Genomic DNA, 144179 nt, shown 5'->3' with positions numbered 1-144179 from the left:
CAGAACATTCTACCATAAAACAACAGAATACTCATTCTTCTCAAGTGCACATGGAACCTTCTCCAGAATAGACCACGTACTGGGTCACAAATCAGGACTCAACCAAAACCAAAATATTGAGATTATTCCCTGCATATTCTCAGTTCACAATACTTTGAAACTGGAACTCAACCACAAGAAAAAGTTCGGAAGGAATTAAAATACCTGGAAGCTAAAGACCACCTTGCTTAAGAATGTTTGGATCAACCAGGAAATCAAAGAAGAACCTAAACAATTCATGGAAACCAATGAGAATGAAGACACTTCGGTCCAAAACCTATGGGATACGACAAAGGCAGTCTTAAGGGGGAAATACATAGCTATCCAAGCCTCCCTCAAAAAAATTGAAAAATTCAGAATACACCAGCTGTCTTTACACCTTAAGGAACTGGAGAATCAATAACAAATTAAGGAACTGGAGAATCAATAACAAATTAAGGAACTGGAGAATCAACAACAAATTAAGCCAACTCCACACACAAGAAGGGAAATAATCCAGATTAGAGCAGAGATCAATGAAATAGAAACTAGAGACAAGTAGAATGCATCAACAAAACTAGAAGCTGGTTTTTTGAAAGAATCAATAAGATCAATAAACCATTGGCCAAACTAATCAAAAGAAAAGAGAGAGGACCCAAATTAATAAAATTATGAATGAAAAGGGAGAGATCACTACTAACACCAAGGAAATAGAAAACAATCATTAGAAATTATTATCAACAGTTATATGCCAATAAGTTAAACAACCTAGATGAAGGGATGCATTTTTGGAAATGTATAAACTTCCAAGGCTGAATCAGGAAGAAATTGACAACCTGAATAGACCAATATCTAGTAACAAGATTGAAGCAGTGATTAAAAAAAAAAACCAACTCCCAAAAAACAATAGCCCAGGACTTCACAAATTCCCTGGGGAATTCTACCAAACAATCAAAGAAGAAATAATACCTATTCTCCTGAAGCTGTTTCAAAAAATTGAAGCAGAAGGAAAACTTCCAGACTCTTTTTATGAAGCCAGCATTACCCTGATCCCCAAACCAGGCAAAGACTCCACCAAAAAGGAGAAATTCAGACCAATATTCCTGATGAATATGGATGCCAAGATTCTCAACAAGATCCTAACTAATAGGATCCAGCAGTACATTAAAAAGTTTATCCACCATGATCAGGTAGGATTTATCCATGGGATGCAAGGGTGGTTCAACATTCGCAAATCAATCATTGTGATAGAACAAAATGAATAAAAGAAGAGAGAAGAACCACATGGTCCTCTCAATTGATGCAGAAAAAGCATTTGAAAAGATACAGCATCCATTCCTGATTAAAATGCTTCAAAGTATAGGGATAGAGGGAACATTCCTGAACTTCATAAAATCTATCTATGAAAAACCCAAAGTGAATATCATCCTCAATGGGAAAAAGCTCACAGCCCTCCCTTTGATATCAGCAACATGACAAAGATGCCCACTCTCCTCACTCTTGTTCATCATAGTATTAGAAGTCCTAGCAAGAGCAATCAGACAACAAAAAGAAATAAAATGTATTCAAATCATCAATGAAGAAGTCAAACTCTCTCTCTTCACAGATGACATGATACTTTATATGGAAAACCCAAAAGACTCCATGCCCAAACTACTAGAACTCATACAGCAATTCAGTACAAAGTCATTGTACTTCTGTACAAAGTCATTATACAGAAATCAGTTGCTTTCTTATACACTAACAATGAAAATACAGGAAGGGAAATTAGAGAATTGGTTCCATTTACATGGCACCAAGAACCATAAGATATCGGGGAATAAACCTAACCAAAGACGTAAAGGATCTGTACTCGCGGAACTATAGAACACTCATGAAAGAAATTGAAGAAGACACAAAAGATGGAAAGCCATTCCATGCTCATGCATTGGAAGAATAAACACTGTTAAAATGTCTATACTGCTCAGAGCAGTCTAAACTTTCAATGCCATCCCGATCAAAATTCCACGAGCATTTCTCAAGGAGTAGGAGAAAACAATCCTAAAATTTGTATGGAATCAGAAGAGACGCTGAATTGCTAAGGAAATGTTGAAAAAGAAAAACAAAACTGGGGGCATCACATTGCCTGATTTCAAGCTTTACTACAAAGCTGTGATTACCAAGACAGCATGGAAATGGCATAAAAACAGACACATAGACCAGTGGAACAGAGTAGAGAGCCCAGATATGGACCCTCAACTTTATGGTCAAGTAATCTTCGACAAAGCAGGAAAACAATATACAGTGGAAAAAAGACAGTCTCTTCAAAAAATGGTGCTGGGAAAATTGGACAGCTATGTGTAGAAGAATGAACCTCGACCATTCTCTTACACCGTACACAAAGATAAACTCAAAATGGATAAAAGACCTCAACATGAGACAGGAATCCATCAGAATCCTAGAGGAGAACATAGGCAGTAACCTCTTCGATATCAGCCACAGCAACTTCTTTCAAGATATGTCTCCAAAGGCAAAGGAAAAAAAAAAGCAAAAATGAAATTTTGGGACTTCATCAAGATCAAAAGCTTCTGCACAGCAAAGGAAGCAGTCAACAAAACAAAGGGGCAACCCACAGAATGGGAGAAGGTATTCACAAATGACAGTATAGACAAAGGGCTGATATCCAAGATCTGTAAAGAACTCCTCAAACTCAACACACACAAAACAGATAATCATGTCAGATAATGGGCAGAAGACATGAACAGACACTACTCCAAAGAAGACACAAATGGCTAAGAGACACACGAAAAAATGTTCATCATCACTAGCCATCAGAGATTCAAATCAAAACCACACTGAGATACCACTTTACACCAGGTAGAATGGCCAAAATTAACAAGACAGTAAACAACATGTGTTGGAGAGAATGTGGAGAAAGGGGAACCCTCTTACACTGTTGGTGGGAATACAAGTTGGTGCAGCCACTTTGGAAAACAGTGTGGAGATTCCTCAAGAATCTCCAAAAATAGAGCTTCCCTATGACCCTGCAATTGCACTACTGGGTATTTACCCCAAAGATAAAGATGTAGTGAAAAGAAGGGCCATCTGTACCCCCAATGTTTATAGTAGCAATGGCCACGGTTGCCAAACTGTGGAAAGAACCAAGATGCCCTTCAACAGACGAATGGATAAGGAAGATGTGGTCCATATACACTATGGAGTACTATGCCTCCATCAGAAAGGATGAATACCCAACTTTTGTAGCAACATGGACGGGACTGGAAGAGATTATGCTAGGTGAAATAAGTCAAGCAAAGAGAGTCAACTATCATATGGTTTCACTTATTTGTGGAGCATAACAAATAACATGGAGGACATGGGGAGATGGAGAGGAGAAGGGAGTTGAGGGATACTGGAAGAGGAAGTGAACCATGAGAGACTATGGACTCTGAAAAACAATCTGAGGGTTTTGAAGGGGCGGGGGGTGGGAGGTTGGGGGAGCTAGGTGGTAGGTATTAAGGAGGGCATGTATTGCATGGAGCACTGGGTGTGGTGCAAAAACAATGAATACTGTTATGCTGAAAAGAAAAAAATTAAAAAAAAAGAAAGGGAAAAAATAAATAAATAAATAAATAAATAAATACACACTGAGATACGACCTTACACCAGTTAGAGTGGACAAAATTAACAAAACAGTAAACAACATGTGTTGGAGAGGATGTGGAGAAAGGGGAACCCTCTTACACTGTTGGTGGGAATGCAAGTTGGTGCAGCCACCTTGGAAAACAACACTTAGGAAATTAATACTAGAGCTCCCCTATGACCCTGCAATTGCACTATTGGGTATTTACCCCAAACATACAGATGTAGTGAAAAGAAGGGTTATCTGTACCCCAATGTTGTTAGCAGCAATGGCCACAGTTGCCAAACTGTGGAAAGATCCAAGATACCCTTCACCAGACAAATGGATAAAGAAGATATGGTCCATCAGAAAGGATGAATACCCAACTTTTGTAGCAACATGGACGGGACTGGAAGAGATTATGCTGAGTGAAATAAGCAGAGAGAGTCAATTATCATATGGTTTCACTTATTTGTGGAGCATAACAAATAGCATGGAGGACAAGGGGAGATGGAGAGTAGAAGGGAGTTGAGGGAAATTGGAAGGGAGGTGAACCATGAGAGATATGGACTCTGAAAAACAATCTGAGGGGGTTGAAGGGGCGGGGGGTGGGAGGTTGGGGGAACCAGGTGGTGGGTATTGGAGAGGGCACGGATTGCATGGAGCACTGGGTGTGGTGCAAAAACAATGAATACCGTTACTCTGAAAAGAAATAAAAAATTTAAGAAAGAAATACTAAGGACCATAGCTCTTAATTAATAGTTTGTTATTATGTTATTATCCTGCCATAATACTTTATGTACTTTTCCATCCGCTGTGACAGGGTTTAAATGCTTTAGTGTTCTTCTTACTAAAATTTGTTCTCTGTGAAGGTTCTGAGCTATAAGTCACTGAAAATATTCTATTAATAAAGACAGATATTCAAGTTAAAAAAATGGAAAATCTTCCTTAGATCTATAGTTCCTATTAAAAAAAAAAGATATGGTCCATATATACTATGGAGTATTATCCCTCCATCAGAAAGGATGAATACCCAACTTTTGTATCAACATGGACGGGACTCGAAGAGATTATGCTGAGTGAAATAAGTCAAGCAAAGAGAGCCAATTATCATATGGTTTTGCCTATTTGTGGAGCTTAAGGAATAACATGGAGGACATGGAAAGATGGAGAGGAGAAGGGAATTGGGGGAAACTGGAGGGGGAGACAAACCATGAGAGACTGTGGACTCTGAGGAACTAACTGAGGGTTTTGGAGGGTAGGAGGTTGGGAGGTTGGGTGAGCCTGTTGGTGGGTATTATGGAGGGAATGTGTTGCATGGAGCACTGGGTGTGGTACACAAACAATGAATTCTGGAACACTGACATTTTTAAAAAATCATAAAAATATGTTTTAAAGTTCCACTTCTTTACTACAACAACATGGTCTAGATTCAATGCCTAGGCTTCTAACTAAATTTAGCATTGTATTTGTGACAGAGCTCTTCCTGTTTTTGCATCTCCTAAGTCTACAGTACCAATTTCTGCCCTCCTTCTTCTTCACAGAACACATATCAATGCCTTGGGGTAGTAAATTCTGGTAGCAAGGAAAACTATTTGCTCCACCTCTGATCAGAATCACGTTCCTTTGTTTAACCCAAAGTGTATCTCTTCTTAATATAAAGAGATAAGAATTTGACCATCAAAGAAAAGTATCACACTTCCTAAAGACATAAGCATTCCTCTTCCCTTAGTCACATGACATTTGTATATTCTACAGAGGGGATATTTGGTCTTCCTTAACTATGCCAAATTGTTTCTCTGTATTTCCCTCAATGGTTTTGACATTGATTTCATGAGCATTGTGTTGAGACATGGATTCTCATTTTCCCTGGTTTCCATTAGAAATGTGTATTGATAAATTCATTCTGACAATCAGCCTGGGTGGCTCAGTTGGTTAAGCATCTGCCTTTGGCTCAGGTCATGATCTTGGGGTTCTGGGATTGAGCCCTGCATTGCGCTCCCTGCTCAGAGGGGAGTCTGATTCTCCCTTTTCCCTGCCACTTCCCCCTCTGCTTGTGCACACGCTCTAATAAACAATAAAGTAAAATCTTTCTGAAAAAAGAAATGTATATTGATAAAATTAGATGGTTATCCTAGATCTTTAGAGTCATTTATTCCATCATTCTTACTATTCACATGGAGATTGAGGGAAAAAATATATATTACATATATCATATATATATATGTGTATATATATATATATATACACATATATATATATATATCATTATATGTATATACAACTCTCTCAAGCCAAAGTTAGATGGTGATAAATAATAAGTCAATTGTTAACAAGTCTATAGTGCTTCATGTATGTTATGCATTGTCTAAATGGTCTTCATATATTTACTTATATATTCCCTACAACAATGCTGTGATGAAAGCACTATTATTATCCCCCTTTTACTTTTGATGTTAATGGAGACAATATTAGTTAACTGAAAAAACAAAGCTCACCCAGCTAGTCAGGGGTGGAATCTGGGTTTAAACAAAGGCATCTGAATCTAGGGCACAAAATACTAAATCCTTCATAATTTTGCACTTCTGTAAATAAATGGTGAGAATAGTCCTGTTGGGATTGCTTTCCCAGAGGATTCTTATTTCCTCTTGTTCACAATTTACATCAACAGGCTTTAGTGAGTTGAAACTCAAAAGCTGAATAAAAGCAAGTCATGTTTGTGTAGAATTATTGTGGTTAAAATGATGATTCTAGAGATTGAAGAGGATGATGTGATGATTCATAGAATGATGAAAACAATACTGTTGTCAGAATCTCTTATTTTTCTTTCCAGAAATAACATTTGCTTTAACATTCACATGAAGATGAACGAATGTTCCAGTTATGTTGTCATTAGAAAATTCCTTTTATCTTTAAGCTGGTATAGGATCTCAGAAAACACCTCATTTCTTTTCCTCCACATTTCACTTTTCTTTGTGGGACTTAAACCCAAGCTCACTGACCTGACCATTACCCACTTAGCTATAGTCCATATAATGATACTTCTCATCATGAGGTTCTTGTCTACAGACATTTGGTGACATGGGGTATCCAAAGTGACTTCAAATGTGGAGTGATTGTCTTCCTTAAGGTACTGAGGGGACTCTCTACTTGTACACCTGCCTCTTAAGTGTGCTTCGGGCCATCACCATCAGCCCCAGCAGCTCCTGGCTGCTAAATTCAAACTTAAATCTCCAAATCCCATCCTGTGTTTATTTCTCTTCTTATAGGTCCTGAACATATCCATCTGTAGCAACTTGTTCCTCTGTACTTTGACCACACCCACCAAGACCCAGGCTAGTCTTTTGTTCCTCATGGAGCACTGTTCCTTTCTGCCCATGAGCTAAACAAGGACCTATGTTTCACACTGATGGCATTCAGAGATGTCTTCTTCATGGGTCTTAGCTCCTGTCAGGTGCATACATGATAATTCTCTTAAGAAGACATAGGCAGCAGTCATAGCATCTTCACGGCAAGAGTCTCTCCAAGAAGCTCCCCAGGAAAATGGGCTACTCAGACAATTATGCTGCTGATGAGTTGTTTTGTGATCATATATTGTATGGATTTCATTTCATTTTCCATGGGCAAGACATGGACAAATGACCCAATCTTGTTATGTATCCAGATGTCATGGCCAATGGTCATGACATTGTCAGTCCTTTGGTTCTAATCACTGGTGAGAAACAATAAAAATTATGCAAACCATGTAGGGGAGGAAAGGTCAGTGTTTAACAAAACAGCAATAGAAATATTTTAAGAGAAAAATATTTCCACTCTTGTTAGAGCAATCTTATGTTTTACAGAATTTTCTCTCCAAAAAAAATTGATTAAATATAGCATTAAAAATTTTCTGTCATAACATGATAATCTTAGTATCTATATGACTAAAAACTACATTGTAGATAATTTGGGCAGTTTTTTTTAAAAGATTTATTTATTTATTTGTCAGACAGAGATCACAAGTAGTCAGAGAGGCAGGCAGGGAGAGAGGAGGAAGCAGGCTCCCCGCTGAGCAGAGAGTCTAATGCGGGGCTCAATCTCAGGACCCTGGGATCATGACCTGAGCTGAAGGCAGAGGCTTTAACCCACTGAGCCACCCAGGTGCCCCTTGGGCAGTCTTTTTTTTGAGAATTATGTTGTCTAATGAAAATTCTTTTTATGAAAGATTGTTTTTTTTTTTATCTTTTTCTAAATTCCCTCCACTCTTGGTGGTTTTAATTTCTTGTATTAAACTCTTCTGTATTTTCACTAAAATGTATCTATGTGTGGATATCCTTTCTATATTGATATTGTTATATACCTCTTATTAAGCCTTATTCCATGTAAGTGATTATCCTTCCTAGGAAGTTCTAAATCTTTATCACTTCAAATACTTGTTCTTTTTTCCCCCCAGTATTTGTGAAGTTCCAATTCAGTGTGTGTTAAACCTTATTATTTTATTTTCTATGTTCCTTAATATTTTTCATATTTTCCATCATATTTTCCATATGTTCTATGAACTAAATCCTGAATAATCTCTTCAATCTATTACTCCAGTTCACTAATTCTCTCTTCAGCTGTCTTTAAACTGCTATTTCACACATCCATTAATAGTGTATTATATTTATTGTTTATTCCTAAGAGTTAGATTCATTTTTTTTAATCTGCCTGGAGTATTTTATAATTACATATTTTCTTCATATTTTATTAGTTTTGTATGTATGCCTTTCTAAAAAATGTTTTACTCTACTTAATAATAAATATCTGATATCCATGGAAATATAATTCCATTTTCGTTTTTGAGGGCTATTCTTAGTATTTTAAAATTTTAAATTATGGCTTCATATTTGGCAAATTTTAATTCATAGGGACACTGAAAATCCTAGTTGAGATGTATTTATCCAGTGAGGGGGGATTTGAATTCTCTTCCTCCTAGTATATGACACAAGTCTGGGGAATTTTCAGATTAATCTTTTGTTTAGATTTTCCTGGACTCTACACACATGGGGATAAATTTGAACTCCAAGCCAATATAAAAGCAATATTTTCTTCCCAAAAGAAGCCAACAAAGTAGCGGGGTAATTTCATTGTTAAGTTCCTTTACCAGATTTTCCAAGCTCACATTTTTGCTAAAGACATCAGTCCTTATGGACACTGGCTTTATGTAGGAGTCCTGTTCCTCCTCTATGCCTTGTGTGGATTCATGATATTGTCACCTGTCTGCATATAGCGGTCAAGATCCCCATTTCTAGGTTCAATAAACAACTCAAGAGGAACCCCATTTTCTCCATTTCAGATTCCTCTTCATATTATCCCCAGGATTTCCCACAGTTTTGTAAACTGTTACACATTTTTTAAAAGGCTGCTTTGTACATGGTTTATAACACATTAGTGGTGGAAATTTCTTCTGTGTTTCTAGTCTGTTTTATTACCGGAAGAACCACTACTTGTATATGAAAGAAAAAAATTTTTAGACTAACTATATAATACTTTGTTAAGCCACAGTGTCTCATGAGAAATACCAATTTTGTGATGTCTTTACAAATGCTTCAAAAAAATTCCAGGGATCTCTGTTTCCGTTTTTACCTCTTAATTTGGGAAGTGGTATGTTAAAGAATAATAATTATTATATTAAATAGAATTAACCCTATTAAAACCACCATTCAACTTATTAAAAAATGGGAGTCTATTCATATATTTGAAGCCCCTGTGCATCTTTCTCTAAATGCATTGAACCAAAAATCAAAACAAAAAATAAAAAAGTCCTCCCAAATGAATTGCTATCTTGATTATTACAATCATTTTCCTTGCTTTTCATTTTAAAGTTGTTACGATATATGTATATGAATAAATCATTAGCTTCCCTATGGCCCTGCAATTGCACTACTGGGTATTTATCCCAAAGATATAGATGTAGTGAAAAGAAGGGCCATCTGTACCCCAATGTTCATAGCAGCAATGGCCACAGTCACCAAACCGTGGAAAGAACCAAGATGCCTTTCAACGGACGAATGGATAAAGAAGATATGGTCCATATATACTATGGAGTATTATGCCTCTATCAGAAAGGAGGAATACCCAACTTTTGTAGCAACATGGACAGGATTGGAAGAGATTATGTAAATGAAATAAGTCAAGCAGAGAGAGTCAATTATCATATAGTTTCACTTACTTGTGGAGCATAAAGAATAACATGGAAGACATGGAAAGATGGAGAGGAGAAGGGAGTTGGGGGAAATTGGAGAGGGAGACGAACCATGAGATACTGTGGACTCTGAGGAACTAACTGAGGGTTTTGGAGGGGAGGGTGGTGGGGGGTTGGGTGAGCCTGGTGGGAGTATTATGGAGGGCACGCATTGCATGGAGCACTGAGTGTGGTGCATAAACAATGAATTCTGGACACTAAAAAGAAATTTTTTAAAAATCTAAATGCCAAATTAAATTGATGTTTCCATGTTAAAAAAAAAAAAAAAAGATATGTAGTTACTGGGGCACCTGGGTGGCCCAGTCAGTTAAGCACCTGCCTTCAGCTCAGGTCATGATCCCATGGTCCTGGGATAGAGCCCCACATCAGGCTCCCTGCTCAGTGAGAGCTTGCTTCTCCCTCTCCCTGCTGCTTCCCCTGCTTGTACTCTTTCTCTGTCAAATAAATAAATAAAATATTTAAAAAAAAAAGATATGTAGTTCCTTTCACAGATTATATATGTAGATAATTCTCAATGAAGTCCCAGTAGTTTATTTTTACTTTTGTTTCCCTTGCCTCTGTACCTAGATGTACCTACTAAGAAAGATGTACCTAGTAAGAAGTTGCCACAGCCGAGGTAAAAAAAGTTGCTGCCTGTGTTCTACTATAGGATTTTGATGGTTTCCCATCTCACATTTAGGTCTTTCATCTATTTTGAGTTTATTTTTGTGTATGGTGTAAGAAAGTGGTCCAGTTTTATTCTTTTGTGTATTGCTGTTCAGTTTTCCCAATACCATTTGTTGAGGAGACTGTCTTTTTTCCAATGGATATTCTTTCCTACTTTTCCAAAGATTAGTTGACTATATAGTTGTGGGTTCATTTCTGGGTTTTCTATTTTGTTCTATTGACCTATAGATCTGTTTTTGCCAGTACCATACTGTCTTGATCTTTCGAGCTTCAAGTTCAGAATTGTGATGCCACCAGCTTTGCTTTTCTTTTTCAGGGCTGCCATAGATAATTCTATATTCATTCCTGGTGACTTGGTTCCTATGCTAAGCCTTCTGTTTTGAGAATATCCTTGATGCATGAAGCTGTAGTTCATCAGCATTTCCATGGAATGGCATCACATGAATATAACAAAATGTCTTTTTCCAATCATCTGACTGTGTGCAGGTAAAAAGTCTCCTCTGAATATTACTCTAGATGTTTCCTGGTCACACACATAACATTTTTTCTAGGATGCATACAACTGAGAGAATTTATTTATTCCTAAATTATGCCTGTGTTATTTATATTAGTTCATGCTAAATTGTTTTCCAAATGGTTCTATAAATTTACCTCCTATACTTGCAGTATGTAAGAGTTTTCATTCTAACCAACAGTATAATCAAAGTTTTAAAATTCCTCCAATCTGGTGAGCTTGAAATTGTATCTTATTTTATTTTTTATTTCCTTGATTAATAATGAGGATAAGTATATTTTCAAATACACATTAAACGTTCTTGTTTATTTTTCCCTAAATAGCCTGTTCACATGTTTGCCCACTTTCCCACTGGGCTATTTGTAGGTTTATTATTAGCAGTCCATTTGATATTCTGTATATTAATAATTTGCCAATTACATACACTACAAGTATCTTCCCCCAGTTTGCAGCTTGTTTTTTACACAGTTCATGGTATCTCTTTTCAACTTTTAAACTTTTTATTATATAAAATATGGGATATAAACAAAAAAAAGGTAGTATAATATCAGCTATGTACTCATTACCCTTCTTCAAAAATCATGAGTTCATGGCCAATTTCATTTCATTTATAGCCACTACTCTTCCAACTTATTTTTTTAAGATTTTATTTTTCAGTTGAGAGAGAGAGACAGGGAGAAAACAAGCAGTGGGAGAGGCAGAGGGAGCAGGGAGCCCAATGCGGGGCTTGATCCCAGGACTCTGGGATCACAACCTGAGACAAAGGCAGACGCTTAACTGGCTGAGCCACCCAGGTGCTTCCTACCCTCCCATGTGATGCTGAAACAAATATCTCTAATAAATTACTTCATCAGTAAAAAGTCAATGTTTCTATTAAATAAAGGAATTTTCCTTTTTAAACATATTCACAATATCATTATTGCACCCCAAAATTTAACTTAATTAGATATATCATCAAATATCAAATGGCCATATTTTCTGTATTGTGTATATATCTTTAGTTTGTTTGTTTGAATCTGGTCAAGTAAAGTACCACAATACCTTGTGATTGATTGATATGTCTTTTTTTTTTTTAAGATTTTATTTATTTACCCGACAGACAGAGATCACAAGTAGGCAGAGAGGCAGGCAGAGAGAGAGGGGAGGAGGCAGGCTCCCTGCGGAGCAGAGAGCCCAACGCGGGGCTCGATCTCAGGACCCTGGGATCATGACCTGAGCCGAAGGCAGAGGCTTTAACCCACTGAGCCACCCAGGTGCCCCGATTGATATGTCTTTTAAAACAGCATCCATACATCCCAAGAAAGTAGTCTGGGACAGTTTCGGTTTTCATCATTTACTTTGTTTGCTAGCATAATCCAAAGTGACTAAAGAGTTATTTTTGTATTATTATGAATTCAGAGGCTTAAACATGTTTAATATGTTTCAACATATTGTATTTATTATCCTTACTGATGATCAAACTCTCCTGTCTTTGGTATATAGAAGTCTATTCATTGTGGCTTCTGGGTCCTCATAGTATTTGATAGCATAGCATCTACACTTCTTTGTATAAGAAATTCCAAGTTCATCTACCTTTTCTGCCCCAGACTTGAAGTCAGCCATTTCACCAACAGGTGAATGCTTTGTATAGGCCACAATCTGGATGCTAGAGAAATTCATTGCTATTGGGTTTGTAATTTTTCTTAGACATTCTTTATCAAAAACTGAAAGGTATTTTATTAAAAAATACATATGAGTTTACACTGATAATTTAAATTTGAATTAGAACAAAGGTTTTCACTATATTTTATCAATTTTATATATTTGTTTCTTTCTGATTTTATACCATCCTTTCTGCTTTTGTTTATATTTCAAATTTTCTATAATAAAAGAAGTTGAGAAAAGATATCATAGATGGTAAAAAAAAAAAGTTGCAAACCAGAAGATATTTGTAGGATATATTATTGACCAAGAATTAATAGTTCTCTAAATTTCCAAAATTCCTAGTTCTCAAAGGCATGAAAATCATTTCTATTTGCATTATCCCACATTACAATCTTATCCATTTACAATAAGACCTTGGACTAGTTACTTCATGAAGTCAGAAAGGCAAGGAAGAGATTTTTTGCCTTCCTGGTTCCACTATGATATTTCAAGATATGCTCTTAGCTGTAGTCAGCCTACTCATGTATGAGAAGCTTTGAGCCATGTCACCTTACTTTGGATTATTTCCCTGGGCTACATGCCTTGATCTTGTATTTTGCAGAACCTGATAACTCATTTATTTCCCTGCATTTCTTCCTTACTTCCCTACTCATTCTAAATTTATGCCATTTTCAGTCTTTCATATTTTTCATTTATATATTTATTTATCTAAAAATATTCTTGAGCCCTTAGTATGTGCCAGCTACTGAGTAAGGCTTTCAAGAGGAAATTTTTTTCATTTTTATTTTTTAACAGCATTATTGATGTGTGATTAATATAAGAATTGCACATATTTAATGTATACAGTTTGATGGGTTTGAACATATGTATGCACCTGTGGAACCAGGATTAATTTGTGATTGAGACACATACAGTCACTGCCCTCATAAATCTTACATCCTAATAGGGGATCCAGACATTAATAAAGTATTCACACAAATAAATGTAGAAGGCAAATATGGTGAATGCCATGAAGTACAGATGTAGTGTTTAAGGGATAAATATGTCCAAGGTATTATAGGAATTTTGAGCAATGGCCTATGAGGTTTAGAGATATGTGTAAAAGTGCAGAATGTACATTCCAGAAAGTGTGGAACTCATGCAGATAAACACAGGATCGAGAAATAGTTGATTTGAAGGGAGAACCATAGGCTATGCCATGTTTTAGGAATTAAAAGTGAGTCAGAGAGTACAATAGATCCCTGTAAGTGAAAAGTATCTCAATTCTTCACTGAAAAACCATCCTTCCCCCTTTTTCACTCCATGTAGTTCCACAGAGTTGACTCCAGCAATGAAATCATGAGGAAGACCTCTAAAAAGGTCAAATCCAGAGAGTTTCTCTCATCTACACTGACTGATACAGAGATAACCATGTGAACCATCATGAGCCTGTCAGGGAAATGAACTTTGTGTTAGGTTCCAAAACAGACATTATTCTTTCAACCTGCTGTACCTCTAACAAGGGCATAGGAGTTGATCCTGCTGTCCCTATCTGAAGCCTGATTCTAAAGCCAATACAGAAGCACCAAGCCCTCCAAGCCTACCAAGCCCAAAGCTGCAAAAATAGGAAACAAAGATTCTTCAAAGTGGATTGCTACATGTAATCATAAAAGAGCCTACCCTCTTGCCTCAGGTTTCCAGATCTGTGCACTCTGGCTTTGAGGTAAGCAGATCCATTTATTGAACATACAACCCTGTGTGTAGCAGCATCCCAAACCCACAAGGTTTTGGGTGTTCACAGATGGCTGTGCAGGGAGAAGATCTGTGGGCAGGGATTCAAATCCATACTCAGATTATGTCTACCCCAGTGCATAATATGTCACCTTCTCTCCCCACCCCTCGCCATGATCAGAGAAGTCCAACACAGTCAATCTGTCACTATGGAATATTTACATATCAAAGACTCAGTATCAACCTCTACATTTGGAAGGCTGGGTGCCTAGCAGTGGTAGCCATATCAGCCTTGGTGAGTGAAAAGTCACGGTGTTCACTCCTTGCAGAGCCATCTCTTCTGCCACGGCCATTTTGTGCATGGTCACAACGAATGTGGAGGAAGCTGGGCAAGAAGTTGAGTGATATCCACAGGATCATGATTATGGAGAATTCCCTCTGATATGGCTGCCTTTGGTGGGCATTTGGTGATAAGTATATACATATTCTGCCTACTCTGTGGGATTGATCCTCTTACCACCCTCCCACCTCCACTGCTGAAACCTGCTGGCCACCAATTTTACAAGACTGTTTTTTTCAAGGCCTTGATCAGCAAAGGCAAACTCTCAGTCACTGCCCATGAATCACTGTATATCTGTGCCTCAGGCCATCTTTTCTTCCATATATGGTGTCCAACCAGATGACCCCAACTTCTGTCTGCTAGGAGTGTTTCTTTATCACACTCCATCTCAGAGACCATCCCTGTGTGAAGTCATAGTACTACAGCTGACCATTTCCAGCTAGTGCTGGCCAATCATAGAAATCTGCTATGAAGCAGGCCCTGCGATTTTTTTCCTGTACTCTTGGCCGGTCATAGGGAACCCCACCCCCACCCCATGAGACTGTAAGTATAGACTGAGGGAGAGAAGGTAAAGCAGAGGAGAGATGACTGTGATTGTCTAAGTTCCCTGTCCATGAACTTTACTTGTGCCTATCGAAATGGCTTTGGCCCAAACTTGCATATGCCCAAATCAACTTATATTTATTTTATATGCATTTTTTGTGATTCAGTGGATCACATTATACCCAATTCATAAGACATTCAGTTTACATGTTGTCCCATGACCAGGTATCTACTTTCTTGCAGTGTTCATACAAAGTGGGAATAACTTTTTAATGGAGAGTAGTGGACAGCAGAAAAGGAGAAAGGCACAATCTTTCTCTTTATGGTCAGTGCTAATTCTACTGTAGGTTTTACCAGTGGAACCCTGCAGCCATCTGTCTGCCATGAACACCTCTGATACAGTTAGTTTTGCTGGGGCTTAAGGACCAAGAACCAGAGCAACTAGTCCTGTTGCAGAGACCTTTCTTGTTCCAAGTCCCACTCCAAACTGGGAGCCTTGTGGATTACCCTGTAAAGGATCAGCACTGCAGGTCCCAAAGTAAAGCACGTTGCCTCCAAAATCCTGAGACACTCACCATTATGACTTGTTCTTTGTTGTGAGTAGTACAATATGCAGCAACTTCTCTTTCACTTTCCTATGAATATCCCCTTTTGCTCCAGAGTTTTGGACTCTTAGGAACTCCAACTATTTGACAATGCTGCTGAGGTTTATCTCCCGCCATCTGGCACACTTAATCGTCTTAATAGGACAGTTATCTAGAGTGCTTCCTGTAGGGGCTTACTTAGCCAGAGTGACTCCATCTCGGTTAAATAGCCATTTTGTTGTTTGTGCAGTAAAACTTAAACGGACCCTGGCCCCCACCCCCAGAGGAACTTACTTAAAAGCAAGTCTAGAAAACCAGTAAAATATGGTCGATCAGTCCCTGGTAACAGAGCCCAAATACAAGGACAGGTCAGGTCAGGTAGAGACATCCAATCAGTAAAGCACACATACTATCTCCCTAACCACCAAAGAATGTAAACTCTACCTTTTGGGCACCAAACTAGGGTGCCAATTCTGACCAGAGTGATAGGCTAGTTCAAACAGCTACTATAGGGTAAACTGTAATTCAATTGGCCACCCACGTGTGACCTAACATGACTATGCAACTTTCTCTGCGTGTTACAATCTCATTGATCAGGCTCAACCACATGGCCTTTGCTCTATAAAAGCTAGTCTGTGAGGCTGGGGATGGTCGCTCTCTCTGTAAGAGACGGCCCTGGCCAGTTGGTTTGATTTTTGATACTGGCGCAAAATAAAGCTTTGCTTGACTTTCACTTTATATTAGTCTCTCTCCTTTGATCACGGACCCCATCACTTCCTAATGCCCGATCACCAGATCCCATTAGCATGGCGTCATGAACCAACATGATGATGTGGTGCATACAAAGATGAAAAGCTCCCCCAGACTTTATTATAATACAAAGGAGGAAAATGGGTATAGCACTTGGCAAAATAGTCAAGTAATTTTGTCCTTGCCTTATAAATGCAAACTTGTCTTTTATTATCAGTGGGAATGGAAAATCAAACACATGCCTGGATCTATTCCCCATGTGCCTCGCACCACATCTGCCTCCCCTCTACTGGCCATCCCCTGTGCTCAGGCTCCACCCAGATGCCTAGAATCATAGCTACAAATCATCGCCCCATGCTATGTTCACAATAACCTTTGGTCATTCTCCATCACCCACTGTTGAGCAGTCAAGTAGTCCCTAATCAGCAGCGTGGTGGCTCGCAGGGCATCAGGGATCAGTTATGGAGCTATAAGACTGGCTGGTTACACTTCCACAGAGTCAACCAGAAAGGATACAACAGGCCCAGAAGGATTCAGAATGGAGGGACACGTTATCAGGTCCCCACTCATCTGGTCCCAGAGGATGGCATAGAAATGGAGGGGCCACATGACAAATAGCACAATTGGCAGTTTGCTCTGCCACCCAAGAGCCAACTCTAAACTCCAGCCAAGTCATTTTCAGATTCACATGGAAGCAGGAAAGCTGTTTCTGACTAGAGTTTTTCTTCTTGTTGAAAAAATGTCCTTTAGAATTTTTAAAAATTTCAACAGAGCTCTATGTAAGTAGTAAGATTTCATATATTTTCAAATATTCTTGTGCCTTTTCCCCTCTAATAGCTTTAATTATATGTAGATTCTATTGGGAGCCACCAATTACTATGACCTCTCTGCATTTTGGAGATATTTACTCACTTTATTACTCATCTATTTTGCTGATGAGAAATCCACTGTCATTTTTACTGTTACTGATTTTTTGAAAAGTTGTCTCTTTCCCTTGAAGGTATTTAAGATTTTTCTTTATTCTTGATATATCAGTAACTTCTTCACTAGTGTTCAACTTCTACGTAAGGAAAAAAAAAAAAATCTGTGCTGCATTCTGGTAAAGAAGATCCCCAAACCCTGTAATTTGTGGGATTTTGCAAAGGTCCCATTATGTAGACATGATGGATTAAACCACTCATCACTGGTGATGAGACTGGTTTATTTTTTTTATTTTTATTTTTTAAAGATTTTATTTATTTATTAGAGAGAGAGAGAGAAAGAGCACAAGTAAGGAGAGCAGCAGGCAGAGGGAGAGGGAGAAGCAGGCTCTCTGCTGAGCAAGAAGCCTGATATGGGGCTCAATCCCAGGACCCTGGGATCATGACCTTAGCAGAAGGCAGCCGCTTAACTGACTAAGCCATCCAGGTGCCCTGATGAGACTAGTTTAAACTTGATCTTGACTTTTGAAGAATTTTTCCTTTCAACAGTCTTTTTTTTTTTTTTAAGATTTTACTTATTTATTTGACAGAGACACAGTGAGCGAGGGAACACAAGCAGGGGGAGTGGGAGAGGGGCAGACACTCAATGACTGAGCCACCCAGGCACCCCTCAATGATCTTTTATATTTCTAAGTGTTCCATTTTTTTTTCTTATCTACTTCTATTTATTTCTGTTTTAAGTTTTTATTTGAATTCCTGTGAGTTAACTTACAGTGTAATATTAGTTTCAGGTATAAAATGTAGTGATTCAACAATTCTGTATGCTTCTTAGTGCTCATCGTAAGTGTACTCTTTTTTTTTTTTTTTTAATTTGTCAGAGACAGAGGGAGAGAGAGTGAGCGAGCACAGGCAGACAGAGAGGCAGGCAGAAGCAGAGGGAGAAGCAGGCTCCCTGCCGAGCAAGGAGCCTGATGTGGGACTCGATCCCAGGACGCTGGGATCATGACCTGAGCCGAAGGCAGCCGCTTAACCAACTGAGCCACCCAGGCGTCCCCGTAAGTGTACTCTTAATCCCCTTCACCTGTTTTACCTATCCCTGCCCTCCTAGGTGACCATCAGTTTCTTCTCTATAGTTAGGTGTCTATTTTCTTGGTCGGTCTCTCTCTCTCTCTCTCTCATTTATAGCAACATTATCTACAATAGCTTAATTAAGCAAACAGCCCAAGTGTCCATTGACTGATGAATGGATAAAGATGTGGTACATATGTCTGCAATGGAATATTATGCTGCTTGTTTTTCTCCCCCTGGGATAAAATATTTTTTTAAAAAAGTTTTACTAATGTATAACTGATACTCTGTAAATCTATTTTAAGTATACAGTTGGGGGACACCTGGGTGGCTCAGTGGGTTAAGCCACTGCCTTCAGCTCAGGTCATGATCCCAGGGTCCTAGGATTGAGTCCCGCATCGGGCTCCTTGCTCAGCAGGAACCTGCTTCTCTCGCTGCCTCTGCCTGCCTTTCTGCCTGCCTCTCTGCCTGCTTGTGTGTACTCGCTTGCTCTCTCTCTCTCTCTCTCTCTGGCAAATAAATAAAATCTTAAAAAAAAAAAAAGTATACAGTTGGATGAGTTTTGACATATGTATGCACCCATGACACCATCTTCACAATTAAAATAATGTATCACCACCTGCAAAATTTTCATGAATTGCCTCTTCCCGCCTGATCCAACCCTATTCCCAGGCAACCACTGATCTATTTTATTCTTTTTTCTTAAGATTTTATTTATTTATTTGAAAGAGAGAGAGAGCAAGAGGGACATGCTTAGTGTGCAACCCAACATGGGGCTCAATCCCATGACTGTGAGATCATGATCTGAGCCAAAATCAACTGATTGAGCCACCCAGGCACCCCTGATCTGTTTTCTACTATTATGTTTGCATTTTGTAGAATTTTTATAGAAATGAAAGCACACAGAATGTACTTTTTATCTGGCTTCCTTAATTAAGATTCATCCATGCTGTAACAACATTTCAGTTTTTATTGCTGAGTATTCCATTGTATAAATATACCATAATTTGTTTAATCACTCACCTGTTAATGGGCTTTCTAGTAGTTTCCATGTTTTTGTTACTACAAACAAAGCTACTATGAACAGTCAAGCACAAGTTTTGTGTGGACATGTGCACATTTCTCTTGGATAAATAGGTAGGTGTGAAATGCCTGGGTCATATGGTGGGTGTGTGTTTAAACTTTCTAAAAACTGTCAAACTGTTTTCCAAAATGGTTGTACCATTTTGTACTTGATTCCCTTCTCCCTGTAACTGGGATTTCAATTTTTTAAAAAACTGAGGCGAAATTCACATAACATACAATTGTGTTAAAGTGTACAAGTTGGTGTTTAGCGCATTCACAATGTTGTGTGACCTCTCTCTAGTTTCAAAGCTTTTTCATCACCCCTAAATATCCCATACCCATTAAGTAATCACTTCCAATTCTTCCCTACTCCCTGGCAACCACTAATCTGCTTTCTGTTGCTTTGGAGTTGGCTATTCTAGAAATTTCATAAAAATGGACTCACACAGGAGCGCCTGGGTGGCTCCGTGGGTTAGGGCCTCTGCCTTCGGCTCAGGTCGTGATCCCGGGGTCCTGGGATTGAGTGCCGCATCCGGCTCTCTGCTCAGAAGGGAGCCTGCTTCCTCCTCTCTCTCTGCCTGCCTCTCTGTCTACTTGTGATCTCTGTCAAATAAATAAATAAATAATCTTTTAAAATAAGTAGATAAATGGACTCACACAATATGTGACCTTTTGCGTCTGGCTTCTTTCACGGGGCATGTTGTTGAAGCTTATCCAACTTGTATTATCAGTACTGCATTCCTTCATCTGGCTGAATACAGTCCACTGTATGTATGTATATGTGTATGTATATGTATATGTATGTATCACATTTTGCTTATCCATTTCTCTACTGATGAATATTTAGGTAGTTTCCATCTTTTGGTTACAGTCAAGAGTGCTGCTATGAACATTAATGATAAGTGACTTAATATCCATTTTCAATTTGGGGGAAATATACCTAAGGAAATTGTGAGATAATATGCTAACTTGGTGTTTAACTTTTTGAAGAAACTCCAAGGTTCCTATGTTTCTATATGCTTACTAACAGTTATTTTCCTGTTTGTTTTTTTAAATAATAGCCACCCTAATGGGTGCAGGGTGGTTATCTCATTGTGGTTTGAATTTGCATTTTCCTAATTGACAAATGATGTTGAGCACCTTTTCATGTTGGCCATTTGCATATCTTTAGAGAAATATATATAGGGCCATTATTTTGGACAGCAATAATTTGGCTATGAGCCTCCACTGACTTGAGGTAATGAGGAGCACTTAAACATTCTTGCTTAGCATATGCTTTCTAACTTTCTACTATGGAAAATTTCAAAGATATGAAATGAGTTATTCAATTAATAGTTCATAGATATCCCTTGTAGTATTAGACCTGACAATATAGGGCTTTCTTTCTTTATTTGATTGTCTAGCCATTCACTTCAAAGATGGCAATCTCAAACACATTGCCAGCTACACCCTAAGAAGCCAGCGTTAACTCCCCTATGGCCCAGGCTCCTTAGTTTTAGGGATCCTAGTTGGTTTCTGTAACTGACTACTTAAGCCACTTGTTTTTTCTCTTCCAGCACTTTAAATTCCCACTCTTACGTTTTAAATTCACCAATAAAATGTGAGTTCGTGAAACCCTAGGCCCCACCCTCAACCCCAATAAAAGCATAAGCCCAGGCCCGCTCATTCACTCTTTTTTCTCCTCCTCCCCAACCTTCCCCCCAATCTCACTGCGTGGCACACATAACTTCAGGTCCTGTAAGTAATAAACTTTTTTTTCAGTTTCTTGATGGTGACTTCTGCAAGGGATCTTGTAAACATTTACTAAGAACCATAAGGGCCGGTCTGGCCATAATACTGGTTAATGATAGGCTGTACCCAGCACCAAACAGTCCTACTGTCTCCTTAATGCCTGATTTTGACAAACTATGTGCTCTCTTTCTCCCTTTGTTTAATTAGAGGAAAAAGCCTGTCTACTTACATCACACTAACAAGTGATTTCTATAAGTACTATTTTGGGCCTATAGCAGACCATAAAGTTATGTGTAAAATTATCTAATGCATGTGATTTTTCTTTGGTTCTTCCAGGAGAATGAGACGGCTTTTATTTTTATTTAAGAGCTATTTTCTAATAGTTTGGGCTACTAAAATGTTACTATTTTAATAACATTTATGGGTTACCAAAATGTTGTTAAAATCTATATAGTCATAGAACTTACCGAGGAAAAAAATGAGAGCAGAACAATGTTCTGCTAAGACGCCTGGCTGATACAACACACCAGCCTGCATCGCAAAATAACAAAACACAGACCGAAAACACTGTGTGTAGGTAGCTGGTACAAATCACTGGGATTCTGGGTCACAGCTTCACCTTGCTCTCTCACTTGTTCTCACAAAAGCCGCCAGCCATGTTATCAGCTGCCCTAAGCAGAGGCCTACGTGACCAGGAGGAACTGAGGGAGGATGCTGGCAGACAGGTAGTGAGGAACTGAGGCCCTCAGCCCAACCACCCCAAAGGAACAGATTTTTGCCCCAAACTACCTGAGTGACTTTGGAAGGCCTGTCAAGCTTTGAAATGATAACAACCCTGGCTCACACAGGGTGTCAGATGATCACAGCCTTTTGAGACTCTGAGCCATAGACCCAGGTAAGCTGTGCCCAGACCCCTGACCAACAGAAGCTATGAGATAATAAATGTTTGTTTCAAACTTCTAAGTTTTAAGGTTAATTTTTTACATGGCAATAGATAACTAACACACCAGGAACAAACGAGGTAGTACTATATCCTGGCCTGAAATTTGTCCTGAAGTTGCCTTGGGCTAGTTACTTAACCTGTGAAGGCTGCAGTTCCTTATCTTCAAGATGGGCAGAGCCTTCCCTGCCTCACAAATTAACTGTGGTATCTGCATGGAAGATCTACTCATTGACAAAAACAACAGGCTTGCTAGGAATTCAACAGAAAACTTGAACAGATTCAAACCGGCTTACCAATATCTTCAAGGAAGAATTTCAGGGAATTTTTCATATTTCTATTTCCTTATACCAAAAATATTTATAATTAGTAAAAACAAAGGACACACTCAACATCAGGTAAAAATCACGTTTTCCTTTAATTGACTACTTAATTCACACCGTTTCGGCTCTTGGTTGCTACTTTGGTAACAATTAGGTCCCCACCTCAAGAACAATGCATTCTGAACGGGCTGACACAGAGCCAGTGTGAACACAGGCCCCAAACCAGGGCTTTTGGAATAACTAGAACAGCAGAACCAGGCTTTCTCTTCACTCAGAAAGGGATATTGACTCAGAGGGTCTAAAGCTCCAATTTCCAAACACAGAAAACCTGGAGCTCAGTGTAAAAATGGAAACCAAAATGCATCAGAAATGAAATATTGTACTTCCTCATATACTCAAGGTCAAGATGGCTCATGGGAAGTACGTTATCTGATCAGCTGACTTGTGTTAGGAATGGCCCCACTCCAGCAACTCTAAAGGAAGCTGTTTTTGTTTCTATTTCATTTCCCAGAGGGGTATAAAAATCTACTAAAAGGGATATAATCAATCAGAATAAATCAGCTCACTCACAAGACACTCCCAGATAATTTTTGGTTGCTGAACACAGCACATTATTTCAAAGCGGCAAAATTCAGGATAACTTGAAAAGAGAATTCAAAAATGACGGCTACATTTGCTGATAGGTTTATGTGAGACACACATACATTTTTTTCCAGTGTATTCTGTCAAAGGACCAAGATCCCTGGTCATCAAAATAAGTTATTTTGTACATTAGAGTGCACAGAACAACAGAGGCAAAGACTTTCTCGGAGAATGACCAAAAGGCATTTTGCAAAAGGTTCGTATCACTCTGAAGCATAAGGACTGGAGCCCAGTGCCTTGTGGCCTTCATTAGCTTGACCCCTCTTCTTCTTTGGTTGCAGTGGCCTCAGTGGCGGCTGTCTCTTCTAAACGTTCTGCTGGCTTCTTCTCCTCCTCCTCCTCCTCCTCATCCTCCTGGGGATAGAGGTCGGGATATTTCTGCATGCATTCCTGCATGGCCCGGAACTGGTCTACACAGTCTGACCCCTTGACATCCTGTGTGCTATAGTGGAAGCAGGAAAAGGCTGACTTGAACTGTTCCCCACAGGGGCCACTGGCCATTCCCCCAAGGCACGGGCAGTTCCAGTTAATGTCTCCATTTGGCAGGATCAATCCTAGAATGGGAAGACGGGCAAGGAAAATGTGAGACAAGCTCTCGAAGGCTTCTGAAAAAGCAAAACCAAGTCCAGTCCTCAAAAGATACTCGGGAGGTACAGAGCAGCAGGAAATACTGACTGGTAGGCCCTTGCCTGTGGACCTACCTCTATATTTGGATTAGGCTCAAATGCCTGTGCAAATGCAGCATCCTTTGGCTTGGCTGGAGAGAAGCCACCAATGGCAACTTTCTCCATGCACTACCCTGATCTATACTTTCAGCCGCCTCCCAGTGCGATGGCTCTGGCTGTGCTACACATTGTAAAGCACTTAATCTGAAGAAGAAACCACCACTGGGTTGGTGAGCAAGAAGCTTTAAGGAGCTGAAGTATTGACCTCCTTCTTTCACCCTCTGCTCTGCTCCTGCTCAAATGATCAGGACCAGAACACCCCTGCCTCCAAAAAAAGGCACCTTGCCCCCTCAAGCCCCTCTGGCTCTGCAGATGCTCTCAGAAGCTCAGTGTGAGGACTGGTCAAGAGGAGGCTGAGCCTTCTGCACTGGCAGGGAGCTACCCAAGGCACGCTGTACACGGAAAAAGCTAGTGGCCCACCAGATGGTGTGTTCTAGTTTTATAACAATGAAAAACCTAGAAGGATGTTAACCATACTGACCAACTGCTAAATAGCACGTGTGTTTCAGGGAAGGGGGGCCACTACAGACTGAATTCAGCTGCAATATTCTACAGGGCCCCTTACTTTTGAAATTTACACTTTCTTTGAACCTTACTCACATCTAAATAGTATTTCCTGGTTTTCTAAAAAGCTTTCAAAATGACAGCTTCATTTCCAGCTTTGTAACAGACAGGGAAATAGGATTCATATGGAAGTTTCTTACATGAGTTTTTTACAGGACTGAGAGCACTCTGTAAGATTCTAAGATGCCCAGTGAAGTGACAAAATTTTTCGCTCTAACCAAATACCCAGGCGTGGTCCTCTGAGTTAGTGTCCAAAGTCCTAGGCCTAGGCTGAGCCCTACCTCTTTGTTCTAGCTCAGGAAACTTCAATGACCAACAGATCTGCTGCTGCAGTTGCTTATTGGTAAACTGGGCTACCAGTGGAGATGTTCAGTGCTTACCGCAACCCCAGCAGGCAGGTCACCACTAGACCATCACTAGCTGCAGGGCATGCTCTCGAGTACCGAACTATCTGTGGCAAAACACATACTCGTTCTGACAACCTTCTTCAATATGTACTATAAATCCCAGTTCGCACAGGAGATTTTGTGGTTCAGTGGGGTCTAAATCAGGACTACAGCCAAGGCCCAAAGGATTCCCAGACCCCAAGCTGTCTCCCCACCTTGTACCACCTCTCCCTATGTAGGCCAACACGGTGCCAGAAACCTACGGGTTCCCCTCAGAGATACTGTGGGTTAGCCTCCAAACACAATAAAGCTAGTAGCACATAAAGCACATCACATTATGTTCTTGGTTTCCCGGCGCATATGAAAGCTATGTTTGCACCACCCTGTATTCAGGGCATAATAGCATTATGTGTAAAAACAATGTATATACATTAATTGAAAATACTTTATTGCTAAAGAATGTTAACCATCATCTGAGCTTTCAGAGAGTTGTAAATTTTTGCTGGTGGAGGGCCTTGCCATGATGTTGATGGCTGCTGACTGATTTGGGTTGTGGTTCTGGCAATTCTTAAGATAAGACAACAATGAAATTTGCCGCATCAATGGACTCTTCCTTTCACAAAGAATTTCTCTGTAGCATGTGACGCTGTTTGATAGCATTTTACCCGAACAGAGCTTCTTTCAAATTGAAATAAATCCTCTCAAACCCTGCTGTGGTTTTATGCCCTATTCTAAATCTTTTGTTGTCATTTCAATGATCATAGCATCTCTACTAGGTATAGATTCCATCTCAAGAAACCACTTTCTTTGCTTAGCAATCAAAAGTAACCTCTGATCCGATAAAGCTTCTTTGTTTTAATTGAAGTGTAATTAACTTACAGTACTATATTAGTTTCAGGTGTATAATATATAATTCTATACCCTTCTCAGTGCTCATCAAGATAACTGTACTCTTAATCCCCCTCCCAGTTCACTCCCCCAATCCGGCAACCATCAGTTAAGGCTTGATCAGGAGATCAAAACAGTTCAGTCACGCCTTCAGGCTCCACTTTTTTTTTTTTTTTTTTAAGATTTTATTTATCTGAGAGAGAGAGAGATCACAAGTAGGCAGACAGAGAGGGGGAAGCAGGCTTCCTGCTGAACAAAGAGCCCAATACAGGGTTCAATCCCAGGGTCGTTGAGATCATGACCTGAGCCGAAGGCAGAGGCTTAACCTACTGAGCCACCCAGGTACCCCTTCAGTCTCCACTTCTAATCCTGGTTCTCTTGCTATTTCCACCACATCTGCAGTTACTTCCTTCCCTGAAGTCCTGAACCCCTTAAAGTCCTCCACAAGGCTTGTAATCTGCTTCTTCCAAATTCCTCTTCATGGTGATATTTTGACCTCTTCCCATGAGTCACACATGTTCTTTATGACATCTAGAATGGTAAATCCTTTCCCGAAGGTTTTCATTGACTTTGCCCAGATCCAACAGAGGAATCACTGTCTAACGACAGCTATAGCCTTATGAAATATACTTCTTAATAGTAAGACTTGAAATCAAAGTGACTCCTTGATCTATGGAATGCAGAATGGATGTTGTGGTAGCAGGCATGAAAACAACAATCTTGTACATCTCCACCAATACTCTTGGAGGACCAGGTGCACTGTCAATGAGCAGTAGTATTTTGAAAGGAATCTTTCCTTTCTGAGCAGTAGATCTCAACAGTGGGTTTAAAATATTCAGTAAACCACACTGTAAACAGATGTGCTATTATCCAGGCCCATCCTCAAGGCCCTAAGGATTTTTGGAATGGTAAGTGAGAACTGGCTTCAACTTTAAGTCACCAGTGGAATTAGCCTCTAATAAGAGAATCAATCTGTCCTTTGAAGCTCTGAAGCCAGGCACTGACTTCTCTCTGGCTATGAAAGTCCTCGATGGCCTCTTCTTCCACTAACAGGCTGTTTCATCTGCACTGGAAATCTGTCGTTTAGGGCGGCCACCTTCATTCGTGATGTCAGCGAGATCTGGACGACGTACTGCAGCTTCTGCACCAGCACTGGCTGCTTCACTTGCTCTTTTCTGTCACGGAGACGGCTTCTCTCCTTCACCCTCGTGAACCACCTCTGCCGGCTTCACACTTCTCTTCTGCAGCTTCCGCACCTCGCTCAGCCTTCACAGAGTGACAGGGAGAGGGCCTTGCTCTCCGTGAGGCTCTGGCTAAGGGAATGCTGTGGCTGGTGTTATCTTCTCTCCAGACCACTGAGACCTTCTCCATATCAGTGATGAGGTTGTCGGCTTCCTTATCATTTGTATTCACTGGAGGAGCACTTTTCATTTCTTTCAAGAACTTTTCCTTTGCCTTCACAACTTGACTAACTGTTCAGTGCAACAGGCCTAGTCTTCTGCCCATCTTGGCTCCTGACAGGCCTTCTTCACTAAGCTCAATGACTTCTAACTTTTGGTGTGATGGGAGAGACTGCAAACTCCCCCTTTCACCTGAACACTTAGAGGCCACGGCCAGGCTGTTAACTGGCCTAATCTCAGTATTGTCGTGTCAGGGAACGGGGAGACCCAAGGAGAGGGAGAGAGACAAGCAAGAGCCAGTCTTGGAGCAGTCAGAACTCACACAATATTTACCGATTAAATTTCCTGGCTTATGGCACCCAAAACAGTTATGAGTAACAGCAAAGATCACCAATCACAGATCACCATAAAAATTACAATAATAAGAAAGTTGGAAGTACTGCAAGAATTACCAAAATGTGACAGAGACATGAAGCGAACAAATGCTGTTGAAAAAAATGGCACCAACAGGGCTTCGAGCATGGTCCTAACAAACCTTCAATTTGTAAAAAGCACGGTATCTGCAAAGCACGATAAAACAAGGCCTATATACAAACACTGCCCTCGGAAGACTCAAGACCTGGAAACTTGCACAGCCAATTTCCAAATGAAATACTAACTTTTTAAAGTAACAGCCCAGATCTGCAGGAGTCTATGCTTCGTCATTTCTCGGGGGAAGGCATGCTAGAATGAGGTCGCTTCTCCCAGAGGGCGCTTAGGCAGACAATCTGCATTTCAAGGACAAAATGTAAACATACACAGACATCAAGATGTCAAATTAAGCCCGGATGCTGCAGGTTTGGAACATACAATCAAAAGCCTGCAGTTCTAGTCCCTGCCACTAACTTCCTTGACCAGTCCCCACTTCCTCCTGGGCCCTCAGTTTTCCCCCAGACCAGGTGATCTTTAAGGCCCTCCTCTAGCCTTTTTGAGTGGATGCAAATTCCTTCTGCCGCCTTTCTCCTCGCACTCTAACCCTTTCTCCTGGCACTCTAACCACACAAAGTGCTATCTTAGCCACAAAGCTGGGTGCTTGGATGCAGGTGACCGGCAGGAACCGGTGGCCTACTTAGTCTGCTGAGTGGTTCTGCCACTGCTGGCTCAAACCCAGGTCCCAGAGCTCTCTGTTGTATACGCTTTTTGGTTAAATCATTCATTAGAAGGGGCTGCAAAGGCATATACCTCTATGGTCCAAGCAGATCAATTATAAATGACAGAATGAGGTAGCACAGAAAACAGGAGGGATGGTAAGTCCTGGCAGGAATGGAAGGGGAATGCACAGGCTCAGCAGAGACACAGCCAATTTTTAAAATGCCATGAGGCAAATAAAACATGGCGTGATTGGTTCTGTAGGCCCCACAAAATGTGCTTAACTAATACGGACCTCAAGAAAGGGAGAGAACTGGAACTGACAGGCGACTTATTTCCAGAGCACTGGAACTAACAGACGGAGTGCTGATTCAAGGTCACTTCCATAGCTGCCTTTCTTTTAAAACACCTTTGCCTCCCACCATTCCCAACGGGGTACTCAACATGCAGCCTTGGCTCGACTACTCTCAACCCCAGGAGCAGTAAGTCATTCTCCCTGAAAATATATGCTTAAATCTGAAAAATTCCAATTGGGAGCCTATACTCCATGGGCTGCTGCTGCTACAAGCTCTCTCGACCACAGTTACCACCAGGCAGCACTGGAAGGGTCACTAATTATCATCACAGGTGTCAGAAATGGCTTTAGATTGGTCAACTGAGTACTGTTTATGATACAGACTATATATAAACCCTGCACACACACTGGTCAGCCTTACACACATGGGGGAAGTTCCAGTGAGCCCAGTGGTCTAAAGCATTTGGAATGGCATCCTAGGCCCAAAAGACTACTAACCATTACTAAGTTGTATGCAACAGTTCCGTCTAGCTGAGCTGGATCCTGCCACTGGAAAACTGTCCCTCAGTCTTGAGTGAGCTTTTGTGCAGGGTCCTTGCTGGAGCCCCAGTGAAAAGACAGCCGACCTCACCACCTCACAGAACATGGGGTAGGGCTCTTCCGGGCCTGCTTGCTAACGGTCTGTAGATGCGGCAGAATCCCGTCTGGCAGCTTGACTGAGCGGGAGGATCCCCGTCCCCTTAAAGTGCCTGCCAGACCAGATTCCATGACCACCCCCACAACCCCTGCCTAAACCTTCATGGTCGGGAAGCAGCCAACCAGCTTCAGTCTGTGTAAAACCTCAAAAGAGAAAGAGGCAGAAGACCTCAGTTCAGAAGAAACTTAGGTTTTGGCCTAACAGTCAGGGAAGTGAGGGCTGGAAGTGAGGGCTGGAAAGCACTCAGCCAGCCCCTCATACCTGGGCAAGCCGGCTAAGCTCCTGGTGCTTGGGAGATAGTCCATGGCTGGGAAGGATACCTAAAAAACCTGACCTTGGCCAGAACAAAATGGGAAAAAAATTCTGGACATTTTCCCCCAGGAAGGGTCCCTGGGTCCCCAGGAGGCCCGCGCCGCTCACCGTGCTCCTCATACGGATCACTGGGATCATCGGCCACCAGCTCTGCGTTGCTTGGAGTTTCATGGTCCTCTTTGGTCACAAAGATGATTCGATCCTTCCCTAGTGTTTGGAGAACAGAGAAAGAAACATTTTGCTCAAGAGCAGCCAAACAACCCCAAACCAAAAGAAGGCACAAAAACCAAGTTTTAAGACTGTCCTATGCCAAACCCCCAAGTGAGGTGACCATCAGACTGTCCTTCCTGGGCTGCATCACTGAGTCTGTGTGATGGTCTAGCAGCCACTTCTACTGAGTGCTGCAACTGGAACAAAAACTTGACCAAGGTCATGGGTGAGGGAGAAGATGTCGCATGCACCCTCCAAGTAGGAGCCAACATGCCCAATCCAATGAAATGCAGCTGCTTCAGTCCCCATATGTGCTGATGGCAGACAGGTGCAACAACTTCTTTCTTCCTCCCATCAAGAAAGGGCCAGTCCCGTCTCAGAATTCCTATGGCGCTCAGACTGTCAACCGGCTGGAAATGGCAAGGCAGGCCCCTCTGCCATCTGACACCCTCCCAGCTCTCTCCCCGACACCTTCCAGCCATCCACACACTCTCACCTTCCTAAAACCTGTGCACAACAGCTAACCACACAGCAGGTGTCTGTCTGATATTCCTGTTGTGGTCAGAAGCACTTTGTCTTCGGCACCCTACATACTGCATGTCATCGGTTTCCCCTGCAGTCCCTGGATGGCAGACTGAGGCCAGCCCCTCTCTGGGTCCTGTGCGTCAGCTAGCTCCGCCATCCCATCACTACCCTGACAGGAGCCAGCAGGAGCCCCATACTAAAGTGGTGAGTCTAAGGCTCCAGGAAGTGACGAACCTGAGCTCACACCTGGCTGGAATGTAAACCCAGTTCCATGTGTCTCCAAAGGCCATGCTGTGGAGATCCTTTACTCAGACCCACACTGCCCCTGCCACCCCAAGACACACAAGAATAAAAGCAATAGCTAACACAGGGTACTTAGCACGACTCAGACACTGTCCTGAGAGCTTTGTGTGCTTGGAGCAGGAATGAATATTTTATACAATAAGCCCCAAGAAGCTGAGAATCAAGAGAATGTTTGCTGAATGAATGAATAGGAGCTTTCTTCTAAGCTACTGGGTACCCACCTGGTAAAGGGCAAGGACAAATGCAACAACCCTACTGACCGCCCATTCTCACCCAGGAGATGTGGGACAATGGGACCTCATCTGGAAGGAGATGGGAAGTGCCTGGCATTTAAGAAGACTTCTCCAGGTCCCATCCAGACTGGCCTTTGGACAGGGCCCTCATCAGTGGCGTGGAGTGAGTTAGCTACAATGGGGGCAGAGGCTAGGCCTGAGGAAGTGTGGCTCTCTGGGAGCTGCTAGCAATGTCTATGATTATTTCAGTTGTTTTACCTTTATATTTAGGAAAGTTCAGTCACAGGCTTGTTAAGAGAAACCAAGGGAAAACAGTGGGCCCCCACCAAGCTTGGAGTACTTAGGGAAGAGGCTTGAGTCAAGTACAGGGCTAAAAGCAGAGCAACGTCTCCAGAGAAGACAGTTCTGGGAACAGAGGGAAGGCACCCTTCTCATGCCTCCACAGGGTCTCCCACATGGGGTAACAAATAGTAAGGACAGCTGACTATTGGCATGCTCAGGGACAGGCCTCCAGCCCACCTGTAGTTCTGCCATCCTGTGACTAACTCCTTCCTGCTTGTCAAACTAGCTCTCCCTCCATGCGCGAAACTGCAGTCCTGTCCCTGACTGTGAACTCGAAGGCTGGGTTCCTCAATTCCTCTATCTGGCCAAGGCCACACAGCTGGTAAGTGTCCACGAAGAACTAGGGCCCATCTGCCTGCCGTTCATGCCAAAGCACAAGGCAGCCCCTCTGGGTCTTTGACTGAGGTTTGGTGTCCTCATCGGCACCTGTGTTCTGTCATTACACTAGCAAAAATAGCTTCATCTGGACCATTCTTCGGATTCCAAGAGCCTTGAGAGCCAAGTCCTGCATCTCGCTGCTCTTTGCCTCTTTCACCCGTTTTTTTTAATTTATGGGATGTTTACCTACACATTCTCAATTAAGTTGAAGTTTACCGATACCTTTAGTTGATCATGGTGGCTTCACCTAAGTCTTAGAGGCTTCACAGACTGCGGGGGACGGTCCTGCTGAGCTGTCTGGCAGAGAAAGTAAGGATTCCAAGGCTACCTGAGTGGCACTTTTCCTACCCTGGATGGGTGTCTTGGTCCATTCAGGCTGCTCTAACAAAATACCACCACCAGGGTAGTTCCTAAACAACAGAAAGTTATTGTTCACAGTTCTGGAGGCTGCCAAGTCTAAGATCGAGAACCCAGCATGGTCACCTTCTGGTGAGGGCCCCTTCCTATGTCACAGCAGCTGCCTTCCTTTGCATCCTCACAAGGTGGAAGGGGCTGGAGATCTCTCCAGAGCTTTTTTTCTAAGGGCATTCATCCCATACGTGAAAGCTCCACCCTCATTCCCTAAGCACCTCCCAAATGCCCCTTCTACTAACACTACCACCCTGGAGGTTTGGATTTCAACCTATGAAACTGGAGGGACACATTCATATCATCCAACTTGGGGGAGAGGATTCCCTGGGTGATCTGACTCGTTTCTAAGCAGGGATCTGTCTTTGCATCCCCAATCCTGGTATCCAGGTGGAGCTCCTTTTGTTTCAAGGACAAGTAACAGTAAGGGCCAGAAACCATTTGTAGAAAGAACATAAGCATAGCTCTGAGGCTGAGATGGAAGCCCAGCTTTGAGGGTCTGGCTCAGTGGCACTGATATCACAGAGTTTTAGACCTAGAGTTCAAATCTGAAAATAAGCACATAACAGCTGTGATCTCAGGCACCTTCTTGTGGCCTTAGGAAACAGGTCCCCCAGCAGCTCGGCCTCTCTGAACCCAGGAAGGGTCAGGAATCAGGGGCCCCAGGGCCTACTCTGAAAGCAGGACTTAAGGGTGAAGCTGAGAACAGAAAGACTGATTAAACAGCTGGATACCAAGACACCCCCAATTCAGTATTTTTACTCTCTGTACACCATCCTTGACTCCTTTCTCTCAACCTTCATCATCAAATCTGGTTGGCTCTAGCTTCAAAAACAGCCAGAAAGATCTGCATCCTCACTACCAAGACCCTATCTCCCACAACTCGCTCCCTCCATTCCCACAACTTGTTGCTTTTACTAGACACACCTACCTCTAGGCCTGAGCCCAGGCTGTCTTCACATCCAGGAGCACCCTTCAGATATCCCCACAGTCACCCTCTCCCTGCCTTCATACCACCTGCTCAGATGCCTCCTTCTCCAGCCGCTCTCCATCTCCCTTGGTGTGGCTTTTCTCCAAAGCACTTTACCTCATCTAACATATTATTATATATCTGCCGACTCCCTGCTTCCCCCACTGAAAGATCAGCTCTTCTGGGGCAAGAATTTCTCCATACCATTCATTGCAGTATCGCCAGAGCCTAGAACAGTGTCCAGAACGTTGGGGGGTAATCAATATTTGTTGAACAAATGAAACGAGAAAACAAACTGAAGACCTCAGCGGAGAACAGGGACACAGAATGGTTCTTACCATTCAGCAGACTACAAACAAAACAAAACAACTTTGGATAGGGAGTCTCATTTCCCCCAGAAATGGGAATAGGAACACACAGAGCCATCTTGAGATGTCAAAATCTTCAGCAGATCCAACCCAGATGGAGCGCCCATGTCTTCCCCAACGCCACAAAGTAGATGATGGTACCCGCACTCACCAGCACCTGCTCATGGGCTGGCATACCACAGGTGCTCAATAAATGTCTGCTGAGGAACCGGAGAAGGCAGACAGCCACAGAAAAGAGGAAACTAAAGAAAAGATTGGTGTGGCACCAATACATCAAAGTGTGGGTGTTCTAAGGCCAGGGAGCGAGGCCGAGTCTACGCCATGGAACACCTAGGATGCCAAAACGTTTAACCTGAAAGCTGGGTGGTGGCGGCGGTCGGGGGGGACCCTTGAAGTAAATTTGCTCAGGCATGTGACTCATTCAGAATGAAGAGCCAGCCATGGAAGGGCTGGGGAAATAGAGGTATCAGGCAAAGAAACAACTAAGACACCAGTGTAGCTTGGCACTGACAGGGTAGTTAGAAATCAGGCAGGAGCCAGATCACGCAGGGGCTTTCAATTCTCATCCCCAAACTAAGAGAGGGATCTTTGACCCAGGCAAAGATAAAGTTACATGTTTTGGGTGGCAGATGGAAACCACCTTTCCTTCCCAAAGAACCTGAGACTCCTAGATATCCTAACAGGCAAGGGGAGGTGTTATTCATCTGGCACAGCTTCATTATACCTAAAAAGCTCAAAATTATTTGAGTAATTAGAGACATCAGTGAGTATTATGGCTTTATGACCATAAACTAGAACCAAAGAAGCAGTTCTAGAAGCAGAATGAGGTACTGGGGAAAAGGCTTGAAATTTTGGATTGAGCTATTCTCCTAATTGGGTATATAACCTCAGGTAGGTCTTCCACGACTCTGGTCTTCAGATTCCCTGAATTAAACTGAGGGAATCAGACTGACTATTCCCTAAAGAATTTCTGGGTGAGTTCCAACTCTTTGTAGTTTTATATTCTCATGTGTCCACCATAACTGCCAGGCACAGAGAAGATGCCCCTGAGTACCTTGCTAAATGAATGAAGACCAACTTTTCATTGTACCATTGGAAACTGGGGCCTGGAAGGGTTAGGTGGCAGCTCAGGGCCAAAAAGCCAGTTAATGGCAGTGTGTGGGGAGGCGCTTGTACTCCAGCCAAGAGACTCCTGGGTTCTTCAGTAGAGGTAAAAACAGATGAAGCAAAGAGAAAATGGGTGGAGATGGGCACTTCGTTAGAAAGGTGGGGGGTTCCCAGAAGAGAGCTCCCTGGAATCCAGCGGGCCCCAGGCTGAATGGTGCAGTTTCTGTGATCAGACTGATGAAGCTCGAACCCCAGCTCCAGGAAATTCGGGGTCAAGTGCCTTAGGCCAGCCACCTCTGTGTCTTAGGGTGCACTCTTTGATAAAATGCAGATAACAGAGCCTCACTTATAATTCTAAAAATCGCCGCGAGATCCATGTGGAAAGCCTTATAAAGACTCTTGAACAAGTGCCTGGTACGTAGTAGGGGCTCAATAAATGTCCACGTGGGTGGCACTTTTACCACTCCAGAACAGCCCCTAACCCCTGTGGCAACTTTTCAGGAGGGACAGTGAAAAAGCGAGTACAAATGCAAACGCGTGGTGGGTGGTAAGAGCAACAGTAAAAAGAAAAAAATCCCAATTACGAGCCAGAGGAAGCGTGCTCAGCACTTCCTGTGCCCCCTTGGCCTAGTTTACTAAATCTCCCACGTGCCGGTCCTTCTCAGGTCCGGGTTCGAGTCTCACAGTGACCTTGGACCAGCCTCGTTCCTCCCAGTCTCGGTTTTCTCATCTGCAAAGCGGAGGTGGCGACCCCACTGCCCAGCCCTCCCAAGGGTCCCGAAGAGGGTACCCCGGGCCGCGCCTAGAGTCTCCCGCGCCTGCAGTGGGGTCGCGGGGCACCGGGGCCTAAGTGTCGCCGGGGTGGCAAAACCGCATGTCCCCTGCAGGCCCTCGTAGGCCGGTCTCCATGGCAGCCCGCCATGCCTACCTTCCTGCCGGCAGTAGGCCATGGCTGCAGCCCCGGCACTCAGACCTCGCGGCGACAGCGGTGGTGGCAGCACCGGCGGCGGCGGGCTCACGCTGTGACCTCTTCTCGGGCAGGGCGGGCGGCTCCAAGGCCCACGCGGAACGCCCCCTCCAGGACTGCCCGCCGCGCGCCTGCCTCTGCGACCTCCCAGCCCCAGCCCGGCCCCAAACAGCCGGGAACTACGTTTCCCAAGAAGCCGAGCGCTGCTCGGTTTCTCTTCAAGGCCAGAGGAACTACATATCCCGGAATGACTTGCAGTGCGCAGGCGCATCAATGAGGTACAGCACGTGCTGTAACTCAGTGGCCAAAGCGCCTGACCCCGGACTACATTTTCCAGGAGGCCCTGCGGCGCGCATGAGCAGGAAAGCTGTGGCTCTCGGGGCTGTAACTTTTGCACGTCCTCTCTGATTCCAGGCTTCGCGCGGATTTTCGCAGCTCTTTGTCGGACGAGAGGCCTCTGGGCTTTGCACTCAGGCGGTCAACCCGTTCCGTAGCCGAGCGCAGCGTGGGTGAGCGCCCAGCCGGGTCCCACCATGGCCGCGAACGTGAGTGTCTCCTGGTCTGCTGGACCCCACCCATTTCCCCCCATCTCTCCGTCTTGCCTGCCTGACCCTTGTGTGTGCGGCCGGCCCCATCTCCCTCTACATGCCCTTGTTCCGGGTTTCTGGCAGCTAATAGGTCCGTTCACCTCTCTTGGTCTGTCCGGACCTTCTTGTCGGACCGCACGTTTGCCGGGAGAGAGACTCAGTGGTGTTCCCGGCATTGGGATCTCCTTGTGCTAGGGCGCCTTCTCGCAGCCCCTCCTTTCATTCTCAGCTGCCACCCGGGCCCTTGGGCTTCTCCTTTATGGGCTCTGAGAACTGGAAGCGACCCCCGAAGGAGCAGGTCCGCGGGAAGGGTGGGGAAGCCGATACCGCTCAGGTGGAGCTTATTCATCAACTGACAGACTGGGTTGTGCGGGCGGGCAGGGAGTTCCCCGCCCTGGGGAAGCGTGTAAACCGAGGCTGTGATGCTGCAAAGGGGTGCGGGCGAGATTGAGAGAGGAGGAGTTAGGATGACTGTGAGAGGGAGCATTTCCCTCTGCCCAGCCCCTTGTCTTCCTAGATGTATTTGGTTAGAGACGTCATGGCTGCAGGTGCTTCCTTTCAAAAGCCTGTGGGCCTTTTGTCCCTGCAGCCTACCCTTCTCAGGAACCTTTCGATTTAAGATTTAAGCCCAACATTCATTCAACAAACCGAGCAGCACCTCCCACCGCGGTGCTGGGTGTGGGAGAGTCTGGTGACTCACCATTTCGCTCCTGTGTGAAAGTGCTTCTGGAGCCAGCCCTGGTGCCCTGCCAGCCCCAGGACGCTCCCTCCCTCCTGCTTTGCTGGAGTGTCCTAGCTGCTCTCCCCTGGCCTGTTACACCCTCCTTCCAGCCCCTCCTCTGTCCCCAAGATCCCTCTCTGCCCCCTACACCCCTGGAGAGGAGGGTTTGTATCACTGACAGCCCTAGTGTGCTCCGCCTCAATTGGAGTTGTCTGAGAGACCTAGAAACTGCGAATGCTGCCCCTGGAAAAATTTCAGAGGTAGTCCGGGACCCAGGGTCTGCCAGGGGGAGAGGACAGCCCAGAGACCAGCCTGCCCCCATACCATGTTCTACAGATGGAGAATTTCCCCCAGCAGGTGAAGGCACTTGCCCAGGGCCTCACGGCTGGCTTGGCCAGCTACTTCACAGAAAGATACTGAAGACAGCAGGCTTTGGAGTCAGGCAGACCTGGGGGCAAATCCAGTTTCTTCCTGTCAGAAGCGGTGTGGCCCTAATCACTCTGGGTTTGTGTTTCTTCGTGGGATCTGTTAGTGTGAAGTTTAAGGGAGTTAGTCTGTGCTTCCTACAGTGCCTGGTGCATAGAAGGAGCTTAAGACATGAAAAAAAACTATATTCACAGTCTGACACAGATGTCCCTAGTGGGCACAGACTGTCTTGGGTATACTGGCACGTGCCCTTTGCCAAGGAATGTGTATGAATGTGGGTATCTTCTGTGCCAAACCTTTGCTGAGTCACCCAGGAGCTGGGTGCACGCTTACAGGAGCCACCAGGCCTGGTGAGGAAGAAAGATCTGAAGCTGGGGGGGTGGAGCAGGGAGGCGACAGGATTTCTTAATTGGTATAACAACAGAACTGCCCTGTGACAGAGGTACTGTGAACTATCGCCATTTTATATGGGAGTAAACTGGATCAGAGAGGTAGAGCAACTAACGCAGGGTTGCACAGCTAGTAATTCTCAGGGTCTGTGTGTCAGCTTCTGTTCCATCACTCAGTGCTCTTTGATCCTGAGCCTAGAGTGCTCCCTGAAGACCCATGTATATATTCAGCACATATCAAGGAGCCAACATCAAGATAAGGAGCTCAAAGATGACCTTGAAGGGGAAGAAGAGAGGCACTGGAAGATCTCCCTCAGGTTAGGGAAAGAGTCCATTAGGGAGATATGGGTGGAGGAAATCACCGTCATCCTCCATTCCAAGACCCTCCATGTTTACTGGGATTTTGTTTTGGAATGTGGGCAGAGTGTGCCCTGTCACAGCCCACCCTACCCCTACCGTAGACTGAGGTACCTTCCTGAGCCTTTCTTTCTTCCCTCCAAACCCTTCCATGAGCTCCTCTCTTTGACATTGGCTCCTAGATGGATGCTGAGGGGAGGCCCAGAAGGAAATCATGGCCTGCTGGCTTCCAGTTTTGGGGCTGTGCTCTAATAGCGGAATGGGCTCCTTTTCCTGACGCTCTCTGCAGCTGGCTCCCAGCGTTCAGCTCTCCTTATGGCCCAGTGTTCATCTCCTCCTTATGAGGAATGTGGCTTGGAGCAAAGTGGTCGGAGAATGGCCTCTGGTCTGTCCAGATTTGAAACCTAACTCTCCCTCTTAGAGGCTGAGTGATCTGGGCTGATGAGCCTTGTTTTCCTCATCCGTGAAATGGGATAGCAATAGCTTTCCTGTGCCTGACCTTTGACAGACTGGCGTGTTGCCACTGTCATCATTATGTTTGATGGTCACCTACCTGCCTGCAGTGAACTGCTCTACTAATGTTTCCCAATGGTGTGGAAATTTAAGTCCATTTCTGAATCTAATGGACATCTGGACTCTGGCAGGCCTGGGCTGGGGGTATTGGGGGACAGTCAGAGAATATGGCATCAGCCTTATTCAGGCAGAGATTAATCCGAATCTCTCCTCTGGTCCCTGTGCCAGGGGCTTGGCTCACTCTGAGTACACATCTCGGAACCACTTTACACCTTTGCCACTTTTGTCAGCGCACCCCCAGCCATGGTACCGATCTTGCTGTCCATTGCAGAGAAAGGTGATAACATTCCCACCCTTTGCACCCATACATTATGGCCCATGTCCTAGGCACTGAGCTGTCTGATAATTAAGACCTTTGGTTCTTACCAGAACCCTGTATACTGGATTTTTATCCCCATTTTACTGACGAGGAAATGGAGGGCATAAAGGGGTTAATTGCTCGCCCCAGGTCCTGTAGCCTGAATTGAAACCCACTCCTTGTGGCTCTGGAATTCTGCCATTGACAATGATAGTCCGCAATGGCCACACTTCAAACCATACTTCCGTTATTGCCTGGATGAAACTTGACCCACTGACGCTACTAGGGATGTACTCCAGGGTCTGCCTCTGAGATCTGTATTCAACACCATCTGCTCAGGCCCTAGAACCTGCTGGGATCCCCCAGCCGGCAGGGGTCCCTCATTTGGCACTGGACCTGCTCCTCACTGAACACTCAGCACGGCTTAGTACTATTTGTGCCTGCAGCTCAGTGGCCCTGCAGCCTCCCCTCACCCCTGCAAGACCCAGCACAGCCCTTGGGAAGCTGAAGTGTTCAAGTGTTGTTCAAGTTTGTTGAATCGAATTAATAATGTATGTCTGATAACCTCTTTGTAAAACAGTTTGGCAGTTTCTTAAAAACACACATCATCCCTGTGATCCAGCAATTTCCCTCCTCCATGGGTACTCGTTACCCAATACAAAGGGAAATGAAAGCACATGTCTTCATAAAGACTTGTACAGGAATGTTCATGGAAGCATTGTTTATAATAGCTAAAAACTGGAAACAATCATAATATCCATCCACTGGTGGCCGAGTCAGCAAATGCTGGGATGCTCCTAGACAGAGTACTACTGAGCCATGTAAAGGAATGAGCTACCACCGCAGTGTAGATGACCCATCTCAGAATCTGGACAGAAAAGAGGTTGTGCTGTATGATGGCCCCATTTATATCAGCTTCCGCAAGAGGCAAGATTCATCTGTAATGATACAAACTCAAGGAGTTGTTACCACTAGGAGGTGGGAAGAGAGGAGTATTGGCAGGAAAGAGGCACAAGGTAACTTCTGGGATGATAGAAGCGTCCCGTATCTTGATCTGGGTGTCCGTCAAATAGGATAAGCATTTGTCAAAATCCATCAAACTTTATGCTTAATGTCTGTGCATTTTTACTGTATATAATTGAAACTAGTATACACAAATAGCAAAATTCAATTTACTTTTTAAAAAACTGATTTTCATTTTGATTTCTTAAAATATTTTTTCCTCAGTATTCCAGTACGACTAACAGGAGAGAACATGTCAAAATGACAACCAGCCACCAGCCAGGCTTCTTGGAACGGCTCAGCGAGACCTCGGGTGGGATGTTTGTGGGTCTCATGACCTTCCTGCTCTCCTTCTACTTAATTTTCACCAATGAGGTAAAATGTCTGGCATCCCTCTGTGCAGAGTGAGGGTCCCTGCAGTATCAGAGAGCAAAGGCTATGAATCCAGAGGCTGGATGTGCTAATAGGGCCTACCTAGATTTTACAACAAGTGGGGTGGAGGGGGAGGGTGATGGTGCTGAATTAATCAGAATTCTTTCTCTTGTGACCTGTCTCATAACTGCCCTAAGTAGGAAGACAAATGGATTGGTTCACATGCCTAAAATCCTGGGGTGGCAATAGGTTCAGGCATGGCTGGATCCAGGTGTTCATGTTGGGTCCCTAGGAGTCTCCATTTTTCCATCTGTTGCCTCTTAACTTAGCAGCCCCATCTCTTCCAAAATCAACTTAGCAACAGTTGCAGAGAAATGGGTTAGTGTCCCGGCTTGTCTCAGTCCTCTCTCTGAACTAATCCCTGTGGACAGTGGACCCATGTTCTGATTGGCTAGGCCTGGGTCACATGTTTTGGGCAGCAGTACAGATGGGCCCATAGAAACTATGAGGACTCAGGAGTGGAGGGAAAAAGGCAGAGTAAGATGAGGGGGGGGCACACAGACAAAAGCACCAGCTGTTCCCAGCATGGGGTGGTGCTGAGAATTAGGGGGGTTGGGGTGTGCAGCAAGAAGAGGGCTGCCTGGGAAAGCAGGAGTCTTTGGCTCCAGTTCCAACCGTGCCACTCGCCAGGCCTCAGTTTCCAACTGTAAAAGGGGGAGATGAGTCTCCATGCTTCCCAAGGCCCCAGGCTGCTGGGATACACTGCCATGAGCACAACTGTTGAACCACACCTAAGTTGAAAGGTGGCCTCACTCCCTTTTGCTCACAGGGCCGTGCACTGAAGACAGCAACTTCCCTGGCTGAGGGGCTCTCACTTGTGGTGTCCCCTGACAGCATCCACACCGTGGCCCCAGAGAATGAGGGAAGGCTGGTACACATCATTGGGGCCCTGCGGACGTCCAAGGTACGTTTGGGAAAGGTTGCTGACCCCACCAGATGCTCAGGGCACGTGGCTGGATGTTGTCTGGGTGAGGATTTTGAGCATGTGGGCTCTGGAGATGGGCACACATGTGTGACTCCCGGCCGCATCACTCAGCAGCTGTGTGGACCAATCACTTGAGTCTCAGCATCTTTATCTGTAAAATGCAGAGCATACCTCCTCTGAGCAGTCAGTGGGATTAGGTCGCTCACATCTCGGCACGGTGCTTGGCCCACGGCCAGAGCCTTACAACAAGGTGCTTTAGCGGTTAGGCTCAGCGTGTGTGGCTGGCACAGGGCTGAAAGGGACTCCAGTTGTCGGATCTCTTGTGTTTGAACCCTAAGTACACTGTTGTTGGCGCTATGCCATCGGACCTTGCCAACCAAGCCAGGACCATGAGGCTCCCGGTCCCCGGGCAGTGGGTGTGAAGGACTTAGGATGGGCAGCCTCACCCGACTCTCCCGCCCGAGATAGCCATGGTAGTCTCCACTGTGTCGCTGTCCTTTGTGCCTTTCTCTTGTCCAGTCCCTCTTTCTCTGGCATCCTGGGCTCATGGGAGCCTTGGCCTCTGTTCTGTGTTTTTGACTTGTGTGATTCTTTTCAAAGCTCTTGTCTGATCCAAACTACGGGGTCCGCCTCCCAGCTGTGAAGCTACGCCGGCATGTGGAAATGTACCAGTGGGTGGAAACCGAGGAGTCCAGGTGAGGGGCCAGGGACTGACGCCTCAAGCAGGAATACTGGAGTGACAGGTATTGGGATACAACACAGGTGGCTTTTGATCTTGATGCTTCTAATGAGAGTGGCTCCAAGAAGGACGAAGACGAATTAGCCCACTTGTGTACTACCCCATCGGGGGATGCCCAGGCTCGAGACATGTCTTGATCCAGGCTGCAGACAGTGCTTTCCTATGTGTGGGCTCTGTGTCCTCTCCCAGACCAGAGTAGAGATGACCTCGAACTATGTCCTCTCTGTTCTAGTACGAGTCTGAGGGCAGGCGTCCTTAGGCAGGCAGGGGCCCCTTGGAGCTGAGCAGCATGGACTGTGAGTGAGGGGTGAGGAGGTGGCTAGGGGAGCCAAGGCAGCCGGAGAAGGGGGGCCTCTGTGGGGCTGTCAGGCACAGAGGGTGCGGCCAGGTCTCTGAGCTTAGGGCAGGGCTGCTGCCCTTGGTGCGGGCCTAGTGGAAGCACATTTCAACTCAGGATGAGAAAGCTCTTTTCTTCAGCGTGGGCCTTCAAGGGGGTGGAGAGGACTGCATGGTGGGGAGTCAGCACTCTGTTACCGGGCTGCTCCAGACAAGGTCTGCTCTCATTTAGGGTTTTTGACCTGGTGGCCTGAGTTGCTTCCAGCTGGAGATGTTTAGAGATGGGAATGCTTCTGGGGTGAGAGGCTAACTCTGGGGCTGCCTGTGCTTTCCCCACAGGGAGTACACTGAAGATGGGCAGGTGAAGACAGAGACAAGGTACTCCTACAGTGAGTACCGCCACCCCTCATCCCCGCATACATGGGGCCTCTGCCCTTAGTGGAGACTGACGGCGGTGGGGAAGGCGTGGAACCAGGCATCGGAAACCCTGGGTGCCGGTCCTCGGGGTCCTGCTGTTCCATCCAGTGAGGTTCCAGAAGCCACCCTTCCAGCACTGAAGTGACCACAGGCTTAGATAAAAGGACACAGAGCCAGTGGGCCTCAGACATGTGGCTGCTCTTACCATGTTTCTGAGTTGTTCCCTCTCCCTGTGACAGACACCGAATGGAGGTCAGAAATCGTCAACAGCAGAAATTTCGACCGGGAGATTGGCCACAAGAATCCCAGGTGAGAGCTGGGTGCCCAGGCCTGAGCACAGTCTTGCCTGCTCCTCAAGGGTCCCCAGCCTCAGCTTCCTCATCTGAGTGATGGGATTGAGTTCCTTCTGCCTCGTGAACTGATGAAAGTCGGGGACTTGGTTCTGAGGCCAACTCCCTGGCTGGGCAGGACCCAACTTCCTGAGCCCACACAGGCTCCCCTCACACTAGTCAAGAACAAAAGGCCTGGACCGAGTGCCTGAAGGAACTTGCATGTCCAGAGCCAGGGTGGGAATAGCCATGTGGGTGGGAAGATAATCAAGAAGGGTGTTCAGGAGGCAATGGAATTTGATGTGGGCCTTTGTAGGATTTTGGCAGAGAGCGGCTAGGTCAGAGAAATGGAGGTGGTGAGGTGGTCTTAGCGCTGGAGCGTGGCTTGGGCAGGGCTGTGCCTCCTGGCACAGGGGTTGGGAGCTCCTTGGGGCTGGGAAGGGTCAGGGAGGCTGTGAAGTCCACAGAAGGTCCATCTGACAATAGGTGGCTGGGGAGGGACAGGCCGGTAGGGGCCTAGGCAAGGAGGTATGAAGCACTGGGCCATAGGAGACAGGAGAAGGGTGCTTTACTCGGGCGAGGAGGACAGGAGCATCCTGGGGGTAGGTGTGGTGAAGACAAAGTGCCTGGGCTGGTCTGGACTTGCAGGAGCCCCCCGGGTGGGAACCCTGCAGGGCATAACCCAAAGAAACCCGCAGAGCTCCCGGCCGGCGCCATACTCTGCCAGTAGCACCTTCTCTCTCCCACAGCGCGATGGCAGTGGAGTCATTCACGGCCACAGCCCCCTTCGTCCAGATTGGCAGATTCTTCCTCTCAGCAGGTGAGTCTCCAGCCCCTTCAGATGAGCCAGCAGCACCCAGAGGCCCTGTGCTTCTACTTGGCTGCCTCCCAGGAGCGGTGCAGGTACAGGTGCGGGATGAGCTTGTACAGAAGAGCCCCACCCCAGCCAGGCTCCTCCAAGACATGGTCTCTTCCAGAGAATAACTATCAGGCCTTGCTGGTGCCTGATCTGATCAGACAAAGCTGAGAGCCAGTGATAGAGACAAGGCCGCCCCCCAAGGGGTGAGCAATTCATTGCAGGCAGCCACCCCCCAAGTGACTCCAAAGAGAGGTTCTTCAGGGACAAGGCAGCACCTGGCGTGGGAGAGAAAACACGTAGGCACCAAGTAGCCAGGGCAGGGGAGGAGGGGTGGAGTCCCAGCGCTCTGCCAGGAAGCTCCAGGGCCTAGCTTGTCTGCCATCTGCCTTGTCGCTTCACCGGTGGCTGCTGTGCCAGGCAGCCCCAGCCTCAAGGGTACTGCACGCAGCAGGGGACCCTGGCATAGACAGGTAACGGCATCCGAGGCAGAAGGGGTGCAGGGCTCAGGCTGTTCCCAGAGCTGCAGTGGCTCCTGCTGGCCAGGAGGGCAGACAGGAAGGCTTCCTGGAGGAGGCAGAGACTGAAGGGGACCCCGCAGTACAGAAGGAGGGGTTGGAGAAGGGTGCTTCCGGTGGGAAGGAGGTCAGGCCAAGGGGTGTGCCGATGGGGGGGAGGTTGTTTGCACACCACTGTTGTGACCGCTGCACACTCTCCAGGCCTCATTGACAAAGTGGACAACTTCAAACCGCTGAGCCTGTCCAAGCTAGAGGACCCGCACGTGGACATCATTCGCCGGGGAGACTACTTCTACCACAGCGAAAACCCCAAGTATCCGGAGGTATGTAGGGGCTTGGCTGCTACACAGCGGAGATCAGGGCCCTGGGAGTACCGCCCCTTGGACAACACACAGGGGACACATTCCTACTTGGGACACGGTTTCAATTCAGTTGAACTGCTTGGCCAAATGTGATTGGAGGGGAGAAGCCTCGAGGTGCTGGGGGCACCTGGGCAACAGTGTGCAGGCGGGAAGAGCGTGTGAGCTTTGGGATTCGACGGGGCCATGGACACAGGCCCAGGCTGGCTGCTCCTGCCGTACCGCAGCCCACTTCTCTTCCACCCCCAGGTTGGAGACCTACGCGTGTCCTTCTCCTATGCGGGGCTGAGTGGTGACGACCCTGACCTGGGCCCAGCTCACGTGGTAACCGGCTTCCCCGGGGCCGAGCCAGGCAGGGCCTTCTCAGCTCCCACTGTGCGCGGTGCCCTGAGTGGGGGGACCCCTCCTCTAGGCCACGTGTGCATGCACTCCCCTCCGTACCCGGGCGGCCCTGCCTCTGAGCGGCTTCAGAGCCCGTGGGCTGGACAGCTGTCTGCGGGCGTCCGTGGGCCGCAGGTTACGGGGCTGCTCCCGGGCAGCTTTGCGGGGACTGCCTAGTGATGCTGGTGAGAGTTCTGCCAATTGCGTGCAGCTTTTCTTCCCCCCCCGGCCCCTAGTTTTTGCCCGATAACTACTCGGTCTCAGGTGCCTGACCCTGTCACCTGAAGTCCCAGCCCTTCCCCTGCGCGGGGTCCTCCCTGGAGCCTGAAACAAAGCAGCTCAGCCCAGCTGCCCCGGGGGGAACACAGCGCGAGAGGTGCTGGGCCGGGCCAGGCTCTGACGCTAAGGTCTCTGACCAGGTCACCGTGATCGCCCGGCAGCGGGGTGACCAGCTACTCCCCTACTCCACCAAGTCTGGGGATACCTTGCTTCTCCTGCACCATGGGGACTTCTCGGCAGAGGTGAGTCGCTGCGGCTCCATTTGTGTGAGGGCACGGGGTGGGGGGGCGGGGGGGGCAGGCATGGCCCCTGCAAACGGAAGGAGTAAGCCTCCCTGTGTGTGCAGCATGAAGGGGAGAAGAGGGAGCACAGCACACCCCTCCTACTCCTCAGGCTTCTAGTCTCCTGTGGGGGCGACTCACCAGAAGAAGCAGTGAGGGAGGATACCCTTGTGCTGAGTGTTGTGAAGGGGGGTGCAGAGGAGGTCAGCAGAGGGGTCAGTGGAGGCCTCTCTGAGTGACAGTTTGGCTGCATCACAAGTGAAGAAGGTGGACTCAGCCAGCAGCATGTGGGGGTCAGGCGGTCGCTGAGGCAGGAACGGGAGCACCAGGGTTCCCCTGGCAGGTGCTGCCCAGAGGAGGCAGGGCTACCCGGTGGGCAGGGGCCTCCATAGGGGTGTGGGACTTCTTTCAGAGCTTCAGGAAAGTGGGAGGATTTAGGGCCACAGAGTCCTGGACAGGAGTGAGGGCCATACCCCATCCCCATCTGTAAACTGGGGAGGGTCATGTGTCACTGGAGTCCTGTCCTCGCGCTGATGGTGGGTAGTTCTGTTGCAGGCCCTAAAACTTAGCCTCTCTTCTCTAGGCAGAAACCCTTCTCTTTAAGGGAAAAATTGTTTTGCATTGTTGGTGAACACCGTGTGTCACTGGTTCTGGGCTTGCCTGGAGTAGGACTGCAGGACTTTGCAATCCATAAGAGAAAGGGCTAGTGGCAGGGGGGATAGGGCGTAGCTGTGGCCTTCCAACCCTGTTATTAGGCCCTCAACTGCTGTCTTTCTCACTTTAGCCCCCAGCTCCAGGTGGTGATGGGCCTGGCCTTTTCCTTTATCCAGGAACAGGGTGTGGCAGCCGGTTACCATCCTTGGGGCGCAGCTGCCACCTCCCACTTGGGCGTGCATGAGTCACCCTTTCCATCGGCAGCTCTCAGGGACTTTCTAAAATTAGGAGGCCCTGCTGAGGCCACCTCTCTCTCCAGCAGCTCTCTGCACTTCAGCCCCCTGCAAGTGGAGGCCCGGGTCTCCGCGCTGTCCCCCCAGAGAGGAGTGGCCTCCAAACTTCCCAGGCGGGAAGTCTCGGACCACACTGACCACCTTGGGCCTCCGGCACAGGGTCTGGGGTCTCTGCCAAGCCGGGAGAGAAGGTCCTGAGCCATAGAGGTGGTGAGGGCCCTGAGGAGGAACCCAGACCCCGTGAGTCAGGACGCCCAGATTCCAGTCCCAGAGGCAGGAGGGTTGTGCGTGGACAAGTGTGGACCCCGGACATGGCCCCAGTTCAAGCCCCGCTCTGCCTTCCATGGGCTACAAGACCTTGGGCCCATTGTTTATCTTCTTGGAGAATAAGAATTATGATCCCTACTTTAGTTGTTGTAAAGATTACATATCCATTTATTCTGAGGCTCAGTTTCCTTATCTGTAAACTGGAGATGAGCATATCTACCTTGTGAAGTTAGTTTCAGGTTTAAGTAAAGCAATGCTGGAAAGCACTGAGGACAGTGACTGATAGATGGCAGACACTAAGTGTTAGCTGCTGTAACTGTTATTGTCCTAGATAACGATGGGGGCCTCTCCAAAGAAACACCATTCAGGCCAACACTGGAAGAAGTGTGGGAGCTGGCGGGGCAGGACTGTGGGCAAACCAGCTCCAGGTGGAGCCAGCACATGTGCAAAGGCCCGGGGGCAAGAGGTGGACACTTGACCTGGTCCCAGACAGGCGGCAGGGCCTTGGCTGAGGGCCATGGGGGAGGAGGTGACGGAAGCAGGGAGACCAGTGGGAGGAGGCTCTTGGAGTGGTCCTGGTGAGAAAGCGTAATGGTGGTGAGAGATTTAGGGAAACGGGGACACAGTATTGATAGGATTTAGGTGGTCCCTGGATTTAGGTGGTCCCTGCAGGGAGGCACAAGCCGTGAAACACCCCAGTCGTGGCATGTGCAGGCAGGAGGTGGCTGTAGCACTCACTGAGGGGGATGTGACAGAGAGGACCAGGCGTCAGGGAGGCTGCAGGGTCGGTGTTGGACAGCATGTGGGCAGCGGAAGGCCCAGCCCAGGGCTGTAGCTGGAAGCTGGGGGGGTGGGGGGGACACTGGCGGGGAGGACATGGGACTGATGCTGCCGCCGAGGTGCAGAGGGCAGCCCGAGGGAGGGGGCAGCTGCAGGTGCGGAGAAGCAGGGGCGACGTGGAAGTTGAGGCATTCCAGAGTCGCAGGAAGAGCATCTGAGGTGAAGCACCGCGCACACTGCTGTTGGAGGGAGGGCCAGGTGCATGCCAGCCGAGGCGATGGGCTAAGGACTCTTACCTTCACCTACGGGGCAGACGCTTAGGCCTGGGCAGGCGAGGTGCCCTTACGTCCTGTCTGCTCGGAAACGGCCAGCGGCTCCTAGGTGGGCATGGAATGCACCCCTTGGCACCTGCCCTGCCAACCGGGGAGACTGGGGGGCCCTGGGAGACCGGAGACGTGACACCTCTCCTCGGCCTTGTCCTGCAGGAGGTGTTTCGTAGAGAACAGAAGAGCAACTCCATGAAGACATGGGGCCTGCGGGCTGCCGGCTGGATGGCCATGTTCATGGGCCTCACCCTCATGACCCGGATCCTCTACACCTTGGGTAGGTGTGCAGACAGGTCAGGGGGGATCTTGTTCACCCTCGTGTGGGCCCGTGTGCCGCCTCTGTGCTGCTCACACCGCCCGTGGCCCTTTCCAGCCCGCAGTGCTCTTCGGGGCCGAGAGCGGGCATCTGGTCCATGTCTGTGTCCTGCTCCACAGCACCGGGCCCACTGAATGGGCCGAGGAAGACAGACACGAAGGATAAAGGCTTTCAGGGGTGGGGTGGGGAGTGCCAGCTCCTAGGAGGCTGGTCTAGCCCTGGGGATATGAGGGCCATCTGTCCTCAGCCCACCTGCTCCTTCCTTTAACCCTTTACTCCACAAGGGAAGAAGCACAGCGAGCAGGCTAGCCAGCCTCTGCAGTGAGCCAGCCCTGGATCGGCTACGTCAGAGTTCTGGGACACTGGGGCCGTGCTCTTTCCTGTCTCAGCTTCAGTTACCTCACCTTGTAGACAGAGTTTTGTGAATGTTTGGCAAATAGGAAACACCCCCCAAACCATGTGGTTCCCTCCCCACCCCAAGACCTGGGCCCAGTTTGGGGCAACCAACAAGTTGGAGCACAAGGCAGAGTGCTGGGCGACACACTTGGCCAGAGTTGGCACCCGTGAGCCCAGCAGTTGCCAGGTGACCCAGCCTGTTGTAGGACTGAGGCCCTGGGTGACTGAGTAAGTGCTGGCCCCACACTGTTGATCTGGGAGGATGGCATCTCAGGGGACTCACAGGCAAGCCTTTACCCCAATGTGTCCATACCGAGTCTGCTGACTGTGTCCAGCCTGTGCCGGGCCACATGGAAACCTCTCCCCTCTTTACCCTTTCTGGCTGGGAAGAGGTCTGGCCACAGTACCTCCCAGGCTAGGAGGAAAAAGGACACTTCCTCCCCTCCAAGGCATTCTCGGAGTCGGTCAGAAGTGCAGGTGGAGTGACTGGGGAAGTTACAAGGCAGAAGCCCTCATTCACTGAGGCAGTGAGTACTTATTGAGTGCCTGCTGTGTAGGACACCACTCTAAGCTCCAGAGAGAAATGCAATGAGTAGAACAAAGTCCCTGTCCTCTCAAGGCTCAGAACCATGGCTAAGAGCTCAGGTTCTGGGCTCAGACAGTCTTGGGTTTAAAACCTGGGTCTGGCACTTTCTAGCTGCAGGACATTGGGCAAGTTGAACTCCCTGGGCCTCAGTGACCTTGTGGGTAAAAGGAGGGTAAGAATAATACCAGCCTCCCCAGGCGGGCACAAGGGTTTGAAGAGATGGTCCACACGGTGCCCAACATATGGTCGATGCGCAAAAACATGAACTCTGCTTATTAGGAGGGCCATGGTGGGGTATTGGTGGGAACAGACCAAGAGGAGCCAAGAAGCGGCCTGCAGGCTCGTGTAGTCATGGCAGGGCAGCAGGCCTTGCTCTGCAAACCCAGTGGCAACAGACTGCGGGGGCCTTCTGGAACTGAGGGGGAATACCCCCACGGACTGACATCAGTTAGGGAATGCCAACCTGGAGGGATAGACAGGCCAAGGACAGAGTAAGTCCAGATGGATTAGCTGGGTCCTAGACTTCACCATACTGGGCCAGTGTGGCAAATGGAACATGCCACCATTGCGACCAGACGTCTTCTCTTGGCTTGCGACTGAGAGTGACATCCACAGTCTTAAAGGCTACAAGACACTTCCACCTGCCTGCTCCTGGAGCGGTGCATGGTACCAGGGGCACACACCTTCTCTGGATCCACCAGCTCTCATGGGAGGCTGTTCGCCTTCTGCCCCAAACCCCGCCTGTCCAGACTGGACATCGTCAGCCCATCCTCGTCTACAGACAGGAGCGACCTGCTCACCTCATGTGATGCGGAGCCTGGTGGCCTCAGAAGTCTCACCAGCTTTCTCTTCCCCACAGTGGACTGGTTTCCCATCTTCCGAGACCTGGTCAACATCGGCCTGAAAGCCTTTGCCTTCTGCGTGGCCACGTCGCTGACCCTGCTAACCGTAGCTGCCGGCTGGCTCTTCTACCGGCCCCTGTGGGCCCTCTTCATCGGCTCCCTGGCCCTGGTGCCCATCATCATTGCTCGGACGCAGGTACCGGCCAAGAAGCTGGAGTGAATCAGGCCCTGGAGCCCATCCCCACCCGTGTGAGCTTCAGGATCCTCCTCCTCCCCCTCTCCCCCCACCCCTCTTGACCCCAAGTCAATTTTCGATTCTGCACCTGCTCCACTTCTTGAGGGGCCACACTTGGCTATGTGCACAGGTGTCAGGTACTGGTTTACATGTTCCCCCCGTTTTGCTTGCCAGTGGGCAGCTCTGGTGAGAAGGCGGTCCCCATCTGGCGGGGTCACAGGTGTCCTCCTAGCTTCCTTCCCTTGTCTTGGGACTATGTGTGGCCGGTTGACATGTTTCGCTTAGCTGAAATCTGCAGACTGGGAGGTGGTAACACTGCACAGACTGCTGCCCGATCACTTGCCGCACCCCTCTCCTTGGAGATAAGTGCCAGGGCTCTGTCACAGTTGGTGTCCACTGTGAGCCCACAGGGGCCGGCGTTCTCACTGTCCCTGAGCAGGGCCGAGTGCCAGGACAGACTGAGCACGCTCCCCTCCCCCCCCACCCCATGCAAGGGCGCCCTCCACCCAGCCTGGGCACAGAATCCGCCTTGGTATTCAAAAAAGAGGACTTCCCCTGAGGTCATGGTGAGGAAAATGAGACATTTGGTGGGCTTAATGTGTATTTTATGGTTTGGCCAGAAACTCTTTGTGTGTAGGATTTCCAGAGGTCCCGAAGGTTGTTTGCCTTTGTTATATGCTTCATGGGTCTTCTACCCGAAAAGGGAATTGTTTCAAATCAGATTCAAACTAACAAAGCCCTGCTTAAATGATGAGCCATTCAGACTGTTACAGAAAAACTCCTTATAATCTGTCCATTGAAGTTCATTCAGGCACAGGAATGTATGAAACGGGGGTGTGACTTACTGGTTTAAGAAAGTTTGCTCTGTCAGTACTTGGGGCCAGTGGAAGGCTCGAAGATGCTTTTTTGAAGCCAGCGCTTGCCAAGGGCTTCCATTCTGGGAGGAGATGGGAATTTGTACGAGGCGGGGAAAGGCATTTCCTTTCATCCTCTGGCATCAGAAACTACCGATTTCCTTGAAGATGAATTTTGAGTTTTTAGCTAACCATTAAAGGAAAAGGTGGGAAGCTTTCCTAAGTGGGCTCCCTCAGCATGACCCCCATCAGCTTGAATCAGGAACTGGAGGCCTGAGGCTTGTGCAGCTCTCAGGCCTCATTCCTTTCACTGGGGGGCAGAGGGGTGAGGCTTTCCCTTAAGCCACTGGGCACCTGCCGCTGAGTGACTCCTAGAACGTCCATAGCTTCACTGCTGTGTACAATCTACGTGTACTTCACCCTGTTCCTGCTCACCCCCCGCTGAAAGATCGAGAATGTTGTCACCTTGATGATTTGAAAGATCCTTCGTGTACCCTTTATCTTTTTATGACTTGGACTTACTCTCCCTGGCTGGGAATGGCTGCTTTCGCTAATTGGTTGGTGGTTGAATAAGTGATGGGAACTCGCAAAACTAGCACCCTAACAGTCTCGTTAGCCTGCGAGGTCTGTGGTGGCTTGAGATTCTTCATGCCGACAGCTGTCCCCAGAGATGACATCTCTCGATCTAAGAACTGATACAGTATTCACTGCTGCAGTCACTGAATCTCTAACCTCTTAAAGGATGCTTCTGGAAAACAGTACGACTAGGTGGCTATCTGTGGGATTTGGTTTGTGTAACTTTTTCTGGTACAGATTTTAAATTACTACAAATTTCAGTCATGTTTTTAAAGAGCAAAAGAATGTTAAATATTTGAAGTCTTTGGGAAATCATGAAATTTGTATTATCTTTGTATTTTTTGATAAAAATTCAAAATAAATTTTAAAATAGCTTTTATAGGACCTTGCCGTTACTCTTTTTTTGAAATTTCTCTTAAACAATTCAGCCACAGAACTAAGAACCAAATGAATTTTTAGAATTCAGTTCTAAGTAGCTTGTATGGTTAAAATAGGTTTCTATTTTTCTTAAAAGGACAGCTCGATAGTTTTAGCACTTTGAAGCCGTACCTACCAAAGCCCACTTTGTTTTTGGATTGATTTAAAGGACTCAAACCTCCCCCAACTTCAGAATGTGTCAGAAGAGGTGGCTGGAGCCACAGTGGGACACCATATGACAGGGCCACTCCACCCTGGGGCTTTAGGTCAGCACAGACCGGAGTTCCAGCCCCAAGCCTGGCTGTGTGACAGTGGCGAGTCTGCGATCCCTGCCTCTCAGCTTCCTCATCTAGAAAATGGCGGTGAGGCTGTTCTCCCTTGAGCACCAAGCCCATGACATGCCTGCCGTGTGGCACAGCACCTTTTCCCTTTTTGCCTCCTGTTCAGAAGCAGTGGGCAGCTGCGGACTGTCTGCCCTGGAGCGGACAATCTGTGTACTCTTTGCCACAAGATCTGAAGCAGGTGATTTCCCAAAACCACCTCTTCTTTGTCAGACCTGAGGTTCGGTTCCATAATGCCTCTAAGGAGCAGACATCAGCCGGAGTGAGTAACAGGTTGCTTGCTTCTAGGGTCCGGAAGTGCAAGGCTCTGTGGTTTCCACGGCAACCCCGGTTTGTTGTTCCACACCAACCATCCAGCCAAGCTCTCACTGCAGATGAGTCACACCCCAAGTGTTTTGTTTGTTTCCCTTGGATAGAACTGGCTCCGATTTTTAACGGCTCCTGTCAAAGGTTAAGTAACATCTCTCCTCACTTGAACGTAGGAAGAAAAATTTCCATGTGTGGAATGATGAGTTCCCGATCTACCTGAGAACAAAACCTGGTCTTTAGTCTCATATGCAGACAAATCACTGTCATGCGGCTGTTCTTAGCTGACCATAAATCTGAAAGAAAAACGCAGAGCTGAGTCTTTTTAGGTAAATGTTTTATTTTTTTCCTCAAAATGTTACAAAAGTTATTTCTCCTGAATATCTACAATGCATAGAGCTTTTATAAACTTATCCACAGTGGATAAAATCTGGTTGACACTAATCCACTTTCACTAACATTTCTTTAACTCTCAGTGTGTTTCCTTTCCTGATTTCAGCTCTTGGTTTGAGTCTTCTGACACCCTGAAATGTTACTTCCAAAAGTGGGTCCTGCTACCACCGTAATTGGAGATGCCCTTACTTCCCAACTTGCTTTCCCTACCCCATGAAGAGGCAGCACTAGGCAGTGTTAGTACATCTGGCTGAGAGAAAAAGGCATGGCCCAGAGAGAAAGGCTCCACCAGCTGCAGGAGAGGCAAAAGCATGAGGGTCTGACAGATGAAGAACTCACCTGGAAGAAGGGACTGGTGCATTTCTAAATCACCCAGTGGTTTCTGTAAGAAAATGGGACTCCTATTTCCAAAGGCTGGCTGAGCAACATCGAGGTGGTGGGGGAGTCTCCTGGGAAGTGTCCCAGAGCTCAAAGTATAGGGTGCAGAGACGGACAGCTCTGAAAGCCCTACCCCACATCTATCCGACAAGGCCCGGGGCCAGACCAGACCCACAACACCCCCTCAGCTTAATCCCTCTGTGCCCCGGCCCTCGTCCATAGCACACGCTGCTTCTCTGCCTTCTCAGGAGATACCACAGCCACCAGGGCCGGCGCATCCCCCAAAGCAGGTGTGGGGTTCAACAGGTGGCCACTCCCATCACAGCCTCTCAAAAGGGAACAGGTGGGAGGCCGCAGCTGCCTTCTCCCTTTTGGTCTTCTTAGGGCAGGTTGGCTTCTGTTCTTCTTCAGCCTCTCGGTTCTGGGGCCAGGAGGCAGCCAGGATCCTCAATGCTTCTGCTTGAGAGCTGGTCCCCTCCTCTTCATCAGAAGACAGTCCACCTCCGGCAGGTCCTTGGAGAGCTCTCTCCTCTCTCTGGATGGGGAGGGACAACGGTGGGCCTCGAGTAAGCCATCAGATGGCAGGGAGCACCGCCAAAGGGCAGTCAAGCCCCCAGCAGCAGCCACCCCAACCCCCCACCCCAAGCCAGTGGCTTTGGGAGGGCGGGGAGGGCCACCACATGGGGCTGGGGGAGAGCCTTCCTCACACTGGGGACTCCACCAAGCAGGGACTGGAGAACTTGCTCTGGGCTCAGTGCTGGGAAACACAAAAATGTTTATGCGGGGACCGCGCTCAGGGAGCGTACAACCGAATGTAGATCACAGGACTGATGCTTTGCACTTCTTTACCTCACTTCTGCACAAAAGCGCACTAACGTCTTCAACTGCACAGGACCAGCTTTCTGTGCCAAATGCTCCGAGGAGGCACTCCCTGACTGGGACCCGCTGGGGAGCTGGGCATGGAGGGTTTGGATGCAGGTAGAGCACATGGGTGGACGAAATCAACATAGAGCCTGGTGAGAGGTCACCCAGGGGATTTGAGGGAAGAGCATGACAAAAATATTTTGCCAGTTTTAAAGGCAAACTGGCAGCATGTGGAGTTGCAGACAGGGAGAAAACGGGTGTGGTTATAGCTGTTCCAAGAGCACATTTCCAACCCAATACTGATCTCACCACATAACCATGTGGAGGGGCCTCTGCCCCTCTGGGAGACCCTCTGAGGGTGACACATCCACCTCACACAGGCTGGCCCAGCCCAGGGCAGGTACCATGAAACACGACTTAAGTGAGCAACCCCAGGCCTGGAGGATAGTCACAGGCACAGGAAGTGTGGCCAGGCTACGGAGGGCACGTCAAACACAGACACACATGGTGCCTGTCCCTTCCTGGATGGGCTCAGCAAGAGCTCAGACCCCAGCATGCACTTGCTTGTGGCAGATGGGAGCAGGAAAAGGGGGTTGTTGGGCTGAGGGCTGGAAGGACAGCTGAGGCAGACTCCAGGGACACTGTTCCCAACAAGGAAAGTTAAGGACACAGGTGCCTCAGAGACACAGAACTCTGGTGACAAAACACAAGGCATCTCTGGGCAGAATCCGGGCCCAGGGTTCTGAGTCCCCCTCTTCCACCTGAGCTTGTCTCTTTCCAAAAAAGCCACACTGACCTTGTCCCCATAGCGAAGCTTCAGCCTCTCCCTGATGAGCAGTCCCCTGACCAGCAGCTTCCAGTTCCCGAGGGCCCGTTTCTCTCTTTTCTGCAGGCAAAACAAAGAACACAAAATGTTAAGTACTGTCACTTCCAGGGAAAGCGTCTAGATGGAACCTATGAACATCTGAAGATCTAAAGATCCAAAATAAGATTCTTTGGTTAAAAGAGTTTCTCAACCATGCCACGTCTGTTTTAAAGGAGCATGATTTTATAAAGTGATGCATGTAAAAGGCACCAAAACAGAAGCCTCTTTTTAACTGTTAGCAACTTGAACATCTTTAAGGAGGAGGCTTGGACCACCGGCAATGCCTTTCAGCAAAGGCAGTGGTGGATGGCAGGTGCGGCAGCCACCAGAGCCGGGATCCAGGTACACAGTGGACAGGGATGCCGGATGGTGAGGCACGGACAGGACCCTGTTTATCCAGGGATGGCTCCCTAGGGTGCCCTCTGCAGTCTGAGAGCTGGAAAGAGCTTCGGGGTCTGCGGTCCCTCCTGTTACCCACAGTGCAAGTGAGGCACCTGCCCCCACGTGGGGGCTCGTGTTCCCTGCCCTTCTGCTTTCACCTCAGGCCCCCACCCAGCCCGCCCCGGCCACATGGCTCACCTCCTTCTCCCGCTTCTCAATGAGCGCCTGCTCCTTCTCCCAGGCAGCTAGAAGCACATCTTTGTATTCCTCGCAGACAATGTACCCATCGGTTCTGTAAGGATGCAACATGGATGGCCTTACTTGAGCCTGCCGCCTCCGGCCTCGCCTCCCTCTGGCCTCGCCTCCCCCTTGCAGAGGCCAACCAGCTGCTCCCCAAAAAATTTCCAGCATCAGGTATCTGCAGTCCCAGCCCTAGCTGCCGACAGCACCCGTGCAGGAGGCAGGCCTGTGGACTCCGGCCCTACGTCTTCCCCAGACCCACCCCCACCCACTGGGATGACAGAGGTCACCTAACCAAGAAGCGTGCTGACCTCGCCTGGTCCCTTGTCCCCAACCCCCAGGAGACGGTTTTCATCAAGCATCACGAGCATGTGGTGTCATTGGTTTTGCTGCCTCTGGATAGAGGCAGAGTCAGCCCGAGTCAAAGTGTAAAAGGAAAAGGTAAAGTGTTAAGGCTGACTTGGCAAATCCAGAGTAAAACCCGGAAAATGGCCTCAACCCCCACATCGACTTCCTGCCCCCCCTCTACGACAGCCCAGCCCTCCTGCTGGTGCTGCAGAAGGACCCTCACGCACATGGGATGGGAGTAGCCTTTATGGAAATCGAAGCCGGTGATGGCCTGGACACAGTCAATGTCCAGCTTGCGGGCCACGCGGTGCAGGTTGGGCAGGTTGAGCTGGACGCAGCCAATGGGCATCATGCTGGGCAGGAAGAGGTACACGTTCCCAAACTCATTCCGGGGGACCTGCAGAGGGTAGCACAGACGGTCTAGCCAGCAGCAGTGTGCAGCAGCCCGGTACTGACCCGTCACAACACTGCCCTCACCTTGCCGTCCACAGCCACAGGCGGCTGGTACTCCTCCGTCTGCCACTCACCAAACAGGCCCAGGTCGTTGTGGTCCTGCAGCTGGGGCTCGGCAAGGCGGGCCTTCCGGGCCCGGTTGGAGTAGCCTTTCACCATCTGCACCAGAGGGAACAGCCAGTTTAGAGGAGGACCACCGCTTCCAGAGCACTTACTATATACCGGGTACTGTGCTGAGGGCTTTCCTGAACCCATGGCCTCATTTAACCTCCACCATGAGCCCGAGATGCACGCACTTCCCACCTGCTTACAGTGCCTAGTACCACCGTAGCCCCAAGGACAGCTGCTGCTAGCCAGCACCTGCAGATGGTCCCTGCTCTATGCACTGTGCCCCGCAGGGCGGTCCCAGCACTGTCTCCACTGCGCAGACAGACGGGTGACCCGCGAGCTGCAAGCCACTGCCTACAGCCACAGGCGGGAGGGCCAGAACCAGGCTTTCACCAGCCACACCACGCGCTCTACCTTCATCGCAGACAGGGTGACTGGGACCTGGAGATGAAGTCACTGAAGTCCCATCGCTCAGTGAGTGACAGGGCTGGGATTTAAACCCGGGAACTAGCTGTGTCATGCATTCTGGAAGGCACTGACGGCATGGGACCCGCCGCACACTACCTGACCATGTCTAGTACCCAGAAGTTTCACTGGGGAGCATGAGCAAGAAAGCTGCGTACGTGTCACAAGGAGGAGAAGGACGGGCACACTGGGCGCCTCTAGCTCAGGGCTCAGCACATTTTTTTGGAAAGGGTCATATGCTGCCTGTTTTACAACCCTTAAAAAATGTCACATGTCTTGCATGCTCGAAAGATCCAGCTTACAAATTCCCCTATTAGACTAAGACATATTTGAATGCTTTCTCTTCCTTTGGTCTTTCTCAGGTTAGAAAAGTCAGCCCTGGATTCCTCTCCCGGGTGCGCACTCAGCAGCCCGGAGTGCCCAGGCCTCTGCCCCCCCCCCCGTGCGCCGCCGCCCCCTCCCCCCCTTCCCACCCCCATGGTTACCTTGTAGGGCACCTCTCCCAGCCTCACCACTCTGGCCTGTTTCAGCCACGTGTCTCGGGAGTGCAGGGTATGCACGCAATCCCTGCGGGAGCCAACAGAGGGAGACACAGGACAAACTCAGTCCATACCCAGCTTGGAGCACGCGCCGCACGGATGCCTGCCTCACATGGCTCCCCAGAAGGAAGGGCTCAGGCCTCCATTCTCTCCTCAGGCTGGGTTCCTGGGGCGGCCAGGAGACCTGTGTTATACAAACAGCTAATCTGGACTTCCTATCTTCTCAGAAATGTGCCCGTTTAAAAATCTGACCTAAACAGAGTTGTCTTGTCTATCTTGGGCTGCAAGCCAGGACTCCCCTCCCCCTCCTCCCACAGTGGGAGGCAAAGCAGTACCGGCACCCTCCACACCACCATGCCAGCGCCTGGCTGCCCAAGGCCCGGTCTGCTGCTAAACACAGAGATGGGGGAAGGACCGAGTGTCCAGAGAAAGGGCAGGGAACCCCCAAGAAGACCACACCAGAACTGCGAGCTAGTGAGTTACCATGGAATGATGACTCACGCGCGTGAACAGTCTTAATTCCTGGCAGCCAGTGACTGCAGAGCAGGCCTCTGGCTTCACTCTCCTTCCAGGGTAAGCGCTGTAGCCCAGCCTTGCAAGGCTACCTCCCCACGAGTTCCAACTGCCTTCCTTGCTGAGCTTTCTGTGACAGGACATGCTCATCTCCTCCTTAGTCGGCAGCCCTGCACTCTGGCCAGAGAGTGGGCTCCGCAGAGTGAGGGCATGAAATTCCCTTCCAGTTTGGAAACCAGACCCTCTGCTCCTGCCTCCTCTGTGCCACGGCCTACTGGGGAGACCCTGCATGAGCCACTGTCCCTTCTGGAGCCTTGGGGGCATCCTCTATCTGTCATGATTGAGATCTGTCCTCTCTGCTCTGCCAGGCTGAGGGAGGACCGGACGCTTTCCCGGTGCTAGAGCATCCCGATTGGGGCTGAGACCTCCATTTGTACTTCCCCGCACCCCTTGGCAGGCTACACAGCTCTGATCGCCCCAAGGAGCCATTATGTCACAGTCATGACCTTCACATGGGCGGGGGGGAGAGGCTGGACACTGTCAGGACATTCCAAGGAGCACAGTGGGGAAGTGGACAGAGCCCTTTCAGGCTAAATCTCAACTTCTAACCACTTTACACCCTCAGAATGGCTGTTATCAAAAAACTCGAAAAGTGTTGGCGAGGCTGTGGGATAACTGGCATCCTTACGTGTTGCTGGTAGGGCTGTAAAACCATGCAGCCATTGTGGGAAGCAGGAGCCTAGTTCTTCAAAAGTTAAACACAAAATTACCATATGATCCAGCAATTCTACTTCTGGGTGTGTACCCAAAAGAAATGTAAGCAGAATCTCAAAGAGATTATCTGTACACCCATGTTCACAGAAGCACTATTCACAACAGCCAAAAGGGGAAGCAATGCAAGCGTCTGTCCCTAGAGGCCAGTCACAAAAGGACAAATACTGCAAGGTCACATTTACGTAAGGTCCCCACAAGAGTCCAATAAAAACCAGTGCGGTGGCTGCCAGAGGTGGGGGGGACAGGGGTTAGGGTGAGTGTTTCATGGGGATAGAGTCTCAGGTCTGGAGGTAAAGTCCTGGAGGGTTGCCTGAGTGGCTCAGTGGGTTAAAGCCTCTGCCTTCGGCTCAGGTCATGATCCCAGGCTCCTGGGATCGAGCCCCGCATCAGGCTGTCTGCTCGGCGGGGAGCCCACTTCCTCTCTCTCTCTGCCTGCCTCTCTGCCTACTTGTGATCTGTCTGTTAAATAAATAAAAAATCTTTAAACCAAAAAAAAAAAAGTCCTGGAGATAGATGGTGGGGATGGGCGTATGAGCCAATGTACTTAACACTACCAAACCATACATTTACAAATGGTTACATGGTAAACTTGGTTTTGTCTATTCTACTATCCAAAAAAAAGTCCGCCTCTAATGCTCTCTCTGATGACTGACATGGGGACCAGATTCCTTCTCACTGGACCTGCTTTCCCCCCACCACCTGAGGAAGCCTGTGCCTTCCAAGCTCTGACTGCTGGGGGCTGAGGCCCCAACCAGGTAGGACACCTCCAGAGATGCAGCAGAAAGCTTGGCCACATACCCTGAACACAGGGCATTGGCGGAGTCCTTGCAGGGCTGCACGCAGGAAGGAGGTCCCACTCAGAGCCCTTGTACCACCTACTTGTGTGATTTCCCTGCTCCATTGTTTTCTCTTTATTCTCCTGTTTATTAAGAACATCCTCTACTCTGCCAGCATTCCCTTGATCCCAAAACCAGACAAAGACCCCATCAAAGAAGGAGAATTACAGACCAATATCCTTGATGAACACGGATGCAAAGATTCTCACCAAAATGTACTCTTGGTACATTGTACATTGTACACTGAATGTACAAGAGTACACTCAAAGGATTATTCACCACGACCAAGTGGGATTTATTCCAGGGCTGCAAGATTCGTTCGAAATCTGCACATCAGTCAATGTGCTACAATACATTAATAAAAGAAAAAGAACCGTATGATACTCCTGAGAAATGCTGAAAAAGCATCTGACAAAGTACAGCATCCTTTCTTGATCAAAACTCTTCAAAGTACAGGGATAGATGGTACATACCTCAATATCATCAAAGCCATCTATGAAAAACCCACCGCGAATATCATTCTCAATGGGGAAAAACTGACAGCTTTTCCCCTAAGGTCAGGAATATGGCAGGGATGTCCACTATCACCACTGCTATTCAACATAGTACTAGAAGTCCTAGCCTCAGCAATCAGACAACAAAAAGAAAAATCATCCGAATAGGCAAAGAAGAAGTCAAACTCTCACTCTTGGCAGAGGATATGATACTTTCTGTGGAAAATCCAAAGACCACTCCAAAACTGCTAGAACTCCTACAGGAATTCAGTAAAATGTCAGGATATAAAACCAATGCACAGAAATCAGTGACATTTCTATACGCCAACAACAAGACGAAAGAGAAATTAAGGAGTCAATCCCACTTACAATTACACCCAAAACCATAAGATACCTAGGAATAAACCTAACCAAAGAGGCAAAGAATCTGTACTCAGAAAACTAAATAAAGTACTCATGAAAGAAATTGAGGAAGACACACGAAATGGAAAAATGTTCCATGCCCATGGATTGGAAGAACAAATATGGTGAAAATGTCTATGCTACCTAAGGCAATCTACACATTTAACGCAATCCCTATCAAAATACCATCAACGTTTTTCAAAGAAATGGAAAAAATAATCCTAAAATTTATATGGAACCAGAAAAGACCCCAAATAGCTGGAGGAATGTTGAAAAATAAAACCAAAGTTGGCGGGATCACAATTCCAGACTTCAAGCTCTATTACAAAGCTGTCATCATCACGACAGTATGGTACTGGCACAAAAACAGACACATAGATGAATGGAACAGAATAGAGCGCCCAGAAATGGACCCTCAACTCTGTGGTCAACTAATCTTTGACAAAGTAGGGAAGAATGTCCAACGGAAGAATTGGACAGCCACATACTGAAGAATGAAACCAGATCATTTCTTTATACCACACACAAAAACAGACTCAAAATGGATGAAGGACCTCAATGTGAGACAGGAATCCATCAAAACCCTTGAGGAGAACACAGGCAGCAACCTCTTTGACCTCAGCCACAGCAACTTCTTCCTAGAAACATCACCAAAGGGAAGGGAAGCAAGGACAAAAATGAACTATTGGGACTTCATCAAGATCAAAAGCTCTTGCACAGCAAAGGAAACAGTCAACAAAACCAAAAGACAACTAACAGAATGGGAGAAGATACTCACAAATGACAGATCAGATAAAGGACTAGTATCCAAAAGCGACAAAGAACTTATCAAACTCAAAACCCAAAGAACAAATAATCCAATCAAGAAATGGGCAGAGGACATGAACAGACATTTCTGCAAAGAAAACATCCAAATGGCCAACAGACATATGAAAAAGTGCTCAACATCACTCAGCATCAGGGAAATACAAATCAAAACCACAATAAGATACCACCTCACATCAGTCAGAATGGCTAAAATTAACCAGTCAGGAAATGACAGGTGTTGGTGAGGAAGCAGAAAAAGAGGAACCTTCCTACACCGTTGGTGGGAATGCAAGCTGGTCCAGCCACTCTGGAAAACAGCATGGGGGTTCCTCAAAAAGTTGAAAACAGAGCCACCCTATGACCAAGCAATCGCATTACTAGGTATTTACCCTAAAGATACAAATGTAGTGATCTGAAGGTGCACGTGCACCCCAATGTTTATAGCAGCAATGTCCACAATAGACAAACTATGGAAAGAGCCTAGATGTCCATCGACAGATGAATGGATAAAGAAGGGGTGGTATATATATATATACAATGGAATACTATGCAGCCATCAAAGGAAATGAAATCTTGACATATGAAATAAGTCAATCAGAGAAAGACAATTATCATATGATCTCCCTGATATGAGGAATTTGGGAGGCAGGGTGGGGAGTTGTGGGGGGCAGGGAGGGGAAAAAGTGAAACAAGATGGGATCAGGAGGGAGATAAACCATGAGAGACTCAATCTCAGGAAACGAACTGAGGGTTGCTTGGGGGTTGGGGGTTAGGGATAGGGTGGCTGGGTGATGGACATTGGGGAGGGTATGTGCTATGATGAGTGCTGTGAATTGTGTAAGACTAATGATTCACAGACCTGTACTCCTGAAGCAAATAATACATTATATGTTCATTTTTTTAAAAAATCCTCTATTTTTTTGGTCTTTCATTCCAGTTTTAAAAAGCCACTTCTTGGGACACCTGGGTGGCTCAGTTGATTAGGCGTCTGCCTTCAGCTCAGGTCATGATCCCAGGGTCTTGGGATCGAGTCCCCCAGGGGGCTCCTTGCTCAGCAGGGAGCCTGCTTCTCCCTCTCCCTGCCGCTCCCCCTACTTATACATACTCTGTCTCTCTGACAAATAAATACATAAAGTCCTTTAAAAATAAAAAATACAAAGCCACATTTTAGTTATCATTTTTGTTTTTTTAGATACACACTTTATTTAAATTCAATTAATTTATAATGTATTATTGGTTTCAGAGGTGGCGGTCAGTGATTCCTCAACCTTACATAATACCCAGTAATCATTACATCACGTGCCCTACTCTATCGTTTCTCAGCCTTTTGGCTAAGATCAAGTGTAACATCACATGCCCTCCTCAATGTCCATCACCCAGTTACCCCACTCCTCACCCCTCCAGCAACCCTCAGTTTGTTGCCTATGATTAAGTCTCTTATGGTCTGTCTCCCTGATTTTGTCGTTTTATTTTTTCCTTTCTCCTATGATCCTGTTCTGCTTCTTAAATTCCACATATCCCTGAGATCATATAACTTTCTCTAATTGACTTATCTCTCTTACTGTATTCTTTTAGCTCTAGCCATGTCATTGCAAATGAAAGATTTCATTTTTTGATGGCTGAGTAGTATTCCATTGTAATTTCTTTCTATTGCTATTTTCTTAAAAGGTCTGCTTCTATTTTTCTTTCTCACCTTAAATTGACATTAAAATTTTTTGTTTTAGGGGCACCTGGGTGATGCCATTGGTTAAGCGTCCGACTCTTGATTTCGGCTTAGGCCATGATCTCAGGGCTGTGAGATGGAGCCCTGCTTCGGGCTCTGTGCTCAGCAAGGAGTCTGCTTCAAACTCTTTCCCTCTGCCCCTACCCTGCGTGCATGTTCTCTCTCAATAAATAAATAATCTTAAAAAAGTATCTTTTGTTTTAATTTTGTATGTATTTTGCGTTCTTCTTCTTATTCCCTTCCCCTCTTCTTCTGCCATTTTTTTTAGTGTGGACAAAATATATACAAAATATACCATTTTAACCATTTCTAAGTGTGCAGTTCTGTGGTGTTAAGTACGTTTACGCTGTTGAGTAACTGTCCCCACCACACACCTCCAGAACTTTTCCATCTTCCCAAACAGAAGCTCTGTCCCCATTAAAATATCTACTCCCTTTAATTTTCATGATCAAATCTTTTATTTTCTTCTTTTGTATGTTTGTAACCTACATTTTAGGGATGTATTTCCTATTGTCCCATATAAACCTTGTCATACTTTTCAATTGTTCCTCCATAACTCTTTTGCACCTGCTGGTCTTTTAACCCTTGTTTTCATCTTCAAGCCTAAATCCCTTCTACATGTGCCCCCATGGGACGGCGCACACATACACACACCATAAAGCTCATCCCGTTTGACATAAGGGCTGACATAAGCAGCACTCCCCGCCCCCATCCAGGAGCCTGAAAGTCCCAGGCCATCGGGAAGCCCACAGGGCCACCAAGCTGCCTCACGTACCTGGAGTAGACAGCTTCTCCACGACAATAGCCAAGAATCGCAGCTGTCTCAGGGTAGATGGCCTCGTATTTCAATAGATGCCTCTTCAGCGCATACAGAGGGTGGTTCTTGTATGTGCCAATGACAGTAGGCAAAGGCTGGCCCAGGTGCTTTGCCTGGAACTGCAAAGGCCAGAGAGATAATGCTGAACATGTCTGGAAGAGGAGAGGTCTGAGGCAAGCGAGCCGTAGACCACCTTGTTCAGGAAAACAGTGAAGCAGAGGTTTCGTGAGCACCAATAACCATAACATTGCGCCTGCAGTCTTGTTCTAGGCAGGTTTTAGATAAAGCATGGAATCCCGGGGCTTGTGGCAACTGTGAAAAGTCATCTAACCTATTCATTCTCAGTGCTTGGACACCCTGGCCAACCCAAGCAGGTTAGTGCCTGCTCTTGTCCTCAGGGAAGACACATGGTTTTCTTCAGGAAGGCCTTACCTGCTCTGTGATGGGGGTTCACTTGGGTCTACTTGACCCTACTCTCCCAGGAAACTCCAATGGGCCATTGGCACCGTGTCTCTCTTTGCCCTCCTTGTGACAAACACTCATTCTTTTAGTACTTCTTTCAGGATTCTGATTTCTCAGTGGACAATTCCACATGGGGCTCAAATAGGGCAGGGAGACACACGGCCACCACATTCATGAGTTTTGTCTTCTTTCACTCAGAGCAATTTATGAGACTGCGTAAATTGTTTTAGAGCTCCAAATTTACAACTAGAAGGTAACTAAAAATGTGCTGCATAATGGCCAGATAGACGTGGGTTCAAATACCAAAGCAGTTAATCTCTCAGAGCCTCCATTTTTAACTGGTAAAATCAAGGCAAAAGCCATCCCAGGTCTATAGTATTGTGAAAATTCCAGATCACACACAAAGATACCCCCACCACATGGGACTGGGCATATACAAGGGGCACCAAGATGGGCCTTCAAGCCCATAGCAGCCGAGGCCTTACCTCTGAGTCTTCCTTCTTCTCCCTCTCCACCAACGGACTCTGGTATGGTCTCAAGGTTTCAGCCCACCACTTGGCATCGACCCGGCACTTGCGGGTCACAGTCATCCAGTCTGGATCGTACCTCTGGGTAACATCCCGGACCCAGCCATCACCGTCGATGCCCACCACATAGGTCATGGGCTTGGTGGCATACTTGTAACAGGACAGAGCCTGGCCCACCACACCATGCACACAGTCCACACACACCCATTTTTCCTCTTGCTCACAGAACACCTCTAGCCACTGGTCTACACCAGCTGCTTTCCCTCTTTCTGCCCCCTCACCATCACTGGAGATTTTCTTGCCTCGTTTACTCTTACTGCTTGAAGAGCTCGTGGATGCTGCTGGGAAGCCAGGGTGCTTAGGGTGCCTTCCACGTTGGGTCCTGGAGTCACTCCTGGACCCTGCCTTTGATCTCTGCCTGAGAAGGCCAGGCTCAGAATCCTCATCAGATGAATGATGGGCTTCCCCGCTGGAGAGCTCAAAGTCAGAACCGCTACTACCCTTGTCACTCCCACTCTCTTCTTTATAAGACACCCTGGAGGCCACCTGCCGCTCTCGGCCATGCCGACGTCTCTGCGTATCCTCCTGCTGCCCTCCTGCCTTGTGCTCTTCTTCCCTGCTGGAGGGCTCTCTCTGTTTCTTCCTGACTGTAGCTGCTTTGCTCCTCTTCCCTTTGGCACTTGGACGGCCAGGGCCCTTAGATGATGTGACCTCTTCTCTGGTTCCTTGGCTGGTCGTGGGTTTGGTTTGGCTTTCTAGAACTGGGCTGCAAGTTTCCAAGGAGCCTCCAGCACCTTCCGCAGATGTCACCTTTGGAGCTTTCTTTCCCTTAAACAGAAGAGGAAACTACGTTTTTCCTTTCTGTGCTCATATGATAGAGATCCTATACTCTGCCAGGGCTAAATCACTGGCTACAGAACCAGCATACCCAGGATATCCCCAGCTCAGACAGGGTAGGGCAGGGCCAACAATCCTTTAGAAATGTAAGAATGTATTCACTAAAATCTGTGGTATCTTAGCTAAGCCACAAAGTAACTCTGCACTCTAGAACCTGGTGGGAGGGGCAGGGGTGTGAACACAGGAAACACAGGAACCTGGTTTCCAACTCCAGTTCTGCTTCTCATTCATTATGTGTTCCAGTCAACTATATATACATTTATTTACATTTTCTCAAATATTTATTTATTACATATGGGTAAAACTCTGAGTCAGTTTCCTTGGTAACAGTACCCACCTTGCACATAACATGCCTTGCAAATAAATACTGATGGACTTAATAAACTTGCTGCATTAAGATGATGTAATTAAATCCACCTCTGGACCACTAAGTCTCGACATAACCAACAATGCAGCTCGTCTAGTGCCAAGCCTCTTCCTCAGGTGACAGTAGAAGGCAGAGTCCTTCATCCCTTACTGGTCAGCACAGCCAAGGAGGAGGAGGATGGGGCCATTCTGCTGCGTCACAAGGCAGAAACTAACCCACCAGGCAGCCAGGACCTCTCTTGGGCCCCTCTGTGCCCTCTGTGCCACTGGTGACCAGTCTTCCAAACCTGGGGGTGAGCAAGGTAGGCTCCAAGGGGCCCACGCTCTGTAAATGCCCGTAAAAGTAGTCCAATGACCAATTTTTTTGTTATATGATAATTTCTCCCTCCCCGCTGAGCCAACTGCCCTTTGGGAGAACCCCACCTTTGCTGGGGGTAACTTCAGAGGAATCGGCTGCAGAGACAGAACCAGTCGGGTCGAGAGCTGTAGGGCCCGGAGGATCAGTAAAAATATCTGTGGGGAAAAAGAATGATACATTTATCCTAAGAAAAGAATGGAGGTTTTAACTAAATTCACGGTATTTGTTGTGGTAGTTTTTTTTTAGAATACAGAAAAGTTAGAAACAACTAAACAATAGGTGCCTAAAACCCTGAACACTACTAAAAATTATGCCAAACAGGTATCTCTTTACAGAAAAATGGAAAGATGTTCACTACATCTCAGAGAAGTTTGGTTTTTAATGTGTTATGTTAAATTTCATTAAGAAAAAAAAAAAAAAAAAACTGGGGCGCCTGGGTGGTTCAGTGGGTTAAAGCCTCTGCCTTCGGCTCAGGTCGTGATCCCAGGGTCCTGGAATTGAGTCCCACATCAGGCTCTCTGCTCAGCAGGGAGCCTGCTTCCCCCCCTCTCTCTCTGCCTGCTTCTCTGCCTACTTGTGATCTCTATCTGCCAAATAAATAAATAAAATCTTAAAAAAAAAAAGTAATTGTTTAAAAAAAAAACTGACAAAAAGAATAACTCTTGGAACAAAAAAGCAACCACATTCTGGAAGGTAGGAAGTGCAGAAAAATGAATATGAGGTAACAGAAGGGAAGATAGGTCGCATGGGGAGGGGCCGGCTCTCGGCAAGCCGCAGAGCACCAGCGCACACAGTCGGAACTTTTAGAAGTTTGCCCCACTGAGGGACGATGCTCCAGAGGCTAAGTGTGGGGGGTGGAGCCCTAGCGGTGACAGTGTGGTCTCAGGTCCTGTGGGGTCACAGAACCCAGGGTGCCTGAGTGTGGCACAGCCCCCAAGCATCAGAGTAGGAAAGTAGGCTACAGAGACAGAGCCGAGGAGTGGGCGGTCAGCTCAGGGTTGCCATAAACCGTAATCTTGGGCACAGTTGGGCAACTGCTCTTCATGCAGGAACCCCACAAGTGGCAGATCCGGGGAGCAACCCACCCTTCCTCCACCAGGAGGAGAGGCACGGGAGCGTGCTGCAGGAATCTGCGGTGTTCAGAGACTCTAAGCAGGGCCACGCACCAGAGATAGAAACGCTCAGTCACAGGCTGGGTGAGCCTGGAGTGCTGTCAGAGATCAGGGAAACAGGAGGGACTGACTGCTTTTCTCTGAGGGCGCCATGAGGAGTGGGGCCCCGAGCTCTCAGAGCCTGGCCCCTGGCAAAGGTGGTACAATTCCACCTCTGGCAGGACATTTTGGAGAATCACTGCAACAGGCCCCTCCTCCAGAAGATCATTAACAACACCCAGCCAAAAACCAAGTTCAGCGATCAATGACAACTGTGGAACTCCAGAGTGAGGGCAATGCAGCACATACAATTCCTGGCTTTTTTGTACCAGGATTCTTTAGTCACTCCAAGTTAAATGTTCTAAATTTTATTTTTCTCTAACTCTACTGTTTTTTAATTTTTCCTTTACTATTTTAACTACTTTATCTTATCAATACCCTTTTAAAAACCTTTTTTAATTTTCACTGTTTTATTCATATTCTATCCCTTCACTGTATTTAACCTTATTTTTTGGATACATGTTAAGTTTTCCTTTCTTTAAAATTCTAGGATACAGTTTCTTCTAACAGATCGAAATATACCTTAAATCTAGCATATGGCTTTCTTCTACTCTCTAGCCTGATGACATTCTTTTTTTTTTTTTTCCAAGTGACTTCTCATCAATTCCTTTTTTAGAATCATTTTTAATTTTCATCTTTACAATTAGAATCCATCCCTTCATTGTGTTTACCCTTATAATTTTATATATATATTCTTTCTCTAAAATTTTGGCAGTTTCTTCTAACAGACCAAAATATACCAAAAATCAAGTAAGTGACTTTATTCTATTCACCAGTGTAATCTTGTGTGTGTTTGTGTGTGTATAAATACATGTATATTTTCTTCTCCTTTCTTCTCCCCCTGGCTTCAGGTCTCTTCTGATTTGGTTAGTGTACATTTTTCTGGGGTCATTGTTACCACCCTGTTAGTATTGTGCTCTCTCATTCAACTATTCTTATCTGGATAGAATGTCAAGGCGGAAAAACTAACCTCAAAAAAAAAAAAAAAAAAAAAAAAGAACAAGAGGCAGTACTGATGGCTAGGGACCTAATGAATATGGACATTAATAAGATGTCAGAACCAGAGTTCAGAATGATGATTATCTAGATGCTAGCGGGGCTTGAAAAAAAGCACACAAGATACTAGAAAATCCCTTTCTGGAAAAATAAAATAACAAAAATCTAACCAAGTTGAAATAAAAAATGCTATTAATGAGGTGCAATAAAAAAATGGAGGCTCTTACTGCTAGGATAAATAAGACAGAAGAGAGAATTAGTGATATATAAGACCAAATGATGGAGAATAAAGAAGCTGAGAAAAAGAGAAACAACTACTGTACCATGAGGGGAGAATTACAGAGATAAGCGATAACATAAGACAAAACAGTATTAGAAGAATTGGATTCCCAGAAGAAGAGGGGTGAGCAGAATGTATACTGGAACAAATTACAGAAGAGAACTTCCCTAATTTGGGGACGGGAACAAGCATCAAAATCCAGGAGACCCAAGAACCCCTCTCAAAATCAATAAAAATGGGTCAACACTGTGTCATCTAAGATGAAATTTACAAGTCTCGGTGGCAAAGAGATAATCCTGAAAGTAGCTCGGGACAAAAGGTCTATAATCTACAATGGTAGAAATATTACATTGGCAGCAGACTCTTCCACAGAGACCTGGCAGGCCAGAAAGGACTGGCATGATATATTCAGAGCACTAAATGAGAAAAACATGCAGCCAAGAATACTATATCCAGCTAGGCTGTCACTGAAAATAGGAGAGATAAAAAACTTCCAAGACAAACAAAACCTAAAAGAATTTGCAAACACCAAACAAGACCTACATGATATATTGAAAGGGGTCCTCTGAGCAAACAGAGAGCCTAAAAGTGACAGACCAGAAAGAAACAGAGACAATATACAGTAACAGTCACCTTACAGGCCATACAGTGGCACTAAATTCGTATCTTTCAGTAGTTACCCTGAATATAAATGGGCTAAATGCCCCAAGCAAAAGACACACGGTATCAGAATGGATAAAACAAACAAGACCTATTGATACACTGTTTACAAGAAACTCATTTTAGACCCAAAGACACCTCCAGATTTAAAGTGAGGGAGTGGAAAACAATTCACCATGCTAATGGACATCAAAAGATAGCTGAGGTGGCAATCCTTTTATCAGATAAATTAGATTTTAAGCCAAAGACTATAATAAGAGCTGAGAAAAGACACTATATCATACGCAAACGGTCTGTCCAACAAGAAGATCTAGCAATTTCAAATATCTATGCCCCTAACATGGGAGCAGCCAACTATATAAATCAATTAAAAAAAAAACAAAAAACACATCGACAACAATACAATAATAGTAGGGGACTTTAACACCCCCCCTCACTGAAATGGACAGATCATCTAAGCAAAAGATCAACAAGGAAATAAAGCCTTTAAATGACACACTGGACCTGATGAACCACACAGATATATTCAGAACATTCCATCCCAAAGCAAGAGAATACACATTCTTCTCTAGTGCATATGGAACATTCTCCAGGAGAGATCACATCCTGGGTCACAAATCAGGTCTCAACCGGTACCGAAAGACAGGGATCACTCCCTGCATATTTTCAGACCACAGTGCTCTGAAACTAGAACTCAACCACAAGAGGGAAGTTGGAAAGAACTCAACTACATGGAGGCTAAAGAGCATCCTACGAAACGATGAGTGAGTCAACCAGGAAATTAAAGAAGAATTTTAAAAAGTCATGGAAACAAATGAAAATGAAAACACAACTGTTCAAAATCTTTGAGACACAGCAAAGGCGGTCCTGAAAGTATACAGCAGTATAAGCCTTTCTCAAGAAACAAGAAAATCTCAACTACACAACCTAACCCTACACCTAAAGGAGCTGGAGAAAGAACAGCAAAGAAAGCCTAAACCCAGTGGGAGAAGAGAAATAATAATCAGAGCAGAAATCAATGAAATAGAAACCAAAAGTATACTAGAACAAATCAAACAAACTAGGAGCTGGTTCTCTGAAAGAATTAATAAGATTGATAAACCCCTGGCCAGACTTATCAAAAAGAAAAAAGAGAAGGGACCCAAATTAATAAAATCATGAGTGAAAGAGGAGAGATCACAACCAACACCAAAGAAATAAAAACAATTACAGGAACATATTATGAGCAACTATACACCAGCAAATTTGACAACCTGGAAGAAATGGATGCATTCCTAGAGACATATAAACTACCACAACTGAACCAGGAAGAAGTAGAAAACCTGAACAGACCCATAACCAGTAAGGAGATTGAAGCAGTCATTAATAATCTCCCAACAATCAAGAGCCCAGGGCCAGATGACTTCCCAGGGGAATTCCACCAAACATTTAAAGAAGAATTAACGTCTATTCTCCTGAAACTGTTCCAAAAATCAGAAACAGAAGGAAAACTTCCAAACTCATTTTATGAGGCCAGCGTTACCTTGATCCCAAAACCAGACAAAGACCCCATCAAAATGGAGAATCACAGACCAATATCCTTGATGAACACAGTAGCAAAAATTCTCACCAAAATACTAGCCAATAGGATCCAATAGTACATTCAAAGGATTATTCACCACGACCAAGTGGGATTTATTCCTGGGCTGCAACGGTGGTTCAACACCCACGAATCAATCAGTATGATACAATGCATTATTAAAAGAAAGAACAAGAACCATATGATACTCTCAATAGATGGTGAAAAAGCATCTGACAAAGTACAGCATCCTTTCTTCATCAAAACTCCTCAAAGTGTACAGATAGAGGGTACATACTTCGATATCATCAGAGCCATTTATGAAAAACCCACAGTGAATATCTCCTTAATGGGGAAAAAACTGAGAGCTTTTCCTCTAAGGTCAGGAACACGACCTTAGGGCTGTCCACTATCACTACTGCTATTCAAACAGTACTAGAAGTCCTAGTCTCAGCAATCAGACAACAAAAAGAAAGAAAATGCATCCTAATCAGCAAAGAAGTCAAACTCTCACTCTTTACTTTATGTGGAAAACCCAAAAGACTCCACTCCAAAACTACTAGAATTCATACAGGAATTCAGTAAAGTGGCAAGACATAAAATCAATGCACAGAATTCAGTTGCATTTCTTTTTTTTTTTTTTTAAGATTTTATTTATTTATTTGGACACAGAGAGAGAGATCACAAGTAGGCAGAGAGAGAGAGAGAGGAAGGGAAGCAGGCTCTCTGCTGAGCAGAGAACCCGATGCGGGGCTCGATCCCAGGACCCTGGAATCATGACCTGAGCCGAAGGCAGAGGCTTCATCCCACTGAGCCACCCAGATGCCCCTTCAGTTGCATTTCTATACACCAACAAGACAGGAGAAATTAAGGAGTTGATCCCATTTTTTGGACCCAAAACCATAAGATACCTAGGAATAAATCTAACCAAAGAGGCAAACAAAGCATCTCAGAAAACTATAGAGTACTCACGAAAGAAATTGAGGAAGACACAAAGAAATGGAAAAACGTTCCATGCTCATGGAAGAACATTGTAAAAATGTTTATGCTACCTAGAGAAATCTACACATCTAATGCAATCCTTATTAAAATACCATCAATTTTTTTCAAAGAAATGGAACAAATAATCCTAAAATTTAAATGGAACCAGAAAAGACCCCAAATAGCCAGAGGGACATTGAAAAAGAAAACCAAAGTTGATGGCATCACAATTCTAGGCTTCAAGGTCTATTACAAAGCTGTTATCATCAAGACAATATGGCACCGGCACAAAAAGAGACATATACGTCAATTGAACAGAACAGAGAGCCCAAAAATGGACCCTCAACTCTATGGTCAACTAATCTTCAACAAGGCAAGAAAGAATGTCCATGGAAAAAACACAGTCTCTTTAACAAATGTGTTGGGAAAATTGGACAGCCACATGCAGAAGAATGAAACTGAACCACTTCCTTACACCACACATAAAAATAGACTCAAAATGAATGAAAGACCTCAATGTGAGACAGGAATCCATTAAAATCCTTGAGGAGAACACAGGCAGCAAACTCTTCGACCTCAGCCACAGCCAACTTCTTCCTAGACACATCTTCAAAAGCAAAAGCAAAAACGAACTATTGGAACTTCATCAAGATCAAAAGCTTTTGCACAGCAAAGGGAACAGTCAACAAAACCAAAAGACAACTGACAGAATGGGAGAAGATATTTGCAAACGATGTATCAGATAAAGGGCTAGCACCCAGAAATCTACAAAGAACTTATCAAACTCAACACCCAAAGAACAAATAATCCAGTCAAGAAATGGGCAGAAAACATGAATAGACATGTCTGCAAAGAAAACATCCAAATGGCCAACAGACACATGAAAAACTGCTCCACATCACTCAGCATCAGGGAAATACAAATCAAAACCACAGTGAGATACCACCTCACACCAGTCAGAATGGCTAAAATTAACCAGTGAAGAAATGACAGGAGTTGGCGAGGATGCAGAGAAAGGGGAACCCTCCTACACTGTTGGTGGGAATGCAAGCTGGTCCAGCCTCTCTGGAAAACAGTATGGAGGTTCCTCAAAAAGTTGAAAATAGAGCTACCCTACGACCCAGCAATTGCACTACTGGGTATCTACCCTAAAGATACAAAGGCAGTGATCCAAAGGGGAACGTGCACCTGAATGTCTAGCAGCAATGTCCACAATAGCCAAACTATGGAAAGAACCTAGATGTCCATCAACAGATGAATGGATAAAGAAGATGTGATATATATATACAATGGAATACTATGCAGCCACCAAAAAAAAGAAATCTTGCCATTTGCAATGACATGGAAGGAACTAGACGGTATTATGCTAAGCGAAATAAGTCAATCAGAGAAAGATAATTATCATATGATTTCACTGATATGAGGAATCTGAGAAACAAGACAGAGCATCATAGGGGAAGGGATGAAAAAATGAAACAAGATAAAAACAGAGAGGAAGACAATAAGAGACTCTTAATCTCAGGAAACAAACTGAGAGTTGCTGGATGGAAGGGGAATGGGAGGGTTGGGGTGACTGGGTTATGTGCATCGGAGAGGGTACATGCTATGGTGAGAAAAAATAAATAAAATAAAAGAATTAAATGACGTATCACGTTGAGAAGAAAAGGTACAAAACATCATTATCACCAGATCTCCAAAGCCTATTCCGTTTACAATTTTTCCCCATAAACAAGTCTTTCCACCAGAGGCTGCAGTTCTAAAAATTCTGCTACCCTGTAAGGAGGGGAGTCTTCTCATAAGAATGAACCTCCAAAATGGCAAGCGATAAAGCATCTGAGCAAGATCTTCCAGGCAGACATCAGTGTCTCCTGAGTCATTGTAACGCCTCACTGAGAAGGCCAGAAACCGGAGGGCGTATTTTGAGACACTGTGTCATAGCGAAAAAAATAATAATTTTTGCGTATTTATTCTGGAGTTCCATGTTGGGGGGAGAATGAGAAAATAACAGAGAAACCCAAATTGAAGGACACTCTACAAAATTCCGAAGCGGTACTCTGAAAAGTGTCAAGGCAGGAAGGATGAGGGAAGACCCAGAAACTGTCAGAATGGAGGAGACAAAGGAGTCATGATGGCTAAAGGCCATCAGAAGTAAGCTAGACACCAAGAGCCAACTGCTTTTTGACATGGGTACCAAGGCCATGCAATCCCCGCTGAAACACTTGTCTTCAACCAGTAGTGAAGATAACACAATAAACAACTGGAAGAACAGTCTCCTCAGCCAATGGGGCTGGGACAACTGGATATTCACATGCAAAAACGAGGGAGTCAAACACCGGCCTCACATCATATATAAACATTAACGCAAAATGGATGAAAGACTCAAAATGGATGTTAGAGCTGAAACTGTAAAACTCTTAGAAGAAAACATAAGGGGGAAAATCAGATTTGACACTAGATTCTTAGATATGGCACCAAAAGTATAAGGAATTAAAAAAATAGAAAAAGCAGACTTCATCAAAATTAAAACTTTTGTGGCTCAACAGACTTGCTCCAGAAAGGGAAAAGACAACCTCCAGAATAGAAGATATTTGCATGTATCTGAGAGTGGATTAGCATCTTGAATATAGAAAGAACCCTCACAACTGAACAACAAAAAGATGAAGAACCCAACCAAAAAATGGGCATAGGATTTGAACAGGCATTTTGATTTGAACAGGCATTTCTCTTGAGAAGATATATAAATGGCTAACAAGCACAGAAGACGGTAACATCATGAGTCGCCAGGGAAATGTAAATCCAATCCACAATGAGCCAGCACTTCCCACCTATTAGGATGGCTAGAATAAAATATAAAAAAGGAAAATACAAGTGTTAGAAAGATCTGGAGACAGTGGAACCCTTGTATGTTGCTGGTGGGAATGTAAAATGCGGCAGCCGCCGTGGAAAAGTTTGACAATTATTCAGAAGTTAAACATAAAATGACCCAGTAGCTTTACTCCCAGGTATATACCCAGAGAATCGAAAACAAGTACTCAAGTACATACACGTTTATGGTAGTACTCCTTACAACTGCCAAGAGGGGAAAACAACCTAAACGTCCATCAACTGACGAATACACAAAATGTGGTCTATTCATACAATAAAATAGTATTCAGCCATGAAAAGGAACAAAGGGCTAACATAAACTACAACTTTATCTAAGTTCTAAACCTTGAAAAAGCTATACTTAGTGAAAGAAGTCAGACACAAAAGGTCACATAGGATACTTCTTCCACATAAAACATCCAGAATACATAAATCCATTAGGGACAGAAAGCAGATTGTGGCTGCGGTGCTTGAGGGAGAGAGAGGAGGGAGTAGAATGGGGAGTAATTATTTAATGGGCATACGGTAGCCTCTTAGGGGGTAAAATAATTTGGAAATACACACAGGAACCAAGTTTTGGAGGATAATACTCAAATATTAATGCTTTTCCCTGGATGGTGGTATTACAGCATCATCACTGGCTATATCTTAGACTTTTTATTTTTTAATATTTTATTTATTTATTTGACAGAGAGAGATCACAAGCAGGCAGAGAGGCAGGCAGAGAGGGAGAAGGAAGCAGGCTTCCCGCCAAGCAGAGAGCCCAATGCGGGGCTCGATCCCAGGACCCTGAGACCATGACCTGAGCCAAAGACAGAGGCTCAACCCTCTGAGCCACCCAGGTGCCCCATCTTAGACTTTTTTAAAGTGAATCAGAAGAGAGGTAAAGATGCCAGTTGTTTGGGCTTTTAAGATCCAAGAAGCCTGGTCTCCTTCCCTAAACAAACAGAAAACATATGTAATGAACAGGAACCTTCCAGAAATAAAGCCGTATTTCTACCTCTATTTTTGGTAGACAGAACCCTCCTGACTGCACCACTGCCAGCCAATATAATTTCTTAAATCAGAAGGTAGGGAAATGCTTCCTGATGGATTTCAGCAGACAAGGTTTGAAAAAACATTTCCTATGGACTTCTGAACATAATTTTTGAATAGTTAAGGGAAACAAGGCTAGGGCACCTACCAAAAAGTAAGTGTTTACAACCCCAGAACACCAAGCAACTGAAAGAGTGCAGGCTTTACACCCATATACTGGTCCCAAACCTGACTCTAGTTGCTTACCAGCAGAATGACCCTGAGAAAGTTCTTTGGCCTCCTTGAGCGTCTAAATGTATTTTTTATTTTACAAGGCCTGAATAAGGAAGAACATGGGAAACTCTGGAATGGTATCTGGCACATGACTGCCATGGCCATTAGCTCCTAGCACTAAAAAAATGTGCCAGGGCACCTGGGTGGCTCAGTGGGTTAAGCCTCTGCCTTCAGCTCAGATCATGATCTCAGGGTCCTGGGATTGAGCCCTACATCAGGCTCTCTGCTCAGCAGGGAGCCCACTTCCCCTCCGTCTCTGTCTACTGCTCTGCCTATTTGTGATCTCTCTGTCAAACAAATAAATAGAATCTTTGAGATGGAGAGGAGAAACGAGTTGAGGGAAACTGGAGGGGGAGATGAACCATGAGAGACTATGGACTCTGAAAAACAATCTGAGGGTTTTGAAGGGGCGAGGGTGGGAAGTTGGGTGAGCCTGGTGGTGGGTATAATGGAGGGCACGTATTGCATGGAGCACTGGGTATGGTGCATAACCAAAGAATTCTGGTACACTGAAAAGAAATTAAAAAAAAAGAACAAAAAAACAAGAAACCATGCCAGGAGGAATCACTTACATGTACCAACTCTTCATCATCCCGTGCAGAGTAAATAGCAAACCTCCTTTCCAATGTCGTCTGCAGATCATCTCGCTCATTGGTTGAGAGGTCTGCATTCACTGTAAATGTACCAACGAACCTGGAGAGAAACCAGACATTCCCCATGTCACGGATCAGGGCCAAGAGGAACACTTGCTATCCTTTTATAACCAAGAAAATCAGATGGGAGAGTCTCAAGAGGGAATCGGGAGCCCTGCTTGCCTCTGCTCTCATCTTCCCAGTCTGTGTGGCTGATCCCGGCTCCACTCAAGACCCCAGCAGCGGTCACACGTCTTTGGGAGGTGCACCTAAAGGACCATGCTTAGGTGCTCCATGCACCTAAAGGACCCAGCAGATCTCTTCTAAAGCACTCCTCACACTAACCTGATTACCTGGGGTGCACCTGTCTCCTCAGCCAGGCTGCGAGCTCTTCCAGGGCAGAGAATGTGCCTGACGTGTGTCTATCTTCAGGGCTGTGCACTCAAGGCCCAGCATAAGGGATCCCCTCAGGGAAGTCTGTGGAACTGCCCTGCCCCCAACCTCTTAGAGACACAAGTCCTACACTAGGGCTCTGCAGGACGGGCCAGAGGGCATACCATTTCACCAGGTTTGACAGGTAGCAGGCATCCACGTCCTGAGGTGGCACTCTGGTAAAACGAGCTGGGATGATGGACAGGCTGACAGCAAGTAGATCTGGCTGGCTGCAGATATTACTTCGATAGAAACCATTTGCCAGCAGGCATAGCAGGTGAACCTGGGAAAAGGGGAAGATGGTAGGCTGAGAACTAGAGGGTTTTCTGCTGCCAAACTGAGAGATATTTTGTGGGCAGGAATTATTTATTATTTCTATACACAAGAAAGTAAAAATCCCAACATTAGCCATTTCCCAAGACCTTATCTTTCACCCTGTGCTCTCCCTAGATACTTATTCCCTCGACAAAATAACCAAATCTCAAAACTACAGCATATGAACTTCTATATCTTAAGAGGCCTTGCCGTTTAGGATTTGCTCCAAAAACATCGGGAGGAAAAGTGAGACAGGGATAAGAAGGGAGAGACTGTGCAAGCGCCAGTAGCTGTCCAAGCTGGCGGATGGCGCGGGTTCACCACAGGGTTCTCTGCCCTTCCCTGGGTGCCAGGACCCAGCCACTTCTGCTACAGACCCCAAAGCCAGTTGGCCCTGCTCCCAAGCTCCAACCGCTCCCCAACCTCCGGAGATGATCACGTGACTCCTCACCACCTCCTCCACCTTACATCCTTTTCCCTTCAGAACCGTCTGCCTCCTTCCCCACCTCTGACTTCCCCATTTCAGTCAACGGCTCCATTCTTCTCCCCTCACTTAAGCTTCCCATCTTAGAGTCATATGAACTCTTCCCTTCCTTCCATCTCTTCCAAAAGGTACAAGCAGCACAGCTATCTCACGTGCTCCTCAAGGCCTCAGGGAGGTGGGTGTCTCATCTCCTCACTGTCCTTGCTCTGAGCTCATCTCACTCCCAGATCTCTGCGGCTGCTGTAGACGTACTGTCTCTTCCAGCCCTGTCAGCTCTTCCCACTCTGGCCGCTTACTGCCCATCCGAGGGAAAGCTGAGTGCCCTTCCCTCACTTTCACGGGCCACCAATGCATGCACCCTCCATTATACAGATACACAGAGAACTAGAGGGCCCTCTGAACTTGTCACAGGCAGCCTCCCCAGCTTCTGTGCTCCCACCTCTCCCCAGTGGCCTCTCTCTTAAAGAAAGCCACCTTCCTCAGCCACTCAACCCACACCGTTCCCTTTCCTCATTCTGAGCCTTTAATTTCCTGTTTTGACATCTGTCTTGTTCCATCTGTGAGAACAGACATTCCTTAATGTTAGGAAATAAGCTTTCTACAAGTCTCCATCCCCACAATGCCAAGTACCTTGCTAGGTCTATAATGTGGTTCACTAACTGCTGGCTGAAGTCAAATACACGTCTCTTCAGCTGTGGTAAGAATGGAGGTTACGAGGGGTGCCTGGGTGGCTCAGTGGGTTAAAGCCTCTGCCTTCGGCTCAGGTCATGATCCCAGGGTCCTGGGATCAAGCCCCGCATCGGGCTCTCTGCTCAGCAGAGAGCCTGCATCCTCCTCTCTCTCTGCCTGCCTCTCTGCCTACTTGTGATCTCTTGTCTGTCAAATAAATAAATAAATCTTAAAAAAAAAAAAAAAAGAATGGAGGTTATGAGACAGGTGGAAGAAGGGATAGAGGGAGATTGCCCATGGGTCCGGCCCTCCTACGTGCCGGGTCTGTGCTACGGACTTTGCATGTCATATTTGCTCCATCCCCACAACCCACCTCCAAGGCAGGCACTTATCACACCGCACCTCAAAGATGAGGAAACCGCTCAGGGAGACAAAGAAACTGGCCAAGGTCACAGAGTGAGTAGAAGAGCCAAATAAAACCAGGCTTGACTGAGAACCAAAGCTGTGTGTACCACACCACCCTGCCATGACACAGAGGACCCTGTCCCTTTGCCTCCCACCCTTCCTTACCTTGTGCGTGTCCTCATGGACTTCTTTACTGAAACGTTTCATCATCCTCCGAAGATAGGTCTCAAACTCCACTTTTATCCTTTCACTGCCATGCATATTGAAAAATCCAAGAATGAAGTGGGACACTGACCCCTGGGCCCTGACCCCAGCCCCCCAGTCACACATCATGGCTTGTGACTCGCTCTCCTGGTTCTCCTATACAAGGCCGTGCTACTCAGACACATCTGCAAGCTGGCTATTTTCCACAGACTTTTCTGCTCCTTCTCACCTGCACACCTTGGCTCAGGACACTCTCCACCCATCACGCCTCATGCACGTGCTTTGAGGCGCACATCCCCCAAAGAGTCTTCCCTGCCTGACTGACCTCCCGACTACTGACTCCCTCCTTTGCACCAGTACTTCCGGGCTAAATTGGTGTACACACATTTCTATGGTGCTGTGAAACCTTTCATGCCTGCATCCAGGCATCTGCCCTCCTCCTTCATGCCTAATGATGTACCCATCACAGAGTGGGACTCATTCGCCAACTGACCACCAGGCGTTGTGTTCACATTCCCAAGCCGCCAGCAGAGTCAGCAGTCCTGGGAATCCTGGGATGGAATGGGCGCTCCCTACCACAGTGGGGCACTGCCTTAAATCGTGCAGTGTGATGTAATGTGAAAGCATGAGTGTCGAGTTGGCAGGAGAGGGATTTGATTCTTGGCTCAACTGCTTCCTAGCTGAGTGACTCCTAAAATGTTACATCTCTGAGCCTCCACATCTTCATTCACACACTATCTTCAAGTTTAAGTAAAACAAGGGACAACCTGCAGAGTCCTCAGCATACACCAGATGTTCAAGTTTCCTCTTCCCATGTCCTGCCACAGCCATAAAACAAACCAGGATTCTTGTTCAAGGCCTCAAGGTAAACGCAGGGCTCTCTCACCTAAGCCTGCTAACCACACTGGTACTCAGCCCCGGTCTCCTGTGTTTCTCAAAACCTTTCATTAAGTGTCAACTCTTGCTCAATATGTGTGACAGGAACCTAGAGAGAAGGGCCTAATCTTACCTTCTTTCCCTTGCTTTAGCCTGTTGGGGTGTTTCAATCTCTATCTCCACTGGTTCCACCGGCAGAACAGATTCAGAGAAAGCTGCGTTTTCTCCCATGTCACCTGGCACAGGCTCACCAAGTTCTATCAACAATAATTTTTTAAAATCAGTAATAATAAGGGAACCTGGTGGCTCAGTCGGTTAAGTGGCTATCTCTTGGTTTCAGCTCATGATCTCAGGGTTGTGGCATCGAGCCCTGCACTAGGCTCCATGCTCAGTGTGGAGTCTGCTTGAGATTCTCTCTTCCTCTCCCGCTGCCTCCCCCAACTGCTCTCTTCCTCTCTCTCTCTCTCTCAAAATAAATAAAATATGTTTTAAAAATCTGTAATAATAGGGACGCCTGGGTGGCTCAGTTGGTTAAGCGGCTGCCTTCAGCTCAGGTCATGATCCTCGAGTCCTGGGATCGAGTCCCACATCAGGCTCCTTGCTCAGCAGGGAGCCTGCTTCTCGCTCTGCCTCTGCCTGCCACTCTATCTGCCTGTGCTCACTCTCTTTCTCTCTCTCTCTCTCTGACAAATAAATAAATAAAATCTTTAAAAAAAATCTGTAATAATAATAATTATTATGATCGCTATCATACTAAACAAAATGGAGGTTCTGAGAGGCTTAAAGAACAGATGAAATGTAGAAGACCCCTACTCCTGCAATGCTTTCAGTATCTCAAAAATGCCACAGACTGAGTTGTTTCACATTTATTTCTCATTTAATTCAAACAACACAGAGAAACAGCCCTTAGAGGAGGGAACTGAGGCACAGAAATACTGACTTGAATTCAGACCTCTGATATTAAAGATCTGATGTTAACGTGTGTGTTTTAGTGGAGACTTAGTCTTTCTCCAAGAGACAAAAACAACAACAAAGAAGAATAATTACCTATTCTTCCTACTACAATAATGCATATCACAATTTGCATCATATACAGGCATGATTTAGGGGTCTTGCAGCCCCAATCGCAATCTTGTAATGGTAAGGAATACATCCTTTTTATCTCTTTATCCTCTATATCGCTTATAAATGCTAGCTGAAGTAAACTGAATTCGCTGAACTGGATCTGTGAACTTTGTTAGCAAAGGCCCTGTCAAAGATGCTCCGGGCCCAGAAGCGGAGACACCACACTGGCGGCAATGAACACACCTAATGCCAAGATTTGGTTTCTACATGTCAGTCACTGATAAAATGAGCAAGGGCTTGCTGGAGAAACAAAAGCTGGTCATAGGTCTGGAGCAAGAAGAATATAGGATGGGCCTGGAACATCTTCTTGTGCCAGAGAACAAAAACGTTCTCAAAAACGTTTTTGAGGTCCAGAGGAAGCAAGACCGCGGAGCAGTAGGAGACTGAAATATCATTAGGTCCTAGCAGTTCAGCTAGATAGTTATCAAACCATTCTGAACACCTACAAACTCAACAAGAGATAGAAGAGAAGAAGAGCAGCGATTCCAGGAACAGAAAATCAACCACTTCCCAGAAGGCAGGATGTGTGGGAAAAGTAAATCCGAAGCAATGGGAAGACAGACCCCAGGGGAACGGGCTGGCTCCTGGCAAGTGGTGAAGCAGCACAAAATCGGAACTTTAAGAAGTCTGCTCCACTGAGGGACATCGCTTCAGAGGCTAAGCAGGGGGTGGAGCCCTGGCGGGGACAGTGTGGTTTCAGAACCCGTGGGCTCACAGAAAGACTGGGGGTGTCTGAGTGTGGCAGAGCTCCCAGGTATTAGAAAGGGGAAACCGGCTACAGAGACAGACCAAGGAGTGGGCTCTCAGCTCACGGTTAACTTAAACTGTGATCCATGGCACAGTCAGATCAATGCTCTTCCAGCAGGGACCCCACAAGTAGCAGATCTGGAGAGACTCCCTCCTTCCTCCAGGAGCAGCACGGGAATGCAGAGCAGGAATCTGCTGGGTTTGGAGAATCCAAACAGGGCCGTGTACCAAAATAGAAATGCTCAGTCACAGGCTGGGTGAGCGTGGAGTGCAGCCGGAGACCAGGGAGACAGGAAGGATTGAATGCTTTTCTCTGGGCACACTGAGGAATGGGGACCCGAGCTCTCAGCTCCTCTGGGCTGGAGACTGGGAGGCTGCCATCCTCATTCCCATCCTTCAAAGCTGTATGGAAAGTATTCAGGGAACAAAAGCTACCAAAAGTGAACCCAAGCAGATTGCTTAGCCTGGCCCCTGGCAAGTGTGGTGCAATTCCACCACAGGCAAAGAGATTTGAGAATTACGGCAACAGGCACCTCCCCCAGAAGATCAGCAAGAACATCCAGCCAAGACCACATTCACTGATCAATGAGAACCGCAGAACTCCAGAGCTAGGGGAAAGCAAAACACAGAATTCGTGGCTTTTTCCCCATGATTCTTTAGTCTTTCAAAGGTAAATTTTTGTAATTTTATTTTTTCTTATTCTATTTTCTTAACTTTTCCTCTTCCCTTTTTAACATTTTTTAACTATTTTATCTTATCGATACCTTTTTAAAAAAATCTTTAAATCTCCATTGTTATAGTCATATTTTATCTCTTCATATTTAACCTTATTTTTTGTATACTATAGGCTCTTTTTCTTTAAAATTTTGGGATACAATTTCTTCTAACAAATCAAAATATACCATAAATCTAGCACATGGCTTTGTTCTTGTCTCCAACCTAATCACATTCTCCCCTCTTTTTTTGACTTTTCCTTTTTCAAACCAACTTAACATTTCTTTTCTAGAATCTTTTTTAATTTTCATCTTTACATTCATATTCCATCCTTTCATCGCATTTACCCTTTTTATGTATATATGTAAGTTTTTCTTTCTTTAAAATTTTGGGAGGTAGTTTCTTCTAAAAGACCAGAATACAACCAAAATCAAGTGGGTGGCTCTGTTCTATTCACCAGTCTAATAAATTCTCCCCATTCTTCTCCCCCCAGTTTCAGGTCTCTTCCAAATTGGTTAGTGTCTATTTTTCTGAGGTCTTTGCCACATGTTTAGTATTTTGTTAACTCATTCACCTATTCTTATCTAGATAAAATGACAAGGCAGAGAACTCACCACAAAAAAAGAACAAGAGGCAGTACCAACAGCTAGGGACCTAATCAATACAGACATTAGTAAGTTGTCACAACCAGAGTTCAGAATGATGATTATCAAGGTGCTAGCTGGGCTCGAAAAAAGCATGGAATATATTAAAGAATCCCTTTCTGGAGGAATAAAAGAACTAAAATCTAACCAAACTGAAATCAAAAAAGCTATTAATGAGGTACAATAAAAAATGGAGGCTCTTACTGCTAGAATAAATTAGGTAGAAGAGAGAACTAGTGATGTAAAAGACCAAATGATGGAGAATAAAGACGCTGAGAAAAAGAGAAACAACTACTGGGCCGCAAGGGGAGAAATCGAGAGGTAAGTGATACCATAAGATGAAACAATATTAGAATAATTGGGATCCCAGAAGAAGAAGAAAGAGAGAGTGGGGCAGAAGGTATATGGGCGCAAATTATAGTAGAGAATTTCCCTAATATGGCAAAGGGAACAAGCATCAAAATCCTGGAGGCACAGAGAACACCCCTCAAAATCAATAAAAATAGATCAACACCCCATAATCTAACAGTAAAACTTACAAGTCTCAGTGGCAAGAAGAAAATCCAGGAAGCAGCTAGGGACAAGAGGTCTGTAACCTACAATGATAGAAATATTAGATTGGCAGCGACTTATCCACAGAGACCTGGAGGCCAGAAAGGACTGCCATGATATATTCAGAGCACTAAACAAGAAAAATATGGAGCCAAGAGTACTATATCCAGCTAGGCTGTCACTGAAAATAGAAGGAGAGATAAAAAGCTTCAAACAAAAATTAAAAGAATTTGCAAACACCAAACCAGCCCTAAAAGAAATATTGAGGGGTTCTCTAAGCAAAGAGAAAGGCTAAAATAACAGACCAGAAAGGAACAGAGATAACATACAGTAACAGTCACCTTACAGGCCATACAGTGGCACTAAATTCGTATCTTTCAGTAGTTACCCTGAATATAAATGGGCTAAATGCCCCAAGCAAAAGACACACGGTATCGGAATGGATAAAACAAACAAGACCTATTGATACACTGTTTACAAGAAACTCATTTTAGACCCAAAGACACCTCCAGATTTAAAGTGAGGGAGTGGAAAACAATTCACCATGCTAATGGACATCAAAAGAAAGCTGGGGTGGCAATCCTTATATCAGATAAATTAGATTTTAAGCCAAAGACTATAAATAAGAGCTGAGAAAAGACACTATATCATACGCAAACGGTCTGTCCAACAAGAAGATCTAGCAATCTCAAATATCTATGCCCCTAACATGGGAGCAGCCAACTATATAAATCAATTAAAAACAAAATCAAAAAAACACATCGACAACAATACAATAATAGTAGGGGATTTTAACACCCCCCTCACCGAAATGGACAGATCATCTAAGCAAAAGATCAACAAAGAAATAAAGCCTTTAAATGACACACTGGACCTGATGAACCACACAGATATATTCAGAACATTCCATCCCAAAGCAAGAGAATACACATTCTTCTCTAGTGCATATGGAACATTCTCCAGGAGAGATCACATCCTGGGTCACAAATCAGGTCTCAACCGGTACCGAAAGACAGGGATCACTCCCTGCATATTTTCAGACCACAGTGCTCTGAAACTAGAACTCAACCACAAGAGGGAAGTTGGAAAGAACTCAACTACATGGAGGCTAAAGAGCATCCTACGAAACGATGAGTGAGTCAACCAGGAAATTAAAGAAGAATTTTAAAAAGTCATGGAAACAAATGAAAATGAAAACACAACTGTTCAAAATCTTTGAGACACAGCAAAGGCGGTCCTGAAAGTATACAGCAGTATAAGCCTTTCTCAAGAAACAAGAAAATCTCAACTACACAACCTAACCCTACACCTAAAGGAGCTGGAGAAAGAACAGCAAAGAAAGCCTAAACCCAGTGGGAGAAGAGAAATAATAATCAGAGCAGAAATCAATGAAATAGAAACCAAAAGTATACTAGAACAAATCAAACAAACTAGGAGCTGGTTCTCTGAAAGAATTAATAAGATTGATAAACCCCTGGCCAGACTTATCAAAAAGAAAAAAGAGAAGGGACCCAAATTAATAAAATCATGAGTGAAAGAGGAGAGATCACAACCAACACCAAAGAAATAAAAACAATTACAGGAACATATTATGAGCAACTATACACCAGCAAATTTGACAACCTGGAAGAAATGGATGCATTCCTAGAGACATATAAACTACCACAACTGAACCAGGAAGAAGTAGAAAACCTGAACAGACCCATAACCAGTAAGGAGATTGAAGCAGTCATTAATAATCTCCCAACAATCAAGAGCCCAGGGCCAGATGACTTCCCAGGGGAATTCCACCAAACATTTAAAGAAGAATTAACGTCTATTCTCCTGAAACTGTTCCAAAAATCAGAAACAGAAGGAAAACTTCCAAACTCATTTTATGAGGCCAGCGTTACCTTGATCCCAAAACCAGACAAAGACCCCATCAAAATGGAGAATCACAGACCAATATCCTTGATGAACACAGTAGCAAAAATTCTCACCAAAATACTAGCCAATAGGATCCAACAGTACATTCAAAGGATTATTCACCACGACCAAGTGGGATTTATTCCTGGGCTGCAACGGTGGTTCAACACCCACGAATCAATCAGTATGATACAATGCATTATTAAAAGAAAGAACAAGAACCATATGATACTCTCAATAGATGGTGAAAAAGCATCTGACAAAGTACAGCATCCTTTCTTCATCAAAACTCCTCAAAGTGTACAGATAGAGGGTACATACTTCGATATCATCAGAGCCATTTATGAAAAACCCACAGTGAATATCATCCTCAATGGGGAAAAAACTGAGAGCTTTTCCTCTAAGGTCAGGAACACGACCTTAGGGCTGTCCACTATCACTACTGCTATTCAAATAGTACTAGAAGTCCTAGTAATCAGACAACAGACAGCAAACAACAATCAAACAACAAACAACAAACAGCTATCAGATAACAAAAAAAAATAAAATGCATCTGAAATGGCAATGAAGAAGTTATTCACTCTTTACAGATGATATGATACTTTTTGTGGAAAACCCAAAAGACTCCACTCCAAATTGCTAGAACTCATACAGGAATTCAGTAGTGTCAGGACATAAAATCAATGCACAAAAATCAGTTGCATTTCTATACACCAACAGCAGACAGGACAAATTAAGGATTCGATCCCATTTATAACTGTACCCAAAACCATATGACAGTTAGGAATAAACCTAACCAAAGAGGCAAAGAATCCGTACTCAGAAAACTATAAAGTACTCATGAAAGAAATTGAGGAAGACACAAAGAAATGGAAAAACATTCCAACCTCATGGACTGGAAGAACAAATATTATGAAAATGTCTATGCTACCTAAAGCAATCACCACATCTAATGCAATCCCTATCAAAATACCATCAAATGTTTTCAAAGAAGTGGAACAAATAATCCTAAAATTTATATGGAACCAGAAATGGGTTCCATGCATATTCCATATATACATATATATGTATATACCATATATATATATTTATATATTCACTCATATATATATATATATACGCCGTACATATATACATATATATGGAATATGCAATGAACCCATTTATATATATATGAAATATGGCTAGTCCATAATAGCCAGAGGAATGTTGAAAAAGAAAGCCAAGGTTGGCGATGTCACAATTCCGGACTTCAAGCTCTATTACAAAGCTGTCATCATCAAGACAGTATGGTACTGGCACAAAAACAGACACATAGATGGAGAAATAGACTCTCAACTCCATGGTTAACTAATCTTCAACAAAGCAGTAAAGAACGTCCAATGGAAAAAAGTCCCCTCAACTAATGGTGTTGAGAAAACTGGAGAGCCACATGCAGAAAAATGAAAACTGGACCATTTCCTTATACCACACACACAAAACAGACTCAAAATGGATGAAGGACCTCCATGTGAGACAGGAATCCAGCAAAACCCTTGAGGAGAACACAGGCAGCAACCTCTTCGACCTCAGCCGCAGCAACTTCTTCCTAGAAACATTGCTAAGGACAAGGGAAGGAAGGGCAAAAATGAACTATTGGGACTTCATCAAGATCAAAAGCTTTTGCACAGCAAAGGAAAGAAAAAACCAAAAGACAACTGACAGAATGGGAGAAGATATTCAAAAATGACATATCAGATAAAGGACTAGTATCCAAAATCTATAAAGAACTTACCAACTCTACACCCAAAGAACAAATAACCCAGTCAAGAAATGGGCAGAAGGGGTGCCTGGGTGGCTCAGTGGGTTAAAGCCTCTGCCTTCAGCTCAGGTCACGATCCCAGGGTCCTGGGATCGAGCCCCACATCAGGCTCTCTATTCAGCAGGGAGCCTGCTTCCTCCTCTCTCTCTGCCTGCCTCTCTGCCTACTTGTGATCTCTGTCAGGTGAATAAAATCTTAAAAAAAAAAAAAAAAGAAATGGGCAGAAGACACAAACAGCTATTTCTGCAAAGAAGACATCCAGAAAGCCAAGAGACACATGAAAAGGTGCTCAAAATCACTTGGCATCAGGGAAATACAAATCAAAACCACAATGAGATACCACTTCACAGCAGAGGATGTGGAGAAAGTAGAACCCTCCTACACTGTTGGTGGGAATGCAAGCTGGTGCAGTCACTCTGGAAAACAGCATGGAGGTTCCTCAAAAAGTTGAAAACAGAGCTACCCTATGACCCAGCAATCACACTACTGGGTATTTACCCCAAAGATACAAACATAGTGATCCAAAGAGGCACATGCACCCGAACATTTATAGTAGCAACATCCACAATAGCCAAACTATGGAATGAACTTATATGTTCATCAACAGATGAATGGATAAAGAAGTTGTAGTGTGTGTATATGTGTGTATATATATATTTTTTTCCAATGGAATACGATGCTGCCATCAAAAGAAATGAAATCTTGCCATTTGCAACAACATGGATGGAACTAGAGGATATTATGTTAAGCGCAATAAGTCAATCAGAGAAAGACAATTATCATATGATTTCTCTGATATGAGGAATTTGAGAGGCAGGGAGGGGATTATGAGGGATAGGGAAGGAAAAAATGAAACAAGATGGGATCAGGAGGGAGAAAAACCATAAGAGACTCTTAATCTCACTAAAAAAACTGAGCATTACTGTGGGGTGGAGGGGGGTAGGGAAAGGGTGGTTGGGTTATGGACATCGGGGAGGGTATGTGCTATGGTGTGTGCTATGAAATGTGTAAGCCTGATGCTTCGCAGACCAGTACCCCTGGGGTAAATAATACATTTTATGTTAATAAAAATAAAAAATAAATTAAAAAAAGAAAAACGTTTTTGAGAATGAGGCCATGTCAGAAGGACACAGTAAGGCACAAGGCTTAAAGGGGCTCTCACTAGCCAAATCTGGGACAATCTGAAGATCAACAAGTATAATGATGATAACTGATAACATATGTGAGTTTTAAAAATATCTCTAAGTCCATAGTGATACTCAATATAATTTAAAAGAGAGAGCTCCTCTTTACAGATCACAGTCACCTGAGAAATGCATATGAGATGACAGAATCAGAGAGTCCCATTTCGTGATGCTCAATATAATAATCTGATTCAGTAAAGATCAAAGCATATGAAAAACTGTTAAATAAGAAGTTACTAGAGAATAAGATATTCACACAGAATCACAGTATCACCTGATATGGTTAATTACAGAGGGAAAATATACCTTTATATTGTCACAATCTGGCAGAACCACCTTGTACGATCACACTTAGCATCACTAGTGGGGCAAACTGACATTAGGAGCCTCTTAATGGATGCAGTATGAAATACAAAGCTATGAAGTATACTTGCCCCCCCCCAAAAAAGTTTAACCTAAATTTGATCAAGCCTTCACTTACAGTTTATAAGAAACCAGGGGATACTGAAACAAGTTTTCCACCACCCTGAGATGCATATCACACAAAACTGAAATCAAAGACATCCCACAAGAGAATAGGCCAGGACTCTTCAAAAAACAGCAGTGCCACAAAAGAAAAAAAAAAAAAAAGGTGCAGGGTGGGACACACTGTTCTAAACTAAAGGAGACTAAAGAGGTATAACTCACACTTTGATTAGATGCTGGATTAGAAACAAACAATGGTTATGAAGGATATTTTTGCAACAATTAGGGGCTTTTCATTTTCTTAAGTGTGAAACTATTTCATCACGCAGGAGAACGTCTTAGGCTTAGGGGAACTGATGAAGTATTTACAAGTCAAGTACCAGGATGTCTACAACTTACTTTCAAATGGTTCCACGCTGCATATTTACAGAGAAAGATACATTCGCTTCCAGCAAATGTTAAAGTTACTGAATCTAAGTGAAGAGTCCAGGTACTACATTTTCCATTATTTTGTAGGTTTTCAAAAATCATTTTCAAAATCAAAAGCTGAGATAAAGTTAGCACAGACAGAAGGAATCAGGGATGATAACATTAGCTGCCACTTACTGTGAGCACATATGCTTTAGGCCCGTTACATTTGCTGACCTTTCTTCCTCTGCTACAATCCTGCAGTCTAGCCTGTAAACAGCTCACACTGAGCTGTCAATGCTTACTCAATGTTATTGGTGAGAAATCTCTGATTTTTTCTGAGTGGATTTACTTGTTCACACAGCTATACAAGTAGCAAGGCTGGGCCCTGAACCCAGATCTCACTACTCTCAAAGCCCATGCGCTTTCTGAGACAATGCTGCCTCTCTGTTTCACAATCTCCTCCACTGACAGCCACAAGAGGAAGAGAATATACAACCTTCTTTGGTAAACTGGTCATGAATTTGTCTTTGCATCAAAAGCAAGTCCCTACTGTAACCTTATTTGGTCTTAGTTTCACAAGGAAACAAAAGAACTACAACTAAATGATGTGACTCCAAGCAGATTCAAATGGAAAAACAGGATCACACAGCAATGTTTTACCTTCAACTTCTTCCCAATCATCTTCGCTTTCTTCCTCATTGTCTCCTTCACAGCTGCGTTTGTCCACAGCAGCTTCTCTCCGTGGGGGCTGTGCCTTCTTGCTGCCTTTTGTGAAGTCCCTGTGTAAAGATCACAGGAAGGAAGGTGAAGAAGGCTCACACATCCTCATGCTACATTTAAGCTAAATGGAATCCTAAGGACTCCTTCTATTTATTGAGACCCTGTTGCAATTATTTAAAGATAATGGGTGAGCTCTGAGCCTCATTCCCTCCACTAAAGGTCTCAAGGGCTCCTCGAGACGAGCTCTGATCATCAGTCTAATACGAGATGTGCTGCCAAAAAGAAAGCATGCAATGGACCTAAAGCGTAGAGCTGTGTGAGGGAAAACAGAGCTGTGCCTTGAAGTGGTACAGGAGTAAGAAGAAACCACAATAACATTGTAAGTTCCAGAAGTAAAAGCTGGGATATGGATTATACATGCACAGGTGGACACCACATTGAAGAAGAGGGCATTCACATTTGCTGATCATACCATGAGCCAACTCAGATATCTGACTGTTTCTCCCCACCTCTACAACGTAAGGAAATGGAAGCTGGTAGAATTCTAACCGCAAGGCATGTGGGGATGTGTCCATACATAGGTATGTCACAAGTAACAACAAAAACACAGATAACTAGCTAGTTAAGTAGGTACCAACACAGATAAGCAGCAAGCTGAATACTGACTGAAGATGCAATGGTTGCTAATAATGTAATCCATTTCCGTAACTTCATATATAAAATGTGCTTGCGGGGAGAGGAGTCAAGATGGCGGAGAAGTAGCAGGCTGAGACAACATCAGGTAGCAGGAGATCAGCTAGACAGCTTATCAAAACATTCCGAACACCTACAAATCCAACAGGAGATCGAAGAGAAGAAGAGCAACAATTCTAGAAACAGAAAATCGACCACTTTCTGAAAGGTAGGACCTGCGGAGAAGTGAATCCAAAGTGATGGGAAGATAGACCGCGGGGGGAGGGGCCAGCTCCCGGCAAGTGGCGGAGCAATGGAGCACAAAATCAGGACTTTTAAAAAGTCTGCTCCATGGAGGGACATCGCTCCAGAGGCTAAGCTGGGGGGAAGCCTACATGGGGACAGCGTGGCCTCAGGTTCCGCAGGGTCACAGAAGGATCGGGGCTGTCTGAGTGTTGCAGAGCTTACAGGTATTAAAGCAGGGAAGCCGACTACAGAGACGGATCCGAGGAGTGAGCTCTCAGCTCGGGGTTCCCTTAAATCGTGATCCGTGGCACAGGCCACTGTTTTGGGAGCAGGGACCCCACAAGATCTGGGGAGACCCCCCTGGAAGAGCTCAGGTATCTGTGGGGTTCAGGCTCCAGGTGGGGCTGCGTGCCAGAGACAGAGATGCTGGGTCACAGGCTGGGTCAGCTCGGAGCACACCGGGGGCCCAGGGAGACAGGAGTGATTGAGCGCTTTTCTCCCAGGGCGCACTGAGGAGTGGGGCCCCGAGCTCTCGGCTCCTCCGGGCTGGAGATTTGGAGGCGGCCACTTTCATTCCTGTCCTCCAGAACTCTACAGAAAGCGCAAAGGATTCAGGGAACAAACGCTCCTGAAAGTGAACCCGAGTGGATTACTTAGCCTGGCCCCTGGTAAGAGCGGTGCAATTCCGCCTCAGGCAAAGACACCTGAGAATCTCTACAACAGGCCCCTCCCCCAGAAGATCAACAAGAAATCCAGCCAAGACCAGGAGAACAGCGGAATTCCAGAGGAGGAGAAAGCAAAGCATAGAATTCATGGCTTTCTCCCCATGATTCTTTAGTCTTGCAAAGTTAATTAATTTTTTTAATTTTATGTTTTTTTTCTGCTAAATTTTTTTAAACTTTTGCCCTTTCCACTTTTAACGTTTTTTAACTAGTTTATCTTAACAATACCTTTCGTTAAAAAAAATTCTGTTTTGAGCTTTCATTATTATAGTCATATTTTATCCTTCATTGTATCTAACTTTATTTTTTGTATACACACAGGGTTTTTCTTCTAAAAAAATTTGGGGTACAACTTCTTCTAGTAGATCAAAATGCACCCTTAATCTACACAGGGATTTGTTCTAGTCTTCAGCCTGAGCAAATTCTCTCCACTTTCTTTTTCTTTATTCTCCCAAACAACTTATCAATTCCTTTTTTAGAAATTAAAAAAAAAATTTCATCTTTATAGTCATATTCCAACCCTTCATTGTGTTTACCCTTATATATGTTTTTCATTCTTTTAAATTTTGGAAGGTAGTTTCTTCTAAGAGACCAAAATACTCCCAAAATTAAGTGGGTGACCCTGTTCTAGTCACCAGTCTAATATAAATATATTTTTTCTTTTTTACATTTGTTTTCTTTTTTAATTTTTTTTTTCTGAAATTCTTTTTACCCCTTTACTCCCCCTGATGATTTGGGGTCTCTTCTGATTTGGTTAAAGCACATTTTCCTGGGGTCTTTGTCACCCTTTTAGTATTTTATTTGCTCCTTCATATATTCTTATCTGGACAAAATGACAAGGCAGAAAAACTCACCACAAAAAAAAGAACAAGAGGCAGTACCGAAGGCTAGGGACCTAATCAATATGGACATTGGTAATATGTCAGATCTAGAGTTCAAAATGATGATTCTCAAGGTTCTAGCCGGGCTCGAAAAAGGCATGGAAGATATTAGAGAAACCCTGTCTGGAGAAATAAAAGCCCTTTCTGGAGAAATAAAAGAACTATGATCTAACCAAGTTGAAATCAAAAAAGCTATTAATGAGGTGCAATCAAAAATTGAGGCTCTTACTGTTAGGATAAATGAGGCAGAAGAAAGAATTAGTGATATAGAAGACCAAATGACAGAGAATAAAGAAGGTGAGCAAATGAGATACAACCACTGGACCATGAGGGGAGAATTCGAGAGGAAAGTGATTACCATAAGACAAAACAACATTAGAATAATTGGGATTCCAGAAGAAGAAGAAAGAGGGGAGCAGAAGGTATATTGGAGAGAATTATTGTAGAGAATTTCCCTAATATGGCAAAGAGAACAAGCATCAAAATCCAGGAGGTACAGAGAACCCCCCTCAAAATCAATAAGAATAGGTCCACACCCCGTCATCTAATACTAAAATTTACAAGGCTTAGCAACAAACAGAATATCCTGAAAGCAGCCTGGGACAAGGCTGTAACATACAACGGTAAAAATATTAGATTGGCAGCGGACTTATCCACAGAGACCTGGCAGGCCAGAAAGAACTGGCATGATATATTCAGAGCACTAAACGAGAAAAACATGCAGCCAAGAATACTATATCCAGCTAGGCTATCATTGAAAATAGAAGGGGAGATAAAATACTTCCAGGACAAAGAAAAACTGAAAGAATTTGCAAACACCAAACCAGCTCTACAGGAAATATTGAGAGGGGTCCTCTAAGCAAAGAGAGACCCTAAAAATAGTAGATCAGAAAGGAACAGAGAAAATATACAGTAACAGTCACCTTACAGGCAATACAATGGCACTAAATTCATCTCTCAATAGTTACTCTGAATGTAAATGGGCTAAATGCCCCAAGCAAAAGACACAGGGTATCAGAATGGATAAAAAAACAAAACCCATCAATATGCCTACAAGAAACTCATTTTAGACTCAAAGACACCTCCAGATTTAAAGTGAGTGGGTGGATTTACCATGCTAATGGACATCAAAAGAAAGCTGGGGTGGCTATCCTTATATCAGATAAATTAGATTTTAAACCAAAGACTATAATAAGAGATGAGGAAGGACACTATATCATACTCAAAGGGTCTGTCCAACAAGGAGATCTAACAATTTCAAATATCTATGCCCCTAAAATGGAAGCAGCCAACTATATAAACCAATTAAAAACAAAATCAAAGAAACACATAAACAACAATACAATAATAGTAGGGGACTTTAACACTGCCCTCACTGAAATGGACAGATCATCCCAGCAAAAGGTCAACAAGGAAATAAAGGCCTTAAATGACACACTGGACCAGATGGACATCAGATATATATTCAGAACATTCCATCCCAAAGCAACAGAATACACATTCTTCTCTAGTGCACATGGAACATTCTCCAGAATAGATCACATCCTGGGTCATAAATCAGGTCTCAACTGGTATCAAAAGATTGGGATCACTCCCTGCATATTTTCAGAACACAATGATCTGAAGCTAGAACTCAATCACAAGAGGAAATCTGGAAAGAACTCAACTACATGGAGGTAAAGAGCATCCTACTAAATGATGAGTGAGTCAACCAGGAAATTAAAGAAGAATTGAAAAATTCATGGAAACAAATGATAATGAAAACACAACGGTTCAAAATCTGTGGGACACAGCAAAGGCAGTCCTGAGAGGAAAATATATAGTGATACAAGCCTTTCTCAAGAAACAAGAAAGGTCTCAAATACACAACCTAGCCCTACACCTAAAGGAGCTGGAGAAAGACCAACAAAGAAAGCCTAAACCAGAAGGAGAAGAAAAATAATAAAGATCAGAGCAGAAATCAATGAAATAGAAACCAAAAAACAACAGAACAAATCAACAGAACTAGGAGCTGGTTCTTTGAAAGAATTAATAAGATTGATAAACCCCTGGCCAGACTTATCAAAAAGAAAAAAGAGAAGGGACCCAAATTAATAAAATCATGAGTGAAAGAGGAGAGATCACAACCAACACCAAAGAAATAAAAACAACTACAGGAACATATTATGAGCAACTATACACTTTGACAACCTGGAAGAAATGGATGCATTCCTAGAGACATATAAACTACCACAACTGAACCAGGAAGAAATAGAAAACCTAAGCAAGGAGATTGAAACAATCATCAAAAATCTGCAAACAAACAAAAGCCCAGGGCCAGATGGCTTCCCAGGGGAATTCTACCAAACATTTAAAGAGGAATTAATTCCTATTCTCCTGAAACCGTTCCAAAAAATAGAAATGGAAGGAAAACTCCCAAACTCATTTTATGAGGCCAGCATTATCTTGATCCCAAAACCAGATAAAGATTCCATCAAAAAAGAGAATTACAGACCAATATCCAGATGCAAAAATTCTCACCAAAATACTAGCCAAAAGGATCCAATAGTACATTCAAAGGATTATTCACCACAACCAAGTGGGATTTATTCCAGGGCTGCAAGGTTGATTCAACATCCGCAAATCAATCAATGTGATACAATACATTAATAAAAGAAAGAACAAGAACCATATGATACTCTCAATAGATACTGAAAAAGCATTTGATAAAGTACAGCATCCCTTCCTGATCAAAACTCTTCAAAGTGCAGGGATAGAGGGTACATACCTCAATATTATCAAAGCCACCTATGAAAAACCAACTGCAAATATCATTCTCAATGGAGAAAAACTGACAGCTTTTCAGCTAAGGTCAGGAATACGGCAGGGATGTCCATTATCACCACTGCTATTCAACATAGTACTAGAAATCCTAGCCTCAGCAATCAGACAACAAAAAGAAATCAAAGGCATCCAAATTGGCAAAGAAGAAGTCAAACTCTTTGCAGATGATATGATACTATATGTGGAAAACCCAAAAGACTCCACTCCAAATCTGCTAGAACTTGTACAGGAATTCAGTAAAGTGTCAGGATATAAAATCAATGCACAGAAATCAGTTGCATTTCTCTACACCAACAACAAGACAGAAGAAAGAGAAATTAAGGAGTCAATCCCATTTAAAATTGAATGCAAAACCGTAAGATACCTAGGAATAAACCTAACCAAAGAGGCAAGGAATTTGTACTCAGAAAACTATAAAGTACTCATGAAAGAAACTGAGGAAGACACAAAGAAATGGAAAAATGTTCCATGCTCATGGATTGGAAGAACAAATATGGTGAAAATGTCTATGCTACCTAAAGCAATCTACACATTTAATGCAATCCCTATCAAAATACCATCCATCTTTTTCAAAGAAATGGAACCAATACTCCTAAAATTTATATGGAACCAGAAAAGACCTTGAATAGCCAAAGGAATATTGAAAAAGAAAGCCAAAGCTAGTGGTATCACAATTCCGGACTTCAAGCTCTATTACAAAGCTGTCATCATCAAGACAGTATGGTACTGACACAAAAACAGACACATAGATCAATGGAACAGAATAGAGAGCCCAGAAATAGACCCTCAACTCTATGGTCGACTAATATTCGACAAAGCAGGAAAGAATGTCCACGGGAAAAAAAACAGCCTCTTCAACAAATGGTGTTGGGAAAATTGGACAGCCACATGCAAAAAAATGAAATTGGACCAGTTCCTTACACCACACACAAAAATAGACTCAAAATGGATGAAGGACCTCAATGTGAGAAAGGAATCTGTCAAAATCCTTGAGGAGAACACAGGCAGCAACCTCTTCGACCTCAGCCGCAGCAACTTCTTCCTATAAACATTGCTAAGGACAAGGGAAGGAAGGGCAAAAATGAACTATTGGGATTTCATCAAGATCAAAAGCTTTTGCATAGCAAAGGAAACCGTTAACAAAACCAAAAGACAACTGACAGAATGGGAGAAGATATTTGCAAATGACATATCAGATAAAGGGCTAGTATTCAAAATCTATAAAGAGCTTAGCAAACTCAACACCCAAAAAACAAATAATCCAATCAAAAATGGGCAGAGGACATGAACAGACATTTCTGCAAAGAAGACCTCCAGATGGCCAACAGACACATGAAAAAGTGCTCCACATCACTCGGCATCAGGGAAATACAAATCAAAACCACAGTGCGATATCACCTCACACCAGTCAGAATGGCTAAAATTAACAAGTCAGGAAATGACAGATGGTGGCGAGGATGCGGAGAAAGGGGAATCCTCCTACACTGTTGGTGGGAATGCAAGCTGGTGCAACCACTCTGGAAAACAGCATGGAGCTTCCTCAAAAAGTTGAAAATAGAGCTACCTTATGACCCAGCAATTGCACTACTAGGTATTTACCCTAAAGATACAAACATAGTGATCCGAAGGGGCATGTGCACCCAAATGTTTATAGCAGCAAGGTCCACAATAGCGAAACTATAGAAAGAATCTAGATGTCCATCCACAGATGAATGGATAAAGAAGATGTGGTATATATATACAATGGAATACTATGCAGCCATCAAAAGAAATGAAATCTTGCCATTTGCAATGACATGGATGGAACTGAGCGAAATACATCAATTGGAGAAAGACAACTATCATGTGGTCTCTCTGATATGAGGAAGTAAAGATGCAATGTGGGGGGTTTGGGGGATAGGGAAAGAATAAATGAAACAAGATGGGATCAGGAAGGAGACAAACCATAAGAGACTTTTACTGTCACAAAACAACTGAGGGTGGCCGTGTGGAGGGGGGTCGGGAGAGGGTGGTGGGGTTATGGACATTGGGGAGGGTATGTGCAATGGTGAGTGCTGTGAAGTGTGTAAACCTGGCAATTCACAGACCTGTACCCCTGGGGCTAATAATACATGATATGTTTATAAGAAAATGTTTTAAATGTGCTTAGAGGGGTGCCTGGGTGGCTCAGTGGGTTAAAGCCTCTGCCTTCGGCTTGGGTCATGGTCTCAGGGTCCTGGGATCGAACCCCGAGTTGGGCTCTCTGCTCAATGGGGAGCCTGCTTTCTCCTCTCTCTCTGCCTGCCTCTCTGCCTGCTTGTGATCTCTGTCTGTCAAATAAATAAAATCTTAAAAAAGAAAATGTGCTTAGAGCACATTTACTTTTTGCTTTCATAATGTCTGACCTGTGGTATTAAGTGAGAACATCATCTAAGATTTGAGCTCAGACATTTAAAATAACCAGTCGGTCTTCAGCTCTAAAATTACATGCATTCTTCTTGCGGCCGACCACTTTCAGCACCAGAGAAACAAAAATTTCTCCTTAGAATAAATGTAGTGAAAATGTCCATGCACTATGGATCTGATAGCAGTTGGCTATCAATGGAGAGGGGAAGGGGGGCCCAGAGCTTTACCCGGCAGCACAGCATCCTGGTCTATGTGTATGTACATGGATTTCTCTGATAATTCAACTAGTGGGAAGAGACAACTGGGAAGCAGGAAGCTCAGAGGCATGCACTCTCAGGAAAAGTCTAAGGGAAAAGAAGAGATGACCTGAGTACAAAATTCCCATGCTTCCATGGCCTGTCTACTGTTGGCCCTCTCCTGGGCTGCCTTCCTCTGCCAGGACTGCAGGCTGCAGGGAAAGCCAGCACGAAGACGGAAGACTGATTTCTGAAGGAACTACTACCTCTCTGTTCTACCTCTTCCACTCCTCCCCACAACTTTCCTGGGAGGTGAAAAATCAAGTGTTCACTAGGCTTGTAGTCATTGTTTACCACACATTACTATGCATGTTTACTCAAATGCAAATTCTGCCCAACAAAAGGCCCTGCCCTAGATGCCACAGGGCCTACAAAAACAAACTAGGTGTGGCTGGCTCCAGGCTTCAGAAAGCCTGCAGGGTAGTAAGCCAAGGTACATGGCCTAGGCACAAATAAATGCAAGAAATCAGAGGAGAAAAAAGGGGAAGAATCAGTGAAGACTGTCGAGTGGACGGATTCTGATCCACATCTTCCAGGTGGAAGAAAGCACTCCTATAGCAGGAAGAAGGAGCATGCTTCAGAGGCAGAAAAGTCTGGCATGGGGCAAGAGAGCGACAAGAAGTCCAGCTGGGTGGGAGCAGAGTGAACGTGTGGAGAGCAGTCCAAGTGAAAGCTGGAACGGCAGGCCAGTATCTTACGTATGTAGTATCACTGTCCAGTATAAACAGCACTGGACCAAGAGTCAGAGGCCTAAGTCTCATCCGGTTTTTGCCACTGTCCAGCTGTGTAACCACAGATAAATGCCTTTCTGTTGGCCATCGCTGTCATCCAAAAGTCTGGGAGGCAAAAAATACAAAGCTGACCCTTGAATAACACAGGGTTAGGGCACTGACCACTTGCACAATCAAACATCTGCACAGAACTTTCGATACCCCCAAAACTACTACTACTTGGCTACTGTTGACTGGAAGCCTTACCAATAACATACAGTTGATTGAACATATATTTTGTATGTTATACATTTTATATACTGTATCCTTCCAGTAAAGTAAGCTAGAGAAGGACACATTTTTTAAAAGTCGCAGGAAAAACTACGTTTATAATACTTATTAAGGTATTTGACAACAACAACAAAAAAAAAACAAAAAAAAAACCCCTCCATGTAGAAGTGGACCCATGCAGTTCCAGCCTGGTTGGTCAAGGGTCTACTGTAATTGTGAAGAATCTTACTAGTGGTCTGAGCTCCAGCTGGAGGAGTTTAAAGATCCCATCTTGTGCACAGATACCAGTGACAGCAAAAAGAGACTCACACTTCCAGGGGGGCAGAATCAAGACCTGGCTGGAAGCTTTTCAGCCATCTCACCTGAACTCCTCCCCATCGCTGAGGGCTTCATCCTTCACAACTGTGGGGTTTTCAGATTTAACAGTCACCTTGGCCACCTTCTTTTTGGCTGGACTGTGGGCAGGGCCCCCAGGATCCCTGCAGCCTCTCTTCCTCTTTCCTTGTGAGACTTTGGAGAGAAGGCTTGTCTTTAATGGTTTCTCGTCTTCCAAGACATCTAGATGACCACAAAGAACACAAGGTAAGTGACACAGGAAAGGCAGAGGCAGTGTGCCTTCACAGGCAGGTGATAGAAAGCCCTCTTCTGTCACCTCCCTCCAGACCCCATCTCCATCGCTGGGACACCATTCCACTTATTCCACGACCAGCCTCCAACCTCCTCCTGCCTCCAGCCCAGTATACACCCTGCACTCCCAGTAAAAACCAGCTTCCTTTATCAGGGTTTATTCCATTCCCTCATGAGGTTACATGCAATGCCACATGACCCTAATAAAACCTGGCTTCCAAATCTCAAATTTCAGCTAATGGCCAGGAAGGAAAAACACATCAATCTGCTAGTAATACCTTGCTTACTTATTACTTGTCAAGACTAGTTACTTTAGGAGTAACGCACTATTAAGTAAATGTTTTGAGCTCATAAACATGTCCAAGTTTTATCACAACCTTACTATTACTAATCCATGTTTCTACTATCTTTCAAAACCAAATCCTGCTCAAAATATACTTCATAAAACCTTTCTAATCTAACCCAAAAGTATACTCATATACCATCCATCTCAGCAAGCTTAGGGTTGGAATAAGACAGTAGTAATTAAAAAATACCTTTATTTCCTTAAAAAAATTGTTGTTTTTGATAAAGGGAGATTTTAAAAATGTATAGGCTACTGGCTTTAGTTAAATTAGGGTAACTAAAGGTATGGTCTGTTTCTTAATATATTAATAAATCAATTTTCAATAAAGAATAAATAACACAGCAGGGGAAGATATCTTCTATTTTGCAAATATATTCATAAAAATAATCCTGAATCTGAAATAAAACATCTTCCTTTGTCTTTCCACTTCAGTTAATTTTGGAAAACAAAAATACTTTAGTCGTTTTTGAGGTTCCAAAAGGAGCAGCAATACTAACCTAATATCAGATTGTTTATTCCTTTCATTTAGGTTTTGTCCTACTGACTCTACTGATAGATATTTATATTCCCCAAGAATATACTCTTGCATGGGAGAAAAGCTCTCCCTTTCGATCTAAATAAAATCATAATTTTAACAGATTTCTCCTATTAGTAGGGCATTTGTTCTAACACTAGATAAAATCACTAATCCGGTTCAGTTTCTTTACGATGTTTTATAAAAGGAATTCAGGCATTCTCATGCTTTAAACATTTTAACCAGAACACAAACAATTTCAAAATTCTTTCCAATCTGAGACACTTCTTATTCCAAGGCCAGAAGCTGCTTAAAGGTTTATGACTTGACAGTTTGAGTAGGATGTTCCTGACATCGGGATTTCTGGATCTTTTCACGCTTTTTAGCCATCTATGAACACATGTGCAACAAAGGTGTGAAATGCTTCATTTTTACTAATCTAAAAACACAGGTGGGAGGATAACTCAAAAGCACCATTTCTTCCATACCAAACTTACACAGTTGGTTAAAAAGTACAACTGTATCTATTTTTGTGCTTTGAAGAAAGAGGTAAAGGAGTCAAAAGGGGGGCAAGAATGGATACAAAAAACTCTGAATCAAAAAAATTTCCACACGATTATTTTCAATCATTCCCCCCATCTGTGGTTTCAATTGGTGGGGGGAAGGGACCAACCAGGGTAGAAGCTGATGATCCCCCTTCTGACTCTCTCCTGAAGGTCAAGAGTAGCCCAAGACTATGTCACAATGCCTAAGTCATTCACTCAGTCACTAAGCATTTTATCATCTCACATCACCTTAAGAATTAGAAGGCTGAGTACAGTACAATTAAGATACTTTGAGAGAAAGAGAACATATTCACATAACTTCTACTACAGTATATTGTTTTAACTGTTCTATTTTATTATTAGTGGCTATTAATCTCTTACTGTGCCTAATGTGTCAATTAAACTTTATCATAGGTATGAACATATAGGAAAAAAACACAGCATATACAAGGTTTGGTACCACCCATGTTTCAAGAATCCACTAGGCTGGGGGGTCTTGGAATATATATCCCTGCAAGTAAGAGGGGGGACTACTCTAATACCCATAAATTTTTAAAATCTGCATGCCCAACCATGATATAATCATTATGCACATATGTTAGAATATTAACTCAGTCATCTTTTAAGACAGAGGAAAATGACATGATAAAATGTTAAACATGCAAAATTGTCTTTACAGTATGGTTTCCACTACTTAGAAAAACAGATGAGAAGGAAATATGCCATTATTTCTGGATAGCAGAAATACAGGTTACTTTTTTTTTTTTAATTCTTTACACTTTTGGGGTCCCAGAGAATCCAAAGGCTATTTTCTAGGCCTCTCTTAAGATCTAGAGCTACCTAACCAGTCTCCTTGAGCTCAATATGGTAATTTCAGAAGGGCAGGAATTATCACTTTGGTCTGCTTAGCCTTCTATTGAGGTTTTTACATACCTGCTTAAAACTGCGAGTACTAGAATAAAATATAAACTCCTTAACTTCGTTTCCAGACAAGGGTCCTGCTTACCTTTCCCGCCTCAATTCCTACTACTTGCTTCTGTGTCCAGTCGTGTGCCAACCACATTTCATTTCCTCCTACGTCTTTAAACATATTGATTCCTCTGCCTCTAACTCTTCCCTGAGAACTTCCTTTGAAAAGCTCCTTCAGGACACTAATTGCTTCAAAGTTTCACCTCCTCAAAACAGGTGTCCCTGGACCACTGACTCTGACTTACTTCCCCCGACCCTGCCACCCCCATGTCAGTTCCATTACCTTTAACTCTCTTCATAACTCTCATCACCATGTGAACTTATTTAACTTTTTATTGTCTGCCCTACCAAGACCTCCCCACAAACTGTAAGCATCGTGACAGCAGGGACCTTGCCTGACCCATTCACTACTAGAATTTTAGTGCCTGGAACAGTCTCTGGAAATAGCAGGTGCTCAGTAAATACTTGTTGAAGGAATTGATGAGTCACATCAATGAAAGCATTAACACAATGAAGAAACATGAAGAAATTAGAGATGCCCTAATAGAAACAAGGAAATACTGTGGAAGACGGTTTTCTTTGACCCTAAATGTTGAATGATGCCAGGGGTCACCTTGGCATGCACTGAGGTGCTTTAGAAACCACACTGAAGGTCACTGAGTCAGTGTCACCTATAGCCCAAACCACAGCCAGATTTTTCCTCCACCCAAGCACAGCAGAGGTAGTAACTCTTCCTGGAAGCTGCCTTGGGAACTCACCCGTTAGCTCCTCCAGTTGAATTGCAGTGAAGCTTGGGTGCATCCTTGCCTACACCTAAGCTGAACTGATAGAAGCTAGCCCATCGGATTACCTGATATGGACCATGGCAGGAGTGCCTATCTCACTGAAAACTCACAACCACCCTGAAAGACAGTAATATGTTTCAGGGCGGCTAAACTACTTGTCCAAGATAATCTACACAAGTACATATGAACAACTACTAATTGTTGGAGCTGCACCAACCTGGCATCCAAATAAAGTGTTCAGCGGGAAGGAATGGCACCCAGGCGGTGGAATTTCCATCAGATTACAACTTCTAATTTTTGAACTGCCATATATTCAGAATATATTCTTTTTGACTGGAAATAAAAACCCCTTTCATAGCCATTTGCTAAAATGTTACTCATTCTCAAAGTCACAGATCAAACATAACTCCTTCAGAGAGCATTTCCCAATCTCTCCAAACTTGATTATTCCTTCAGAAGCCACAAAGCCTGCTACCTTCTTCTAATGTATCACACTGTCTTGAGTATTTTTTGTAAACATCAACACTACGGCACTTTAAGCTCCTCCAAGTAATCTCTCTCATGTCAACTAGCGTGTGCACAACACATATCAGGTATCCCAAAAATGTTATCTGAATGAGTAAATGAATAAAGTAGAACTCATAGCATTAACCATGAGGTAAATCACCTTCTAAGTTTAGAAATGACTTCCATTTGCCTTTTACTAACGGATGATGAACTTATGTAAAGAATCACAGGATTACTGAATCTAGGGTCATAGGAGTCCTTGCTGGTTACCTAATCCACACAGATTATTTCAAGAACCCCAGAAATCCCTTCTACAGCATGCATTATGCAATTATTTAAGATATTTACTGAGGACTTAATAAATGCACAGCAAGAGAGAACAAAATAGGACACAGCAAAAATAAAACAGGTTTCAATAACTTAAATTGTGGGAAGATAAGCAAAAAAGAAGTAAATTAACAAGATCATTACATTATGTGACAGAGGCTGTTAGGGCCTGTGATAAAGAGTACCTGGGGAAGATCACCTTAGATAAGGCAATCAAAGTGGTGTGATTTCTGAAGGAACAGAAGAAATCTGCCACCCTAGAGCCATGGAGAAAGGAACATCAAAGCCAAAGGCTCACGGTGAGAAATAACATGGCATGTCTGAAGAACAGAAAGGAAGCCAGTAGAGAGGGTATCTGACAGAGTCATAGGAGACAACAAGAGAAGCAGCAGCAGCCAAATCATGTAAGGTCTTGCAAGCCATGGTAAGGAATTTGGATTTTAGGCCAAGAGCAATGGAAAGCCACAGGTCTGACAGTGGAACATGGCATGATTCGATTTTTTTTTTTTTTTAATCACCTGGGCTGTGGGTGGGAAAACCACTGCAGGGGGATAAAGAAAAATAGGGAGTCCAGTAAAGAGGCATCTGTAATTGTTCAACTGAAAAGTAATGGTGGCTTTAGGCAGGGATTGACTGTGGAAACAAAGAGAGGTGAAGAGATTTGAGATACAGATGGATTAGATGTGTACCTGTAAGGGAAAGGTGTGCTCAAGAGCTAATTTTATTTCTGAATTGCCATATATTCAGAATGGGAAAAGGTGGGGAAATAGGTTTAAGGGGAAAATCAGGAGTTTTGCTTTGCCCTTGACAAATATAAGAAATATATTTGATATCCAGGTGGAGAATTCAGATTGGATCCGAATCTGGAACTCTGGGGTGAGATTTAACTGAAGATATTATTCTGGGAGTCCGCAAACTACAGCACTCTGGTCCATCCGTCTTCTGGGACCACAAAACAACTGCAATGCCTTTTCCCCTATCCAGCTGTTTGCATCTGCAGGAGGCTGGACCGTATCCTGTGGGTAACAGGGAGGAAAAAAAAGCTACGCGCGAGAGCCAATGTGCAGGTAGAGCTCCAGGGGGAACGCCTAGAGTGCATCACTCCTCACGAGGACTAATGAGCAGCGACGTCGGTAAGGACTAGAGCACAGACACAACCGCCTCTCTCCCCCTGCAGCGTAACGTCGTCTCCTCTGGGAAGATGGACACGGGGCAGCCTACGCCCCCCACCTCCCAGAGCCCGGCCTCCCCGCACCTTGCCTCCTGCCCTCCGCCAGCATATCCCCCTAAGGCCGGCTAGATCTCGCTCTCACCCGCCTCCTTCTTCTCACGCCCGGCCATGCTCTCGCCCTTGGCCTTCCGGCCGCAGGGTTCGCGTCCTTGCGGCTCCCTACCGGCCGCGCGCTTCCGAACCATATTGCCCGGGCAAGACTCCCCTAGAGAGTGACGCACCACACCACGGAAGGCTGAGAGCGGACTCCGCCCCACACGGGAAAAGACACCACAACGCCCCTTCCTTACGGACCTAATTAAGCCCATGAAGCTCCGCCCAGCCTCAAATGACCAATACAAACACTATGAAGCAAGACGGCGCGTAGCAGTCGGTTCTCCTTCCGTCGCATTGCATTTTCGCATTTCCGGAGGCAATAACGAGGGGCTAGCTTACTCCCGCGAGAGGCGGGAAAGGGCGCAGGGTTTGAAACATGGCGGACGACGTGGACCAGGTGAGTGAGTTCTGAGGCGCTCGCTCCGAGAGGACTTCTTCGCTACGGGTCCTGGCACCGCTGGGCTTTTCGTACCAGGGTACCTTCTCCAGCCTCACCGGAAGGTGGCCTGTCATGCCTCCTGTTTCTGGGTTATCACGGCTTTAAGCTGCCTCTTGGTAACCGCGCCCCCTCCGAATTTTGTCTCAGGCCCTGAGAGGTTTTCCTTTTCGAAGCCAGCCTGAAAACCAGTTATTCTTCATGCTGTTTACTTCCTTTCTCTGGAATCTCATCTTCGTCTGCAGGATGAGAATGATTATCCCTGCCTGCCTTACGGATTCTGATAGAAAGCGTGATAATAAAGCTTACTAGTTACGATTATTGAGCGCAGCAGTTTCATTTATCCAACAGATACGTAGTAAACATGGGCTTTATATGGTTAGATACCGTTCTGTGCACCAGAGACACCGGCATTGACGAACATCCCTGTCCCCGCTTGGAGCTTATATTCTGGGGAAGGGCAAATAATAGAAACATGTGCAATAGGTAGGAACTGTGATGTGGTATGAGGAAAACAAGCAAGGAATCGGTATATAAAATAAGTTGATGGACCTGCAGGCTTTCTCATCTGCTCTTATTTTCCCCAAAATCCTTTTCCTCAGATATATGTGTGGGTCAGGCCGCAACTTAAGCTTTTTCCTGAAATCTCAGCCTCAAGCAGATCTCATGTGGCTGCCTACGTAAAACAGCACTCTTTCTTAGTCGTCTTGATTTTTCTTCATAACATGTTGTTAATATTAAATATACTCTTCGTTATTCAGTGTCTTATCTTCCCTTCCAGAATATGAGTTCGTTTTGTTCTGTTTGTTTGTTTGTTTTAAATTTTAAAGGTTTTACTTGTTAGAGCACAGCAGGGGTAGGGGCAGAGGGAGAGAGAGAAGCTGACTCCCCACTGAGCAGGGAGCTGGTGGTGGGTCATGATCCCAGGACCTGCGATCATGACCTGAGCTGAAGGCAGATCCTTAGCCTACTGAATCCAGGCACCCGGAATATGAGTTCTTTAAGAACAGGAGTTCTGGGCACCGTCCTGACCATCCTGTTTAGAACAGTGCTGGAAACACTGAGCAGATAATTTACTGAACAGATGAATTGGTTAATCCTTTGAAATGGCAGTATTTAAAGCTACAAGCGGAAGAGTATGTGGCTAGTGGGCATTCTAGACTAAGCCTGAAGGAGCGCTAGGGCTCTGTGGTGTGTATCTTATAGTATTACTGTATATTTGTTAATATGCCTCTCCCCACTAGAATGAACTCCTTGAGGGCAGGGACTGACCTCTCTATCATCTAGTAGTTGGTTAGCTCTTCCTTAACAAACACCTGTTTAACTGGGAGTGGGAACCAGTTTGGTTGCCCACCCACCTCCACACCCCAATCTAGCTTTTTAAGCTGTAGAGCCTGTAGCATTCAGTCACATACCTCCACTAGCCTAATGTACTCAATGAAGAAGCTCTCCTTGAATAATCTTATCAACTCCTGGCTTCAACCATCCCTTGCATCTCTCACAGTTCTTTAATTGTTAATAACAAGAATCATTTCTAAGTACTCTCAGATCTCCAGGTACTAATTTAAATACATTAAATATGTTGATTCAATATATTAGCTCATTCTACACTCACAAGATATGAAGGGAAGACCTGGCTTCCTCATTTTACTAACAGGGAAGCTGATAATTAGAGATGGCATGATTTTTAATCTGAATTCATAAGTATCACAGGGTGTCTGGGTGGCTCAGTTGGTTAAGCATTTGACTCCTGATTTTGGTTCAGGGTGGTGAGATCAAGCTGCAAATGGAGCTGTGCACTGGGCATGGACCCTGCTTAAGATTCTGACTTTCCCTCTGCCCCTCTGTAAGTGACAGCACGTACTGTCTCATAAATTAAGTAATTGATAATACAGGTTTGAATTCATGTAAGTATCAGATTCAGGAGTTGAACCCATACTGCCTGACTTCAAAGCTAGTGCCTTCAACCAGTATTCTATATATTCATCTTGTGGCCAGTTGGTACCCTAAACTCAACCTGACCCAAACTGAACCCATAATCTTCCCTCAAACATTCACGTTTCCTTAGCATTCTGACTAGTGTGTGTGGTAATCATTAAGTGGATGTTTTTCAAATCACTAAGTGATATTTGAGGTAAGGCTAAAGTCCCAGAGAGTAACTTCCTATAACTGAAATTGGGTTAGGCCGTCTGGATTTTGAGGGAACAAATACAGTGATGATTATTTTGCCGTAAAACTGCTTCCTGTGTATGTATGTTTCAGCCTTCATTTATACAGCACTTACTATGATCCAGGCTCTGTTCTAAGCCTTCATACATGTCATTTAAGCCTCACAACAACAGTATTAGATTGGCACTATTACTACTCACGTTTTACATACTCGGAGACTGAGGCATACAGGGGTCAAGTAACTTGCCCACAGTCACACAGTATAGCAATGATTTGAACACTGCACTCTAGTTCTGTATTACTAAGCCTGTTTCTTTCATCAGCAACAAACCACCAACACCGTAGAAGAGCCCCTGGATCTCATCAGGCTCAGCCTGGATGAGCGAATTTATGTGAAAATGAGAAATGACAGAGAGCTTCGAGGCAGATTACATGTAAGTAAATTTATTAAATTACTTTGAAATCAGATTATTTCCTTGTCATCCCTTACTAACCCAACCCCTTTGAAATATAAACACTGTCCAGTGTAGAGGAGTATTTTGAGTGTAGATAAGAGAAAGGTAGGTCATCCATATTTGTACAAGCCAGATGGAACTGCATTTTGTTCATGTTTTTAACATGTTTTCCCCTCACAGAAATGATGTGTTTATTAAAGAACATTTTCATTTCTTTCCTTCTGTTTATTTGTAAATAGCATTTACTCTCCATTCTTACATCAGTGTTCTTTCAGTTACTGACATGTACATAAATCTTTGTTTTCTTGTGACAAAAATTAAATAGCATAGAAGTACATAGAGTGAAAGGTATAATCCCATTTTTTCTTTTGCTAACCACTTAAAAATCAGGTCTGTGGTCTTTCAGATCTTTTCTGTATATTTACACAAATATACATATATATGTGATCACATGCATATATATGCGCTGTATACACCACCTCTAAATAAAAATGGATCTTACTGTACATGTTTTTGAGCACCTTTCTTTTTCACTTAATCTTTCTTGGAGATTATTGATCATGAGTATATATAAATCTTTATTCTTTTTAATGACAGCATAGAATTCTATATGGTAATAGTGGGTTTTTAAGACTGTTCTCTATTTCTTGCTACTATAAATAATGCTGTAGTATGTATCTTTATACATATTTCTTTGTGTATATCCGCAAATATTTCTACAGGTTTGGTCCTTTGAAGTGGCACTATTTATTCAAAAGAGAGTATACTGAACGTTTTGCTCTTTCTTGACAACTCGTTCTTTTCCTGAGTATATTATTTTTATTACTGCCATTCTACCTTAAAGTGATTTAAAATAGCTAGTATTTATTGAGCATTAATTACATGCCAAGTGCATTTATTATAAATGTTTTGTGTGGGGGCACCCGAGTGGCTCAGTCAGTTAAGCGTTTGACTCTTGATTTTGTCTCAGGTCGTGATCTCAGGGTCATGAGATTGAGCCACACCTCAGGCTCCACATTCAGCACAGAGTCTGTCCCTCTCCTTCTGCCTCTCCTCCGGCTCTTCTCTCAAATAAATGAATGAAATATTTTTTTTTAAGATTTTATTTATTTATTTGACAGATCACAAGTAGACAGAGAGGCAGGCAGAGAGAGGGGGAAGCAGGCTCCCTGCTGAGCAGGGAACCTGATGCGGGGCTCAATCCCAGGACCCTGAGATCATGACCTGAGCCAAGGGCAGAGACTTTAACCCACTGAGTCACACAGGCACCCCTTGAATGAAATAATTTTAAAAAATAAATAAGTTTTATATGTAATACCTCATTTAACCTTTAGAACAATTCTGTGAGGGTAGATATTTATTAATCCTGTTTTGCATTTGAAGAAGCTCAGGCTCAGAAAGGTGAAGTTACCTGCTTAATTAAAGTTTAACAGCCAGTAAAGGAAGGGCCAGAATAAGAACTAGGCCTTTTGACTGCAGCCCTACTCTTTTGAAGTACTTTGATTCTACTTTCCGTAAAACCTAAAGTGAAGGACCTCCTGTACGTGGAGAGGAAGCAGGGACCTAGGGAGACAGTAGCCTTAATACACAGCTAGCTTTACGAGAAGAGGGACCCCCGGAAATGGAATAGTGGCAATTTTGCCAAGAAAAATAGAATAGCGTTTAATCATGTGGGCCAGTGGCATGTGGACAGGCACCCCCGGTCTGTTATGTTGTCTGAGCTCTCAGAGGCTGCTTCTGTTCCCTGCTAGACTTGATTACCTCTATACTGAATGGCCCTCAGACTTTGTGTGTTTGTTTTCTGGCCCTCATACAGATTTTTGCTCTTGTTAGTGTGCTTTGCTACCAGTTCGCCATGTGGCTGATTGGCTACTTTTATTTTCATAGAGTCTGGTCAGCCATTTAACACTGTTACAGGTAAGCCTCAGTGGGTTTTGAGTAAGGCTCCTGGAGTTTAACCTTTGAGTAAAATACATGAGATACATGAGCTTTGGAGTTTGGATTGAGGACAACGCTGAATATCAGAATTGCAGCATTTATTGATTGAGCCCACAAGTGCCAAACACAATTTATTTTGGCTAGATTTTCAGTGGGCAGGGTGTTGCTCTACTTACTTTACATGGTGGTGTTTAGGACAGGGAGGGTTGAAGGGCAGTATCCTGTGCCTTTGGGAGACTGCAGTGCCATCGTCTTAGCAGTTAAAGAATTTTATTTCCTTTATTGTCTCTTTCCTGTCATGCTGTTACAGAGAGAATTGAAAGAAGTCTACTGAAAAGTGATGAATTTCCCTTTTTTCATAATTAAGTATTACAAATGATGTGATTGCCTTGGATGACCAGTAAGGTGGATACTTTAAAAAAAATAATTTCAAGTTATTTTGCGTAAACGCATATAAACAGCTTTGTACTTTTATTAGGTTAATTAAATTATCACTGGAAATAATTTGTGAAGAAACAGTATATTACTCGCAGAGTTATTCTTTGCTTGCATATAAAATTTGTGGTGTAAGTATTGTGCAGAAGACCTGTTCACAGTTTCTTAATTTGATTATTAAATTTCTTGGTCCCTCACCTTTCCACTTCAGGCTTATGATCAGCATTTAAATATGATATTGGGAGATGTGGAAGAAACTGTGACTACTATAGAAATTGATGAGGAAACATATGAAGAGATATATAAAGTAAGTCATGCAGTTCTGTTCCTCACTTTTAAAATGTCAATTGTTCTTAGTCTCCAGCAGCTTCACACTTACAGGAAGCCTGTCATGATTTGATACCTAAGAGGGCTCAGTAAAGTATAGCAATCCGAAGTAAAAGCTTTGGGGTCAGACAGACCTGGTTTCTAGTACTGGTCTGGCCATGTCCTATCTAGGATACACTGGGCCAGGGAATTAACTTGGGAGATTTAATTTCCTCATTCTTAAGTGGGAATACTACCACTACCTCATAGGGTTGCCAGGGTTCATGGATATATGAGAGTGTAAGATGCTTATGTATGCTAATATATAAGAGTAATGCTGGACAATGTTAATGTTTGATATGGATCTGAGCTATAAAAACTAAAACTGAGAAATTCTAAAAATACTCCTTAAAATTAATAGTAAGCCTAGTACATGTTAGCATAAGTAACATTCTTATTTAACAATAACTACTAAAAATGGTGAGAAGCATCTTTATTGTACCTGTTTGCAAATTTCCTTCATACCTGGCTTATTTGATGACATCTAGATTCTCATACCTTTCTCTGCATTTAATCTGTTGTGGTATGTTACTGTTGAAGAAAATACAGCCTCACAGAGAGGTAGTTAGAAAAAGGAGGAGTATTTTTTGTGGATATTCACCTTTGATGCTACGTTAAAACTCAACAAGTGGTAGTTTCTTAAAGGTTAGATGCCAGATGTCTGGGTGACTCAGTTGGTTAAGCATCTGCCTCACGTCATGATCCCAGGGTCCTGGGATCTAGTCCTGTGTTGGGCTCCTTGCTCAGTGGGAAGCCTGCTTCTCTCCCTTTGCCTGCCATTCTCCCTGCTTGTGTGCACGCTCTCTCTCTCTCTCTCTCTGACAAATAAATAAAATCTTGAAAAAAGAAAGTTAGTTGCATTGTGGCATCTGAGACCATTATCAGTGAACTTCTCATACTCTTATTATATGCAAATTCATTAGTCTGCTTTCGTCCTTTCAGCGGATTTGTTACAGTGCAGGATTCTGTAACATCAGGCATGGCACTTATCATTTGGAAAATATCAGTCTGTAGAGTTATGCATATCTTCTGAATGTTGGCATATTTCATTGTTTAATATAAAAGAAGAAGATTACACTTAAGTCTTCTAAGTATTGGGAAGCCAGTCTGATGCTCCTAGAGCATAGTGGTTTTAAATGTAGACTGAGAATGTAGGACTGGATTTAAATCTTGACTCCCTCGCAGACCAGCTATTTAATTGTATCACACTACCCAACCTGTCTGTGACAAGTGTCCTTATCTATAAAATGGAGTTGGTAATAGGACCCACTTTATACAGCTATTTAGGATTCATTGAGAGGTTATGTGAAAAGCCTTTAGATTAGCAATAGGCGCATATTAAGTGTTCAGTTGTTAGCATTTGTTGGTTTTTGTAGTTCTGCTTTATCCTGGCTTTCTGTCTTCAACCACTGCTGACTCCTTTACAAATTTTCTTCCTTTCTTCCTGTAAACATGGGCTTTTAAATTTTGATCTACATTTTTTTCCCCTCAGACCCATCATTTAGTCGCTATCCTATGTGGTAAGCCAGGAGTCCATTCCAGTAATCAGTACAGCACCAAAGCTTGGGCTCTTCACAGATCTGGGCTCAAATGTTTGCTGCCAGTGATTAGTTTCATGACCTTGGGCAAGTTAGAGAAACTTCCTAAGCTTCGGAGGCTTCTGTAAAATGACAACTATGCCCACCTCCCAGGATTACAACAAAATGCACTAAATTCGGTATGTGTAAAGCTCTGGCATGTGGTGATTGGTGCCATTATGATTGTGGATAAATCGGTGTCTGCAGGTTCTTTCCTTTTCTGATCTTCACTCTTTCATATCCAGTATTCTAACTGAAAATATTTTCCCTTTGGATGTTATCTTGAACTCATGCCTCTAAAGCTAAACTGCTGGTGTCCTTCATTTCAACACAAGGTCATTCTCAATTCCCTATTTCTGTTCATGATTTTCTACTATTTAGACCATAAATTGCAGAATTTTCTTTGACTTCTCTCTTTCAGTCACACTGATCAGTAACTAATTAGTTAATTCTTCCTTCATGCTGATTTAAATGTGTCATTTTCTTTCCTATTGCCATGACTCTAGCTCAGGCATTTCCCTTTATGTCCACCTCCATTTCAGCCCATGCACAACTGAGTGCCAAAGTAATTGTCTCACATAATGCTTTCATTTGTTATATTCATGCTTAGAGACATTTAAAGCTTTCTATGGCCTATAGAGCAAAGCACAAGTTCAGGCTAGGTTAAGACCCTCCTCAGTGTGATTGAAACTTTCTGGTCTCCTCTCTGATGACTCCTCTGGCCATATTGGTCCACTTGAGTCTTCAAAGTGTGCCCTCTGTAATCCTGCTTCTATTTCTTTTCCCATAATGTGCCCCCTAACTGGAACGTCGCCCTTTTCTTTTTTCCTGCAACGCCTGTTTCAAGAACTGCCTCAGTCCTAACTCCTCAGTGAAACTCTCTGACCACCTGGGCCTTCTTTCTTCCTTTGGTCATTTGGTTGGATCGTCTAACCTTTGGTACTCTCAGCTGACACTGATCTTACTGACTCTTCATTTCTATAACCCTTTTCATCTTGTGAGCTATTTGATAGCAGAGCCCAGGACATTACTCATACTGTTCCCCATAGTGCCATGTTAGCTACAGGTGATGAGTATATGTGCAGATTGTTAGAGGAGTATGGGGGAGGGGAGTAGGAGAGATAACAGAGATAAAGTATAGATCTTCCTTAACATACAGTGGGGTTACATCCTGACAAACCCACTCTAAGTTGAAAATACATTTAATGCACCTACCAAACATTGTAGCTTAGCCTAGCCTACCTTATATATCTCAGAACACTTACGTTAGCCTGTAGTTGCCCAAAATCATCTACCACAAAGCCTAGTTTGTAATAAAGTGTTGCATAATCCATGTAGTTTATTGAATAAAGTACTGAAAGTGAAAAACAGAATGGTTGTTAAGTGTATTGGTTGTTGACCCTCTTGATCATATGGCTGACTGGGAGCTGTGGCTGCTGCCACTGCCCAGCATCACGGGAGAGTGTTGTACTGCATATAACTAAGACCAGGAAAAGATCAAAATTCAAATTTTGAAGTATAGTTACTTGTGAATGCTTTTTGCTTTCATACCACAGGAAAGTCAAAAGATAAGTCTAAGAACAAAAAAGAGATAAAAGTCGAGGGAAAATATCCAGGAAGAGAACAGAGAAATGGGGGAAGGGAAACTAAGACATGTTGAATAATTGCTGTGAGCCAAAGATTTACAGATTTTATTACATTTAATCCAGTAACAGTGAGGCCAGCAGTGTTATTCCCACTTTCTAGCCTAGGAAGCCCAGTTTCAGCTTGGAAGAGATACGGTAAGGTTTTCCAATACCAGCCTAATTGCCTTCAAAGCCTGTTGGGTTCATTTCTGTGTATTAGGGCCTGGGGCTCAAAGTAGTTGACGATGGAATTGATGGACAGTGATATCTTCAAGTTAGCAGTATGGCACTAGTTCTTTTGGAGAGCTCTGGAGTAGCTGAGCTAACATGGGTAGACTGCCTGTTCTATAAATCTCTAGGATCTGGCAGACCATGCTCTGTCCCTGCTATGGTGTGCTTTAAAATCTAATTTAGAAAGTGCCCACTATACAGAAAAATTGTGGGTGCCTTGAATGTGAGCAGTTAGGCAAAATAGCTTCAGAGAGATAACGCTAGATATAGACAAGTATTCTGTCATAAGGTAAACTTACTCTAACAGTAAACAAGTGGAAATGGGAGGGGTTGGAGAGTTAACCTTTGCTGAATGCTTGCGGTATGTCAAGCGCTGTGCCATCCATTTTATATACATCATGTATAATTCTAACAGCTCAGTAAAATAGGCCTAGGTTAAAGCTAATTGGTAGTACTATCTCCAAAAAAGTATGTAGTATGCAGTATTTCCCAAACTTAAATAAGCATAGTACTTTTTGTCTTAAGAATGCATACATACTGCTACATAACAGATTACCCCAAAACTTAAAAGCTTAAAAGCACATACATTTATTACCTCACCATTTCTATAGGTCAGGTGTCCAGACACAGCATAGCTGGGTCTTCTGCTTCAGGGTCTTTGATGAGGCTCAGCTGCGGAAGAATCTGCTTCCAGTCTCACTCACATTGTTGTTGGCAGGATTCATTTTCTTGAGGGTTGTTGGACTGAAAGCCTCCGTTTTTGCCGTTGGGTCTTCACTACTTGGCAGCTTGCTTCATCAAACCTAGCGAGAGAGTTGGCTAGCAAGATGGAAGTCAACTTTCTTATGGAACCTAATCATGAGAGTGACATCCCATTGCCTTTGCAGTATTCTTTTGGTTAGAAGCAAGGCATAAGTCTCACCCACACTCAGAAGGAGGGGATTTCACAAGGGTGTGAACACCAGGAAGCACGAGGATCATTAAGGGCAATCGTAGAAGCTACTTGCCTTGGAAAATGCTGCCATGTTCATTTCTGTTCACCGAATCTCCAGAAAACTATCATTGAATTAATGGAGAATCATTACAGATGAAGTGGATTCCAGGAAGGGAAGGAACTTTTTAGTTCAGAAATACGACCACTGAGTAAGAAATCTAAATAAAATATATCAGTTATTTTGATGAACACGGACTCTTTCAGTAAACTTGCTGCCCTTGAACTAAGCGTACCTTTTGCAAGTGGAAGGAAACCAGAAGGAATTAACTGCTTCCTAACAGCAGTCATAGCACGCTTGTTTCTCGGAGAGGTGATTCTCAGAGTATGCTCCTTAAAGCCGGAGCATGGCATCACCCTCCACTGTGTTTGAAATGCAAACTCATGGGCCACACCCTGACCTCCTAAATGAGACTCTGGGCTTGCTGTCTTAGGAGCTGGTAAAGAGGTGATTCTTTATGCACGATTGAGAGCCACCGCCCTGAGAGAGTGTTAACAGGGAAGAGTTAGATTACTTTTTCAGTGATAGATAAGTGTACTTGAGTTTAGCATACTAGTAAATACAGAAATTTAGTGAGGGATTCTCCTTTTATGTTAGTTCCAGTACCCAAGAAGCTCGTAAAACGTGGTTTTCACATTTAAAAAAAAGTTATGAAAACACAGCCATTGTGAGCACGCTATGAACGTGTACACTGAAGACACACGAGTTGTGTCTCTCCACGATGTCAGCTTTATTCAGTCATGAAGCAAGGCTAACGTAATTATAAAGCAGGTTCGGGATTCCAAACTCAATGACATTTCACCCCGTGATTAACTTGGCCTCTTACACAGTACACAAAGCAGAACACAAGACAGGCCACACAACAAACAAGATAACACAGAGGGCCGGAAGTTAACGAACCAAATGCCAAGTAAGTCTGTGGAGGCGCAGTGGAGATAAGAGCTCGTCCAGTCCAGGTCAGCTCTTGGCACTTGCTGCTTCTGATGTTCAATGAAGGCTCTCAGTTCTGTGTGGAGATCAGTTGGGCAGAGAGCCTCTGGCGGCAGCTGCCCTTTTAAAGTGGTCAGACGGAGGGACAGGCCCTTGTCTGAGGCGTCTTGACAGTTTGCAGCAAAATTCCTCCCATTTTGAAGGGATTTAATTAGTTTTGGGCCCCTGTAGACCTCCTCTGCTTCTGCTTGCTGTCAGTTCTGGGGTATCATCAGCTGGTGCTGGTGTCGGTAATATCGGGTAGCTGTAGTCCACTTAGCTCCTCCTGTCATTGCTTGACGCGGGTCCCCGCACAACATGAGGGACTCCCATCTTGCTCTCTACAACTGCTCTTACTAGTATTTTCTGCCTGGCAGAGAGAGGCAGGTATCTACATGTGCTCACTTGTGGTATAGATTCCTAGAACCTAAAAAGAATGAGTTAATTACCATTGCCCCTACCACATCCTCTGGGCAGAGCAGGGACAGGATAATTGCCCCCTTCCCCCCCCAAAACAAAACAAAACAAAACAAAAAACCTCTCTTTGGAATGGAAACAGAGCAGAATCCCCTGGAGAGGTGTTCTTGACCTAGTAGTAAAAGTAATGTCTTTTAGGTCAAGTGTGTCCCATGTGGTATTTGGAACATATTTATACCAAGAAAATTCTTTTCTATTTATGTGGAATTCAAATTTAATTAAGCAGTCTGTATTTTTATTTGCTAAATCTGGCAACCCTAAGTGGGGGCTGCAGAGTTTTCACAGTCAAGTTCTTGCTTATGGTGGAAGACAAATAGTCAAGGGCTTTTTTAGCCAGGTTTAGTTTCTTTGAATGCAATTTCTTGAAACCTTAGGACTTCACCTGTGTCTGTTCTTTTCACTTCCAGACAGTTCTATGGGCCAGTAAAAGTTCTTGCCTGTACGTGGCCTGCTGATGCCGCAATTTCTTCCCCCTGTTCCTCTCCCTCTAATTAACGTTGACCCTTAAGCCATTTGCCTAAATTTGGGTGGGAAGGCAGCATCCTTAATCTGATCCTTGCCTCAGGGCTGAGTTTGTTTAACTGAGAAGGTTTACTGGGCTTGGTCCTCAAAGTTTTTGTTCTTGTTTATTGTCTATAGTTTGGGATCTAAAGACAGTTGGCTTTTTGAACCAGTGAATCCTATTTCTTGTAATCCTTGCTTGAAAACCAGCTCAGTCTTGCCTGGGCTTATCTCTTATACTGCCCTGCTGAGTGCATCAGCAACTAACATTTGGCTTTTTCAACCTCTTCCCTTATGCTACTTTCCAAGTCATTGCAGGTAACAGTTGTACCCCACGTTTTGCCAAGGCATAAGAGGATTTCAGATATTCTTTATCTCTTTCCTTACTTCCCAAGGCTCAACCTGTAGGCTAGTGCCCCCAAGGTACTCATTCCGCATGTGTGAGTACAATGGCACTTGGAAGCACCACCTAATGGCTCAGCACAGCAGAATTTTATTTCTCACCCACATAACAGTCCTGAGTGGAGTTTGAGTTTAGCCTGATAGCTTTCTTCCACGTACTCAGTCAAGGACCCAGGCTTCCTCTGTCTTATGGCCCTGCCATCTCCAGAGTTCATCTGAGTCCCATCTAGTCATGTGGGGAAGACCACAGAGAGACATTCATAAAAGGTTAATGGGTCAGTCACTTGTGTTTTCTTCCGATTTGTTAAAACCCAATCCTATGGCTGCACCTGGTTTCAGGGGAACATGAGTAATGTAGCTGTGTGCCAGGAAGGGGAAGAGAATGGATTTTGGTGGATAGCTCCACTCTGCCCCAATTGTTGACATCCAGAAGAAACAAGTAAACAGTTAATTCAGTGGTTCTTTGTGCTACAAAGGTAAGTAAGTGGTCAGGTTTTCAAATCAAGTTGTGTTATGGTGAATCTATGTTATTTTTTGTTTTGTTTTCAAATTTCTCAAAAAATAAAAACACTACTGTGTATTTGTTATAAATGTGTTCTGTTTTTGTTTTCCTCTTCCAGTCAACAAAACGGAATATTCCGATGCTTTTTGTCCGGGGAGATGGTGTTGTACTAGTTGCCCCTCCATTAAGAGTTGGCTGAAACAAAGAATTTATCGTGTCTGGAATATAGGAGTTTTTGTATGATTGCCTCTTTAAATGTAGAAGACATTCAAAAAAGAAACCTGCGTAAATTTTGCTATTAAGAAGTGACCAAGGATTCTTCCACTCCTGAAATAAGTTGATTTACAGATAACTCAAAAATTCTTAAGCTAACGGGCATTTTAATTTTTTTTCCAATGCTTTCAATAAATGTGATCACCAAGATGCAGAACTCTTTTCAGGAATTAATTTGTTCTGTTGTTTTCTCAGACAATTTCTGGGTTTGTTTTTCTTTTAAATTAAATTTGATGTTTCCTTTTTTGATACATATTTTTTTCATGCAGTCTCCTGTCTTGTGAATTCTTTAAAGTAAGCACACATCTTACATTGACTTTATTTGTACACATTTATCTGTGCATGCACTAGGTTTGAGGCACCAAGTGGAGTACTGAAAACTACAGTTTTGCCAATATGTGTCCTTCCTTGAGTCTTCTGGATAGGCAGTTCTTTAAACCAAGAATTAGAGGACAGGGAGATAAGTGCTGATGTAATAATGCATATATAGGATGTCATAAGAGCACAGAGAAGAGCGCCCAAAGCACAGGTTGAGTGGGAGGGTGGCTGTGGGGGAGGTATCATGCCTTGTAAATGTTAATGTGGCCATGAGCTGCGAAGCATGATTTCTGTTACTTCTGCTCAGTCTGACTGATCTCTAAGGTCAGGCTCTGGTAGTTATACACCAGTGTGGTTCAGCTTGGTCCTCTCTACCAATGCTGCCCATATTTTAAGACTCACAGAACATTTTTCCCCTCTTGGATCACAGGCCATTATTGGTGACAGGTCTACAACAATATATCTGAGTTGCACAATAAAACAAAGCTCTTTTTATTTCTAGCTTCAGTCAGTCAGCACTTCATGCTTGAAAGGGAAAGAGGAAAGTATGTATGTTTTGCAGTCTCTAAAACTTTATTTATGCAGGACTTAGAACTTGACATCCTCTACTTAGTAGGTTGTACCATTTTGAACTGTAGAAAATCTGATACGTGGATGGCTTGCCTGTAAATATGCTGAATGTGTATTTGTTAATCCATTATCCAGCACAGTATGCTAATATGCACAATATTTTAAGCCATGTGCAGGAAGGACACTTTCGGTAAACATTGTGTAAAAAGATTTTATTTTCATTGTTTATTGTACTTGTCCCTGCAAGTTAATGGAAAGGGGAAAGACAAGTGTGGGCAAGCTGGCAGGTTTTATCTTACGTGAATAGACAAGAGAGAACCTTCCTTTGCTTCTGCTTACCCCCACAATTTGTCCTTGGGCTTCAGTATTCCAGAGGGTAACCTGTTTACATTAGCCTGTTCAGTATGGGAAAAATGGGACCTATGCTTCCGGTGGTAGCAAATGGCCGATCCTTTGGATCACCCTTTCCTAGTAGAACTCTTGCCTAGATGATGATGGTGTTGATGATCTAGGATGATTACCATAATGTATTGAACAAAGTGTACCTGGCAAAAGTGGTTTGTGTGTGTATCCCTATTTAGTCTTTATGACAACTCTCCTACAGAATGTTACAAGACACTGAAACTTAAAGAGCTCCTGTTGCTTGCCTGTGGTCCCACAGCTAGCATGGGGCAGTAGATGTGAATCTGCTGGGCTCTTATCAAGCATGCTGTGGACACCCCTGGCTCTGGGTAGTGTTGCACCTAATGCCCACCACAGCCATGACATGACTGGTCATCTGGTCCTCTTGCTCAGCCACACCCTCTAGTTCTTTCCAGGGCTGTGTTTATTTTAGTGGCTTCTGATATCCATGATTAGACCCTGGATACTTCTACTCTGTTCTTGATCATCTTTCTCCTCTTTTCCTAGAAGTGATAGATTATACTAGAACTTTTGGCAGTGAGGGGTGTTGTTCACATACCAAGGTTTCTAGAAACCGTGGGCCTTTAAAATCACACTGCTGCCGTCATGTGCCAGTAAGACTCAGCTGCAACATACCAAACATCCACCCACCTCCTGGCTGCTAAGATACAGGGAGAGGGGCCATAAAAGATCAGCTGCAGGATAACTGCTTGCATGTTACCAGACAGGAAAAGGAGGCAGTGTGGGTTTGGGGAGCCCTTTCGTGGTTCTTGCTACCTACCCGGAGGGTTGATGTCAGCACTCATTCTGCAACAGGGACAGCTCAAGCATCATCCTGACACAGCCCTCATCAAGGCTTCTACAGGGCGGCACAGTGCTGCCCTCTGAGGGCTTACACAATATGAGGGCACCCTGGAGCCATGCCTTGGACTCCCAGTCTGCACAGCACTCTGAGCTCCAGCCAGCTGGACATCCTGTGGTCATTAGAGCTGGTGACGAGGTTTCTGCAACATGGTGTCACATAGCTCAAGAGGAGCCTTCTGACCATCTCTCCTTTGGAAGCCTCTCCAGCAGATGCCATACCTAGATCCCTGTCTTGGTGGTTTCCTGAAGGAGATTGTTATGAATTGTCATTGCTTCCTACAAAGGAAGATGGACAGACAAAATATAGGACCATGCATTTATCTTTGAGATGAAATGTGCCCAAATTGAAACCCAAGTAACTCAAGTATCTGGAGTTAGATTAAAATCATTAGCTACAAGTGGACAATTTTCATACATTTCAAATAGTGATTTTTTTAAAGATCTGCATAAACTCTTCCTGTACCCCAAGGGACAAACTGGTTTCATACACCCTTTTATTACAAAAATACCTATTACCCACAATGCATTTAGCCTATAGTCAGGAGAGGAATGTTCCATTGGGAGTGTTTGTCAGCCGGGGAGCAATGCTCACCTGTGTTGAACCAGGAAAGGAACTGGAAATTTCAGGAGTCATTCTGGCAGAATCAAGAGGCTCAGGTGGTGTTTCTGCCACTCAGTTCCAATGAACTATATGGACAAGCGCTACCCTGTAGCAGATCAGGCTTACAACCTACCAGCCAATAGCAGTGGTCTCACTCTCAGTTCATGTGCAGGTCCACAGCCAGTCATCATGGTCATAAGCATGTAGGGCTCTGGCAGGCCTAAGCCACACCCCCATACTGGAAATAAGCAAGATTAGCCCTACCTGAGCCCTATGGCCTGTGTGTAAAGGGGGTAGTTCTCTAAAGGGAACCTGAGGAAAGGGTGGATGGGAGCCGAGGACAAAAAATGTCTGTTAGATAGAGGTGACTTATAGTCTCCTAATTTATGGACAAAAGACTCCTTTAATTTACTTGATAACTGGTAAAATTTCTTGGAACACACCCTAGAGTGGACACCCTGATTTGAAGCCATTGCTCTGGAATCTAGTAGGAGGTCCTGGTTCCAGCGTGGGTGGCGCTTAGACTTATTCCATGACCGGGCCTGATGATAGCTGGAGTCTCCTCTGGGAGTTAGGTGTGGTGGGAACTGCCACACAGGAGGGTATTATGCTGAGTGGAGGTACTGGGGTCCTTGGAGCTCTGAAGCAGGTGGGTTACTTGTAGGATGTGAGTGAAGTACACGGCCCCACAAGACAGGTGGCTGCTTTAGAGCAGGGACAGTGTACCCACAACCCCTGGCATGGGACCTGGCCAAGAGTTTGTCTTCCGTAAATGCTGAATGAGTCATTGAATCACAGGAAAACCAGTGACAACACTCTGGGTGGAAGGAACAAATGGTACTATTTTCTCTCCAGCTTTGTGGAGGTATTATTGAAAAAATTACAAGACTCATAAAATGTGCTTGTGGGATTTGATAGATGTATACATTGTGAAAGGATTGTCACCATGTAGTTAAGTGACACATCCATCACCTCACAGTTTTTTTGTTTCATTTATTTGTTTGGGTTTTTTTGTTTGTTTGTTTGGGGGGTTTTGTTGTTTTTTGTTGGTGGTGAGGACATTTAAGTTCTCTCTGAGCACGTTGCAGTTATACAATATAGGGTCATCAATTCTAGTTACCATGTATTACATTAGATCCTCAGACCTTACTCACCTTACTTATAGCTGAAAGTTTGTACCCTTACCAGCCTCTCCCTATTTCCCCAGCCCAGGCCCTGACAACCATTTTTCTAATCTCTAAAGGTTTGATTTCTTTCTTTTAGGTTCCACATATAAGTGGTACCATGTAGTATTTGTCTTTGGCTTATTTCACTTAGTGTAACTCTCTCAAGGTCTACCCATGTTTCAAATGAAAGGATTTCCATTTATGGCTGATTAATACACACACACATATACACATATACATATACACCACAATTTCTTTATCTGTTCATGGCAAATAACACTTCCAAGGTGAACTTGGCACACTCTTTTCCAGATATTGTGATGTCCTCCATATAACTGGACAATGCTTCCCACTTCTTTGCCCCAGTCATCTTGTCTCCATTACCATTTACCTGATAATAACAGTATGTGCCAACTACAGAAACCAAACTAGTTATCAATTTACATGGATAACTAACACCAAGAAATGAGGAAGCCAAGGCCAAGTGTTTTAAATTCCTTTTAGATCCATTGTTCACTTTTAATACCCAGAGCATGTAGATTCTTATTTTCTTGGCTGCTTCTAGAAGCTTGCTGGATGTGGAAGCAACATGCCCCACTGCAGTTCCTGATATTGATTACTCCAGAGGAATTCTTTTCTTGGATCCCATCCCACCCACGTACAAGCCTGTGGGGATCTGGGCTCTGGATGTTGACAGCATCTCCACAGAGTTGCCCTTGGTGGGTTGGAAAACTGACCAGAGAGTCTGGAAGTGTGGTGGAATCATAAACCTGGCTTTAAATGCTAGCTGTGCCATGTACCAGCTAGGCAAATTATATATGCCCGAGGGTAAGCTGTAAGGACTGGAAAGCATTTATATAAATGGCCTAGGTTTTCTAGGCCGTTTTCTAAGGTTCCGTTTTCTAAGGTCACTCATTCATCTTAGTCCAACTATCCCCACTCTTTTTCTCCCTAGATAGTTTGCAGGAGGATCGTGAATGTGAAATAATTTAATTCAATCAATTAAAAATGGTTATCAAAGTCTACTAACTGCTGGGCTCTGTCAATAGAGGACCAAAAAAACAAAATGAGTACACAATGCTAAGTGCTATGAAAGACATGGATGGTAAGGAAAAGGAGCATGACAGTAGCAGGGAAGAAGGCAGAATATCAGGGAGGCTCAGAGAAAGGTTGTCCAACCAGGTAACATTTGAGCAGACATCTGCAGAGCTGGAGGGAGCTGGCCCCGTTGGGAATTGGCAAAACAGCATTGGTCCAGGCAACTGGAACCCATGCAGAAGCTCTGAGGCAAGAGCAGAGGGTCAGCAAGGAGGCCAGTAGGTGGGAGGAGAGTGAGCCGAGGAGATGAGGTCAGAGAGGAACCAGATCCCAGCGACCTCAGTGGTCCAGGTGTAATTCAGCACCTTCGTTGTACACATGGGGAGGAAGAGGCCAAGACTGAAAAAGACCTGCCTACCACCACAAGCAAGTCCAAGCTAATCTAGTTCTAGAACCTCAACTTACGCCACTGTGTGACTCACTCTGGCAAGCACTGCTCACACTGTAGTCCTTGGAGTTACCCAAGGTTTAACTTGTGCAGCAGTACGGGGTCCCCTAACTTCTGCTTGCGTGCTATGTCACATCCCTTTTTTTTTTTTTTTCTTATCCAAAATGTGTTTCTTGGGATGGTTTTCCACTCATCTTGGTTCAGAAGGCTGCCTGTGTCTGAAGCAGCAACCTTCTGCAAGCCTTGTCTTTCCTCCTGTGAGCTGGCAGAGGAGAATGAAGCAACTACTGTTTGTGCCCAGCTACAGAGGGTGGTGACTTAAGAGCATGCTGGGCTCTCCACATCCCTGAAGTGTAGGAACTGGGGCTGGCGCTTGTGTTTTTCTTCTTCTCTTCTGGAGAGGGATGAAGGAGATCTTTGCAAGAGGCATGTTCTTGTGGGAGTCATCACTGCCAGCAAGGTCATTCTCCTTTTCAAAGGAAGAGGTCTTCCTGCTGAGGGCCAGCTGCCATTTAGTCCCTGTAGGAGCCGGTAGGCCATGTTCACCAAGGGCAAAATAATGGTGCTCTCTCCCCTTCGGTCGGGACCAGTGGAAAAGACAGAGTTGGAAATCAAAAATAAGACTTGGCTCTCATCTCCTGTTCTGCTAATTTTCAGCCTTACGAGTCTCCATTCCTCACCCAAAGGGAAATGCAGGGGAGAGTTTTACCCCTGAGGGGCTTGTAGTCGAGCAGCTTCCAAAGGAGCCGGGGCACCGAAACTTACCTATCTTGATTGTCAACACCAGGTGGCACTGCGCTCTATGCTTTTCAACTACAACTCTTCTTGGTTTGCAGTGTGTATTAATATTGGCCAGCAAAATCTGTGTCATTTATTTTCTTAAGTCTAAACAGTTTGTGGAATTCCAACGAAGGAAAGAAAACAACATGCTGTTTAGGCCCCGGGGAGCAAGTTGTAAGGTGAAATGCCATTCTGATTGTGCCCACATCCTGTCAAGCTAAAATGAGGTTGTCGACAAGGCCACATTCTAGATGAGATGGCTGTTGTCAGCTCTCTGTCCTTTGCGTGTAGTTGACTGGTGGCTGGAGGGCGCTTTGGTCAGGGTTTGAGGCCAGATGCTGCCCCTCCGCAGAGCAGATTCTTTTACCTGCTCGAAGCCTCAGTGTCTTCACCTGTACCGTGTCCTTCCAGTTCAAACCTTGCGTTGTGGAGGAAGGCCTGGGATAATTCTGTTACTGATGAAAAGAGCCCAAGTGTGGAGTCTTGATAAATTCTTGGTAACAGTATCTGAAAGCCAGTCATTGTGTGTGCTAGGTAAAGAATACAGATTTGGAGTCAAGAAACTTTGTGTTCTCATTCCAGCACCACTACTTACTAGTTGAATAACAAGACTCAGCCTCTCTGATCCTCTTTCTTCCTCCATGACATGAGGATCACGGCAGTACCCACTTCCCAAAGAGGGGCTGCAGCTTAACAGACATCCCAGCTCAGGGCCTGGCATACAGTAGGAGTTCAGTATATCATTGTTTCCTTTCATTAAACCAGTGTCTCCATATAATGTGCTTCCTTTCTCCTCCTGCCTTTCAGGCCTCTGTGGTTGGTCCATAGTGCAAAAAGACTACTTGTAAATACTTATCTGTCTTTATAACAAGGATCAAAGTCGTTTTTATGAGTCCATAGTTTCTACCTTGCTGAGTCCACTACATTTAAAAACTAATCTCAGTGATCTCTTCTCACATTGTTTTTCCTTTATTGGCTTTTCCAGGCTGAGGATTGTTAGAAACTGGGTCAGATAAAAGCTGATCATGATTAGTGTTTGGAAATCAGGCGAGAAGGCCAGAGGACTTCACTTTTACAGAGTCTTGACCCACCCTATCCTTGGTTCTCAGGAGTGTTTTTCACAGTTCAACATTAGGATATAAGAGAAATGCGTGGAACCAGTTTGGTGAGCAAGGTCACCCAAAAATATCACGAGATGATGACATCACTGTCAGCTCCTGCCCAGGAAAAACCCAGGGCTCAAATGATGGAGGGAAAGGGCAGGTCATCTTCATGGCAGGTTGACAAGGTTAGCTGCAGGCCACCATCAAATCTCAGGCCTGGGAGTGTTGCTAAAAATTACCCAGGGGCCACACCTGCCTCTGCTCAGTTTGCCCTGGGCAGCTATGCTGCCCTCACATGCTCAGGACAACAGAGTATCACCAACAGGTTTTTTTTCCATTTCCTAGAAGAAAGGTTACCAACTGCCAGAATGAAAATAGAATGTGAATTGTGTCACAGGAATCCTGTCCAATCCAAGCACACTCATATTGTGCCATGGCCTTGAGGGGATAGAACAGATAAGCAAAATCTCAAAGTTATTATCACTTTGTTGGACTTGACATCTCAGAAGGCCCCTCGCCATCCTCTCTCTACAGGCTAGTTATGTTTCTGCAATGCTATGTGTCAAGTGAATCATGTTTTTAGTGCCCTAGAGGGACACTAGTACTTAGGTCAACCTGACGCAAAAACCCTCACATCAAGAATCTTTGTGGCTCACTGTATCTCTGTCAAATAAATAAATAAAAATCTTTAAAAAAAAAAAAAAAAAGAATCTTTGTGTTAAAGTGAGTAGTTTTTCCCAACTTTGTCCCTTTACCAAGTTCATGGCTCTATACATTTTCTTTTCTCTTTTTCTCATTATTGGCTTAAATTCTACTTTATTATTATTTTTTTCTGATTTAATTTTTATTACTCTCTTTGGGGCATACACATCTTTAATCCCTATTTTAAAATTAAGGAAACTAAGGCTTACATAGTGAAATGACCTGTCGAAAGTCTCAGGGCTAGTAAGTGGTGGGACTTGAATTGGGCAAGGCCAAAGTTTGTACTCTTTTTTGTTTTGTTTTGTTTTGTTTTTTTAATTTATTTTTTATTTTTATTTTTTATAAACATATAATATATTTTTATCCCCAGGGGTACAGGTCTGTGAATCGCCAGGTTTACACACTTCACAGCACTCACCCCAGCACATACCCTCCCCAATGTCCATAACCCCACCCCCCTCTCCCAAACCCCTCCCCCCAGCAACCCTCAGTTTGTTTTGTGAGACTACGAGTTACTTATGGTTTGTCTCCCTCCCAATCCCATCTTGTTTCATTTATTCTTCTCCTACCCCCTTAACCCCCCATGTTGCATCTCCACTTCCTCATATCAGGGAGATCATATGATAGTTGTCTTTCTCCGATTGACTTACTTCGCTAAGCATGATACCCTCTAGTTCCATCCACATCGTCGCAAATGGCAAGATTTCATTTCTTTTGATGGCTGCATATTATTCCATTATGTATATATACCACATCTTCTTCAAAATCCTTGAGGAGAACACATGTAGCAACCTCTTCGACCTCAGCCGCAGCAACATCTTCCTAGGAACATCGCCAAAGGCAAGGGAAGCAAGGACAAAAATGAACTACTGGGATTTCATCAAGATCAAAAGCTTTTGCACAGCAAAGGAAACCGTTAACAAAACCAAAAGACAACTGACAGAATGGGAGAAGATATTTGCAAACGACATATCTGATAAAGGGCTAGTGTCCAAAATCTATAAAGAACTTAGCAAACTCAACACCCAAAAAACAAATAACCCAATCAAGAAATAGGCAGAGGACATGAACAGACATTTCTGCAAAGAAGACCTCCAGATGGCCAACAGACACATGAAAAAGTGCTCCATATCATTCGGCATCAGGGAAATACAAATCAAAACCACAATGAGATATCACCTCACACCAGTCAGAATGGCTAAAATTAACAAGTCAGGAAATGACAGATGCTGGCGAGGATGTGGAGAAAGGGGAACCCTCCTACACTGTTGGTGGGAATGCAAGCTGGTGCAACCACTCTGGAAAACAGCAGGGAGGTTCCTCAAAATGTTGAAAGTAGAACTACCCTATGACCCAGCAATTGCACTACTGGGTATTTACCCTAAAGATACAAACGTAGTGATCCGAAGGGGCACGTGCACCCAAATGTTTATAGCAGCAATGTCTACAATAGCCAAACTATGGAAAGAACCTAGATGTCCATCAACAGATGAATGGATAAAGAAGATGTGGTATATCTGCTTTATTATTCTTAATGGTATGTGATAGTTTTCCATGTAGTAGTGAAATCCCTATGGTAACCTGAAGAACAAGTAAAAATTTAACAAATTGAAGAATTTGGTACTTTGCAGATTTGTCTTTCACATATATGATGAATATCATTTTTTTAATTGTGGTAAAAAACACATAACATAAAATTTACCATCTTAATCATTTTTAAGCAGTAGTGTTAGGTATATTCACATTGTTGTGCAATACTCATTGGTTTTCTTGAAGCAAAGCACTCCTAGATGTCTTTATCCATAGAGACATCCCCTATCTGCCAGGTCCTTCTCCAGTGACATAATACTTTATTATCGTGCCTGAACTTACCTTTCAAGGATTTCAAAACCTTGGACAGTAATTCTAAACACAATTCATGGGCAATACTTAAAATGTGTGTGGGGAGCATGTAGAGAAGGCTCTGAAACCATTTCATATTTTATTTGTCACAAGCCAAACTGATTTGGGTAGAAGGGCCCAGCAGGAGAGCTGGCCACAAGACTGTTGGATGAAGGTCATAATTAAAGCATTCAGGTCATATCATCCTTCCTTAAAGCCTCCAGTGGCTTCCCATCTCACCACAGAAACCTCTGCAGTCTGACCCATCTCATTCCTTCCTGAACCCATCCCTGCCTACCTCTCTGACCTTACCTCCTTCTGCTCAGCCACACCAGCCTCCTTGATGTCCCTCGAAAATGTCAAGGTTAATCCTTCTTAAAGGCCTTTGTATTTACCCCTACCTGTTCTAGAACAATCTTCTGAACTTTTGCTAAGCAACAGAACCACTTATAACCACTTATAACATTCTCAGTGCCCAAGCCACATCTTACACCAATTAAGTCATAATCTCTGGGGCCTTAAGGCCAGTATTTAAGAAACAAAAGAACAAAAACAAAACAGAACAACCCAGAAATTCCAATGTGTAGCCACATTTGAGAACCAGTGTCCAGATTAGTGTTTCTCAAAGTGTCCCAGATCAGCAGTAGCAGCATCACCTGGGAACTTGTTAGAAGTACCGATTCTCCATCTCCACATAGGGAATGAGAAACTTAGGCAGTAGAGTACAGGAATATGTATTTTAACAGACCCTCCACGTGATTCCAAAGCATGCCTTGGTTTGAGAACCATTGCCCTACATCTTTGGTGCTCAAGATGTGGCTTATGGATCAGCTGTGTCAATATCACCTGGAAGTTCTTTAGAAGAGCAGAATTTCTGATACCATCCCAGTTCATAACCCAGCCAACTGAATAAGAATCTGTACTTTAAACTTTATCCCCAGTGACTCCTAGGCACATTAAAGTTTGTGAAGCTTTCTATGTCTGTCCCCTGAGAGAGCCTAGGAGCAATGACACACTGGTAGCAGGAGCCCGCCTGGCGCCTAGATTCTAAATCTCAGATTCTAAATACCCTTTAACATCGAAGGGAACTGGGCTCATTAGAGAAAAGGCTGATTTCAGGCCTAGTGCCAGGAAGGTGCAAGATGAGCCTGAAATATCTTGTGCCAGAAAGCAAGGCAATTCTTGAGGGTGATGCAACATGTCAGAAAGACAGAGGGGTCAGTTGCAAAGGGCTCTCACTGGCCAAATCTGAGAAGAATCTGATAGCAGTGGATTATAACCTATTGAATAAAATAAAAATGGATGCGTTCATGGTGTTGTAAAGAAATAGATGATTGTATAGATAAGTGAGATAGAAGGAAAAACTCTTCCTTGCAATAGAGTGTTAACTAACAGGGGTAGAAAGAAAGATGGGTAAGAAAATCATTCGTGAATGCTAAAACTAATGGGTGAAAGTTTGAGGAACAAGAATGTTTACATTCTAAAAGTTCCTCCCCACAAATGACTTGGTTACAGAAGGAAAATAGTAACGTGGTATGGAGAAACCTGGCAGAGACCACCTTCACCCAACAGTCAAACTTAACATCACCCATATTGGGATGGACCACAATGCACTGAGGAGGACATGGCATTACTTCTGCCAAAAAGGCATTAACTGAATCTACTCCTCAAGAATCATCAAGAAACCCAAGGGGAACATTCCACAAAATAACTGGCCTGCACTCTTAAGAAAAGTCAAGGTCAAGAAAGACAGCAGTGAAGGAATTGTTCCAGATTAAAGGAGACTAAAGAGGCATGAGAATTACATGCAGTATGTGATCCTGGACCTGGAAAAATGTATGTAATTTCAAAAAGTTATTGTTGGAGCAACCAATGAAATTTAAATACAGATGGTGGTTATGTAAGAGAATGTTCGTTATTTTAGGAAATACATCCTGAAGTATAGGGTTACAGGGCTGTGTGTTTGCATTATGAACTCTCAAACATTTCTGAAAAAGTATGTGTGTATGTGTAAAAGTATGTGTATATATTATATATTTATACAGAGGAGGAGAAGGGAGAGAGAGTGGGGCAAACATAAACAATGGTGCATCTAGAAGATGAGAGTTCCTTGTACTTTTTTGGAACTTTTCTGTAAGTTTGAAATTATATCAAAATAAAAACCACGCCCCCAACCTTGAAAAAAGACCTATGGGAACAAACACCAAAATAAACCAAGGAAAAAGCAGTGTTCCAGAACACTTGCTTATAAATTTAGTATGACTCTGTCCTTCCAGTCATTCAGATCTCTGTTCCTCCATTACCTTGTCAGAGGGGCCCTGGTTGATCCCCTCCTCTAACATAGCCCCCAACCACCACTGCCAGACCCTGTCCATCATATTACCTGCTTTGTTACTCTCATAGCACTTTGTTAGCATGTAAATTTATCCTTGTTCATGTATTTGTCCTCTCCTTTATTATCTGCCCCCACTAGAATGTAAACTTTGTAAGTATAGACATTTTTTTTTCTGTCTTAATACATCCCCCAATAGAGTGCCTAACATGTAGAGGCACCTTGGGGGTTTATGTTCCATGAATGAGCAACCAAACAGATCTATATATCTGAGTCTCCATTTTTTCATCTGCAGGACAAGAGGGCTCTATAATTCAAAACCCAGACTCCTTCCCAGCCTGACACTGACAGAGTCTGGCAATGTAAGAGTTTAGTGAGCATCTAAAATGTCCTAGGCTTTTTTTTTTTTTTTATATTTTTTTTAGACATAATCTTTGTACCCAGCATGGGGCTCAAACTCATAACCCTGAGATCACAAGTCTCATGTCCTACTGACTGAGCCAGCCAGACACCCTGAAGATGCCCTAGGCTTTTATTTTTTATTTATTTATTTATTTATTTTTTAAAGATCTTATTTATTTATTTGACAGACAGAGATCACAGGTAGGCAGAGAGGCAGGCAGAGAGAGGAAGTGAAGCAGGCTCCCTGCTGAGCAGAGAGCCCGATGCGGGGCTCGATCCCAGCACCCTGGGATCATGACCTGAGCCGAAGGCAGAGGCTTTAACCCACTGAGCCACCCAGGCACCCCACCCTAGGCTTTTATTGACAGGCTCTCACGTAACCTCCACAATGATCCTGCAGCACTGGTGATGGTACACTTGATCCACTGATTCATTTGACAGATGTGGACTGAGTGCCAGTTGCCTACGAGGCACAAAGGAAACAGTAATTAACACAGCAGTCCCCTGCCCTAGTCCCATGTAGCATGCTGCATTCACAAGGGCTGACTGAGAAAACCAAGGCTCAGAAAGGTTGCCCAGGTTGTTGTAGTCACACAGCCAGCACAGGGACAGCTGGGAAGGTGACCCACATCTTGGTCCAAAGCCCACTGTTGCTGACAAGCCACCTCAAGGGAAGGAAGTTTCTGTGAGTCAGTCCCCTCCTCAGGTCAGGCTGTCACACCACCTGTGTCCTGTGACCTCGACGCTAATTCTCACAGTGCCCCTTTCATCGGCACGGAAACAGAGCGTGCTATATCTTAGCCATTGCTGATTACATTTTTGATTATTCCATAGCCTCTTGGTCCCATTTACTTCAGATAAGCAAGAGCCTGTTCTGCTTCACTGGCCAAAGGTCAAGATAAATTCAGCCGAAGAAATCATCTAAGTTGGAGATGTGATCAAATAACCTTGCCAGAAAACTAACTGAAAAAGCAAAATCTCAGAAACAAAATAAAAACCCACTTCAAAGAATGTTTAATGAAGAGACTGAGCATGAAGAATTAAAACAATGTAAGGGAGTGGGAAAACTTCCTGAAGGGTGTTTAATTTTTCTTCAGCTCATTGATCCTTTCCCTCCTTGAAAGCTTTCTTTGCCAATTAATCACTCAACTCATTACCAGGCCCTGTTTCCCTGTTTATAATTTTCAGCCTCAAGAATCCCTCTATAAGGACCACAGTAAATTTTCCTGGTTAGCAAGACAAACATTTATCTTAGAGGATCAATTACTATGCTGGGAGGTCTCAGATTCCTGGGATTTAGTGCATGCTTTTGCCCTTGATTTGTTGGGTGACCTTCGTTTCTCTGCCTTGGTTTCTGAGACTACACAAGGAAAACAATGTTACCCCTTGAGTCGTGTCCTGAAATTGCTCTGGGTTCCCTGCTGGAAAGTAGAAGAGGGTCTTCGGCCAAGGATATGATTTATCTATGCCCATAAATGCTCTCCTTCTTCTGGAAGTTACCTAATTATGTTCAGAATTGAAAACGCATTCTCTGTGGGCATCTAAAGTAGATTCCTTTCAGGAATGTCTAGCGGGTGAGTGAATAAAAGAGACACATTAACAGAGATTTGTTATTCCAAAAGAAAACGTCCTATCTCCATTTTTTCGTGGCCACAAAGTTCAGAGTTGGGGAGAGGGGTGGACAAGAAAACAGTACTGTTCTTTAGAACTACGACTCATAGTTTGCTTACCCATGAGAAGCTTTTCTGTTGCTGTTGAGTCACCTTTTTTCATGCGAGCCAGGCAGCTGACTGACCACTGGGTGGATGATGAAATGACCCACCTTTGCATTTAGTGAGTTCCCTGTCGTTAGAGGTAAGTAAGAATAAGCTGGATGTACTCTCAGCAGAGGGTGGGGTAGAGAAAGTTCAAGCACCAGGAGAGAGCTTCAGCTAAGTAACATTCATTCTCATCCAACCCTGAGACTCAGGGGTCTTGGTCCCTTTCAGTGTCACAGCTCTTCTCAATAGGCAGAGCTGTGCAGCAGCACATGGGGACAAAGGTGATGACAGGTGAGCTCATGGGCAGATTTGAGATTCAAATCCCCGAAAGAAAGGATGGCTTTATATCCGCTACAAAGCATGAACTAGAATTAGGATCCCAGGAGAGAGGCTAAGTAGGGTACTGCGTATTTGAGGACACACATTTCAACAGGGAATGCAGCATGGACCATGCACTCCAGCCTAAAAGGAATTTGGTGTGGCCACTGTACTCTTTCTGGGAGAGAGTACAGAGGGAGCCCTCCGGAGTTTTCAGCCGCAGAAGCCCCATCACTGATTAGAGGAGGACCCCCAGTGTCAAAGATCTAGAGAGTGTGAACACAGTGGTGGAAACGGGGGCAGTATCAGCTTTTAATCAGGCACTTATTTCTAGAATAAATTACAACCACAATAACAGTAAGATTTGCCAATTGCTGCTCATCTGCTATGTGCAGGCGTGATGCATGGTCTGCTTCACCTGCATAGTTCTTCCAGCCAGGTGCTGTCTGCCTGTTTGACAGATGGGGAAACTGAGGCATATAGAGAGAGGAAGTGCCTTGCCTTGCCAACGGCAGTGCCAGCATTCAAACTCAAGCCTGTCTGACTCAAGATTCATGTTCTTTCCATTGTGTCCCCAGCCTTCATTTAAAGCTAGGAACGTACATTCCTACATAAAGGTAGAAATTATTAACTCCATTTTTGCTGATAGAAAAACAACTCAGAAAGTGGAGGTAATATCAAACAAACTGAAAATTGACTGGCTCCAGACCCCCGCCGGATGGCCTGTGAGGGGAACAGTTGTACTTTGTAGAATGCCGAAACTGGGGGACAGCCCCTAGGGTTTGGCGATCACAGGCTTTTAGTCTGTGAAGGAGAACCTGACTCAGAGGTAGGAAGTGAGCAGCTCAGGGGCATAAGGCAAGGCAGTGGCCGGCAGGACAAAGAGCCCCTGTCCCCGGACTCCAGGCTGTGCTGAGTGAATTGCTTTTAGGTAGATAGGTGCTGACCACACTCTGGATGTCTTTGGGCCTGGTATGGAAGCCCTGCCCAGAGGCTGGGATGGAGGCATGTCACCACAGAGGATATCCAAGAGGCTAGTGTAGGGGCTGGATGTCTGGCTGGGAAGCTGACTCCCTGTGTGGGGATGCGAACCAGCAGGCAGGGCCCTGGGATCAAGGTCACCAGCCCAGCAGCTACCCACAATGGTAAACCTAGGAAAGCTAGGGGGAAATCAAGTGGGGACAGACAACAAAAGTAAGACTTCATTTGGGAAGATAAGCCATTACCTCTGAAGTAGATGCCCCTGCTTGTCCTGCCCCTTCTTGAAAGCTCTGCCTATAGTGCGAAGCCTCTCTGAATCTTATCTGAACTCCCTTCTTTCCTTCTGGCTGCAAAAGTGATAATGCTGTCAGCTGTTTCTAGAAGCCACTTAAATGCCAGGCCCTAGGCATGCAGACTCTGGTAGTACAGAATGGGTAATCCGTGCATCCTAGAATTTCCATAAAGGAAACTCAGAGCAGGGTCAGTTTTCAATATAGCTCCCTCTGTTGCCCAGCATGGTCCAAGTTCATGAATGTTCTGTTTATTGGATCATTACCATCCATTCCACTCATGAACTCTCATTTTCATGAACTCTCATTTCAACTGGAATTCTACAAATTACAGTAGAACTGCATCTAAACTTTACCGGCTATAATTGCTTTTTGCTTTCATGATTCAGGATGTAGTTTCGCATCTCACAGAGCGCTAAGTCAAAATAATGAGTTTTGAATTAAAACTTCTCCAGTTGAAAGGGATCCTGTGGATCCCCTAATTTAACTTTTCTCAAATTCCATTCCACAAAACAATCCCCCCGCCCATGAGACAGTGCACCCAGAAAGAGTTCCTGTGTCAAGTAAATTTAAGAATTCTGGTCTCTTTGGAAGGAGCAAACTGAAGTTTCCAAGAAGTCTTGCAGTAAATTTACTTTTGTTTAACTTTGTCCTACCCTGTGTTCCCAAAATTAATAGACCCAGGTGGGGGGTGGGGGTGTTATCTCCTTTCTTTAAACTTCTGAAAAATACCTGCTGGAAAAGACTTTGGGAAATACCACTCTAGTCAATCACCCGCACCCCCCCCCAGCACACCTAGCAATTTTGTAGATGCGAAGATGAGGTTCAAAGAGGGGAGGAAACTGACCTGCAATTATACATAGTTAATGACAGAGTTAGGCCTGGAGTCCCCACATTTCTTCACTCCTACGCTCACAATTCTTATCAGCCACAGGGTCCAAGTTATACTGGCAAATGGCTGGAACAGAGATAGCCAGGTAATAAAGTACGCGTTGACCTAGCTTCTACTGTACCAAACAACCTGGCTCTGAAGCTTATTATATTGAACAAGATAACGATGGAATAAGCCACCTTTGAGTCCAACCTAAGCAACTCTGTTTGGAAGTACAAGGCCCTACCATGGCTACTTTACCTCTCATCCATCTGTAGATTACTTTTCAGAAAGCAGATTTGGAGTAGTTGGAAGATGGGGCAAGGCCAGTGATCAGGGATAAGAAAGCCATCACGTGGGGTGCCTGGGTGGCTCAGTGGGTTAAAGCCTCTCCCTTTGGCTCAGGTCATGATCCCAGGGTCCTGGGATCGAGCCCCACATCAGGCTCTCTGCTCAGCAGGAAGCTGCTTCCTCCTCTCTCTCTGCCTGCCTTTCCACCTACTTGTGATCTCTGTCTGTCAAATAAATAAATAAAATCTTTAAAAAAAAAAAAGCCATCACATCATCAGCCTTGTTGGAGTGATTGATTATTACTGTTCATGGTAGCAATCATAGCCACTTACTGAATGGGAGCAGTCTACTTCAGTGGTGACAGTGAGCTAGGGAGCCACATAACCTGGGTTTGAATCCATCATGGATTAACTGTACAATCTTGGACAAGAAACTTAATCTCTCAGGGTCCCTGTGCATTTTCCTGGTATTGCACTCAGAGGATTTGATGCCATGATTTCTTCACAGGGATTATGGGGTAACAAACACAGTAGTTCCTGTCTTCAATAGAGAAGTTTTCCAAAAGATATACAGAGGTTTGCCTGGCAACTATCTCTCACAAACCCTGGAGGAGTTTGAGCAGACTGCCCAGGAAGTGCGTATAGGTTGCATGAAGCAGTCATAGTGGGGAGGGGGGTAAATATATTAGGACAAAGTGAAGAAATGCTTAATCTTCACAGAAGATTAAGGGCATATATTTTTAAACAATAATTGAGGCAAAGAGCAGTTATAGAAGACAAATAGATTTATTAAACAGGATTCTATTCATTGGCAGTGGGCAAAAAGTAATTTCAACTGGCTTAGGGGAAAAACTGAGTGGGGGAGGGAGCTGATTGTAGATAAGACTGCATCCAGGCGCTCAAGCAAGAGCACCAGAAATCTGCCCTACTACAACCCTGGCACTGCTTTACTTGCTGTTGACTCTGTTCTGGGCCAGGTGCTCCCTTCATGGTGGCAAAATGACCACAGCAGCACCAAGTGGACATTCTACAGTTTAGCCATCCTGCCTCTCACCCAAAATTTCAACCCAGCTCCCTGGATTTCTGATGGGCCTGGCCCACATCATGTGCCCCTTTCAACTACCAGGCCTGATTGGTCAGGCCTGAAGTCACTTGCTTCCTCCTGGAAAGAAAACAGATAGGGGGCTGAGCCCGTGGCCAGATGCCTTTAGTTCCTCCTATTTTTTTCAGTTTCTGGATCCTTGTCTCCATCTTCAGCTCGCCCATACATTTCCAAGCTTCGCAGCTGCACCTCATTCTGGCTCCAGGGAAGAAATGGCCACATCCTCTAGAGAGGTCTTCTAAATTGACTTGGGCCTCTCTGTTGGCTCAAAAGTAGATTCAGGAGAGACCAGTTCCGATAGAGGGGGGCAGTGTGGTGTGTAACGACAGGATGGCAGAGGAGTTGTTATTTTATGCATCAATTACAATTAAGAGCGGCTGTCTTGAAGAGGATGCAGAGTCTAGACTCAGAGGGAAAGGAAGCCATGATTGATTAATAATTCCTGCCAGGAGCACTAAAATAGGTAACTGTGGCTGACATGCAATGTATTTGCCAAGCCTCATTAAAGAAACAGTATGAATCACAGAGTGCAACAGCCCTGTTCATAGTCACCTTCACCTCTTAGTCCTGTGATCACAGTGTGGTGACTTAGCCTTATAGGCAATAATTCCCCATTTGCACAGTGAGAATATTTATCTTGAAGAGCTCCTAAAAGAATCAATAGAGATAGTGTACATGAGGTGCTGACCATGTTGCACCACAAATGGAGGCTTTGGTTTTTAACAGAGGTAGAAAGTCATCCCATTTTTCCAGGGGCCTCCTCTCAAAAGTGCCAAAATTGCCTATGAAATCTTAGTTAGGAAGATTTTCATGGTTTGAACTTCTTTTTTGAAAGATGCACTCTTGGTTCCATATCCTTATCTCAACTGGTCTTGGAGGTTCCTTGCGTCTAGGCACAATTTCCAGCAGCCAGCATCTACTTCTCATTGCCTTTCCTGCCAACAGCACCATATGAGAACTTGCAAAGGGTCTGACTTATCTTCCTAAGATCCCACATTACCTTGTCTTATACCAAGGGACTCACTTAATGGCAAAGGATGGATGATAGTGGGCACACAATCACAGGACCTATTGATCTTCCCATGGAATGTATCCCTGGAAGCTACTGTTGACCTGCTAGAATGTTGGAAGGGCATCTTAAAAGCAAAGTTAAGATGCCATCCTAGGAGTGATATCGTTTAAAATTGGGAGTGCTGGGGCATCTGGGTAGCTCAGTGGGTTAAGCCTCTGCCTTCGGCTCAGGTCCTGGTCTCAGGGTCCTGGGATCGAGCCCCGCATCGGGCTCTCTGCTCAGCAGGGAGCCTGGTTCCTCCTCTCTCTCTGCCTGCCTCTCTGCCTACTTGTGATCTCTGCTTGTCAAATAAATAAATAAAAATCTTTTAAAAAATAAATAAATAAATAAATAAAAAAATTGGGAGTGCTGTATTTTTTATTGAGGTAAGAGTCATAAAACATAAAATTCACTATTTTAGCCTTTTTAATGTTACAATTCAGTGGCTTTTAGTACATTCATAATACTGTGCAGCCATCACCACTATCTAATTCCAGAACATTCTCAGAACCCCCAAAAGAAACCTCATATGCATTCAGCAGTCAGTCCTTATTTTTCCCTTTCACCCCAGCCCCCAACAACTAATCTGCTATCTGTCTCTGTGGACTCATCTATTGTGGACATTGTATACAAATGAAATAATACAAGACGTGGGGTTTTGTGTTTGTGTGTCTGGCTTCCTTCACTTAGCATAATATTTTCAACATCCATCCATGTTGAAATGGAGTCAGTATTTCATTCCTTTTTATGGCCCAATAGTATTCCATTGTCTGGATATATATTTTGTTTATCCACTTACCCACTGATGAATATTAGGTTGTTTCTGCCTTTTGGTTATTGTGAGTAGTGCTGCCAAGAAATCTTTGTAGAAGCTTTTGTTTGAACATCTGCTTTCAATTATTTGGGGTATATACCTAAGAGTAGAATTGCCAGATCACATGGTAATTTTGTGTTTAACTTTCAGAGGAACAGCCAGACTCTTTCCCAGCAGCTGTACTATTTTACATTCCCACCAGCAATGTATATTAGGAGTTCCAATTTCCTGATTTCTTTGCCAATATGTGTTATTTTTCATTTTTTAAAATTATAGCCATCCTAGTGGGTGTGAAGTGATATCTCATTGTGGTTTGGATTAGTATTTCCATCATGACTAATGATCGCAGGCATCTTTTCATGTGCTTATTGGCCATTGCTATATCTTCTGAGGAGTAATGTCTATTCAAGCCTTTTGCCCATTTTTTAATTGAGTTGTTTTGTTGTTGTTTTTGAGTTATAGCACTTCTTCATATATTCTAGATTTTGTCTTATCAGATACATGGCTTGCAAATATTTTGTCCCATTCTGTAGATTACCCTTTCAACTTTCTTGATTATACTCTTTGATACACAGAAGTTTTCATCTTAATCAAGTTCAATTTATCTGTTTTTCTTTTGTTGCTTTGCTGCAATGTCTAGGAATTTATTGCCAAATCCAAAGTCATGAAGGTTAACCCCTGTGTTCCCTTTAAGAATTTTATAGTTCTAACTCTTATGTTTAGGGCTTGGATCCATTTTGAGTTAATTTTTTAATATTGCATGAGGTAAGGATCTAACTTCATTCTTTGCATGTGGTTATCTAGTGGTTCCATCACCACTTGTTGAAAAGACTCTTCTTTCTTGGAATAGGGTCTTGGAACCCATTTTGAAAATCAGTTGACCATGGATATATGGATTTATTTCTAGATTCTCAATTCTATTTTGCAGTGATTGTTAGGTCTATCCTTATGCTGGTAGAATACTGTTTTGATTACTGTAGCATTTTAGTAAGTTTTAAAATTGAGAAGTGTGAATTCTCCAACTTTGTACCTTTCTCAAGATTGCTGAATTTTATAAGATTCTTTCTCTGCATCAACTGAGATGATCACAGGTGTTTTTGTTTGTTTCATTCTATTAATATGGTATATTATACTGACTAATTTTTTTAAAGATTTTATTTATTTATTAGATAGAGATCACAAGTAGGCAGAGAGGCAGGCAGCGGGGGAGGGGGGAGCAGGCTCCCTGTTGAGCAGAAAGCCCCATGCGGGGCTTGATCCCAGGATGCTGGGATCATGACCTGAGCCAAAGGCAGAGGCTTTAACCCACTGAGCCACCCAGGAGCCCCATATATTGACTAATTTTTATATGTAGAACTACTTTCCCGTTCTTGGATAAATTCACTTGGTTATGGTATATAATTCTCTGTATATGCTGCTAAAATCTGTTTATTAGTATTTTTTGAGGATTTTTTGCATCTATATTCTTAGGGATATTGGTCTTTAGTTTTCTTTGATATCTGAGTGCTTTGCAATCAGAATAATGCTGGCTTCATAGAATGAGTTAAGAAGTGTTTCCTCTTTGGTTGTTTGGAAGAGTTGGGTGAGAAGGGTTGGTGTTAATTCTTGAAACATTTGGTAGAATTCACCAATGAAGCTATCTGGTCCTGAGCTTTTCTTTGTTGGAAATTTTTAATTACAGATTTAATCTTTTTGTTTGTAATGGGTCTGTTGAGAGTTTCTATGCCTTCTTGAGTCAGTTTTGGTAGTTTGTGTGTTTCTAGGAGTTTGTCCATTTCATTAAATGATCTACTTTGTTGGCTTGCAGGTGTTCATTGTTTTCTCTTATCATCCTTTTTCATTTCTGTAAAGTTGTTTGTAGTGTCCCTACTTTCATTCCTGCTTTTGGCCATCTGGCTCCATGGTCCCAACTCTTAACCACCATGCCATTTGTTGTATCCATTTGCTTTTGGTAATTTGAGTCTCTCTCTCTCTCTCTTTCTCTGTCTCTCACTCTCTCTCCTTTCTTAGTCTTGCCAACAGTTTGTCAATTTTTTAAAAAAATTTTCAAGGAACCAACTTTTGATTTCATTGATTCTATTTTTCTTTTTTTTTTTTTAAGCTTTTATTTATTTGTTTGACAGACAGAGATCACAAGTAGGGAGAGAGGCAGGCAGAGAGAGAGGGGGAAGCAGGATCCCTGCTGAGCAGAGACCCGTTTCGGGGCTGGATCCCAAGACCCTGGGATCATGACCTGAGCTGAAGGCAGAGGCTTTAACCCACTGAGTCACCCAGGTGCCCCTCATTCTATTTTTCTATTCTCGATTTCATTCGTCTCTTCTCTTCATTATTTTCTTCCTTCTGCTTGTTTTGGTTTAGATTCTCTTCTTTTCCTAGATGGTTCATAGTGTTGTTCAAGCCTTCTATTTCTTTTTTATGTTTTCTCTAGTCGTTCTATTCATTATGGAAAGTGAAGTGTTGAAATCTCAAATTATTGTAGAACAGTCTACTTCTCCCTTTAATTCTGTCAATTTCTATCTCCTATATTTTGGAATTCTGTTTTAGGTGCATATATGCTTATACTTGTTATATCTTCTTAATATATTGACTCTTTTATCATTATATAACATCCTTCTTTGTCTAGTTACAATTTATATCTTAAAGACTATTTTATCTGATATCAGATTACCACTCCAACTCTCTTTTGGTTACTGTTTACATAAAATATATTTTTCCATCCTTTCACTTTCAACCTATTTATGTCTTTGGGTCTAAATTGGGTCTTTTGCAGATGGCATATAGACCATTCTTAAAAATCCATTCTGCCAAAGTCTGTCTTTTAATTATAGAGTTTAAACCACTTACATTTGTTATAACTACTGATGAGGATGGCCTTACTTCTGCCATTTTGCTATTTTTTTATATGTCAATATGTTTTATTCCTCATTTCCTCCATTACATTACTACCTTTTGTGTTAGATGTTTTCTAGTATACCATTTTGATTCCTCTCTCATTTATCTTACTAGATGTATTTTTTAATTATTGTCTTAGTGGTTGCCTGGGAATAACAATTAACATCCTACTTCATAAAAATCTATTTCAAGTTAATACTAATCTCAATAGTATGTTAAAGATTGATCCTACATAATTCTATCCCCCCCCCCACTTATGTTGTTATTGTCTCAATGACATCTTTATACATTGTGTGCCCATCAATATATTTATATTGTTGTTTTATGTAGTTCTTTAGCTAGGAAAAAATGAGGAGTTACAAACCACAAATATATTAATACCAACTTTTATATTTACCCATATAATTACCTTTACCAGCGTTCTTTATTTCTTCATGTTGACACAGTTGCTATTTAATGTTTTCTCATTTAAGCCTGAGAGGTCTCCTTCAGTATTTCTTGTTGAATAAGTCTACTAACAATAAACTCTGTTTTTGTTTATCTGAGAAAGTCTTAATTTCTCTTTCAATTTGAAGGTCAGGTTTCTTAGATATAGAATTTGTGGTTGACCATTTTATTCTTTCAATTCTTTGAGTATGTTATGTCACGACCTTCTGGCCTACATGATTTCTGAGGAGAAATTAGCAATTAATCTTACTGAGGATGCCTTGTATGTGATAAATGATCTCTCTTGCTACTTTTAGGATTCTGTCCTTGGCTTTCAGCAGTTTATGTGTTTCAGTGAGGATCTTGAGGTTTATTGAGATTCTTGGATATGTATATTCATGTTTTTCATCAAATTTGCAAAGATTTTGGCCATTATTCAGGTATTCTTTCCACTCTTTTCTCTCTGCTCTCCTTCTGGAACTCCCATTGTACATATATTGGTATACTTGATGCTGTACCACAGGTCTCTTAGGCTCTATTCATTTTTGTCTATTATTTTTTCTTTCTGCTCTTCAGACTGGGGAATCTCATTGACCTGTTTTCAAGTTTGCTGATTCTTTCTTCTGCCCGCTCAAATATTCTATTTATTCTCTTTCACGAGTTTTTCATTTTCATTATTGTACTTTTCAGCTTTAAAATTTCTCTTTAGTCCCTCTTATAATTTCTATTTTTGTATTGATATTCTGTATTTGTTGGTTTTTTTAAATGTTTCCTATTTGTTGACCCATCATTCTCATGGTTTCCTTTAGCTCTCTGAGCATATTTTAAGTAGTTGATTAGTAGGTTTTTAAAATTTTTTTTTTAAGTAATCACAATATCTTGGCTTCCTCAGAGCACATTTCTGTTAATTTCTTTTTTCCTGTGTATGGGCTATATTTTCTTGTTTCTTTGTATGACTCATTTTGTTGTTGTTGTTGTTGTTGCTGAAAACTGGATATTTTGAATATAATGTGGCAACTCTGAAAATCATATTCTCATTTTCTAAGGTTTATCATTGCTGCCTGTTGCAGTTGTTATTTGTGTGCTTGGTTCTCCTTTCTGAATTAATTTTGTAAAGTCTATTTTCTTTGTTGTACACAGCCACTGAAATCTCTATTCTGTGAGCTTGTCCTAAGCTAGTGATTTGACAGAGATTTCAGTGACTATACATGACAAAGATTTCTATTTTTTGCCTGGAATAATATAAAATCTCCTAATGTATGTAAATAGACTCTTGTGTGTATGTTGGGCCATACCTTCAATGCTCAGCCAGGCATTTCATTATCGTGCCTTAGTGTTCACTTTCTGTTATGGAGAACCTCAAGGTCAGCCGTAGGTGAGAGCTTAGAGCTTTCTCAGATCTTTCCTGAGCATGTACCCA

The 144179-nt window shown here is 44.1% G+C and overlaps 4 protein-coding genes and 1 pseudogene across 5 annotated transcripts; 3 read left to right on the top strand and 2 right to left on the bottom strand.

The window, feature by feature from the left end:
- The first annotated feature begins 6483 nt into the window (after positions 1 to 6483).
- Positions 6484 to 7348, top strand: LOC116862245 (annotated as a pseudogene).
- Positions 7349 to 23250: 15902 nt separating this feature from the next.
- CHCHD4 (coiled-coil-helix-coiled-coil-helix domain containing 4) lies at positions 23251 to 35768 on the bottom strand. Its single transcript, XM_032849439.1, has 3 exons — positions 35450 to 35768; positions 29786 to 29884; positions 23251 to 23836 (listed from the first exon to the last, which is right to left on the bottom strand). Exons 1-3 carry the CDS (start codon positions 35757 to 35759, stop codon positions 23532 to 23534), a joined length of 714 nt encoding a protein of 237 aa, XP_032705330.1. The 5' UTR covers positions 35760 to 35768; the 3' UTR covers positions 23251 to 23531.
- A 149-nt stretch (positions 35769 to 35917) lies between these two features.
- Positions 35918 to 50413, top strand: TMEM43 (transmembrane protein 43). The gene is made up of 12 exons (XM_032849438.1): positions 35918 to 36033; positions 40067 to 40216; positions 41043 to 41177; positions 41799 to 41893; positions 42613 to 42662; positions 42930 to 42999; positions 43769 to 43839; positions 44595 to 44716; positions 45002 to 45076; positions 45553 to 45654; positions 48173 to 48290; positions 50171 to 50413. Exons 1-12 carry the CDS (start codon positions 36022 to 36024, stop codon positions 50371 to 50373), a joined length of 1203 nt encoding a protein of 400 aa, XP_032705329.1. The 5' UTR covers positions 35918 to 36021; the 3' UTR covers positions 50374 to 50413.
- A 2789-nt stretch (positions 50414 to 53202) lies between these two features.
- Positions 53203 to 106173, bottom strand: XPC (XPC complex subunit, DNA damage recognition and repair factor). 2 transcript variants are annotated; one of them, XM_032849444.1, is made up of 16 exons: positions 105996 to 106173; positions 100425 to 100620; positions 90977 to 91095; positions 80902 to 81025; positions 79854 to 79938; positions 77941 to 78098; positions 77324 to 77444; positions 66958 to 67047; positions 65230 to 66099; positions 64241 to 64401; positions 57863 to 57944; positions 56829 to 56963; positions 56579 to 56748; positions 55962 to 56055; positions 55314 to 55403; positions 53203 to 54188 (listed from the first exon to the last, which is right to left on the bottom strand). In XM_032849444.1, exons 1-16 carry the CDS (start codon positions 106096 to 106098, stop codon positions 53973 to 53975), a joined length of 2814 nt encoding a protein of 937 aa, XP_032705335.1. In that variant the 5' UTR covers positions 106099 to 106173; the 3' UTR covers positions 53203 to 53972. The 2 variants fall into 2 exon arrangements, with proteins under 2 accessions (XP_032705335.1, XP_032705336.1); XM_032849445.1 differs by lacking the exons at positions 90977 to 91095; positions 100425 to 100620; positions 105996 to 106173 and adding an exon at positions 87960 to 87978.
- Positions 106174 to 106286: 113 nt separating this feature from the next.
- LSM3 (LSM3 homolog, U6 small nuclear RNA and mRNA degradation associated) lies at positions 106287 to 119596 on the top strand. The gene is made up of 4 exons (XM_032849446.1): positions 106287 to 106406; positions 108938 to 109048; positions 111654 to 111749; positions 119203 to 119596. Exons 1-4 carry the CDS (start codon positions 106386 to 106388, stop codon positions 119281 to 119283), a joined length of 309 nt encoding a protein of 102 aa, XP_032705337.1. The 5' UTR covers positions 106287 to 106385; the 3' UTR covers positions 119284 to 119596.
- Positions 119597 to 144179: the final 24583 nt, after the last annotated feature.

This window comes from Lontra canadensis, unplaced genomic scaffold, assembly GCF_010015895.1.
Source record: "Lontra canadensis isolate GAN:19392208 unplaced genomic scaffold, GSC_riverotter_1.0 scaffold229, whole genome shotgun sequence".
Lineage (NCBI taxonomy): Eukaryota > Metazoa > Chordata > Mammalia > Carnivora > Mustelidae > Lontra > Lontra canadensis.
This window is presented reverse-complemented; position numbering and strand designations above follow the sequence as displayed.

Excerpts from the sequence above, each read along its gene's own strand:
- LSM3 (XM_032849446.1), top strand. The coding sequence starts at position 106,386 with ATGGCGGACGACGTGGACCAG. Across the intron at positions 106,407-108,937 it reads TGGCGGACGACGTGGACCAG|CAACAAACCACCAACACCGT; the intron begins GTGAGTGAGTTC and ends TTCTTTCATCAG. Across the intron at positions 111,750-119,202 it reads CATATGAAGAGATATATAAA|TCAACAAAACGGAATATTCC; the intron begins GTAAGTCATGCA and ends TTCCTCTTCCAG.
- CHCHD4 (XM_032849439.1), bottom strand. The coding sequence starts at position 35,759 with ATGCGCCTGCGCACTGCAAGTCATTCCGGGATATGTAGTTCCTCTGGC. Across the intron at positions 29,885-35,449 it reads GGCCTACTGCCGGCAGGAAG|GGAAGGATCGAATCATCTTT; the intron begins GTAGGCATGGCG and ends TCCAAACACTAG. Across the intron at positions 23,837-29,785 it reads TGATCCGTATGAGGAGCACG|GATTGATCCTGCCAAATGGA; the intron begins GTGAGCGGCGCG and ends TTCCCATTCTAG.
- TMEM43 (XM_032849438.1), top strand. Across the intron at positions 45,655-48,172 it reads ATGGGGACTTCTCGGCAGAG|GAGGTGTTTCGTAGAGAACA; the intron begins GTGAGTCGCTGC and ends CTTGTCCTGCAG. Across the intron at positions 48,291-50,170 it reads CCGGATCCTCTACACCTTGG|TGGACTGGTTTCCCATCTTC; the intron begins GTAGGTGTGCAG and ends TCTTCCCCACAG.
- XPC (XM_032849444.1), bottom strand. The coding sequence starts at position 106,098 with ATGGTTCGGAAGCGCGCGGCCGGTAGGGAGCCGCAAGGACGCGAACCC. Across the intron at positions 100,621-105,995 it reads GCGTGAGAAGAAGGAGGCGG|ATGTCTTGGAAGACGAGAAA; the intron begins GTGAGAGCGAGA and ends GTGGTCATCTAG. Across the intron at positions 54,189-55,313 it reads AGCTTCGCTATGGGGACAAG|AGAGAGGAGAGAGCTCTCCA; the intron begins GTCAGTGTGGCT and ends CTCCCCATCCAG.